This window comes from Acartia tonsa, chromosome 8, assembly GCF_053477335.1.
Source record: "Acartia tonsa isolate MP-2025a chromosome 8, ASM5347733v1, whole genome shotgun sequence".
Classification (NCBI taxonomy): domain Eukaryota; kingdom Metazoa; phylum Arthropoda; class Copepoda; order Calanoida; family Acartiidae; genus Acartia; species Acartia tonsa.
This window is the reverse complement of record NC_137267.1, coordinates 52,974,679-53,118,857: the sequence shown is the minus strand read 5'-3', so window position 1 is coordinate 53,118,857 and position 144,179 is coordinate 52,974,679. Positions and strand designations below refer to the sequence as shown.

Here is a 144,179-nt window from a genome sequence, read left to right as displayed (position 1 = left end):
CACAACTCACTGTATTTGTGAAAGGTAAGCAATTTAACACTAACTATGTTACTAATACAAAAAAACACAAACACTGACTTTAAAAAAATAAGAAAAGGTTACTACACAAATAAAATCCTAACACACTAAAAAAAAATTAAAAAAGGTAACTACACAAAATAAAAACCTAACACACTCTAGTATGGAGCGCAAATTTAAAAACCTTAAAAACTACTTAATACTAGAGTATAATAAATCGAAACTACTAAGTTAAAATTCATACTTTTAAGAAGAAAAAAAAATCTGCTGACTTAATTCTTAGAAATATTCATTGATTCGTCAAAAATAAAATTAAAACTGCTAATTGCTGAGTTTTAAGTTATAAAATTACAATCTGATTCATGAACAGTTAATATATTAATTAAATATAAACAAGTACTTAAAAGGACACTCCTAATTACTAAAAATCAAAAATCAATTTCTTTATTTTAGATCAACAGCTCGCTCTGGAAACTCTGACACACAGCTCATAACGCAGACAGAGAAAACTCAAACACTCAGTGACAGAAAAACAAAACAAAACCACCAATAAAAACACAAACATATAAAAACCTGAATACTCACCACCAAAAAAAAAAAATTTAAAAAGTACTATAAAATTACAACAAGAGCAAAAAATATACAAAGACAAAGAATAATAAAATGAAACTACTGTGACATGACATAAAATGACAAAATAACCCAACTGACAATGTATGTGATTTATCCATTTACAGCTAGTTTGCAAAGTAAACATAAAACAAAAATAAACAACTACTGTATTAAATAACAAAAAAATTTGTAACAATATGAACCATAAACCTGCTTACCGGAAGTTTTTTTCTTTCATAAGTATCCATATATGTAATAATATATGTTATAATGTAATCATTTTCAGGGCGAAGGGGGATAGGCAGGAATGAAGGCTACTAAATTTAAAAAATATAACACATTTAAACATGACTTTTGGCCTTTCAGCCTGTCTTGTCCTTCTGCCGCCTTCACCCAATCCCCAACCTGAAAAACAGAACCAAGTCGTGGGTAAATCTACAACGTACCAAGATACAGTGTAGTGCCATGAATCTTCCTAGTTATATTTTAATATATAATACTGTATATGTTAATTGTAATTCATTATTAAATCCTAATGTGCTTTATTATTATATTATATGTAACTAGTGGAATAATAAATCTATCTATCTATCTATCTAATATATACCTATGGACCTCCTAATCCTAATCAAGGTATCTATTAAATTATCGATAGTCCACATAGAATGAACAAAAGTTTATTTGTAAAACATCATGTATCATGCATTAAGCAATCTTCAGTTACAATTTAATACTGACAATAATATTAGCATTAATAGATTTTTTCAATTAAATTTAGAGGATTTTTTAAAATATTGATATTACAAATAAACATAATTAAAAAAAACTATCTTGAAACGGCAGTATCAGGTATCATTAGCAGCCAGGTGTTCAATCAGAAGGAACTTGTCTCTGTGTCTGCACTTACTGTTGATCTCAGACCTCTTGTTGAGCATGGTGACGTCATTGTTGAACATGATCTTCACCTTCTCTAGGTTGTAGAGTTTGCATGCACCGGAGCTAGGGTTGTAGGTTGGTGCTTGCTGCAGGATGGACCATCTAATATCAAAATTAGTTTGATTTCGTTTTAATGACCAAATGAATGATGATAGGCTGGTTTTGTGCTCTGCATTGGCATTGTTAAAGGATGACTTGTGACCAGTAAATCTTTCTTTAAAAGTGTTACCAGTCAGGCCAATTTATGTGGCAGGTTTGACTGCATTGATGACTTCTGCTTTGTAGACCAAGGAAGACTTGCCTCCAACGGGACACACAGCTTGGCCACCACGGCAGTTGCACAATCTTGCAGGTTGAGTGTTTGCAGCAGCTGTATCTTTAAGTAAGAATTTGTTATGTCCAGCTATGATGGATTTGATGCTAGGCATACAACAATAAGACACTTTAACTGTAGAACGGTTGAAATACTGTTGAAGAGGTGTGTTCTTAAAATGTTTATCAATCAGTAGTAAGAATTTCCTTGCAACATTAGTTTTCACTGTTTTACAGAAAGGAGGGTTAAACCAAATAACCTTTCTCCTCCTGCACCTTGTAGTAGGATGACGTTGTTGGTTGGGTGAGTAAGTGAAGTCATCATTGTAGCCAGCTGAATTCAATGCATTTTTGAAAGGTATTTTCTCAGCTTCAAAGATCTCTCTTGAACTTGAAAATTTGGAAATTCTACTTGAAACCATTTTGGAAATTTCTTTCGTGATGTTAGCAGGATGGTTAGATTTCGAGTTTATGTAGCTGAGATCAGTATTTGGTTTCTTAAAGGGTCGAAAAGTGTTGGCTTTCAGGTCAAAAAAGGCATCCAAAAATTCGGTGCTTGTGACATTGCATTCTATTGTTACTTTCAGTCCTAAATCTTTAAAAAGTTGAAAAACTCGTTTTCTTACTTGTTCAACCAGTGGACCAGAACCATCAAGGACAGCAAGACCATCATCTCGAAACAGACCAATTTGAGGTTGTTCAATGATGTCACCCAGCTTGCTAAGGATGTAGAGACCAACCAGTTCACAACATTCAGCACCATCAAAACTTCCCATGGTTATGTTAAAGTTTGATTATGATTTTTTGATCCAAGGATCTTCATTCAGGTACAAAAATGAGTTCCTAGTGTTTTGTAAAGCTTTGAGTTCCACAGATGTAAAATTATGGTACTGCTTTGACCAGTTGATAACAATATCAAAAAGTTCCTTACTGATTGAAGGGTAAAAAGAGACAACATCAAATTTGAAAAATGTTAGCTTTGTCTTATTTCGTAGGCCACTGAACCATTGAATAACCTGATCAGAATTTTGCCAAAGGTTGAGATTTGTTGCTGATTTAACTTTGCTGACTGCATTTTCAAGGATGGTTTTACTGACTTTACCAACATTTGACTTAGCAGGATTGAGAAGTCTGTACTGCTTTCTGTCAGGAAAATTCGGTTTGGGATCTTTAACAGTTACAAAGTCTTCTTGTTTTATGTATTCATCAACCCTATCAGCTATACCAAACGTAGATGTAAGTTCAGCTTCTTTATTTACATTGTCAACATCAGATTCGTCAGCTTTCTTGTATTCACTTGTCACATTGTTATGCAGAATTGTTTTATATTCATTAATAGGTACCGTGTACAAGTTTCCAGTTTTATCAGATTCAATGATGATGTCTTTAGAATCTTTAATTGTTTTGATTGTTCTTTGTAAAGATGTTTGGAATTTATTGTTGACTTGCCTGAATTCAATTGATGTAATAAGCTTGTAAACATCTTCCTCAAAGGCTTTCAGCTCGTCCATCTGGGGAGCCCTGTTGGTAGTTTTGGATCCATAATTGTTGTTGGTGTTGGTTGGTTTTTCTTTGACAGCAAATAGCTTCCATCTCATTCTTTGAATAAAACTTTCTACCTTGGCGATGATGATGGGAATGTTCTTCAGGGAGTGGTTAAAATGAAACTTTTGCATATTAGTTTCTATGCTTTGATTTCCACGTAAAAAGATCTCAACTGTAAAACCAGGAGAATACTCACGTAATAGATGTATTTTAGATACATCAGCAACAAATTTAATCATCTATATATCTATCTATTTAACTTATCTTGTTATGTTTCTTATTCTAATCTACCTATGGACCTCCTAATCCTAACCAAGGTATCTATCTATCCATCTATATATCTATCTATCTTCCTATGCTTGTTATGTTTCTTTTTCTAATAATATCTATCTATGGACCTCATAATCCTAATCAAGGTATCTATCTATCCATCTATATATCTATCTATCTTCCTATGCTTGATTTGTTTCTTGTTTTAATAACATCTTTCTATAGACCTCCTAATCCTTATCTATCTGACAATCTCTTTGAAATATGTATTTATATATCAATTTACATATATTTATTTACCAATTTACTAACTATTTATCTATTCAGATGATTGTACAGGAATAATTCTGTGTGTTGTCTACCTATCTCTTGGTGTTCTGTTAGCTCTTAGGAGATTTTTACTATAAAATTAAATTACATGTATCCATCAGTAAGATTGCAACTAATCGTAATTTTGTAACTAAATGCTTATTCTTTATTGTTACAAAATGAAAGTTTAGTAAAACAAAATAAGCATTAAGTAAATTTATTTATATTTATTGTAATCACCCTTCTGACATAGTAGAAGTAACAATTTTTTAATCAAATTTAGTTAATACTTATATGATATTTTTACAGGCTTTTCATATGCTGAAGTTGAACATTAAATCGTTGAACAATAAAATTATATACTTCAAAATCAATTTGTAAATCTTGTTTTAGTTTCTGTATAACTTTGTCACTCTGCTCTGGATGAGGATTCACATTTTCTCTTGAGTTATTTTCAGAATAAGCTGTAGATGCTCCCTTGAAGTAGCCTACATCATACAGTAAATTATTTGTATCTCAATGTAAAATATCATAGAAGATTTGTGTATTTGCAAGAAGTGATAATTTCCTTGTTCAAACTACAAAACATTGCACTTTACACAATACTTTTATCCTGGCATATATTGTTTGAAGTAACTCTTCTCTTATTCCAATAATTTTTAAGATCTTTAGTATGTGTGGTATATAACCACCAGAACTAAAGAAATATTACTGGAATAATATTTCCTTAGTTCTATTAGGGACAATAAATAAGGATCTTCTATTTTTCAATGATCTTTAAAATGATGTGGTATAGTACTGAGATCTAAATAAATCTGTATTCCTGGGATATAATGTTCAAGTAAGAGCATGGTATTGGCAAAATCTTCCACAATTCCTACCACACTGTATTCTTCTTCTATATGCTTCTTGGCCAACTGAAGAGCATCTATTGAATGTCTAAACAAAATAATAATTTATTTTATGAATTTTTTCCATAGCAAATAAGGTCTTTATTAAATGAGTGTATTACTTAATATTCTCTAACTTCTTTCATCAACTTTTTGGGGAAAAATTCAGATTAATTGTTTTTTTTGGATCTTAATTGTGATTTAAACATTATCTAATAATAATTTGAGAAACACACTTTTAAATAGGGAGGGGAGATATTGAAGTTCAGCTCTATTGATGAAAACAAATTAACGATATTTTACCTATTTCCACACTCCCAAGCAGTTCCACAAAAATATGTTGTCATAAGTTCTTGAGATTCTCCAAACTTATATAGTGATATTTTTATACTAGGGGATGTCCCCCAAAAATTAAATAGTTAAGAGTTCAGAATTAAGTGAGTCTAGAAGACAGACAGACAATATACTATTTTATAGATAATATTGTTTATAGAGACAGGTTAAATGTAGTGAAGAATAAAACAATAATATAAAAACATAGCCAAATTTACCAAAACTTGAAATTTAATTGTATATGTAGTAAGGCAAGCATCTCTGAGTGAGTTATATAGCATCTCCGCTCCCAAGACTAGGGATAAACTTAATGCATGTTGTACTGCAATTAAATAAGGACTTGTCAATTATAAAATAAAATTAATCATTTTTGTAGCAAATAAAGGGATTAAGCCCCATATGTGTAATAGTTAATGGATTTTTGTAATGCACATGATTTTTCCCTCATCCCTGCCAGAACCAGGGACAGGGGGATATATTATCTAAACCTCTGTAATGATCTGAATATTACTTATATTGATTGTATTTGTATATGTTTGTCCCTATGTTTGTAACTCATTGTTCATTGTAGTTAGTTCCCTTTAGACCTTTTGATCAAATACACTATATCTTATTCAAGAACATGTCCTTGGTTATTCAAAGCAGCGAAGCTGAATACAATAAGGTTATAACTGTTACACATCTAACCACCTGCAAGTGTCTTCTGTTGCCGAACCTGCCCATAGTAAGCAGATGTAGCTACCAGTCTTCTTACTACATATAAAAAAATAAACTAAAAGAGTGTATATAAAGATCTTGAAAAAATATTATTCCTGACACTCAGGGTCATCAGAAAATAAGCACTCTTCAAGAGTTTTATTGAACCAAGCTTGTGCTGGTCTCTCCAGGGCATTGCTCCAAAATCTCTCTGATCTCATGTAGTAAAACTGTAACATTACCAATAATAAACACTAGCTAGTGAAGCCTCCTAAAATGATAATCACTGAGGTGAACTTTTCACTTACTATGTTTGTAATTACCCCATCTAAAGTATTATTGGCATTTCCTTTGAAATCATTCTCTGTACTGGATCTCTGACAACATTCATAAATATTGGGTTGAAATTAAACTTTTTAAAGTCTACATAATAAAAATGGCTGTTCCAAACTAATTTGTCTTGGGTCAATAGTTCAAGAGATCCAATAAGATCTTGGATCTCTTGATCATCTAAAGCATGGTTTTGATGAACAACATACATATCAAATTCATTTTCATCTGATAGATCATTTATGACTTTTGTAACTGAAGAGGATCCACATTTTGGCACTCGGTTGTAGACTAGATATAATGGATTTTTTGTCTGGGTTACATTATGACTAGTTGGTAATACATTTACTTCTGGTATGGGAGGAAGTGGTATGTTTAGCAGGGGCTGATGACTATCATTCAACCTTTTAAAATATATAATGGTAGCAGATTAAATTTTCATGAATGGATTTGATAAAAAAAATAACACTATGAGGGAAATTTTATTTTTATAGCTCCTAATCAAGATTTTCAATTGATATTCCTATGACATATACACATCTAGTCCTTCTGCAGTTAATCATGCTATGCAGTTTTTAAGGTTTCGTGTTTTTTTTTTATATTTTTGTTGTATATTCTCTCTCTTTCTTTTCTTTTTTATAACAGCTGAACACATCTGCTACATAACTTATGTTGTCCAATTTTCCTTTAAAGTTTTTTTACTTTTACACAACCTTTGGATGTTGTCATCCTTGTAAAATTACACTGAAATTTAAAAAAATAAATGTATGTAAATTTGCCACCATTATCCAGACCTTGCTAATCTAAAAATATCCACTTCATTCCATCCACCACTGAGGTAATTAGCTGGCAGGGTTTTGTTGTAAGGCTTCTTTGCCTAGTAAAAAAGGATGACAACATCAACAAATAGCAAAGCAAATTATTTTTTTATTCATCAAGAAAATCTAAATACAAATTTAGGTAAATTTTTGATAAGATGAGAATTATTTAATTTAAGAAGCTACTTTAATAAAAAAAATAATAAAATAGTGATATGGACAAACGAATTATCACAAAACAAAGCTTATCTCTATCTTCCATAGCACCCAAGAAATCATGTTTTAACCAAAAGTCTTTCTGGTCATTTGTACAATTATAGAGTAGATTTATTCAAGAATATGATATATTTGTCAGTTTTAAATCATAATTTTTTTTGTAGATTAGTATTTTAAAAAGTATTTGTAAATCATAATAGCTGTTTTTTACCTGATTAATGATATTGATATTTTCTCTTAGTGTATTCAGTCTGAAAATAATTCAACAATTGAACTGCCATAAAAAAATTTTATTATAGATTTTTTTTATTGGATAATCCAACTTTCTTTCAGACAACTTAAGATTTCCAGAAAAAAAGTCCTGCAATTACAGAGTTGGTTGTCTGTCAAACTTTACTTTTCAAATAATCCAGACAGAAAGAAAAAGAAGATATGGTTCCATTTTGTTGCCTTGACTATTGTGCCATTAGAGTAAAACACTAGAGGGAGAAAGGATTAAATAAATGTATTTCCCCATCGCAACCACCTTGTGCAACCCTTTCTACTGGGTCATAATAATCAACCAATGGTGTCGCTTATATTAACACAGCCAAGTAGCAGGAAATAATTTAGAAGCAAACGAAAGAGGTATTTGTAAAAGAAAGGGAGGTAGTCTGTATATACATCTGTACTATAGATCTTTTATTGGGCCCATGGCATTACAGTGAACAGCAGGTTTATAATTTATAAGCTTCTCCTTTTCAACAACTAGCTCACAATTAATACTTAATATACCTGTAGCTTGTAGTATAAAACATCAGAATTTGGAGTACGGCTGTTAGAAGAACCAGTGTTTTTTTCTTGGTAAATTTCACATCCATTATATCTTATCAATCTGAAATTTGATAGAGGGATCATTATCAATTGGTAGTTTTTCATAGTTTACAACAAATTTTGCCTTAAAAACCAGTTTTTCAATATGCCTTAATTTTGAAGATTAATTGATCATGACCTAAAACCCATGAAACCTATGACCCATGAAAACACTTCTGATATATATAAATGGGATATATTTTGAGTAGAGATTGTGTTGAATTAGTTTTGACTTAATTTAAATGTACACTTTTTTATGTTGAACGGCATTTTTTCTTTCCCTTTGTTTTACATATGCTTTACAATTAACTAACACTTTTTAAGAGAATATATTGGATTAGTCTTTATACAATATTGTTATAATAACTCTTATAATTCAGATGTAAACTTTTTATGTATATAATTAAGACAAATAAAGAATCAAATAATAATGATATATTCTCCTTAAGACTACCTGTTCAGGGATACATCAATTACTAAAATCAGTCAATAAATAAGGAAATTATGCTCCAAAACATGAATATCCCTGTTATAAGGTTTCCCCTCTGGTATACTGGATTTACTTGATTTACCTCACTCAACTTTCTGGCGTGTTGTACAGTGAAAAAACTACCCCCCCCCCTTATTTTTGATTTTCTTCAAAATTAAGGGGGGGGGGGTTAATTCTTTGCCTTGCCTTGCTTTTTTCCTCCTTGCCGTTTTCCAGACATTAAAAAACTACCCCCCGCTTATTTTTGATTTTTGTCAAAACTAAGTGGGGGGGGGGGGGGGTTTCGGTGCTCCGGTCTTCACATGTAAGCAAGCACCATTTTAATTGCAAATAAGACAGCATAGTAATTAAATAAGATCCAAACATTTTGTATTTTTAGGGAAGCTTTATTTAGAAAATTATATAACGCAACTTTGACATCTATTTACCTATTAGCTCTTCTATTTCTATTTTTGCTGACAGTATAGTATATACTACTTGGTTCAATTAATAATCCCTAAAAATAATAATATCTAATATTAAATTCTTCTAATTCCAAGTAACCTAATCTAAAATTGTTTCATCAAATTCATCAACTTATACTAACAGCAAAATTAAGTGGAAGAAATCACGAAACCCATATGTTATTTCAGCTGTCATTGGGGGGTCAAAACATAGTAGAGTTGACAAGCTCTACATCTGCCCCCCAATTATTATTATACATTTATTTCGCTTGCTGGTATTCCTGCAAATTCACTATTGGTTAAGGTTGAAGATACTTTTTAGTAAGATGCAACTCTATCAGTGTCTGTCTGTCTGTAATGCAATAATAGTATGAATGGGACAAACTATCAATTCTTACCGTCCGAAAAGAATTAGCTCAAATATAAGGAAGTAGATTCATATACAAAATCATAGGCACCAGCTTCTATAAAGAATCCGTCTAAAAAAGTAATCATATTTTCAATAATCTGCTGGATTATAACCAGTTCTGAGCCATACTTAAAAATCATTTATTATATCATTTTATAAACAATTTTCTACGAATAATAAAAAATAATATCATAATATTAATACCAGTTTTCCTAACCGTACCCGGGCTTTAGGCCCTGAGGGGCTAACAAAACTTAAATAAATCCTACAATTTTTAAATTTACTATCTGCGGAAAGCTGTCTTTAATAAGACAAATAACTATTATTGTATAACGTTGTGTCTATAAGAAGCTAGTATGCTAAGCTATAGCTTGGATTGAAAAAGGACGGTAAACTATTATTGTCCAAATGGTTCAATCAATTCTTTCCTAAAGAAAAAAATATAGTAATTATAAGCATGGATATTAAAAGATAATAGAATGGACGATAATTGAATTTACCTCCCCAATAATGATAAACAAATGTATCCCTTCTGTAGATTATGATTTTTGGTTGAAAAGTTTGATTTTCATAGTTTGAACTAATCAATCAAGATTTAATCAAAGTTTTTAAATTCTCAATTTAAGTTCCCAAAAAATTTCAAGCATCAAACAATGTTACCTTATAAAATCTACTTATTGTTTATTGTCATCTATAATACAAAGTAGAAAGTTGTCTGTTTGTCTGTGTGTCTGTTTGTTTGTAGCAAAGGATGTCGCTAACTGCTGAACCGATCGGGTTCTCCTTTACAGGGTAGCTTATCATAGGTCCCGGGAAGGTTTATAACTATTTTCTTAGGGGGTGGGACAACACCAACCCCCCAAAAAATAAAAATACCCCCCCCACAAAAAAAAATATAAAAAAAATTCTTTTAAATCTAAAATACGAAAAATTGGTTTGATCAAACCTCTTTAGGCAAAGCCCCTAGAAGCTAGGGGCGAAACCGCTAGTAAGGATACAAAGTAGAACAATGTCTGGCTGTCTGTTTGTTTGTAGCAAAGGATCTCGCTAACCGCTGAACCGATAGGATTCTCCTTTACAGGGTAGCTTCTCATAGGTCCCGGGAAGGTTTATAACTATTTTCTTAGGGGGTGGGACAACCCAAACCCCCCAAAAAAATAACCCCCCCCCAAAAAAAAACAAATTTTTTCTTTTTAAAACTAAAATTAAAATAGTGGGGTTGTTAACCCCCCCCAATTTTTTTTTAAATTTTCCTTTAAATCTTAAATACGAAAAATTGGTTTGATCAAACCTCTTGGGGCACAGCCCCTAGAGGCTAGGGGCAAAGCCCCTAGTTCCCTAAAAAGTAAAGCTCAATCCGTCCTAGTCTTAGGCTACATCATTTCCTTATGGCTACATACATACCGACAGACGGGCAGACTGTCCTCTAGCGTCTAGGAAAGGCCAGCAATATAGCATAAAAGCACATAAAGAGAGGGGACAATGGGCTATTTATTACAGTAGTCAAAACCCCCCAAAGTTTTATAATAGCGTTTTCTTATTCTATGGTTTAACAACTTTGGGGCCTTCAGTGGATTTTGATTGGTTGTTTCATTAAGTTGAGTGTTCAAACGTTACAACAACTAATTTTAATCACTAGAGAGGGAATTTCTGTATCATCATTGGGAAAGTAAATCAATTTATTGGCCATTGTTATATACCTTTAGATCTCTGATATAACAAATAACAGCCCCTTAGTTTTACATTCACAAACAATTATAGGCATACATCAGGGGTGTGTAGTAGTTAGACACTTGTCAAGGGGCGTATAGAAGGGTGTAAACTAATAGACACCTAGGAGGTTGCATGCAACCCTCCTTAATTTTAATTAAGGGTACAAAACCCTTTCTGTACGCCTCTGGTTTAATACATTTATGTTCTATCGGTTTCTTTTGAACTTATTTTTTTCTAACATTATGCCTTAGGAATAAAGGTACTAAGAAAGAGAGGGAATGTCTGATTGAGCCAATAGGAGAATCGCATCGGAATTTACATTGGATCTCATTGGTTGAAATTGTGTACACATTTTGCTACGAAGGCATGTTTTTTTTTCATTTCATACATACATAAAAGTCAGCTGTAAACAGTATATTTTCTTAGTAGAAAGCTTTGCGGAATCAGAATTAATTGCCCAAAAATTTCGTTTAAATTTGAAAGCTTAGTAACGAGGTGGATTCTTTAAAAAACAGTTAGGCTGGCTACTCGCTGGTGAGGCAAAATTATTTTTGTGAAAAATCCTCCAAAATCGAATAAAAAAATTTACAAAAATTAAATAAAATCTTAAAGGGTTATTAACATATGATTTTGTTTAATTTTTGTAGATTTTTAATGCGCTTTTAGATGATTTTTCACAAAAATAATTTTGCCTCACTATCGAGTAGCGAGTCTATAATTTCTTAAGAATCCACATCAGCTTGAGTCGAAAGTAAACAATACTTTTGTCTGCTAGAAATGTTCCTTCTTAGATTTGACGAAAAAAGGGTTCAGAATATGCTTCTATTCTTCTATTTCTATTGCCTTAGGTATAACAATTATCATTTACATTCACACAATTCTTATTTCTTGCCTGTTATTTTGCAAGGGCAAAATTTTCCATAGATAGACAGATACACACCATAAATTCATACACTTACACACACAGACACTAATTCTGATAATCTATAATACAAAGTAGAATGATGTCTGTCCGTCCGTCTCTTAAGATCTCGGTAACCACTGAACCAATCGGATTCTACTCTTCAGGATATATACCTATTGGTCCTGTGGTAGTTTTAAGCTATCTTTATGGGGGGTGGGACACCCCCAACCCTCCCAAGAAATGAAAATGTCCCCTCCCCCCCAAAAAAATGTTTTTAGGTAGTTATTTCAAAATAAATGGCAGCACCAGAAATACTTAATTTTTTTAAATTACCTCTTGGGCCAAAGCCCCTTTAGGCTAGGGGCGAAGCCGCTAGTGGTTATATATTTTGCTATGTTTTCTAAAATATTCCTGTTATGAGTTTGTATTGTATATTTTTCTGTATTGTCATGCGCGAGAAGTTTCTGTTTTTTAACTTCAGTACTTTCAGTACTGTGTGAATGTAGAAAGTAGCGAAGCTTTTCTATAATTAGGGTCGGTCAGTCCGTACGTCCGTCCGTAACGGATAGCTTTTTTCGTTAATTTAGGCATGTTAGAATTGTTCTATTGATTTCAAACTTTGCATGGTGATTCCTGTAGTAGTTAGGTACAACTTTGAAAGCGCAGCAACTCTATAATCGTTACCAGAAAGTCCGTACGTCCATTTAAAACATGCTGATTTTTAACTTTTTTGACAACACATTTTTGTATGTTAAAATCATCTGATTCGTCTGATTTTTCGTATACTGGTATTATGTTATAAGCGAAGCATCTCTATAATCAGGTCCTAAAAACGTCAGTATGTCCTTAAACAGTAACATGTATTTAATAAGTTTTGCAACAAATTTACTTATAATTTTGTATAGACATGTGCATTAATATTCAGTTTATTCAGTTCTGACACACAACAAGTGTTAATGTTTGTTTGTTCTTCCATTTCAGAGCTTCGCTTTTATGGATGTTTCCATCATTGTTTTTAATTTCATACATGGTAAGGATGGACAAAGGACTGAATGGCTATTTTTTATATTAACAATAAGATTAATTTTATGTAAGTTGTCTACAATACAATACGATTCATGGTTTTTCAGTATGGCTTGGAACCAGTTCTGTTTCCGCGGATATTTATCCGTGACAAAGCCATGCTAGAATAGTTATTTATCGGATCGTATTAGAGTCAGTTTTCCGAGGATATTAAAATGAAAAATATTAAACTTTTAATTCAAGAAATTGGCTCAGAGAAGCACCAAAATAAGATTTCGTGGTGTATCCCATCCTCATCTTCAGGATAGCTAGTTGGTACATAAACTACCAGGTTAAGTTTAGAATCGACAGGACTATTCTAACATGCATAAATTAAAAATAAGATTTATCCATTACTGACGTACGGTTCGAATGTAATTATGGCAGAAAAATGTTATCCAATGCATATGATTTTTCATAAATCAACGTAAAATTCTTTGAATTTATGCAATTTGTTTAATTATATATAGTATACAGTAAAAGTGCATACTTTCATTTTTTGGATCAAAGCAAGCAGAGTGTGCTTGACTTGGGATACTATATTGGCATACTCTAGGGGCACTTTAGGGGAGGAGAGAGCTGAAAATATATCTATATTACATTTAAGTTTAAAAAATAACAAGGATGACAACATCCATAAAAGCGAAGCTCTAAAACGGTAGGACAAACGGACGTTAACACTTGTATAGTTTCAGAACTGAATAATCCTAAAATAAATGTATAAGAGTCAAAGCAAAATTGTGAGTAAATTTGTTAAAAAACTGCTTGATACAGGATAATGTTTATGGACATACTTACATTTTTAGGACTTGATTATAGAGTTGCTTCGTTTATTACATTATACTTTGTTGTCCTAAGAATCAATATACCAAAAATCAGATCAATCGGATAATTAGATCACATAAAAATTTGATGTTAAAAAAGTAAAAAAATCATCATGTTAAAAATGGATGTACGGACATTTTGGTAATGATTACAGAGTTGCTACGTTTTCTAAATCGTACCTAACTGCTAAAGGAATCACCATGCAAAATTTGAAATCGATAGGACAATTCTAACATGCCTAAATTAAAGAAAAAAGCTACCCTTTACGGACGGACGGACGGACAGCCGGACCGACCCTAATTATAGAAAAGCTTCGCTTTTAAAAACTTTAAACAAAATAAGGGTGATTTATTAGGACCAATGAGAAGCTTCATTGAACGGGGAATCACAACAGTCGAGCGATAAGTGAGATCCTTTATTTAAAAATTTTAATGTGTTTATTTTTAAAAGCGAAGCTTTTCTATAATTAGGGTTGGTCCGTCCGTCCGTCCGTACGTCTGTAACGGATAGCTTTTTTCATTAATTTAGACATGTTAGAATTGTCCTATTTATTTCAAATTTTGTATGGTGATTCCTGTAGTAGTTAGGTACGATTTAGAAAGTGTAGCAACTCTATAATCAAGTCCTAAAAATGTAAGTACGTCCATAAACTTTAACCTGTATCAAGCAGTTTTTCAACAAATTTACTTATAATTTTGCTTCGATTCTTTTACATTTATATTCTGCTTATTCAGTTCTGACGAAGTGATAATGTCCGTTTGTCTTACCGTTTCAGTGCTTCGCTTTTATGAATGTTGTCATCCTTGTTTTTCGTATTATATCTACCACTTGGAATAGAGAGCTCCTAGATGCTATGGACGCAGCTGCTAGTTTATATATTTTGCATACATTAAGTAGTAAATTTGTAGGTTGATTTAGATGCAAATAAATCGGAAAAAAATTGTTAAATTCATATTCTTTTTTTATTGTCATGCTGCTTTGTTTGATAAAATATTGACATACTCTGCCGTACTTGATAAAATATTGACATACTCTGCTTTACTTTATGGAATTTTGGCATAGTATACTTTACTTGGGGGAACATTGGCATCCTCTGCTTTAGTTGATAAAATATTGGCACACTCTATTTTACTTGTTTTGTTTGGTACACTCAGCTTGACTTGATCCCATTTTTTCAGGATTTGATTATAGAGACACATATAATGCTGTACCTTGTTTCATTATTTATTCTTTACTATTTTGCACATTGCATTATGTCTGGTAACACTTTTCAAAAATTTGATATGAGTACAATGTATCAAATATTTGATTTTTAAAAAAATATAAAGAGAATTTTTTGACTCAATCAAATTATCTTAAGTCTCAACCATTGCATAACCTCCCTAATACATTAAAAAGCTTCTGTAAAAAGTACAACAGTTTTGTATATTTTTTTCTTTTTATAATGTCTTTTAGTTATTACTCGGTGTTAGGCCGATGTTTAAACTTATCAACACCCCGACGACGAGTGAATAAAACATACATGAACAAGGATGACAACATCCATAAAAGCGAAGCTCTGAAACGATAGGACACACAGACATTAACACTTGTATAGTGTCAGAACTGAATAATCAGAATATAAATGAATAAGAGTCAAAGCAAAATTGTGAGTAAATTTGTTGAAAAACTTCTTGATACAGGATAATGTTTATGGACATACTTACATTTTTAGGACTTGATTATAGAGTTGCTTTGCTTATAACATTGTACTTTATTGTACCATGAATCAGTATACCAAAAATCAGAACATTCGGATAATTAGAATTTAGATCACATAAAAAATTTTTGTTAAAAAAGTAAAAAATCAATATGTTTAAAATGGACGTACGGACATTCTGGTAATGATTATGGAGTTGCTACGCTTTCTAAATCATACCTAACTACTACAGGAATATCCATACAAAGTTTGAAATCGATAGGACAATTCTAACATGCCTAAATTAACAAAAAAAGCTATCCGTATGTGACGGACGGACGGACCGACCCTAATTATAGAAAAGCTTCACTTTTAAAAACACCTTGGCTAAAAAATCTTTGGATTATCCAATGAATGTTAATAACATACTAAATTGAACATGTATATAAAAAAAAGAAAACTGTTTTCGCTCCAGATAACACAATAATTTTTCATGTATAATGATTATCTTTAAAGTGAAGCACATTAATTTTTCATGTATAATAATTATCTTTAAAGCGAAGCTTTCCTATAATTAGGGTCATTAATTTAGGCATGTTAGAGTTGTCCCATCGATTTTAAACTTTTAGTGATAATTCTTGTTGTAGTTAGTTATAATCTATAAATGTTATCAGAAAGTCTGTTTGTTCATTTAAAACATGCAGATTTTTAACTTATTCATCTAATATTTGATTTTATAGACTTGTACATTTAGATTCAGTTCTGACACTCTAATAGTGTTAATGTACGTTTATCCTACCGTTTCATAGCTTTGCTTTTAAGAATGTTGTCATCCTTGTTATGGTTTCACTTAAACTTGGCACAAACAAGGATGAAAATATCCCTGAGAAGCGATTTGTCACTTTCACACAAGATACCTTGTTAATCACTGTAACCCACTCCCCAATTTATCTTTGAAATAAATTTTAAAAAAGATAATTTTCCGTTTTTTATTCTATTCTATTAGAATTATGTGAGGATTTGATAAATCTTGACAAATAAATTCCATTTCATGGAATTTTATATTTGAGACCATTTGTTCATGGTTTGTGATTTTGGTTTGTATGTTTTATACTTAATTAATCTTCATATTAATGTTATTTTAACTAAAACACACAAAGACATAACTTCAGGAATCTAAAAGGATAAGATAAATTAATGTACATTCCCAATGAAAATACATAATATTACCCCTTAAGTATATTAAAATCAGTGGTTGAAACGATTGAACATTCCTTTTAATGAGCCATCTAATCAAAATTCATGAAAGTCCCCAAAGTTGTTAGGCCAACAAATACGAAAACGTTATTATAAAACTAGTGTAATAAACAACCCATTGTCCCCTATGTGTCTCTCTGCATAAATTAGGCATAGAGTAGCTTAACTATAAACTACTTAGCTAAGCCAGGACATGTTACCAAGTTCACAAAGTGTAACAACTTGTACTTTGTGAAATTTTTCAAAAGCAGGGCTTTTCTATAATTAAGGCTGCCCGTACGTCCGTAACGGATAGCTTTTTTAAGGCATGTTAGAATTGTCCTATCAATTTCAAAAACTTGCATGTTGATTCCTATAACAGTTAGGTATGACTTAGATAGCGCAGCAACTCTGTAAGAAAAAAATTCGCTTCTAAGATCAGTGTAAATTGAAGTCAAATGTCACCTCCCTCCCTGGTTTTTATATATGTATATTATCGAAATCCCAATATTCAAATTATTCAAATGGGACACTAAAAAGATTAATACAACCAACATTAATTTTTTGTTTTTGTTTTTGGATGTTGTCATCCTTGTTTGTAAAATCTGGTTTGTACTTTTACATTGAAATCTTAAGATTCAGACAAAAAAACTTAGTAATTTATATAATAGGACTAGCGGCTTTGCCCTAGCATCTAGGTTCTCTGTAATGCATAAAAGGATAGAGAAGAGAAGAAAACCATCCTAAGACTTAAATCTAAAAATGAAATATCTAAAACCTTCCTGGGATCAATGTTAAGTTTCCCTGAAATGGAAAACTCATTCGCTCCAGCAGTTAGTAAGATCCTTCGCTACAGACAAAGAAGCTTAGTACTTTATTATTAGAACTAGCGGCTTCACCCCTAGCCTCTAGGGGCTTTGCCCCAAGAGGTGATAAAAAGAAAATTAGGCGAAATTCGTAAAAGAACCAAGGAAATCTTCTGCATAAAAAAGGACCAAGGAAATCTTCTGCAAAAAAAAAAAAATTGGGGGTGGGGGGAATTTCCATTTTTTGGGGGGTTGGGGATGTCCCACCCCCAAGAAAATAGCTTAAAACCACCACAGGTCCGATAGGTATATACTCTGAAGAGTAGAATCCAATCGGTTCAGTGGTTACCGAGATCTTAAGCTACAGACAGACATCAAGCTACTTTGTATTATAGATGACTAGTGGCAGATGAGCCTTTTCAACCAAAACGGTTTCACTTATTGCAAGTTATCAATTGCTGGTGGTTCGTTATTAATTATTTGCTTATCATTATCAGAGAAAGTTTGCAAATATTCAAATAATATTGTGCAAAATTATGACTAGCATTTTCTAGAGACATCAGGGAGGAGAGAGAGCACAATTGGCTGTTAATTATACTAGTACCCAAAGTTTTATAACCATGTTATCTTATTCGATATAAAACTTTTTCACAGTGTCACCGTTTTCAACCAATATTTTTAAAAGCAAAGCTTTTCTATAATTAGGGTCGGTCTGTCAATCCATAATGGATAGGTTTTTTCATTAATTTAGGCATGTTAGAATTGTCCTATCGATTTCAAACTTTGCATGGTGATTCCTTTAGTAGTTAGGTACGATTAAGAAAGCTAATCATTACCAGAATGTCCGTGAGTCCATTTTAAACATGTAGATTTTTTTTTACTTTTTTAAGAACTAATTTTTATGTGATCTAAATTTCCGATTGATCTGATTTTTGGTATATTGATTCCTGGTACAACAAAGTATAATGTTATAAGCGAAGCAACTATAATCAAGTCCTAAAATGTAAGTATGTCCATAAACATTATCCTGTATCAAGCAGTTTTTCAACAAATTTACTTATAATTTTGCTTCGACTCTTATACATCTATATTCTGATAATTCAGTTCTGAAACTATACAAGTGTTAATGTCCGTTTGTCCTACCGTTTCAGTGCTTCGCTTTTATGGATGTTGTGATCCTTGCTTTTTTTCTACAAACGTGTTTATCACCATTTCACATAAATTTATCGTCTATTGTCTTATCCCTTAAGAGAGAATTCTTGGTTGGCTTTTAATCAGGGATCTTAGGAGATAGGACAATGGGCGATAAAAAGATAATTAAGTTTTAAAAACAGATTGTCTGTCTATATCTTATGAAGAAAATATTTAATGTTGAAAAAAAATATTTGATTGCAGTAGCGTTTCTGTCTCAGGAGGACAATGAGCGATTAATTGTTATATAACCTAGTGTACAAATCAGACCCTACATTTGTCTGTCATTCACCAAACTGTGCGCTCTGTCTCACGCAAATTGTACAACAAAAAAAAACAAGGATGAAACTTTCCAGTAATTTCTTCTAGGATAAAAGTAAGTTAAAATGAAAATGGTAATTTCCCTCAAATTGCCAAGTTAAGCATAGACTACCCCTCTCCTCTATTTAAGGCAGGTTAAAAGAAACATGAAACTAGTTTAATTTATGGATCACTTTTACCTCCATGCAAAAAATTGAGTTCAAAAAGTTAAAAACAGGCATGCTGTAAAAGGACGTACGGACTTTCTGGTAACGATTATAGAGTTGCTACGCATCCTGAACTGTTGTATGAATCATCATGCAAAGTTTGAAATCAATACGACAACTCTAACATATCTAAATAGTTAAAAGACAGACGGACGGATCAACCCTAATTAATGAAAAACTTTGCTTTCAAAATAAACAAACGTTATTATTGTTAGAATTATATATAATAATATGCAGTTTTAATGTAACTAAATTGTATTCAATGTTCGCTAGAAAGTTAGCAAGAGAAATTATTTTGCTAGGGTATCACTACTAAATACAATTAATCGTTATATTATAACAAGGATGACAGCATCCATGAAAGCAAAGCTCTGAAATTATCACTTGTAGAGTGTCAGAATGTAGAGTTGAAATTGATAGCACAATTTTAAAATGTCTAAATTAATGCCAACCATATTGGACTGACAAACGGACTGACCCTAATTATAGAAAAGCTTTGCTTTTAAAAAATATTGATTATTATTGCATCTAAATATGAAGAATGTGTCTAACGCATGGCTGGGGTAATGGAATGCTGATTTTTGGAATACTGATTCCTAGGAAAACGATGTATAGGCAAAGCATCTCTATGATTAAGTCCTAAAAATGTAAGTAATAAATATATCCTTAAACAGTATCATGCATTTGAAAATTTTAAAAATATTGCTAAAAATTTATATTCAATTTTGTTTGGACTGTTTCATAGCTTTGCTTGGCTGCTGCATAAAGTTTGTTTCTGAAATATATATGTTTGTCTGTTTGTTGTTCTTTTTTATAAATGTTGTCATCCATGTTGATCAAAGGTTTTAAATCTAGTTATGTCAAAAAGGAAGGGAACATTAAACCTAAAATTACACTGATATTCAAAATTTTTATATTAGTTAGCTTTAAAAGTTTGGATGGTTAAATTATTTTTGGTTGGATTATTCTTGTAATCTACAGAAGGGGTTATTTGGTTTATTATTTTTTGGGACAAGTATATAAATGTTTGTCTTATTTCTTAAGATTAAGATAAAGTACCTAGGTACTATTATTTTATCATGTAATTAATACTACACTAGTTTTAATTTCTTTTTTTTAGGAAATATAATCTGTGGCTATTTTTTGCATAAATGTATTTTTTTTAAATTTAACACCTTATTGTTGCTGCCCTTATTAACAGATTTGTCCTTGTTTCTGTAAAATTTTATTATTTTATTGATGTTGATGTTTTATGGCTTATGGACATTATTGCACTTGTTTTATTATTAAATTTGCCTTGATATTAAATCTATTAAATTTTATGCTTAAATTTTGTTTGAATCTTATCAATTCTGCTTTATTTCCTGTCCTCAATATTCATTGAAATAATCAATATTAAATTTTAAAAAAAGATAGTTATCTTGGGGTTAGGTTGGGTTCAGGGGGGGAGGGAACATTTGGTTGCTTATTACACTAGTCCCCAAAGTTTTATAACAACTTTTTTATATTCTGTAGCTTACCAACTTTAGGGGCTTTGAATTTTGACTTGTTGGTTCATTAAGTTAATGTCCATTTATTTCAACCACCTACAGAAAGAGTAATTTTGGTGTTTTATCATTGGGGATTTACATAAATTTATCGGTCTTTGTCTTATTCCTTTAGTTACCTGGGTTGTGTTATATCATATTGATTTTTTTTGGGTGGGGGAGTTAATAATTACTTTGATTACTAGCCCCTCCTTGGACGGCCTTGACTATTGTTCTAAAGGAAGTGAATATTGTTATCAAAGTCAAGGCTGAAGTATTTATAATATTTAAATGATTAATCAGTTGATATCAAACTATACACTACAGCAAAGCAGAAACAAAAGATAAGTAGAATACAATATTGTAGTAATTATGTATATAGTAAATATCCAAGGAGGGAAGAGACAATGAGCTGTTTATTTCATCAAACCCCAAAGTTTTAAATTAATGTTTTCTTACTTGTTGGCTTAACAATTTTGTGGACCTTTATTGAATTTTAATTAATTGGTTGAGTATCCAAATGTTTCAACCATTGATTTAAATCTACAGAAGGGGTAATTTTGTGTATCATCATTGGGGATGTATATTAATTTATGGCCATTGTCTTATCCCTTTAAATCTCTGAGTCATATCTATCTTTAAGGTGAAGAAGGGTGGGATTGATAGGTGTATTTAGTGGTAATGTACGGGAAAGATATGGGTTCAGGGATATATCATTGGTGAAAAATAATTGATAGAATGTTAGGAAGGGAAAGGGAGTGAATGGATATATTATTGGGGAAAGGTGAGAAGATGTATTATGATAAAAAAAGAAAAAAAGGAGGGGAAATTAACATTTAGGATGGGGAAAATAAAATAGGACAGGTTGATGAATTGGCTGGGTAAATAAAAGTATATTGATATACTTGGCATTTTTAGATTTTTATTTTCCAAAGATGAGAGGGGTGTTCTTATTATTTGGAGCATTTCTGTTCAGCAGCTCTGCAGCTGCTGTCAAAGTTGGACCATGTTTTGTAAAGATGGAGAATAGGCAATTTTAAACTTTATTTTATTGAAATAATTAACAAAAGTGTGATTTTCTTGTTTAATTTGTTTGTATAGATTCTTTTTTATCATGCATATTTAAAACAAAGAAATTATTAAAACTGAAGTGTTCATGTACTTATAAGGAATCATTAATTTAAAATTACCTACTCTTCAAGGAGATTTCCCTTTATGGAGGGAACAGTAGGTCCTCTGTATACCACTGAGACAGCAGAGGAGTGTGAGAACATTTGCATAGGAATGCTAAAGTGTATGGCATACACTTATGAGGTTGTACCTTAATATTAATCCTTACATAAAAGTAACAGGATCCGTGTCTGTTTGTCTGTGTGTACCAAAAGATCTCACTAACTTCTGAACTGATATGATTCTACTTTAGATTATTTTATAACTTTTTTAGGAGGATAACATCACAAGAAATCCCCCCCCCCCTTAAAAAGAATATTTTACTTTTCCCCTTATAAAACTAAAATTGTTATGCAGGCTAACTTCCCTCCCACCATACCTCAATTGAACCTAAGGCCTCTTGGGGCATATGTTCTAGTATACTATTGATGTAACATTTTTTAACATTATATGATAATAAATGATGGCAAGAAGCTGTGTAATTCCAGAATTGTTACCTCTTAGTGCCATGTATTATTTTTATAATTTCAGTTTAGCTCAAAGAAGTGTTTTATCTACCACTTCTACCCTGACATTGGAAATGATGAAAAAGAAATTGATTGTAAGGTATTTTAGGCTGAGTTGTATCAAATATTACTTTTGCTATTACTTGATAATGCTTTTATGAATTGAAATTTAAAAGTAAAAGTATCCTTTTGATTATTTCTGCAATAGTGTGAACTATAATTCAAAATATTTATCATTTTTTTTCTTATTAGGAACCTTGTGTCACTTATTACATTGGCCTCCCCACCTTCTGTTACAACATATCAACAGATTATATTTTCTAGTAAGTACCAAAGAACCACTTTTTTATCATTCTAATTTACATTCAAAAGGCTTTAGTACATTAAAACAAAGTATTCTGTTTTTCATTCTCTCAATCTGAAAAAAGTAGGGGTATAGTCCTTTCCACGACATATCTCCATAAGGAGCGATTCTTCGTTTTTTTCACAGTAGCTTTTCTCCTATTTCTAGCCCCTGCGGGGGGCTCTAACCCTGCGGGGCCATTTACCTAACCCTGTGGGGCAATCACTTAACACAATATAACCTAACCTAACCTAAAATAACCTATAAAAAGCCATTTTAAAATTACGAAGAATCGCTCCTTATGGAGATATGTCGTGGAAAGGACTATACCCGTATTTTTTTTATAAAACAATATAAAAAGCCTTAAAAACTGACCGAAAAAATTATCATTCATGCTTTTTAGAATTAATCAACTCTAAAATGCGCCGTTGTTTTTAGAGTAATCAATAAACACCTTTTATAAAATTAATCCATATTTTTATAGAAAATAAGAATATATAATTATTTTTTTCATACTCCTACTGGTTGTTTCCCAAAACCGGAAAACGCAGTTTTTTTTTAAACGCCCTGTATATGTATGTAATTTAAATGTCAGTCAGTGACACTCTCTTTGAAAGATCTCGAAGATATGAAACAAATGTCTGGTTTAATGAAAAATTATGACATCCTTGATTTTACGAGGGGTATGCACATTTTTTAACAACTTTATGAAAATGCATGGTGCTTTGGTAATGCTTAAGAAATATGAGGTTGTTGTTTTGTTGGCTGTTTTTTAATTATATAATTTCAAAATATCAATTTTAACACATATTTAAAAACAAGGATGACAACATCCATGAAAGCGAAGCTATGAAATGGTGGGACAAAAGGGCATTTTAACACTTGTATAGTGTCAGAACTGAATAATCAAGAGTAAATGTGTAAGAGTCGAAGCAAAATTGTGAGTAAATTTGTTGAAAAATTGCTTGATGTAGGATAAAGTTTAAGGGCAAACTTACATTTTTAGGACCTAATTATAGAGTTGCTTCGATTATATTATTGTATTTGATGTCCCAGAAATTAGTATACCAAAAATCAGATCAATTGGATAATTAGATCATATAAAAATTTGTTGTAAAAAGTGAAAAAATCAACATGATCAAAATGGACGTACGGACATTCTGGTAACAATTATAAAGTTGCTACGCTTTCTTAATTGTACCTAACTGCTACAGTGATCACCATGTAAAGTTTGAAATTGATAGGACAATTATAACATGCCTAAATTAACGGAAACAAATATCTATCACGGACGGATGGACAGGCGGTCCGACCCTATTTACAGAAACTTCGCTTTTAAAAAGCCTTGTGTAGTGGTTTAACACTAAATTATTAACAGTTTAGGAAAATAAAATACCTACAAATAACTTAGAACAGATATTATTATCAGTTAGATTCTCAAGAAAAAGATTTTACAATTAAATTAAAATTTAGCTTTTTAAATTCTTTCAACCAATATTTGGCCTACAGACAAAGTCTTATCTGCAAAGGGCTGAAAGAAGAACTTAATTTTTTATGATAAATTATTAAAAAAAAAACATCTCATAAGCAATTTATCAAATGATATCATACTATTTCTGCAACTTTTGGTTACATTTGTTACAACATCAAGCTAAACTAATTTAAAGTAATAGTTTATAATCAAATAATTTTTCACACATAGGGTTGTGAAGATTATTACATAATATAGTTATGAGTATGGTTGGGCCGGATATTGAAAATGGCCAGATATCCGGCAAATTACCATATATCCGGCCGGATAACCGGATATCAAGAATTATAAATCAGCCGGATATCCGGCCATCCGGATATCCGGCCCAACTCTAGTTTTGAATTCTTAAAACTTACAGCTGACATGTGTTGCGAAGAATAACAAACTTTAACTCTTAACGGTCGGGGGGGGGGGGCGTTAAACGCCCCCCCATCCGGTTTTTTCTATCTCATTTTCTGTGTGTGAAAGATAAAGAGCCCAAACTGCGTGACTTTTTAAGTTTGGGTATGACACATAACCGAGAGTTGGAATTTTTTGAATATCTCCATCCTGGCGGGCACAGGATGACAGCAAACCTGGCAGGGTCATCCAGGTAAAGAGCAAAAATATTTTTTTGACTTAAAAAAAGCATTTTATCTTACCAAAATACTAAAATATCCTCTAGTAGTACATCCTCATATTAAATACAGGTGTTCAAGTCAATTTCAGGTTCCAGGTATGATCCTGCAGGTCCTGATCCTCCAGGTCTCCAGAAATCTTTAAATGGCTCCTGTGGCCGCAATTTTTTACTTCGAGACATAAAATTTTAAACCTAAGCTTTTCTTACATGTCTACATAAGGTATTAAAATTTCATAAAGATCCGACGCCGTTTTCCCGCCGACTGCGGCGGCTGGCAGCTGCCAAGTACAGCTGCGGCCGCTGAAATTTATATTTTGATATTTAAAATATAAAATTTACATAAAGATTAACATTTTCTGCAAACAAAATTTATTCTAGCTTCAAAAATAAAAAAATTACAGCCGTTTGAAATTTTTAAGTAAAAAAGGACCTAAAAACAAAGGTTGTTAAATAAAAGGGTGAAGGAAGCGAAAATTGACCTTGACTTATTTAAGGTCGGAAATTCATCATAACACAGGGGACTTACACAAAAAATTTTAGCCCTCTAGCTCTAATAGGAACTGAGATAACATGGGGGGGCGTTGAACGCCCCCCCCCCCCCCCAGACTGATTAAGGTGCGGCAAGGGGCCCGACTGTAAGGGGTTAAAAAATGCTGTTCAAGTAAAAAAATCTTTCCTGAAATACCCTGTCAGGTTTGCTGTCATCCTGTGCCTCTCAGGATGGAGATATTCAAAATATTCCAACTCTCATTTATCTGTCATACCCATCTTTCTTTCACACACTGGAAACAAGTTTAAATTTTTTAACTTTCATGAAATATTCTGTCAAACCCTATGTTTACTAAGGTATGTAACTATAGACATTTGTTTCCATGGAAAGTATTTACTTAAAACACCAACATTTAACATTAAAAGTTACAATTTACCTTCAGCCTTCTAAAAGTAAGGACAGTCTTAAGCTATTCATATAAGTATAGTTATCAGGAATAGTGTATTATTAATTGTTTCGGTACTTGGGCCGAATATCTCGTTACTTAGGCCTACGTGGCCGTCTACGAGATCTTAAGTGCATGAAGCACAATCATCCTCACTACTTCCAATGAATAAGGCACTGATGCAGTTACAAATAGTGTATTTTACACTATGAAACGGTGGGATCTAAAAAAGGAATAACAAAATTAATACAAAATATTAAAAATTTTCAACAAATAAGAAAACGTGCATATTTTTTAATAGAAACTGATAAATTTCAAACAGAATCATTTTAAAAATATATAAAATTATCAGTAGGTAAAAGTAAGTCAATGATTTGGTCTATTTTAATGAAAAAATAAAGAAATCAATTTGCTATATCTTAAACCAAAAAAATCACTTTAATCTTCAAAATTCAAAGGTTAAAAAGAAAAAATACTCACCAGTCTTAATTCATATCAAGCCAGGAAGTATATAGAGGTAAAAAATCACACAGCAAACCATTCATTCTATGCAGAACAGGATTTTTCGTCACATAACATGTGCCGTGCTGAGGGTATCAAACAATACAAAGAAAGAAAGCGCGTGGGGCGCACACATATGGCTATGCCGCGCTTCGTTGCTTAGATTTTATGATTTCAAACTACAAAAGTCGTCTTCTACTCATATTTCTAGTAAGGTTTAGGTAAAATTAGGTGGGGGTTCGATCCCGCAAGGAACACACTATGAAAGTACCAAGACATTAATAAAAAAAAAACTTTTCTTAGAGTTGGAGACAGATTTGTATTAGTCTCTGAATCAGTTAAATCAGTAGTTTTAGTGCTGAGAATATTTCCAATAACAGTTGCAAGGTTCATTGACTTAATTTCAATCACGGTTTTTAAGATATTACAATGGATCTTCTAAAAATCCTGAAATTTGTTGTCTTTATAATTTCCTTTGTCATGTTCTGCTACCAGTTAAACTCGGCAACTGTAAACTTGATGGACCCTCCAACAGTTTTATCACAATATGAAAGAGATGCCACTGATTATGATATGCCTCTCATTACAATCTGTCCTACAAATTGCACTGATCACATAAGGATGGGGGAACTTGGGTATGAAGTTTATAATAACCTGCTTCAAGGATATGTTTATAATAAAACAACTAAGTTAATATCCTGTGGAGCACATGTGAATCTGACTTTTGATGATCTCATAAGCCAAGTGTTTGATTTGGGTAGATTTAATAAATTAATTATATTTGGAGGAGAGTTTAAAAATATTTCAGCATTCCTACCAGCGTATGGCCTCTGTAGAGAAACTTCACATCTAAATTATACAAAAGAAATAAATTTGTATCATTTCAATCAAAAATTACATGATGTCAGAGTGTTTTTGACAGACAGAAATTACAGGAGCTATATTATGCCTGATATTGCTTCTCATGTTGGAAAGGTATTCTTTATGAAACAAAAAACAAAGCATTATTTCAATGTTAAGATTCAAGAAAGAAATAACTGCAAGAATGACGAAAATCCAATGACAAAGGGGGATTTTAAGAATTGTGTTGATAATAAAATTCAAAACATGTTTAAGAAAAATAATATTAGTTGTATGCCTCCATGGTTGTCAGATAAGAACCAATGTACACAAACATATTCTAGTTTATGGGAGTTTTACGGCCAATTTTCTGATGTTTTTGTTAAAGACTACATAGATAGAGTGGCTATATTGAGAAATAACAGGATTGAGGAGGAATGCAGACAATCGTGCAAAGAAACAACTTACATTGTAGATGAAGAGGGTTCTAGAGATTATTATGGCAGTTTTGCTTATATAACTTTCAAATCGAAAGTTATTGTAACAGAGAAAGTGCCAAACTATGATTTGTTCAAGTACATCATTGATGTTGGCAGTAGCTTGGGACTCTGGTTAGGGCTATCTGTCCTGGGACTTCATGATCTGATTGTCTGGGCTGTGCAGTTTGTCAACAACAGCTTCATCATCAAAAAGATCAGATCTGCAGTCACCAAATAAGTCCAAGGTATTCTTATATACTAATAAACTTTAGTTACTTGTTGGAAAAAAAGCTTTTTATAAAATATTTGAACAATGAGTTTCATCAATTTATAGAAAAAGTACGATAATAGCGAAAGTACTTAATTTAATTAATGTAGTTGCAACCTAATATATTTATATTTGCTTGCAACCTTATTTATCAAAATTAAAAAGATTTATTATATTTTTCTTGATCTCAAGGTATGACAATTAGAGAAGCTTCATTTGCAACATTTTAAAATACCAGAAAGTTTTTCTATGCAGAAAATGGCTAAAAAGCTCTAATAACAGTAAACCATTTTTTGTATTTATAGATTTTATCTTGCATTTTATGAAGAGTTTTATGAATCATGAACAATAAACCTAATGCATGATTAGTGAAACATTGTTTTAAAACATTTTTTAATACGCTTAGATATTACATTACATTTACAGAACATTAGATTACATTGATGTTAATGTCATAAGTCGTAAGAAAAATTTTCATTGTTTATAAGTGTTATATGAAATCATTATACAATTAATATTTCCTTTTTAAACTGCACAATAACTTAATATCTTTAACCCTCTAGTTTTTTCAATGTCTTTTTTTTTGTAGGTAAGATAGAGAGTTGTGACTTTATGACTTTTTAAGTTTAGTAATTATACGTCGGCAAGAGTTGATCTTATAAGGATATCTGGTCTGTGTCGGTCGTGGCGTCCGGTCAAAGTCGGTTAGATGGTACCAAATTTAGAAAAAATTCTAAATAAATCTTAATTTCTTCATTATGACTTTTTTGTATAAGATAGAGATCTAAAATTTTTTTTTGGTGAATACTGAGATATCAATGAACAATAACATCTAAGAATAGTGGTATTATGGCCGTTTGACCGCTTCCTGGGAATTGGGGCCCAATCTGTAAGGGTTAAAATGAATATTGTATCCACTGCACAGTATCACACCCACTGATTATAAAGCTATATATTATGTAATTTAAGTTGATAAATTATGTTTTATCATAGTTAGAGGGTCAACTAGACTTGGTATCTTTGTGGGTACAATTCTAATAATATCATACTTGTACTTGTACTTGAAGATGTTTAACAACTTTTATCAATCATTGTGTTATCTGTGTAATATGTATCACATTTTTAAACAATAATATTTATAAAATATAATTCTAAATTTAATTTGTATCTAAGTACATAGGATTGACCCAATTTGACATTTAAGGTTTATTAAAGAACATATTAGTTGTTTGCTTTTAATTGATAATTTCATTATTGTAATTAACTGCATGTGTATCATGATTAACATACATTTATATCTATTTGCAAACAACACAGGATTTCACTAATTTAACATAGGTAGTTATTGAAAAATGTGTTAGATATAATATATTGCTTTTTATAGATGTTTTAATAACTGTAATATTATAATTAATTGTATATGTGTAAACATTAACATGTACATATAAATTTTCCACCCACACAGCATTCCACTAATTAAACATAAAAAGTAAAGGTCAGCTTTGGTTGTTTTTTTATAGTTAGGTTAAATAGAGCATGGATAAGATTATGCAGCATAACATTCTAATTGCACAAAATAGAGTTCTTTTTGCACCATGACAATACATAGATTGTAAAAATCTTTTTCTGTTCATTTACAAAAGTATTTATTATCAATATTTTTTATAAAACAATTAAATAACTTTAATATTTATTTGTCATTGTTTTTTAAAAAGTCTTGGTGTTACAAAAATTTTATATTGTTATGTAAAAAACAATTTTTTTTCAAGGGAAAATATTTTAATTGTAATTAAACTTTAAACAATAAAAGAAAAGATCAGAGTAATATCTAAATTTATAAATATTTTATCATATTGATTTTATAATAAAACATTAAAAAAAAGAAAATGCTTTGATGTTTTTTACTAGGGTAAAACTAGATGAATAACAGAGTCATGTTTAAACAAGCCGAAAATTCTCAACTCACTTAATGCACCTTGACCTTAATCCCTTTCAAACAAGGATGGCAATATCCATAAAAGCGTAAAAGTGAAGCTCTTAAATCAGACAGTAGGGCAAATGAATATAAACATTTATAGTTTAGGAACTTTTATGGACTTTATTAATAGTGCTTCACTTATATTTAATAATGTTTCTTGTTATGGATCTTTATTAAAAACTAAGAAAATAATATCATATAAAAAAAGGGCGAGAAAACGATAAAAATCTACATTTTTACATAGACTTACGGACTTTTTGGCAATGATTATAGAGTTCCTACGTTTCCTTTAATGTGCTAAAAAAACATAATGCCAAGCTAGAAATCAATAGGAAGATTAATTTCTGTATAAATTAGATATTAGATTCTCGGATTCAGCACGGAAGTCGGCGTCGTCTCCAGCGGCATCGTCTCCAGCTTCGCCAACGTCGGACCTTGCTCCGGCGGACCCAGCCTCTGACTCTGAATCCATGGACCAGTCATCATACTGGCCATCTAGGCCGGGCTCGCTGTCACTGATCTCAATGGTCGACTCGAGGTCCAGCACAATATCATACGCAGAGGTAGCCATTGGGACCGCCTCCTTGTAATCATTGCACTGAGCCTCGAGGACCGACAACTCATGCTGGTTGTCTTCACGCGAGTGGTCGACAGTGGGCATTGCATCGCCTAACATGCGGTGCAGCCGAGTGCCCTCGTCGACAAGTCTGATTGACTCGCGGTTGGGAATCTCTTGCAGACCTGCGCGAAAGGCTAACCTGCATGCATCGCGGAAGCTAGTGCGCAGGCCCTTCCCAAAATAATACCAGTCAGCAATCTCACTTGAGTATACTATCGGCGGAGCTGGCAGAGGTTCTGGAACCGCAAATGGAACGGGGCCGCCAACATCGGGTTCGGGAGAGGGAGCCAAGACTTCCTCTGCAGCGTCAATCAACAGTCGCAGGTTGCTATGGTCAACCATAACGGAAAAACTTATTGTTTGACTTATCGGCAGATTTAAAATTGGCGTAACTTGATGGTAAGCGTATGAACACCGGAAGAGCAATGATTAGATAACAAGAAAGTCGCAATTAAATAGAATTAATCATGTCACGTGACATGTCCCGGCAAGCCTTTACAAATAGGTCTAATTTACCCCCATTTTTCATATTAAATAATAATAAACAAAGACAGAAACCGGCCGGGTCAAAAATCAAATTGCGCAAAGGCAGCTTCCTCCCCCTATGTCGGTATTTTTTTTCTCCACCCCCTTTTATATTACCACCCGGGTCAACCATTTTTCAAGACGACACTTTCGGCTTCTTTGACCTCACTGACACCTCTAGTGAATATTAAGTCTTGTTGTCAAAGGGATAAAGGGGAAGGGATGATAGGGACGGATTTCCCGGGAAGCTAGCAACAACAACAACGCATGCCTATAACATATGGGTCGTATGCTCGTCAAATACATTGTTGTATAAAAAACGAATGCGTGTGTTTTCGTTTATGTGTATGTTTTTTTTTTGTGTTTGTACGTATACAATAGCCTCACTGGCCACCCATAGCTCCTTAGCCTCCCCAATTTGCACGTTTCCTGCCCTACCCCAATACTAATATTAATATCATCATACTACCCAAAATATTCTAAATTCCTGGAAAGGTTAAATTGAAATTCAACGAATTTTTCTACACATATTTTTTTCAATTCTTCAAATATGTTTTACAAAATCTAGCCCAAGGTCAATTTTTTCCTCATTCTTTGATTTAGTCTCCACAAAAAACTTCAATATTCTAATAATTTTAAAAATGTCTTAACGATGCCTTGAATTTAGAGATCGAATCACCGCTACACAATTTACAATTTACAATTTTAATCAAATTAATTTTAGTTGACACTGTGGGTCATGACTCGGTCACTTCTACAATGACCGAGCCAAACTTAACCAACGATTTCACTAGGAACCCCGCCTCCAACCCCCCCCCCCCCCCCCCCGTCAACCCACCAAAGGGAAACCAACGGTCATATGGTCACACCGTGTTCTTTGACGCTTGGATCTGGTGCACGTCGCCTTTTTCAGGATAAGGACAGCACGGTGTGTGGACTAACCAAATGGCATGTCGGTCCTATGGACCATAATCACAGCAGTGATTGGTGTGATATTGACATATTATCACAACCACGACATCCCCTATAGGTAACCAGTAGATACATGATATATGGATGCAATTATACTTTAAATATAACTTATAAACTTAACTGTAAATTGTAATAGTACTCTTGTAAACGGATGGACTAACAACACGCACAGTGTTTTTACTCTATCCGTATAGCCGCACGGCTATTTTCCATTGTAATCATTGTATTCTTCTGTCTTTTCCGAAATAAATTATTATTATTATTATTATTAGATACATCTATTTTGAAATACTGTAGGACAGACCAACCTTAATCATGGAAAAGCTTAACTTTAAAAAAACAATAAAGGACGAGTTTAACATGCCCACATTATTAATATAGCTATTCTTTACATGTTGACGGACAGACCCTAATAGTAGAAAAACTTTCTTTTACTATTCTTTTTGGCAAAAATATCTCTCTACTGTCCAGGCCAGCAAAGGGGCAGCTACTCTACACCTAGGGTACGTATCTCGTACATTTCTACGACAAAGTTAGTGCTTGTGTCTATTCATGAATATCATTTATCAAAGTAATTTTGTGAAAAAGACCAAGTATCATATTTGTATTGATAGATTTTAAAGAAGGTTGACAATATATATAAGTAGTGAATAACATAAATAATTGATAAGCAAAATAACAAAGTGAGTCAAATAGCTTATGATCAGGGAAGATAATATGCTAAAAAAATCTTTGAAAATAACAAAATCTAAAAAGTAGAGTCAGGCTTGAAGTGTAGTTATAACATTACTAGCATAATTCACAAGAGATATCATCTCATCAGTAGATCTTTATGTGTCGATATGGCTCTCCTTTATACAGTGACGGTTTCTATTAGTTTCAATATCACTTAACCCACCAAAACTTATTATTTAATTATAAGCTCCCTAGAGACTTGAAGTGGCGTAGCTGCTAGCATTGCATATAAACTTGATTTAGACTGCGTACAACAGGAATTTTTTTGAACATACTTACATTTTATGACTTGATTATATAAATGATTTGCATAAAAAGTGGTGTCAAAGAAGTTAAAATCAGCTTGTTTAAAATGGACGTAATGGCTTTCTTTTAACGATTATAGATTTGCTGCGTTTTCTAAATCTAAACTGTCACAAGAATCATTATTTAAAGATTTAAATCGACAGGACAATTCTAATATACCTTAATAATGAAAAGAGCTAACCATAACGTACATACGGACCCTAGTTATAGAAAAACTTTGATAAGAAAAACAAAGGATTAGTTAATTTTACAATATTTATTGTACATTATAGAAACATGTTGTCAAAATATAAACAAAATATTTGTCATCTTAAATAAAAATTTATATTATAAACACTAATAGGATGTCATTCTTTATGCATGTATAATTGATACTATCTCATAAGCGGCTGGATAAACTGTTTAATAATTCAGGTAGTTTGGTATTAAACTACGAAAAAAAGTCTTTAAGAAAGGGGTGATGTAATTTTGTAATATGAAAACTTAGAGATTTTACGGATTTTAATTAAAATTGAATTAAAATTATGTTGTATGTTTATATTTTTATATGAGAAAGTAAAATAATATTGATAATTATCTGATAAAATTATTTACAACACTCTCATTCATTTACATATCAATAGAGAAAGAATCAATATTGTCAGCTCTCATCTGGATAGAGAGAGGATCTTCATCAAATATTTCTTCTTTAATTTCTTCCTTGATATAAACTTCTTCACATTTAGTTAAACTAATAATTACAGAAGTTGGAACTGTATTATTACAGCTTTTCATCATTACTAAATGTTCAGGCGATTTTTTATGTCTTGTTAAATCTGAACTAGAGATATATTGTTTGTCACAAAGTTTACATAAGTATGGTTTCTCACCAGTATGGGTTCTTTTGTGGTAAGAAAAGTGGCTACGAGTTGCAAAGGTCTTTTCACATTGATCACATGAGTATGGCTTCTCTCCTGTGTGGATCCTTTTGTGTTTAATCAAAGCACTATTGTCAGAGAAAACCTTTTCACATTGATCACATGAGAATGGCTTCACTCCTGTATGGGTCCTTTTGTGTTTAGTTAAAGAGCTATTGACAGAAAAAGACTTTTCACATTGATCACATGAGAATGGCTTCTCTCCTGTATGGATCCTTTTGTGTCTAGTTAAAGCGCTATTGTCAGAAAAAGACCTTTCACATTGAACACATGAGTATGGTTTTTCACTAGTATGTAGTCTTTTGTGTACAGTCAAAGCACTACTCTGAGAAAATGTCTTTTCACATTGATCACATGAGAATGGCTTTTCCCCTGTATGGATTCTTTTGTGCTGAGTCAATTGACCACTAGTTGCAAAGGATTTCTCACATTGATCACATGAGTATGGTTTCTCTCCCGTATGAACCCTCATATGAACAACCAATCTAAATTGGATAGTTCTATGAAGTGTATTTAAAGAGTTAAGGTACTTAGGGTAGTGAACTTTTATATGTCTTAGTAGAATATATTAGGCATTGGATAGATATGATTATATGTTTAAGAATTTTTAACATTGACCAGACTAAACTTTTTTTATTTGACAATATCGAAAAAAGTTAAAGTGATTTGCCACATAAATTACATGGTCTATTTTTTTCCAAATATGTATAGCCAAAACATCAATATCAGATAATCTTTTTCCACATATTTCACAAGAGTTATAAAAGAATTGAACAGGGGTTCCCCTTGGGACATGTTACTTAAAAAACATAAAAAATAACGTCCGGTTCATTATAGGACAGGTTTTCTATAGATTCTTTTTAAAAAAGTAAAGAAAACCGTCCAGTTTTCTTACAATGTACACATTATCTCACGCGGAAATACCAACTAACCATACAACATATATATTCTCATGTAATTTATGTTGCAAATCACTAACTTTTTTAGATATTGTCAAATAAAAAAAGTTTGGTCAGGTCAATGTTAAAATTCTTTATCACAATCATATATATCCAATGCCTAATATATTCTACTAAGACATATAAAAAGATCACTACTCTAAGTACCATACTAAATATTTTATTGGTCATTCTTTGTTCTTATGTGTATTTTGTTGTATAAAAAGTTTGAAGTTCTATTAACTAGTAAATGCTATCTAAAGTTGTATTTATGAGAAAAAAGTTTTTGCCATATATAACATGCAACGAAGTTGAAAATAAAAATGAAAAACTCATTTTTTAAGGAAAATCCCTGGTCAAATCTTTTAATTTTAATCAATAACTTTATATTATGCACTACTACGTTATTTAAAATAGGAAAAACTTACAGTTCACTATTTTTTTTTAAATGCACTTCGTGAAACTATCCCTTTCTCTTTAAAATTCTTGTTACAAATATGACAGGTATTCATGCTGGTATATCCTCTCTCAATCTCCTAAAATATTATTTTTATTAATAAAAACACAAAATATTGTTTTTCCATAACACAACACTCAGGTTAAAACTGAAACAAGGATAACAACTTTCTTAGAAGCAAAGCAAGAAAAATTGTAAAAGTCGTATCCAAGATGTTGTCAATAAAGATAAATAATTTTTAAAGGACAAATGATCTTTCTAGCAACAATTTTACAGATCCTTTACTCATTGTTAAAGAAATCATCAGAACAATTCTGACATGCCTAAATTTACGATAAAAGCTCCTGTTATAGACGTACAGACAAATGTAAAGTTTTTACTTTTAAAAAGAGAAAATTGTAGAAAGAAAGTAATAAACAAGGATGATAACATTTATTAAAGCGAAGCTAACAAACATGGAATGACAGCATTTATATTGTGTACAGAGGTTGATATGGTTTTATAACCCACACACCCCCTCCCCCCTTCCCAGATTTAGTTTTTATAATCATTGTTTATAATAATTGTTCTAAATCAATGAAAAATGGGCGGAGTTAGAATTTAATATTTGAGGCAGGGGAGTAAAATGAGGAATTTCAAAGTTTGGGGTAAACACCTCTTTACCCCGATCCCAGGACGTATATGAGTTAGAGTGGTGAATATAAATAATACATTCACATAAAACTGGAAATAAATTGTTATGATAGAAGAAAAATATCCAGAAAATTAACACAAGACTTTAGCAATCTATCTTTGATAAAAGCTGAGAAGATACTTATTTCTTATAAAAATTTGAAACAGGGTAGTATAGACAGACCAACACATCAAGTGATATATAGAGTAGGTGCGATATTCGGAAAAGGTCGGCAAATTAAATACAAAATAAGAATGACAACATTCATAAAAGCAAAGCTGTAAAACAGTAGGACAAACAAACGTTAACACTTAACTGGTGTCAGAACTGAATAAGTAGAATATAAATGTTTATGTCTAAGGAAAATTGTAAGTAAATTTGTTGCAAAACTGCATTGTACTGTACAGTATAATGTTTAAGGATATTCTTACATTTTTAGAACTTGATTATAGAGATGCTTCCTTTAAACATTGTACTTTGTTGCAATAATAACTGTATTTCAAAAATCAGATGAATAGGATAATTATAACGCATAAAAAAATGTAATTTAAAAGTTAAAAATCAACTTGTTTAAAATGGATGTACGGACATTCTGGGAACGATTATAGAGTTGCTAAGGCGTTATCCTCTTAGAAAATTTTTTTGCAATTTTTTTCAATTTTGTACCCCCCCCCCCCCCCCCCCGACTACCGACGAACAACTATTTTAGGTTAGGTTAGGTTTTAGGCTAGGGAGCCGAGCGCTGCGGCTAGGCAGGCAAGGGGGCCGAGCGCTGCGGCTAGGCAGGCTAGGGAGCCGAGCGCTGCGGCCAGAGTTCATAGTTCGCTGTCGGGGGGGGGGGGGGGGGGTACTCAAATTTTCAATATTGAAAAAAAAATTTCTAAGAGGATAATACCGTTGCTAAGCTTTCTACATTGTATATAAATCATAAAAACCCTATTTTCGCAGGTATAATCTTTGCAGTTAAATATTTAAATACCTTATAACATAAAGTAGATCTGTATAATTTCTTTCTGTTCACTGTGAAAGTTAGTTGCTGACTGACAATTATTCTATAATCAACCTAAAATATAAACAATAGTTTTCTCTTGTTTTATATAAAATAGAGTAATCTCCGCGGCAAATTATTGTCTTTATATATAAGAAATAGCTTCTAAAATTTACACATGTCAATTTATGTTGTAACATTGCTGTTTCATCAATTCAAAGTTTATTTTAATGATTACAGACCAACAGACAATAATATTTACTTCTAATATTTACTATTAGACGGACTGATGGGCATACAAATGGCGGAATGTATCATCTTTAGGTTTAAATTTTTATTAACCAAAGTTAAAAAAATTGATTTTTTCAATAATTACTTAACAGAATTTTAAAAGTAAGGTGTCAAATTAAAGATCTTACTATTTTTGTTCATACTGGCAATTTTCTTCTTTTATTTTGTTGCGTTTTTTTACCTTAAAACTGACTTAATTATTTTTTAAAAAAACTTAAATTACTTCAAAAATAAGAGGTCTACAAAAAAAACGCTTGCATATTTGAATTCTATGGACCATTTTACATCTATTACTTACTAAAAGAACCGGCTAGCTATCTTAAATAAAAAGCAAAAAAGTTAAGACGCCTTCTTTAAAGAATATTTAGCAACTTCTACTACTTTAATTGTTCTAATTCAATTAAAAAATGGGTGGAGTTTGAATTTAATATTTGAGGCAGGAGAGTAAAATGAGGGATTTCAAAGTCCAGGACGTGTATGAGTTAGGGCGGTGAATATGAATAAATACATTCATAAGAAATAAATTGTTATCATAGAAGAAAAAATTGATGACAACATCTATAAAAGGCGAGGATCTGCAGTGATGTGCATTCCCAATAATAATGCACATAATTACCCCTTTTGTAGATTAAAATTAGTGGTTGAAACGATTAAACACTCATCTTCATGAATCAACCAATCAAAATTCACTATTGTCCTCAAATTTGTTAAACAAACGAATAAGAAAACATTATTATAAAACTTTGGGGACCTCCTAGAAAAATCTCCAATCTATCTTTGATTAAAGCTGAAGAATTGCATATTTCTTATAAAAATTTGAATCTAAGCATGACAGACAGACCAACACATCTAATGATATATAGAGAAGGTGGGATATTAGGAAATTGACAGCAAATTTTTTTTGAAAACAAGAATAACAACATTCATAAAGGCAAAGCTCTAAAATGGCAGGACAAATGTTAACACGTAATGGACGTCAGAACTGAATAAGCCGAATATAAATGTATAAGTCTAAACAAAATTATTATTAAATTTGTTGCAAAGCTACTTGATTATAGAGACACTACCTTCTAACATTGTACGTAGTTTTTTTTAGATGATTATATAGTTGGTACGCTTTCTAAATCGTACCTAAATACTACAAGAATAACCATACCAAGTTTGAAATTGAATGGACAATTCTAACATGACTAAATTAATGGACAGAGAAAGGGACGGACCGTCCTTATTTATAGAAAAGCTTCGCTTTTAAACATCAGCATTAAATAGCATAAGAGAATGAGTCTGGAGTAATGACATAAAGCATATATAACATATATACCTTATAATATAAAGTAGATCTGTATAATGGATTTCTCTCTGTTCACTATGAATGTTAGTTACTGACTGACAATGTTACAATTATCAACCTAAATCATAAACAATAGTTATATTCATTAAAATTAGAGTGCAACAAAATCTCCGCCCATTTACTCAATTTTTATGCTCAACGCGGACTCCTCTCACTTTTAATCAGAAACTGGACATCAAATATTTTAGTTATAGGGCTGTGATGTTACCAATGTAAATAAAAATATTGGCGGGAAATTATTGTTTATTGTTCATTATTACATGAATAGGTTTTTAATTATATATATGTCAATTGGTCATATTCAAACAATCCAAATATTACAGTCTGTCAGAAAAGAATATTTTGTAGATTTGCTTTGCACAAAAAAATGAATAAAAGCACAAACTTTTTTGGGGAAAAGATAATCACCTTTTTTACGTCTCTTGGAGGGAGTTGTACCTCTCTACCTAAGAGATAGGACCCTCTTTATTTCCTCTTGGGGAAAAACCTTTAGTAATAAAAAATTTAATAACCTGCGTGTTTGTAAACAAAAATAGGAGAAAACTTTTGTCTTATTGATATCTATACCCTGTGCATTTTTATTTGTTTATAAATTAATCTGAAAATAATATATTTACATTTGTCTTATTGATATCTATACCCTGTGCATTTTTATTTGTTTATAAATTAATCTGAAAATAATATATTTACATTAGACAATTATTTTATTTACACTACAAGATAAATAAACAAAATAATGATTTTCTTTATACTGGAAAACAATAATATCAATCATGTAAAAAATCATTTAAACAGCAAGTTGTATGTGAAATAAAATGGAGACAGATTTAATGTGGAGATCCTATAAAACCAAGTGTAAAGTAAGTATACTTAGAATTTAGATGAATAAAAAATTGCAACAAATAAAGATATAATGCAGATTTTTAATGTGAAAAATAAGATTTAGATTTTTTTTTAATTGAGCAATAATCCTGCCTCTTTAAATAAGCATTTGTATCCTATGGCAATTAAATGTTAATATTTATATTTTATGATGAACAATATCAATAGTATCAATTCTATCTTCATCATAATTCTGTTGGCAAGAAAGAGGATCTTCTATTTCATTTTTAATATTTTCCTCAATATTGTCAGCTCTCATCTGGATAGAGAGAGGATCTTCATCAAATATTTCTTCTTCTTTAATTTCTTCCTTGATATAAACTTCTTCACATTTAATTAAACTAATAGATAAAGAAGTTGGAACTGTATTATTACAGGCTTTCATAATTTCTAAATGTCCAGGGGATGTATTATGTTTTATTAGGGATGAACTAGAGGGATAATGTTTGTCACAAAGTTTACATGAGAATGGCTTTTCACCAGTATGGATCCTTTTGTGTTGAATCAAAGTACTTTTATCAGAGAAAGTCTTTTCACATTGATCACATGAGTATGGCTTCTCACGAGTATGGAACCTTTTGTGTTTAGTCAAGTCACTACTAGATGTAAATGTCTTTTCACATTGATCACATGAGTATGGCTTCTCACCTGTATGGATCCTTTTATGGTTAGTCAAGTGACTACCAGTTGTAAAGGTCTTATCACATTTATCACACGAGAATGGTCTATAGCCACTATGAATTCTTCTATGAACGGTCAATGTACTATTATGTTTGAATGTCTTTTCACATTGATCACATGAGAAAGGGTAATCACCTCTATGGACTCTTTTGTGTCTAGTTAAATTACTCTTATCAGAGAAAGTATTTCCACATTGATCACATGAGAATGGTTTCTCTCCTGTATGAACCCTCCTGTGAATAATCAATTTAGATTTCTGTGTAAAATTCTTGTTACAAATATCACACGCATTCATGCTGGTATATCCTCTCTCAATCTCCTAAAATATCATTTTTATTAATAAAAACATAAAATATAGTTTTTCCAGTATTTTCAAATAAACCCAAAATTCATGTAAAAACTGAAACAAGGATAACAACTTCCATAGAAGCAAAGCAATAAAAATTGTAAAAGTCATTTCCAAGTTGTTGTCAATAAAGCTAAATAATTTTGAAAGGACAAAAGACCTTTCTTTAACATTTATTTTAACAATTTTTGGTTTTATAACCCTACCATCCCCCCACCTCTCCCCAGATTTAGTTTTTATAATATTTAGCAACTCCTCCTACTTTAACTGTTCTAAATCAATGAAAAATGGGCGGAGTTAGAATTTAATATTTGAGGCAGGGGAGTAAAATGAGGGATTTCAAAGTTCGGGTAAGCACCCCTTTACCCCCATCAAAGGACGTATATGAGTTAGGGCGGTAACTATAAATAATACATTCATATAGAACTGGAAATAAATTGTTATTGTAGAATAAAAACATTGATGACAACATCAATAAATCAACCTCAACAAAACAGAATGACAGAAAAATCCAGGGATCTAAAGGGATAAGACAATGGCCAATGAATTGATGTGCATTCCCTATGATGATGCACATAATTACCCCCCCTGTAGATTAAAATTAGTGGTTGTAACGATTGAACACTCAACTTAATGAATCAACCAATCATAATTCCCTAGAGTGTCCCCAAAGTTGTTAAGCAAACCAATAAGCAAACGTTATTATAAAACTTTGGGGACTATTGTAATAAAACAACTCATTGTCCTCTTTCTCTCAGAGAAAAATCTCCAATCTATCTTTTATAAAAGCTGAGGAAAGGCATTTGTGATATATAGAGTAGGTGTGATATTCGGAAATGGTCGGCAAATCATTTACAAAATAAGGATGACAACATTCATAAAGTCGAAGCTCTGAAATGGTAGGACAAACGTTACCACATAATGGACGTCAGAACTGAATAAGCCGAATATAAATGTATAAGTCTAAACAAAATTATTATTTTTGTTGCAAAGCTACTTAATAAGATAAGAACTTGATTATAGAGTCACTTCCTTCTAACAATGTACTTAGTTATGACATTTTTAAATAATTATATAGTTGCTACGCTTTCTAAATCGTACCTAAATACTACAAGAATCACCATACCAAGTTTGAAATTAAATGGATAATTCTAACATGACTTATTAATGGACAGAGGCAGGGACGAACCGAACTTAATTATAGAAAAGCTTTGCTTTTAAACATCAGCATTGAATAGCATAAGAGAATGAGTCTGGAGTAATGACGTAAAGCAGAAAAATATATAAATACCTTATAATATAAAGTCGATCTGTATAATGGATTTCTCTCTGTTCACTGTGAATATTAGTTGCTGACTGACAATGATACAATTATCAACCTAAATCATGAACAATAGTTAACCCTTGTTTTGAAAAATATAACCGCACAAAATCTCAATGCTCAAAGCGCGGACTCCTCCCAACACCTTATCAGAAACTTAACAAGCAAATATGATAAGGTGTTATTTTAAATAAAGATAATGGCGGCAAATTTAGGGAGGGAGGAGACATTGAGATGATTATTACACTAGTCCCCAAGGTTTTATAATTACGTTTTCTTTTTTGTTTGACCAACAACTTTGGGGACTATAAATGCATTCCGATTGGTGGGTATATTAAGTTGATTGTCCAAATGTTTCAACCACAAATTGATATCTACATAAGGGGTAATTTTGTGTATTAACATTCGGGGTGTACATCAAATTATCAGACTTTGTCTTATTCCTTTATATTCCTGCGGGAAATTAGGAAGAAAAATATACTAACTTTAAAATGGGGAAAATATACTTTATTTATATGAAATAGTCTGTTTAGAAAGAGCACAATTCAAAGGTTATTTGAAGTGTATAAACTGACAGACAACAATATTGTAGATTTACTTTGCACATAAAATATAATATCAAATTAAAACAAGATACATCCTTATTATGAAGTAACAGGATGTCTGTTCCAAAGGATCTCGCGGATCATGGAAAGAAAACGAAGTTGCCGGTTTCGTCGTTTTTTCACTGTAGCCTTTCTCCTATTTCAAAAGCTACTGTGAAAATACGATGAAACCGGCAACTTTGTTTTCTTTCCATGATCCGATCTCGCTAACCGCTGAACCGATTTGATTCTCCTTAACAGGGTAGCTTCTCATAGGTCCTGGGAAGGTTTATAGCTAATTCGAAGGAGGGTACAACCACCCTCCCCACAGAAATCGCAAAAAAATAAAAAAACGCCGCCCTGCAGATATTTTTCATAATTAGCTAAAAACATAACTAACAATTTGACGTGTCCAAAGAGGCCTCTAGGGTAGTAGCCGCTAGAAGTTAAAAAAGATTTATATTCTAGAAAGAGAGATATTGATCTTACCATAATAGTTTTTATTTTCTACTCTGACAGAATTAATGCAAGAAATCATGTTTAAGTAAAAAGGACCTAAAAACAAATGTTGCTAAATAAAGGGTGAAGGAAACGAAAATTGACTTTGACTCACTTACATTCGGAAATTCATCAAATAGGCACAATTTTTAGCTTTCTAGATCTAATAGGAGCTGAGATAATAGGGGGGAGGAGCGTTGTATCCCCCCCCCCCCGCCTCCGACCGATAAAAGTGCGGAAAGAGGCCCGACTGTTAGGGGTTAATGAAAGTAATCACATTTACCTGATTTTTCTTAGGTATTTATTCAAACGCAGGCTGGAAAAATTACACTTTCATTGTTATACGTTATCTGAAAAAAATCAAAATGTACAAAAAATGATAAGTTTTGATTTGCAAAAATGTAAATATTTTTAACAAAATAATCTAAAATAACCAGAAATAGAAGAAAAATAATATACTTATACAGATTTTATAAAAATAAAGTACGGGTTGGGGATGTGGTGGGGGGGAGGGCAAGTTTTGCCACTTTCACTTACTGGGTGATTATTAGGCTAGGTATTAATGTTTGACAATATGACATAAAGTAAAGTTTTATCACAAATAACCTATAGTCTAATATTAATGTATTGCCTAAAAATGCCCGAGTAACCCCAATCCAACCACTCACTTTAGTACTTACATAAAAAAATAATACAATATTTACAAAATTTGATACTTCATAAAGAAAAACAATTGTTTATCATATTTCAATTTTATATACTATGATATCACTAGAATCTTTATCTTCAATTTCTTCTCCTTCTATTTCCTGTTATATTGTTTCTTCAACCTTCTCAGCCTCCATGTTGATAGACAAAGGATCCTCATCAAGAGTTTCTTCTTTTATTTCAAGTTGTGTATTAGCATCACCACAATCAACAAAACTGGTAGAAGCAGAAGGTTGAACTGTATTCTTAGTAGATTCTAACTTATTCAGATGTCCAGCAGATTTATTATGTTTTGACAGTTCTGAGCTAGAGGAATAAGATTTCTGGCATAATATACAAGAGTATGGCTTTTCTCCTGTATGGATCCACTTGTGCTTTGTTAAGTCACTACTTGTACGGAAAGCTTTTTCACATGTACCACAAGAGTATGGCTTCTTACCTGTATGAATTCTCTTGTGTTTTGTTAGGTCACCACTTTGTGTAAATGCCTTTTCACAAGAATCACAAGAGTATGGCTTCTCACCTGTATGGATTCTTCTGTGATTTGTTAATATACTACTGTTTGAAAACGCCATTTTACAAGTGTCACATTTGTATGGCTTCTCTCCTGTATGAATTCTCTTATGTGTTGTTAAACTGCTCCTACTAGAGAATCTCTTACAGTAGATGTGACACTTGTTAATGTTCATGACGAATTGTTAATTGTTCTTGCACCTGGAAAAAATAATATTTAATGAATACCTGTTTCGAATTGAAAATAATGATTTCAAGCATTTAGTATTTCATGAATCATTTCATTGTATGTCTTTATAAGTTTATTGTAAGAGCTACGCTATATCTAAGGTTGTGTCCGAAGGCCTGTTAATACATAATATTGTATTTTCTCTGTATATATGTATTTTCTACAATCCTTCCATCAATATTTTATTTAGAATAACTACTCTTTATGTAGGGTATTTAGCACTATGTAGGTAAAATTATTCCAGATGTACTCTATGAAAACTCTCTCCTTACATCCATATCTTATTTAGTATAGCTACTCTATATGTTGGGTGTGTCTATCAATATGTAAGTAAAAGTATTCCTAATATGCTGTGATGTTTTATTCCATGTTATAGACAAATGTATTCTTGTACTTGTTCAAAACTAACTTACTTTAATTTTCTGAACTGAGATTATGCCTGGTTTATTTCTCTTTATGTTGACTCCATTTTAAATCTTATTTTATTTTATTTTTTGTCTGAAAAAAGAAAAAATTATCATTTAATAAGTAGATCTCATTGAATTAACGATTTAGTTGAAATAATTTGAATTTTACATCAAGTATTCCTCAAACTTAGAAACTTAGGTAAATTTGTTATGTACAAGGTAGTCCTGTAAGGTTAGGACGAAACAGATGTTTAAACAATAAAGCAAACAAAGTATATAAGATACTACCTATTTATGTAAATGAAAAATTGTGATTTTGATTTATAATATTTATGGCACATGTCACAAGAGTATGGCTTCTCACCTGTATAAATCCTCTTATGAATAGTTAATCCACTTTGTTGTCTGAAAGCTTTTTCACATGTATCACAAGAGTATGGCTTCTCTCCTGTATGGATCCTCCTATGATCAATTAAATTACTTTTCTGTAAGAAAGACTTTTCACAGAAATCACAAGAGTATGGCTTCTCTCCTGTATGGATCCTCTTATGGAAATTTAACTCACCATTTGTTCGGAATTTTTTGTCACATGTAATACAAGAGTATGGTTTCTCTCCTGTTTGGATCCTATTATAAAGAGTTAATGCAATTTGTTGCGAGAAAGCCTTTTCACATGTGTCACAAGAGTATGGCTTCTCACTTGTATGGTTCCTCTTGTGCTTAGTCAAGTCACTCCTGTCTGAAAACACCTGTTTACATAAATTACATTTATACAGTTTCTCGCCTGTATTAATTCTCATGTGTGCTACTAAACTATCATCCTCCGTAAATGTTTTTTCACACAATTCACATTTGAATGGCTTGTCTTCTTCATGAAAATCTAAATATATTAGCAAATCGCTCTTGATTGAAAATTTCTTGCGGCAAATATAACACAACAACATGATGAACTGTCAACTATTCTTGCACCTGAAATAAATAATATTTCATATCTTATATTCCTGAGTAGAAAAGTAAAGGATAATTCTTTGCCCTAATTATATCTTTGACTAGTATATGTGCCCAAGTGGATGAAGAATATGTTCACTTGTTCATGGTTGATGGATTCTTAATTAATCTTGCACCTGAGATAAATATTTATATCTAAAGCAATTCCAGTATCCAATTTCTAATACCTGTACCCAATATAACCTAACCTAACCTGACCTAAAGTAAAACACAAATAAACAAAAGACTACCTCGAAATATAGAGGGAAATCAAATCTTATTTTAAATAAAAGAAAAAAAAAAGAGTTGGAATTTTTCCAGTAGCCTTTTTCCCTTAGGTATAGGTTTGTACTATATTCCAACAAAAAACACATACTCATAAATATTCCTTTAAATCATTTCAATTGTAAGCAAAAATGTTTTATATGGACAGACAGACATTTTTTTACTTTCATTTTATAAAATAAAACATACCTAGGTATATCTTTTGTTTCTTTTTATGTTTCAATATTAAGATTTATAATATTTAGTTCTATTTCATTTTTTAATAATATTTAGTCTTCTTTCATGTTATATTCTGTCTGAAAATAAACATACAATTATAAATACTAAATAGATACCTATTGATCACAAAAATTAAAGTAGGTGTATTTTAGCATTCAAGAGAAGGACAGAAAAAATATATAACAGAAACAGTCTCTAAATGATTTTTTTTAGGGTACATTGGGTATGTGCAAGGAACCCCGAATGGTTAGAGCAACGCAGATTTATGTTTAAACAATAACCATAAAAAGCAAACACCTATTTTTAAGATTTGTAAAAATTTTATACGAATAACATTCTTTTCAAAGAATTATGATTTTTTCTTAAAAATTATTTTTGGAAAAGCAATATTATCTACACATATTATCAAATCTTAAATACAAACATAAATAAACATAATTAATCACTTTTTAAAAGACATTTAAAACAAAATGGCAATTAAGGTCCAAGCATTTATTAGACATTTCTAATTTTATTTAGTTAAACAAATTCTTCACTCTCAATTCCTTCTTCCTCCTTTATTTCCTCTTTTATAATTACTTCCACACTCTCAGCCTCAATCTTTATAGATATAGGATCCTCATCAAGAGTTTCTTCTTCTTTTATTTCCATCTTTATATTAGCTTCACCACAACCAACAAAACTGGTAGAAGCAGAAGGTGTAACAATATTCCAACTGGACTTATGGCTCCTCTTATGTATAGTTAAATGACCTGGATGAGAGAAAGCCCTATCACAGGTATCACAGGCGTATGGCGTCTCTCCTGTGTGGATCTTATTGTGTATGTTTAATTCACTTTGTCTCTTGAAAGTCTTTTTACATGTACCACAAGAGTATGGCTTCTCTCCTGGATGGGTCCTCTTATGGTTAGCTAAATTACTTGGTCGAGAGAAAGCCTTTTCACATGTATCACAAGAGTATGGCTTCTCTCCTGTATGGATCCTATTGTGGATAGTTAAACTACTACTTGTAAGGAAAACTTTATCACATGTGTCACATTTGAATGGCTTCATTCCTGTGTGAGTTATCATGTGTTTTGTTAAATTACCATTTGTAGAGAATTCCTTGGAGCAGATATGACACTTGTTCATGATGGATTATTAATTGTTCTTGCACCTAATATAAAACAAATTTAAATTGATAAATAAGTTAAAATCAAAAAATTTATTTTAAGCCCTTATAATTTAACTATTATCATTTTAAATACTGATTTTATTGTGAGAGCTACTCTATATTTAAAATGTGTCTGTACGTTTGTTACTATGTAGGCAAAAGTATTCTGTACTATATAAAAACTTTCCCCCTTTCATTCATATCTTATATAGCAGGTTGTGTCTGTAGATATGCTGTGCTGTTTAATTGAATTTCATGTACTTGTTAAAAACTAACTTACTTTCAACTCAAATTTGACGTGTTATTTCTCCTTATGTAATCTTAAATCTTATTTTATTTTATATTCTACCTCAAAACAAACATATAACTATATTTTTTTACAAAAATAATCAAAATGAATATAAGATAATGAAATAATAATAAACAAGATTTTAAAAGTCTAAATTAATTTAGATAATGCTCATAAAAATTCTGCATTAAGAATATTAGGGATAAAAGTTTACATTAAAGCTTAAAAACAAAAAACACATTGTATACATTAATATATTTTACCAACATTAAATCTACTGAATATTTTTGTAACAGCATTTAGTTTGTCATATTTGAATTTTATATTTCACAACATCAATAGACCTATTCTATCCTAATCAGAATTATGTCTGGTGATTATTATGTTCAGTAATGACATTAATTTCACCAAAACTTCTTGACATGTCAAGCTGATTTATTATGTATTGAAAAATCTGAAGGAGAGGAATAGGAATTCTTGTACAATTTACTTCATGCAACTATCTCTTTATTTTTGACAGACAAACATACATCATATTATTTTGGCAGTTAGACATCAAATAACCTAAATTGATGACTGGAAATTATTTTCTAATGCGTTTAGCCATAGAAATTGAAAATCTTATGAAAATAGGCCTAATTATCTAGAACTGAAAAAAGTTTTTCCGAAAAAGAAGTCTTGGTATAAACAAATTTTTGCCTGAGATATTATTTTACAGACACACAAACAAACATCTTTTGGAGGCCACTGTTTTGGAGGTAAATTAAAATAAGGGGGTAAATAAAGGACGAGAGAGCATTAACAAAAAATAGAATTAGTAAAAAAAGTAACTTCTCAGCATTTTAAATCTTATAACCTGATTTTATCTCGGCAGTTGGCTTCTATGAAGGCTTCAATTTAAGAATTACTCTTTTTTTTTCTCATATCATTTTAATTCATTCATCTATCTCCTGAAAAATAATGAGTTTAATGCAAGAAACATTTTTAGATAAATATATGTTGTAAAACTTAAAATTATTCGCTTCATACAATATTTAATTAATCCTTATATGACAAGGGGAACGCGGCATTATTTTATGGAGAGACTGCACATGCGCAAGTTACTTACGAAGATTCTGGAATAAATCAGCTGACTTAGTAGAGCGGGAATATTCTTGAAATTGTTCAGTTAAATACAACGTGTGATTTGATAAATATTAATAGTTTTATATTATCGAGTATTTTTTAATTTTAATTTGTTTAATGCATTTTTTCAGAGGTTAAAACAATTAAAATTAGAACACCCTAATTATATGTATTGTTAAAAATGCCGGGAGCTAAAGTGTATGCTATTTTCCGTCAATAAATACTAAGAAAATCCGGCAATCTTATTTTTAACATACGATAAATAATATAGACCGTATCTAATGTTGTTAAACGTACGTACGCGCCTCTTTTATATTACTAGGTATTGAAGCTACCTAAAGAAGTGATAGGTATTTCTGTGTGCCACAATATAATGTTCTACATACAATAGGAGAAGAATCAATATATCTAAAAATTATTTTTTACAAAGATTACAAAGCAAAAAAAATACAAGAATTAATTTGCTTAAAAGAGCAATTTAGATATACATGATATCATTATTTAATAATATTTGATACAGGGTGAGTCAGATATACATGATATCATTAGTTTAAAATATTTCTTATAAACATTGAATCTAATAAAAAGATTGAAAAATACTTTTTTATAAAAAAAATCTTAAATTAACTGTATTAGTAAGCAAATATTTACACTATATAAGATATTAATTTTTTTAAAATAAAGTATTTGTCAATTACATTAAAAGTAATTAAAATTTTTACATATCCTGGTACTTCATATAAGAATACTATTCATCTTATTTCAATCTTGTGATCCACAATATCTATTAATTGGATCCTTAAGAGTATTCTTTTCACAAGACAGAGAATCTTTATCCTGAATTCTTTCTTCTTCTATTTCCTGTTTTATAGTTTCTTTAACATTCTCAGCCTCCATGTTGATAGAGAGAGGATCTACGTCAAGAGTTTCTTCTTCTTTTATTTCCAGTTTAATATCAGCTTCACCACAATCAACAAAACTATTAGATGTAGTATTCCAAACAGATTTTAACATCTTGAGATGTCTGTCGGATTCATCTTGATAAGTTTGAATTAGTTGAAAAAGAAATTTGGCATAAATCACAAGAGTATGGCTTCTCACCTGTATGGATCCTCTTGTGTCTAGTTAAAATACTTTTCTGTAAGAAAGACTTTTGACAGAAATCACAAGAGTATGTCTTCTCTGCTGTATGAGTCCGGACATTGAACTCACTATGAGTACGGAAAGCTTCTTCACATATATCACATGAGCAATGCCTCTCGTCGCTTTCTTGTAAAAATGTCTTCTCACATGAATTGGCCCTCTTAAGAACAGCTAATTGAATTAGTTGTGAGAACGATTTCTCACATGTATCACAAGAGTATTTTTACCCGATCTCCTTTTGATGTGTAATTCAATGTCCATCTTCAGCTTTTATTTAAAATACATACTATAGAAAACAACCATCCAAAACCTCAACTGTTTAAATAATAATTTGATTACAGAAAACTACTTTACTTTAATTACAGACAGACAGACATCCTACATCTTTAATTTTGATATTCTAAAGATTCTGCTACATAATATTTGTGATATAGAAAACTAACTTACTGTACTTTGCTAAACTCAAATTACTCGTGTTTTCTTTCTTTTTATAATATTAGAGTCTCAATTCATTTTATATTCAGTCTGAAAAATAAATATAATAATTATTTTACAATTAACACAATAATAAGTATTCATCAAACTTAGGTTAGGGAAATTGGATATGTACAAGGTAGCCCTGTTAGATGAGGAAAATACAGATTTATGTTTAAACAATAAAGTAAACAAAATAGATATATTATAAGATGCTACTTATTTACACATTTTTACAAATAACATTTTCTTCAAAGAATCATGATTTTTCATTTAAAATTGATTTTGGAGAAGCAATACCTAGTATTTACACATATTATAAAATTTTAAATACAAACATTAATTTATAACAAAGCAAATGTCATAATACATTTACAACAAATTCGCAATTTAGGTTCACTCACATTTCATAATCTAGGTTCATTCATTTATCAAACATTTTTATTTTTATCTACTTAAACAAATTCTTCACTCTCAATTCCTTCTTCCTCCTTTATTTCCTCTTTTATAATTTCTTCCACACTCTCAGCCTCCAGCTTTATAAAGAGAGGATCCTCATCAAATGTTTCTTCTTCTATTTTTATATTAGATTCACCACAAGCAACAAAACTGGTAGAAGCAGAAGTTGCGACAATATTCCAACTTGATTTATGGATGCTCTTATGCATAGTTAAATGACCTAGTTGAGAGAAAGCCCTGTCACATGCATCACAAGAGTATTTCTTGTAGAATGTAGAATCTTGAGGATCAATATTGTCAGCTCTGAACTGAATAGAGAGAGGATCTTCATCAAATATTTCATCTTCTTTAATTTCTTCTTTAACATCAACTTCTTCACATTTAATGAAACTAATAGATTTACAAGTTGGAACTGTATTATTACAGCTTTTCATCATTTCTAAATGTCCAGGAGATTTTTTATGTTTTGATAAATCTGAACTAGAGACATAATGTTTATCACAAAGTTTACATGAGTATGGTTTCTCACCAGTATGAATTCTTTTGTGTACAGTCAAACTAAACCTATTTGTGAAAGACGCTCCACATTGATCACATGAGAATGGCTTCTTACCAGTATGGATTCTTTTAAGTCGAGTCAAGTCACTATTAGTTGTAAATGTCTTTTCACATTGATCACATGAGAATGGCTTCTTACCAGTATGGATTCTTTTATGTCGAGTCAAGTCACCACTAGTTGTAAATCTCTTTTCACATCGATCACATGACTATGACTTCTCTCCTGTATGGATCCTTTTGTGTTTCGTCAAGTCACTACTAGATGTAAATGTCTTTTCACATTGATCACATGAGTATGGCTTCTCTCCTGTATGGATCCTTTTGTGTTTAGTCAAATCACCAATACTATAGAAAGACTTTTCACATTGATCACATGAGAATGGCTTCTCACCTGTATGGATCCTTTTGTGATTAGTCAAAGTACTACAAGTTACAAAGGTCTTTTCACATTGATCACAAGAGTATGGTTTCTCACCCGTATGAACCCTCATATGAACAACCAAGTGAGATTTCCGTGTAAAATTCTTATTTCAAATATCACAGGTATTCATGCTGGTATATCCTCTCTCAATCTCCTGAAATAATATTTTTATTGATAAAAACACAAAAGGGATAGTTTCACGAAGTGCATTTAAAAAAAAATAGTGAACTGTAAGTTTTTTTCTATTTTAAACAACGTAGTAGTGCATAATATAAAGTTATTGATTAAAATTAAAAGATTTGACCAGGGATTTTCCTTAAAAAATGAGTTTTTCATTTTTATTTTCAACTTCGTTGCATGTTATATATGGCAAAAACACAACTTTACATAGCATTTACTAGTTAATAGAACTTCAAACAAAGAATGACCAATAAAATATTTAATATAGTACTTAGAGTAGTGATCTTTTTATATGTCTTAGTAGAATATATTAGGCATTAAATTGATATGATTGTGATAAAGAATTTTAACATTGACCTGACCGCACTTTTTTTTATTTGACAATATCTGAAAAAGGTAGTGATTTGCAACATAAATTACATGAGAATGGTCTTTTTATATATATATATGTTGTATGGTTAGTTTGTATTTCCGCGTGAGATAATGTGTATATTGTAAGTAAACCGGACGGTTTTCTTTATTTTTTTAAAAAGAATCTCTAGAAAACCTGTCCAATAATGAACCGGACGTTATTTTTTATGTTTTTTAAGTAACTTGTCCCAAGGGGAACCCCTGTTCAATTTTTTTATAACGCTTGTGAAATATGTGGAAAAAGATTCTCTGATATTGGTGTTTTGGCTATACATATTTGGAAAAAAAATAGACCATTCTCATGTAATTTATGTGGCAAATCACTTTAACTTTTTTAGATATTGTCAAATAAAAAAAGTTTGGTCTGGTCAATGTTAAAAATTCTTTAACATATAATCATATCTATCCAATGCCTAATATATTCTACTAAGACATATAAAAGTTCACTACTCTAAGTACCTTAACTCTTTAAATACACTTCGTAGAACTATCCCTTTTGTTTTTCCAATATTTTCAAATAAACACATCATTCAGGTTAAAACTGAAACAAGGATAACATCTTCCATAGAAGCAAAGCAAGATGAAACTGACGGTCAAACAAGCAGAAAAATTGTAAAAGGTCATATCTAAGTTATTCTCAATAATCTTAAAAGAACAAAAAGACCTTTCTAGTAACAATTTTACAGAATCTTCACTTATTTTTTAAAAAATCAGAGAAACAATTCTGAATTTACGATAATAGCTACTGTTATAGACACGTACACACAAATGTAAGAAAGCTTCGCTATTAAAATTGTAGAAAGAAAGTAATAAACAAGGATGATAAAAATGTATAAGTCTAAACAAAATTGTAAGAAAATTTGTTGCAAAGCTGCTTAATTACAAGATAAGAACTTGATTATAGAGATGATTCCTTATAATATTGTACATTGTTTTAATAGTAATCAGTATTTCAAAACTCAGATAAATAGGATAGTTATAACACAAAATCTCCGCCCATTTACTTACATATGATGCTCAATGCGCCTCCTACTTTTAATTAGAAACTGAACAAGCAATAGTTTTTGTTAAAAGGTTGAAATGTTATTTATAATGAATAAAGATTTTGGCGGCAAATTATTATTGATCATTCAGTATTACATTAAGCTACTCTAAATGTCCGTCTGTTTAGATATAAAATTGGCAAGAAACATATATAAAATTATGAATGTATAAATGCTAGTGTTAGATGTATTTATGGCGGTTACTTTAAGCATATTTGTATTTTTTGGCATAAATTTTAACATTTTGACAAAAAAAACATCTAGCTGTATTTTGCTGGTTGTAGAAACGACATCATATAAGATTTGTGAAAGGTGGTGGCTTAAACAGAACAAGTCGTCTTAAATACTAGAAATCTTGTAGATAGACCCCATAATGTTCAAAGTTTTTGATGGGGCATGTAAAGGCCTTTCTATAAATATCTAAACCAGGTTTATAACTCAATCCTAGCCAATTTGGCATAAAAAAGACAGACCCATCAAACATTGAGACATGACGGGTCTCGCTAGTTCTTGATATTTGACAGATCTTTCTTTTTGATGCCAAAATGATTAAGGTGTCTATAGAAAGATCTTGACATGCCCAATCAAAAATTCTAACATTATGGGGTCTATCTACAAGATTTTAAGTACTTAAGACAGTTTGTTCTTTTTTTATAGATAGAGCTATTATGTCTCGATGTTTGATGGGTCTGTCTTATTGATGCCAAATTGGCAAGAATTGAGTTAGAAATCTGGTTATGGCGTCCATAGAAAGGTCTTCATAGGCCCCATCAAAAACTCTGAACATTATGGGGTCTATATACAGGATTTCAAGTACTTTAGACAGTTTATTCTTTAAAAAAAAGACAAACCTGTAAAAATTTGTAATAAAATATGCACTCTCCATGTAAGGAAAAATTCTCCACAAGGGTTAGGAATCGAGCTGTAGTGCTAGAGGTGATTAGAAATCAAAATTCAATAATGTTTTCTCATTGTCATTGCTTGGACATGAATTGGGTCATTTTTTGTTAGTTTTTGAAACTGTAGGGTTTATATTGAAAAGAGTGAAGCGATCGGTTTTTTTTAACACCCTTAAAATGTGAATATCTAATGGATAGAAAAGGAAAATGTAATTAGACAACGTCAAAGGATGTGGATCAAACATCCCCTCCAAAAAATCCTTTATTTTACCCCCGACCTTTTGAAACTACAGTAATTATTGACTTTAGATTTTACCCGATTATCAATAAAACTAAAGTAGTAGAATCCAAAATGAATTTGCTGGTATATCATGCTTGTAAACGCAACAGTCCCTCACCAACCCTTCCTCTCTTATTCTATTAATATAATGAAATAAAAGCAGCCATCTACTTGAGTACCAGTCTGTAAAGAATTTTTTAGTATAAGAAACCAGTAATGGACTGATAGAACCTAGTTGTAGAGTAGCTCATTACGCTATTAAAAACAAAAACCTTCAATTTTTAATTGTAGACAAACTTCTCCATCATTGATATCTATACCTACTTTGTTCATTTTCTTGGTAAATAAGATTCTGAAAATAAAATATTTACATTGGAAAAATATTTTATTTACACAAACAAAATAATGTAAGGTTATGTACAAAAATTAATTGATGAAATTATTTACAACATTCAATCATTCACACGTTTTATTCATTTAAATAGAGAGAGGATCCTCTGCAAATATTTCTTCTTCTTTAACATCAACTTCTTCACATTTAATTAAACTAATAGATACAGAAGTTGGAACTTCATCATTACAGCTTTTCATCATTTCTAAATGGTTTGTGGTTGCATTGTGTCTTTTTAAACTATCATTACGAGTAAACGTCTTTTCACATTGATCACATGAGTATGGCTTCTCACCTGTATGAACTCTTTTATGTTTAGTCAAGTGACTACTAGTTGTAAATGTCTTTTTACATTGATCACATGAGTATGGTTTATCACCATTGTGGATCCTTTTGTGTATATTTAGTTTATCTATCCGTGCAAATGCTTTTCCACATTGATCACATGAGAATGGTTTCTCACCTGTATGAACCCTCCTATGATCAACCAAGTGAGATTTCTTTGTGAAATTCTTATTACAAATATCACAGGTATACATGATGGTAAATCCTCCCTCAATCTCCTGAAATATTATCTTTTATGAATAAAAACACAAAATTTAGTTTTTCCAATATTTTCAAATAAACACAACATTCAGGTAAAAACTGAAACAAGGGTAACAACTTCCATATAAACAAACAAAGAGTTGTATCTGAGTTGTTGTCAATAAAGCTAAATAATTTTTAAAGAACCTTTTTTTTTAGCAACAATTTTATACATACTTGACTTATTGTTAAAGGAATCATCAGAACAATTATGATATGATATGCCTAAATTTACGCTAAGAGCTAGAGTTATATACGTATATACAGACAAATGTAAAAAAGCTTCGCTATTAAAAATTGTAGAAAGAAAGTAATATACAAGGATGAACATTAAACAAAAGTGAAGCTGATAAACATGGAATGACAGCATTTATATTTGTGTACAGAGGTTGATATGGTTTTGTAACCCAAGCACCCCACCCCCCTCTCCCCAGATTTAGTTTTTATAATTATTTTTTTGTAATATTTAGCAACTCCTCCTACTTTAATGGTTCTAATTCAAAGATTAGTGAGCAAAGTTAGATTTAAGGCGATAAATATAAATAAATACATAGAACTGGAAATAATTTTTTATACAAGAAAAACATTGATGACAACATCTATAAAAGCCAAACTCAAATAAACCAGACCAGCAGAAAAATCCAGGGATCTAAAGGGATAAGACAATGGCCAATAAATTGAAGTACATTCCCTTTGATGATGCACATAATTACCCCTTCTGTAGATTAAAATTAGTTGTTGAAACGATTGAACACTAACTTAATGAATCAACCAATCAAAATTTACTAGTGTCCCAAAAGTTATTAAGCAAACGAATAAGAAAACGTAAATTATAAAACTTTGTGGACCTCTGAGAAAAATCTAAAATCTATCTTTGATAAAAGCTAAGGTAAGGTATATTTCTTATAAAAATTTGAAACAGGGCAGTACAGACGAATACAGACCAATACATCAAGTGATAAGTAGGTAAGAAATTAGGAAATTGACAGCAAGTTATTTACAAAACAAGTAAGACAACATCAATAAAAGCGAAGCTCTTAAACGGTAGGACAAATGAACATTAACATATTAAGAACGTCTGAACTGAATAAGCAGAATATAAATGTATAAGTCTAAACAAAATTGTAAGTAGATCTGGTGCAAAGCTGCTATACTACAGAAAATGAACTTTATTATATAGATGCTTCCTTATAACATTGTACTTTGTTGTAATACGAATCAATATTCCAAAATTTAATATAGAATATTTTGAAAAAGATTAAAAATCAACATGTTTCATAGACTTATATATGAAATTCTGGTACCGATTATATAATTAATACGCTTTCTAATTTGTACCTAACTACTAAGGAATCACCATGGCAAGTTTGAAATCAATAGGATAATTCTAACATGACTAAATGAATGAAAAGATCAAACCGTTCGGATAGACCGATCCTAATTATAGAAAAGTTTCGCTTTCAAAAATCAGTATTGAATAGCATAAGAGAATGGGTTTGAGATAGATTCCCTATCCCTACAAAAAATCCACCATAAATTTATCTTCTAGCATTTTAGAATAACTCAGAGCAATACCGGCAGACCAACAGACCATGTAAATTAAATATTTGATGTTTATTGAAATAGGGAATCTTTACAAACAATCAACAGTCTAACTTGAATAGCATCCGAGAAATTCACATTTCCCCCCACTCAATTTCTTAGATATAGATGGACGAAAAGACGTTGAAAATTAAATTTATGTGTAATTAGCTTGGTATACTAAAAAAAAATTGTTAAAACGGGATAAATTTTTACAATTTTTGATAATAGTTTAACTAATGCAGATTTTCATATAAAATAGTAAAGTAAAAGAATAAAGGGGACAAGGGTTAACTAAATGTATGTTTCATTTATGAGGAGGTAACCCGTGCCGACTGTCAATAGGGTCTTTAAAAATCAGCCAATATCATTGGAAATAGAAAAAAGAAATTTGCTATCAGAATAACAAAGAATCCACCACTGAGTCTATATCTATATTTATAAATTGAGAGGTAGGTTGTGCTAAAATTCCGTAAAGAAGTGAGTTTTAAGGTTTAAAAACAGTAGTAGAACGGTAATATTCAATAAATATAAATATATAAAAATATTTGTTGTCTATTGTTCTATTCAATAAGGAATACACATTTTTAGTGAATATTATTGTTCTACTACTGTTTTTAAGCTTTAAAACTTACACCTTTACGGAATTTTAGCAAAACCTACCTCCCCCTTTAAACATCAGACAACAAATCTAAACCTAACTATATCTGTAGTAAAGAACAAAAGAACTATAAATACCTTATAATATAAAGTAGATCTGTATAATGGATTTCTCTCTGTTCACTTTGAAAGTTAGTTGCTGACTGACGTTGATTAAATTATCAACCTAAATCATAAACAATAGTTATATCTACAAAAACTAAATCTCCGCCCATTTACTTAAATATGATGCTCAATGCGCGGACTCCTCCCATTTTTAATCAGAAACTGAACAAGCAAATATGATATGGTGTTATTTTAAATAAAGATAATGGGGGCAAATTTAGGGAGGGAGGAGACATTGAGCTGATTATTACGCTAGTCCCCAAGGTTTTATAATTACGTTTTCTTTTTTGTTTGACCAACAACTTTGGGGACTATAATGCATTCCGATTGGTTGGTATTTTAAGTTGAGTGTCCAAACGTTTCAACCAAAAATTTATATCTAAAGGAGTAATTTTGTGTATTAATTTTATGCATGTACATTAATTTATCGGACATTGTCTTATCCTTTTAGATCCCTGATTTTAATGTGTATAAACTGACAGATAGCAAAATTGTAGATTTGCTTTCCATATAAAATATGATATTAAATTTAAACAAGATACCCTTACATAAATTTTCGAGGTAAGGTACATGAATTTATAAAGAAAAATTATAAAAAGGATGACAACATCCATGAATGCAAAGCTCTGAAATGGAAGGACAAACGAACATTAACCATTATTCTAAAAATCCAATCGGATAATTATATCACATATTTATTGTTAAAAAGATTTGAAAATCAACATGTTTGAAATGAAGTACATTCTGGTAACAATTATAGAGTTGCTAAGCGTTCTAAATCGTACCAGGAATCACCATGCAAAATTTGAAATCGATAGTACAATTCTAACTTAATTAAATTTATAAAAAGAGGTAACTGTTTGGGATGGACGGTGGGACAGACTCTAATTATAAAAAGCTTATATTTTAGTTAGATAATGACGACACAATTTTATAAAATTTATTTTTTACTTTAGTGTGTTGTTCTATAGGTATATAAGTGCCCATAAAATATAAAATAGCCTAAAAACTTCCATAGACTATAAATAAACATTTAGCCAATTTCTAACCCATTAACTTAAGAGTGTCCAAATACATGTTTTTATTTGTGATATTCTTATTATTCCATGGTATCAAATTTCATAAATGAATAAATAAAAAATGATATGTACAGAAACAAACAAGAATTACAGATTTACACAGAGATATAACTTTAAAATTCTTATCAAATCAATTAAGAAATGTAGAAGAAATAGAATGAAAAAAGTTCTTGTTTACATAACAAAGTAAAAAATAAGTTAGTAGGTAGGTAATATTATCTTTTTATATACAGCAATTTAATTTAAGTACTGAAAATTGAGCTTTTTTTTTTGGATAAAAATATTATTATCTTAGAGTTAAGCATATTCAATTTAATCTTTCACAATGTCAATAGTCTTTATATAATTCTCAACAGAACTCTGATCACGAGAAAGAGAATTATTATCCTGACTTTCTTCTTCTTCTATTTCCTGTTTTATAGTTTCTTCAATATTCTAAGGCTCCATATTGATAGAGAGAGAATCCTCACCAAGAGTTTCTTCTTCTTTTATCTCTAGTTTAATATCAGCTTCGTAAAAATCAACAAAACTGGTAGAAGCAGAAAGTGAATCTGTATTCTTAGTAGATTCTAACTTCTTGAGATGTCCAGCGGATTTATAATGATTTGTTAAGCTTGAACTAAAGGAAAAAGATTTTAGGCATAATACACAAGAGTATGGCTTCTCTCCTGTATGGATTCTCTTATGATCAGCTAATGAACTTTGTCGTGAGAATGCCTTCTTACATGTACCACATTTGAATGGCTTCTGACCAGTATGGATCCTTTTATGTTCAATTAAATAACTTTGTCTTGAGAAAGACTTTTCACATGTATCACAAAAGTAAGGCATTTCTCCTGTGTGGATATGTTTATGTACAATTAAATTACTTGACGTTGAGAAAGCCTTTTCACATGTATCACATGTGAATGGCTTCTCACCTGCATGGATTCTCATGTGTGTTGTTAAACTACCATCCTGAATAAATGATTTATTGCATAAATTACATTTAAATGGCTTCTCACCTGTATGAATTCTCATATGTACTGTTAAATGGCTCTTGTAAGATAATTCCTTGCTACAGATATGACACTTGTTCATAATGGTTTCTTAACTGTTCTTGCACCTGGAATAAATAGAAAACAATGTAATACTTGTGTAGAATTGAAAATAATAATTTCAAGCATTTTTTATTTCATTGCATATTCTGAATAGAATATAATTGTTCTTTGCTTTCATTATTTTGTATTTGACTATTAGCTGTGCTTTAATGAATTGGGGGTGGTGGGGAGGAGGAAGTTTAACCAACAACATTATTTCTCATTTTAGTGCTTTACCTTAATGTGCCTAGCAAGCATAAGCAACCCACAACCCTTCTTTTTAACACATAAAATAAGTTGAAATTAGGAATATTTTCTTGAAGCCCCTCATGTCCTGGACCCTACCCTGCAAGACCTGTTGTGTACTAGCGCTGCAATGCAACCCAATATAAAACAAACTTAACCTGAACTTAAGTAAAACACAAAATCACGAAAAAATTCTCCCCAATATACAGGGGGAGGGGGGAAGAGGGTTATGAGCTGCACTCACTTTGAAGGAAAATCATTATTATTTTAAATGAAAGAATAGGAAATATTTTTCCAGTGGCCTTTTCCCATTATAGGTTTGCACTACACTTCATCAAAAATTAAAACTATACCTATACTTATATCAAGATTCAAGAGAACTGAATCATTTCAGTGGTAAACAAAGCCTTAATATATGGACAGACAAACATTTACTTATTTTAATTTGCTAAGATAAAACTTACTCTAGATTTCTGTTTCTAATGAATTCAATGTTATGATCTTGAGTCATTTTAAATTCAGTCTGAAAATAAATATGATATAATAATTTTACACAATCTTAATAAAAGGAATTAAATAATTGAATATAAAAAAATATAAAATAGTGAAAAATTAAAAAAGGTTTACATACTGTTGCACAAAAGGATAGAAAAATGTATGAACAGAAATGATTATTTAAGTAAAGAAAATTAATTCTTACAATTTCATATAAATTTATAGTCCTAAAACTAAGGTTAGAATAAATTGGGTATGTAATTGTACAAGGATAGGTTAGGATGACACAGGTTTATATTTAAACAATAAAGTAAACAAAATAGATATAAGATACTACCTATTTACACATATTTACAAATAACATTTTTTATAAAAGAATCATGATTTTTTCCTTTAAAATTGTTTTTGGAGAAGTAATATTATTTACACGTATTTTCAAACATAATTAAGCACTTGTTAAAAGATATTTACAACAAATTCGCAAACTAGGTTCATTCATTTATCAAACATTTTATGTTTATCTACTTAAACAAATTCTTCACTCTCAATTCCTTCTTCCTCCTTTATTTCCTCTTTTCCACACTCTCAGTCTCAATCTTTATAGATATAGGATCCTCATCAAGAGTTTCTTCTTCTTTAATTTCTAGTTTTATGTCAGCTTCACCACAATCAACAAAACTGGTAGAAGCAGATTGTGGAATTTTAATGTTAGAAGATTCTATCTTTTTAAGATGTTTAGCTGATTCATAATGTATTGTCAGGTTTGATTTGGTGTAAAAAGATTTCTGACATAATTCACAAGAGTATGGCTTCTCACTAGTGTGGATCCTCTTATGTACAATTAAGTTGCTTTGGCGTGAGAAAGCCTTATCACATGTGTCACAAGAGTATGGTTTTTCTCCTGTATGGATCCTCTTATGTTTAGCTAATGCATCTTGTCGCGAGAAAGCCTTTGTACATGTATCACAAGTGTAAGGCTTCTCTGCTGTATGGTTCCTCTTATGGGAAATTAACTCACCATTTGTCCGGAAAGCTTTTTCACATGTATCACAAGAGTATGGCTTCTCTCCTGTGTGTATTCTCATATGTACTGTTAAATCACTTCTTGTACAGAAAGCTTTTTCACATGTATCACATTTAAATGGCTTCTCACCTGTATGAATTCTCATATGTACTGTTAAACTATCCTTTCTAGAGAATTCCTTAGAACAGATAAGACACTTGTTCATGATGGATTCTTAATTGTTCTTACACCTGGAATAAATAATATTTAATGTAATACTATTGTAGAATTGGAATAATAATTCCACTTTTATTATTTTTTTTTTATTTGTATGACTTTCTTATTACAGCTTCTCTTTATTTAAGGTTGTTTCCGTAGGTCTGTCAATATTTACTTTATGAAAACTCTCTCCTTACATCCATATCTTAACTAGTATCGCTACTCTATATATGTAGGGTGTGTCCATCAATATGTAAGTAAAAGTAATCCAAATGTGCTGTTTTATTCATTGTTATGGACATATTTATTCTAGTACTTGTTAAAAACTAACTTACTTTAATTTTCTGAACTGAGACTAGGCGTGGTTTGTTTCTCTTTATGTTGACTTCAGTTTAAAATCTTATTTAATTTTATTTTTTGTCTGAAAATAAACAAAATTATTATTTCATAAGTAGATCTAATTGAATTAAAGAAGGTATACCTACACATTTTTGCATTCAAGAGAAGGACAGAAAAAATCAGTCATATCGTTAGTTTCAAAAACTAATTTACGGCTTCAAAATATTAAAATTGGTGCCAAATATTGCTAAATTCCCTAATTTTCATACTGGGGGTTAAACGTGTGAAAGAAAGGGGTTAAATAGGTATTTGATAAATATTGAAATAGCTATACATTTTCATACGGCCAGGATATCGTTGTAAATCACTAATTATCCCTTTCAAAAACTTAGCTAGACCGTTTAATTTTATTGGGCAATTTGAGTTTTTTAAAAAATAGTGGATTTCTCAAATAAAATAGCCTGTTCATATGATCACGGAACCTTCGCATATTTCTAGCAAAAGTTTTTTTTTGTTGGCTTTTGTCTGAAGCTTAACATTAATAAATACATAAATTTTTAAAAGCAAAAAAGAAAGATAAATATACGAATTAAACTATAAGAAGCTACCCTGTAAAGGTCAGCTAGATCAAAACAGACGCACACACGCACATTCAACATTTAAAATTTGTGCCGTGTTGTTATTTTTGTTTTTTTGGTCAGTAGCTTAAGATTAAGAAATATCTGAACTAGTATCCTATTAGTATTATATAGGTTATTTTTTTCTAAATACTTACTCTTCTTATATTTATTTAAGTCTCGTTGTAAAAGATCCCTCCCCTAATATATGATATGATATGTCATCGGTCAACTTTTGCTAAAAGAGGTGGGGGGGGGGGGGGGGGAGTATAGGTCAAGTGAAAGTTAAATCCTAAAGGGTATTTATATTTCCATCCAAAGTTGCAAGTCAAATATGAATATGAAAGGGGGGGGGGTTAAAATGTATATTGTCCTTGTTCACGTGACTAAGTTGACCCTTTTATCAATATACCTTGTATATTGGGGAATATTAACAAGGATTAAAACATCCATAAAAACTAGTACTGAAACTTTATGACAAACGGATACAGGAAGCAAATGCCTACATTACCAGAAATGAAAAAAGCTATCCGTTTTTTACGGACGGACAAACTGACCCTAATTATAGAAAATTATTGTTCTGTATGAAGATCTCATATTTCTCATGTGAGTTCAGTTAAGTTGACCCTTCCAGTTTCCCTTCCTTAATCAGGTGACATAAATTTTTCCTCCCCGCCCCCCCCCCCCCCAAAAAATAATATTGTACAGCGATTAAGCGAAGATATGTTAATTTTATTTACCATAAAAACGAGTACTTTTAAGTCAAGTTTTTATTTCTATATATCAATGATTTCTTTGTATGTAGATTTCTAGAATGATTTCTATGTTTTTTTAATCAAAAAATTTAATCAACTACTGATATATCATATCTTCATCTTAATTGCTATATAATTGGCCAAAAAGCCTTCATAAAAGACAGGAACTAAAATCTTTAGTTGGAACATATAAAATAAATACAATCAATCTTACCTAACTTCCAGTCAATTTGGTTGGTCTAAATTAAATTACTGACTTTTATGAAAGCTATATTTATATCAAACTTAAGTTAACATTTCTTAAAATATTTTTGTAAAACTTTAAATTTCATTTGTGTTTATTTGTTTTCTGACCAATGAAAGTTTAAAAAATGAAAAACAATTTGAAATATTCATCCTCTTACGGATATTTAATGTACTAAAATTTCAACCACTTCCAACCACCCCCCCCCCACCATCCCATCCCGTACCCCTTCATATATACCAGTGGTTACGATATTCTCCACCCCCATCTTCCAACCACCCCCCCCCCACCATCCCCTCCCGTACCCCTTCATATATACCAGTGGTTACGATATTCTCCACCCCCATCTTGTATCAATGTATTAAATCCTGCTTTGTGAAAAAAAAACTATAGATATATTTTAAAAATTAAAATCCACGGAAAATGTCTATAATATGATGCGATGCTGGGGCAATTCTAAGATGCTTAAATTAATAATGAAGAGCTATTAATTACTGACCCAACGGTTTGAAATAGATATTTATCGCATTGTGCCGTATATGTAATTTAGAAGCCATATTGGAATAGATATTTATCCTATCATATTAAAGACAACTGACATTATTCTTTTATTTTAGTAATTATGGGAAAATTGAAACAAATTTAAAATGCACGGAAAAATGTCTATAAAAAAAACTTAATTATGAAATAGCTTCGCTCCAAAAAAAATAAAATACTGAAGGGAAACAAACTAATCTAAAATCTTAAATATATATGAACATAGCTTTGTAAGTATGTCTGTCCAGGCGATAAATTTAATTCAAAAAATAGATATTTATCAAATTATCACATCGTATTATAAGCGTATGACCGGAAAGTAAAAACGATTTCTTTCAACTGAAGTCCAAAAAAACCGTATATAGTTATTCCGAATTTTACGATTTGTATTTAATAAAAGATAGACAGACAAAAAGAAAGAACTAAAATTATTAAAGTGATTATCTAAATTTGGTTACTATCATCATATCTTTGTATAATTGGTCAAAAAGCCTTCATAAAACTCCTAGGAAAGTACAGACGATATTTTTATTTACCATAAAAACGAGTACTTAAGTCAAGTTTTTATTTCTTTGTATGTAGATTTCTAGAATGATATCTATTTTTTTTAATAAAAAAAATTAAATCGACTTATATCGACAAATTACGGCTTTGTGAAAAAAAACTAAAGATATATTTTAAAAATTAAAATCCACGGAAAATGTCTATAATATGTTAAAAGTAAAAGTACTATAGAAACTATTTTTTGAAGCGAAGCTATTTCTGATTTATTTACATAAATAAAAACGAAAATGTCTATAATATGTTAAAAGTAAAACTATAGAAACTAACTTTTGAAGCAAAGCTATTTCTGAAATCAACAGCAGATAATTGTGTTTAATATCCACCAGCATTTTCATTAATTTAATTTAATCATATGTATATTGTTACCAGTTCATCATCGCCATCAGTTACCTGTTCACCATCGCCATCTGTTACCTGTATATATATTAATAATCCATCGCCATCTATTATTACCTGTTCACCATCGCCATCAGTTACCTGTTCACCATCGCCATCTGTTACCTGTATATATATTAATAATCCATCGCCATCTATTATTACCTGTTCACCATCGCCATCATATATTCATCTAATATTAACTAAACTCGTTCGTAATTATTATTTAACTATTTGTTTTGTATGTATTGTAAATAGAAACTTAAATAACTATATTGAAATTGAATTGTAAATATTATAAAAATAACTTTTGCGTGATATTGTAAAAAATAAATGTGATAGAAACTCAAAATAATACACTTGTTATATTCATTTTTGGTGGATAGTCTTTAGATTTAATTTTATTAGACACTAACACTTTCAAAACGATTCTGGTAACGATTAATTTAATTATAGAGTTGCATGTCAAAAAAAAATCAGTTAATACTTGTGTTTGGATTAGGAACTTCGGATAATTATATCGCATTATTGGATTTACGGCCTAAACTAACCGGCTGCTTATTATATACACTTTTTATATTGGTGGATAGCTTTTAGATTTAATTTTATCAGACACTTTAAAAGTTTAAAAATGATTCTGGTAAAAAAGAGAAAAGATTTTAAAAAAAACTTAATTATGAAATAGCTTCGCTTCAAAAATAGAGATTTATCGCATCGTATTATAGACAGCTTTCCGCTTTATTTAAATAAATCAGTTTTTATGTAAATAAATCAGAAATAGCTTCGCTTCAAAAAATAGTTTCTATAGTTTTACTTTTAACTTAATTATTAAAACCAGATTTTTTAGCCCCGAGGAGCCGTTTAACTATGAAAGAAATAGCTATATTTTGCGCTCTCCTTGGTTAGGCTCGGAATTGGTAAAGTTAAAGCTAAGAAGATGTCTTTATTTATATTACTAGTAAGTAGTAAAGAGGAGGGAGGGGACTCGAGTATTATTATTATAAAGTCTTCTCCTGTATTTATTTAAATGTATGATTTATGGGGATTACCCTCGGAATATGGGGGGGGGGGGGGTGGTGGTAAGTAACTGGTAACATGATATTACGGTCAGCCAAGGTGTTCGTACAGAAATGTTGTAAGAATTATTCTTTAGAAAATTCAAGCTATATTTTAAATTTGAGAACTTAAGTAACTGATATAGATATTATATTAATTATTATAAAAAAAAATTTTGTTTGGTATATTAGATAAATAAATAGCTATTTCTGATCATTGATACATCAAAGTCAAGCAATATTTTGAAAAATTAAGTATCACATATAGATATTATAAAAAAACCTTTGGTTGGTATATTAGCTACTTCTGAATCTGATGCATCATTGTAACCCCCCCCCCCCACGCCAGAATTCATTAACAATATATATGCACCTGTTTCTCTACTTTGTGTGTCACACTTATCCGCGTCTTGCTTTTTCAGCAAATTCGGCCACTGCAATCCTCCAGGAGGGACGGTCTTTAGCCAATGTTTCTGCCTCTCCCCATGTCAGTTCCATCCTCTCCAGCTCTTTCTCCACACTTTTCTTCCATGTTGTCCTGGGTTTACCTCTGCTGCGCTTTCCAGGAGGGTCCCACCTTAGGCATTTCTTGGGGAACCTTGAGTTGTCCATTCTTAGAACATGTCCTAGCCATCGTAATCTACGCCCTCTAATTTGAAATTCGATATCCTTTTCATTTGTCTTGTTGTACAGATCATTATTTGATATCTTATTTGGCCAGAAGATCCGACAAATCTCCCTTAAACAACTGTTATGAAAAGAGTTTACTTTGTTCATTTCATTTGTTACTACTCTCCAGCATTCGGACCCATACAGAAGAACAGTTTTAACATTGCTGCTATATACTTTTAATTTTGTTTTTAAGCTGAGTCTCTTGGATCTCCAGATGTTTTTGAGACTCTTAAAAGCAGTTCTAGCTTTGTTAATCCTGGTTACTATGTCAGCTTTAGCGCCATCTTTGTTGGTAATTACACTTCCAAGGTAAGTGAACTTATCAACATTTTTGATATCATTACCCTCAATCTTGATTGTCTCCTGTGCTGCAACTCCTATGCTCATTACTTCTGTCTTCTTGACATTTATGAATAGACCTACTTGTTTGGCAAAGTTTACAATTCTGTCTGTTTTATTTTGAAGTTGTTTGATACTAGATGATATCATTGCTAGGTCGTCAGCAAAGTCTAAATCTTCTAGTATACCATGGATACCAAATTGTAGACCTCTTGGCCTGTTATTTGTTTGTCTCATGACCCAATCTATTACAAGCAGAAAAAGAATGGGGGATAGTATACATCCCTGACGAACTCCAGTACCAATCTTGAAGAATTCTGTAGTTTTGTTATCAACTGCTACACAAGCTTGAAAGTTTTCATAAAACTTGCTAATGATAGTGACAAGTTTAGTTGGGATTCCATAACTTCTGAGAATTTTCCAAAGAGTGTTTCTGTGTATAGAATCAAAAGCTTTCTGGAAGTCAACAAAGTTTATGTGTAGGGGGATGTTCCATTCAGCACAGGCCTCGATGATGTTTCTTAAGGTAAAGATCTGGTCGATACAGCCTCTACCTTTCCTGAATCCTGCCTGTTCTTCTCTAAGTTTCTTGTCTATAGCTTCATCTATTCTTGCTAGTAGTACTTTACTTAAGACTTTGCTTGGTATTGAAAGTAGCATTATTCCTCTCCAGTTATCACAAATAGCAAGGTTGCCTTTTTTTGGCAATTTAATAATAATACCTTTGACCCAGTCATCTGGAAGCTTCTCCTTCCTCCAAATTTTCCCTAGTAAGTCAGTCAAGACCTTGACTGCAGTATCCAAGTCTGCCAGAAGCAGTTCTGCAGAAATCTGGTCTCCACCTGGTGATTTATTTAGTTTGAGACCTTGGATAGCTTTTCTTACCTCTCCATCTGTTGGAGCTTCTGTGTTAATCTCCAATTCTCTTCCAGGTTCTGGGCTGGCTGCTGTTTCTGGTTCTGGTCTATTTAAAACTTCTTCAAAATGTATTTTCCAACGTTTTAAGACCTCTTTTTCTGATGTTAGGGGTTTGCCATCTTTATCTTTGACAACTTGACTAATGTTATGGTTCTTGCCACTTAATTGTTTTGTTATCTTATACAATCTTCTCAAGTCACCTCTTTCTGATGCTTCTTGAGCTTCTTCTGCCAGTTCTTCAACGTATTTCTGTTTGTCAAATCTAGCACTCTTCTTTATCTCTTTATCCTTAGAAGCATATACAGCTCTAAGTCTTTCTATCAGCCTCTCAGATTTTGCAGAATTTAGTTTTGCTTTTATCTTCTTTCTGCATTCTATTTTTTCCCATGTTTGGTCAGATATCCATTCTTTTCTGTCTTTCTTTCTAAAGCCCAATACTTCCTCAGCAGTTCTGTTGTAGTTAAGTTTGATCCTATTCCATGTTGCCTCCACTTCATTTTCTTCCTCCTCTAAGTCTTCTAAGATTCTGAATCTGTTCTTAAGTTTGATTGAGAATTCTTGTTTTGTCTGCCTGTCCTTCAGTTTGTCTGTATTGTAAACTTTTCTTAGAGATTTTTCTTGTTTTTTGGCTGCTTTCAGACAAAGTTTAACAGTACAAATAACAAGGTTGTGGTCACTGCCAACATCTGCATCTCTAAAGACTCTAGTATCCCTTACTGACTTAATCCACTTTCTGTTTACTAGAGTATGATCAATCATATTCCTAGTTCGCCCATCTGGAGATTTCCAGGTTAGTTTGTGGATATCTTTGTGTTGAAATTGTGTTCCCATTACAACTAGTTCATTGTTAATGCAACACTCTAAAAGTCTATTACCATTGTCATTCCTGTCGCCAATTCCTTCAGTACCTAGTGCATCTTCATAGCCTCTTCTGTCTTTGCCAACTTTGGCATTAAAGTCACCATTGACCATCAGCAGGTCATGTTTAGGAATTTTGTGAAGTTCACTGGAAAGAAGACTGTAGAACTCTTCTTTAACTTCATCATCCTTATCATTTGTGGGTGCATACACTTGGAAAAATGTAGCTTTGCAGTATTTGGAATCAAATCTTGCCCTAATCATTCTGTCGGAGATTGGTTCCCATTCTATTAAGGCCTTTGAGGCCTCTTTGTTTATTATGATTGCAACTCCGTGTATGTGGTGATGTTGGTTACCAGAGTAAAGAATTGTGTGCCCTGTATCTGTTTTCTGAAGTCCATGGCCAGTCCATCGAGCTTCAGCTATCCCAAGAATTGAAATATTGTACCTATCCATTTCCTTAATAACATGAGCTGGTTTTGATGTTTCAAACATGGTTCGGACATTCCAATTTCCGAATCTGATGTTATGTTTTGGATTTAACACTCCTGCCCTCAGTCTGTTGGCTTCCTTACGGGTTTGGCCACCAGTCATCATATTGTCAGGTATAACCTGACCTTGCATGGCGTTATCTCCCTGGTTTTTATTTTTGGATTCTCTAGTGGTTTCTTTAACAATTTTGTTTTTATGGTGTTGACTAGTTAGGCCCACGACCAACCCCCAACCTGGAGGACCAGGGACAACTTTCGGTCTGACATCTATCTGTTAATCTCCCCAGCTCGGTAGAACCCTCCTGGTACAGCTCAGCAGGTCCTTGATGTACGGTGCAGGATGAACCATCTGGCAGGTTGTTGTCCTTCTCACCCTACTTTGTGTGTGACTCACGTATAAGATATTTTAAGAAATATGATTGGGGGGGGGGGGGGGGGTTACATAACATTTTTAAAAAATAATACATAATTAATAAATCTACAAAATCCTATTTCTTTATTTGAACTGACAAACACAACAGAACATAAAGTAACTGGAAAAGTCAAAAGATAAACTAGCAATAACAACTTTGGAGACTTTTTTTCTTTAATTGTGATTGGTTGGTTTATTAAGCATGAAATGCTGCCAAAATGGAAATAAAAAAACAAGCGAAATTAGCAATAAGAACTAATATTAACTATCTTGATAATCTGGCTACGAGATTGCGTGATGCTATAAAAAAAATCTATTCACCAAACCTCTATTATTCCAAGTCATAAAATTCTAGTGAGGTCATAAACCTTCTTCGTATGATAATATTTTCCGGAATTTTTATGATTTTCTGACAATGTTTGACCGTAAAGATATGTGAACATATGTAGTATCTTACAAATACATCCCAAATCTAGCATAAGTTGACCCCTTCTCTCCGTATGAAAATGTTAACAGAGGTGTGAAGTCTCAATTTCCGGTCGTTTGAATATATCGGGGAATTTGTATATTTTTAGGGTTATTTTAGTATTTTGAAAATATTGAAAACAGTAACATTTCTCTACGAAATCACCCATCGTTTACGATTTTGAGTATGTTTTGAAAAATACTATAAACTAAAACTATCATTGGAAAAAATGTATATACAGAATCAGTATTTACACGATTTAGTTGAAATATTAAAAAATTTTTAAATTAGTATTCCTTAAACTTAGGTTAGGGTAAATTGGGTATGTACAAGGTAGCCCTGTAAGGTTAGGACGACACAGATGTTTAAACAATAAAGCAAACAAAATATATAAGATACTACCTATTTTTACATTTTAAAAATAACTTTTTTTCAAAGAATTATGACTTTTTTCTTTAAAATTATTTTTAGAGAAGCAATATTATTTACACATATTATCATATCATAAATACAAACATTTATTTATAAGAAAGCAAATGTCAAAATACATTTACAACAAATTTGCAATTTGGGTTGACTCATTTATTAAACATTTTTATGTTTATCTTCTTAAACAAATTTTTTTACCCCCCCCCCAAATTTTTACCCCGGGGGTAAAATTTGCTTGGGGGGGGGGGGTAATTACCCCCCCTGAAATCTGTTGGCAGGGGTAAAATTTGTTTACCCCCCCCAAAATTTACCCCCGGGGTAAAATTTTTTGGGGGGGGTAATTTAAATTTTATTAAAAATATAGTATTAAAGATGCGTTTGGGGGGGTTAATCGCCCCATTACCCCCCCCCTTGGACGTCTATGCTACTATTACATACATTACCTAACCTAATCTGAACTAAATAAAACACAAACATATGAAAGATTACCTCTTCATAAAAGGGGGGTTCTGACTAAGAACTTTGAGAGAAACTATTCTTATTTTACATTAAAATTTTTTTTTTCCTATTATAGGTTTGTACTACACTGTAACAAAAATAACATACCTAGAATTATATCAAGATTCCTTCAAAAGAGAACTAATCAATTCTCAATGGTTAGCAAAGTCAAAGACAGACAGACAATTGCTTACTTTAATTTGATAAAATAGAACATACCCATGTTTTTTTTCTTTTAATGTTTCAATAAAATTCAGTTTTAACAAGCCTTTGTGTGGGGTGTGTTATATAAAGATTCCTTAAAATGAGAACTGAACAATAAAATGAAACATACCTACCTATATTTTTTGTTTCTTTCTATGGTTCAATATTCAGTTTTATAATATTTAGTCTTCTTTCATTTTATACTCTGTCTGAAAATAAACATACAAGCATTATTTTACAAGTAACACAATTTTGATTATGAGAACGAACTAAACATGAGGAGTTGATAAATAAACCCAGAACCACTTCATTATGCAATCTACATTTTCCTGGATAGTTTGTCTATAGTAGTCAGTAAGTGTACAGATTTACTGTACATTGTTTCTATTTGTTAAAGCAATGCATATGATAAAAGAAAAAAGATTCTGTTTAAAGTAAAATGCATATGTATCAATCAAAAACTATATTTTTGATTTTTTACTGGTCCACTTCATTATGCAAATCCAAAGAAAATCAATGGAAAAACATTTATTTTGCAATTTTCTCCTCCTTTAAAGATTGATCCTGATAAAATAACAATTTTTAAAGGAATTTATGCATTGATTATTATGAAAAACAGTATAAGGTAGAAATTAATGAATTTTCTAAATAAGAAATATGAATGAATGAATATATATTTTCGAATCTACATTTGATAAGATTACAATTTTATAAAAAAATTTATAATTTATATTACATGCAGACCATTCAACACCCTCCTATGATATGCTTCAATCAGTGGAGTCTTACAGTTGACCAGGTTAAATTTACAGGGCTACAGTTTAAAGTGCTTTAAGCTACACCAAGCTTAAGAAAACCAGCAGGCTTCCAATGAGATGAGAAAAGGAAGGCTGATATAAACCTACTTTTGCTGATAATTTCATTTTTTTATTGTGTTAGAGTATTTTTTAATTAAGTCAAGTTTTTTTTGATGTAGGTCTATATTTTTGCATATTTTTTACTTTAAAAGTGTATTATTTTATAGTGTATTTTTAAAGTGTAATTTTTTTTTGTAAAGTATTTTTTTAGTGTTTATTTTTATGTTTGTCATTTTTTGTAGTTTAGGTATTTGTTTAGTTTTTTTTTTTTTAGTGTATTTTAGAATTTTTAGTAATTTGTCTTTTAAAGTAATTTATTTTATGATAACAAGTCTTTTTTCCTGAAGTAAATGAGATGATTTTAAAAAATTTAAAGTGTTAAACTTTTATTTATGAATGTTATATTTGATATGCTTATTAAGCAAATTCTTGATTTATTTATGAATGTTATATTTGATATGCTTATTAAGCAAATTCTTGTTGCGTAAGAAAGAAATAAGTTGTTATTTCATTTAAAATGAATTATTATATATGAAAATAAAGAAATATTTAACATTTTTATTAAGGAATGTACTTTACATAAATATCTTTATTTTCTGTGTGCATCCATTTCTCTTTCGATGTTTAAGTTAGAATTACTTGGAGCTTCTAATCAAGGCTTGTCCTGCAGACAAATAATGTGCATCCCTAACAATTTTAACATTCTTTTTTGGGATTGTTCTAATTATAAAAAGTTTGATTTTGTAAGAGTAATAGTAGATAGTCTGATTAGCAGCGGATTGGGCATATTGTGTTTATATGTTGACCAGATATGAAAAAAGTATTTCAGTTTGTATATCATAATATTTTTGTTTTATGTTTATTTTACTAATTTTACCTTTTGTGTTTGTGAGTTGATCTGAGTACTTTTAATTATTTTAATGATTGCACAGAGAGACATGTTCTCTCTATGACTGTCTTTCCTCAACTGACTGCCTTTCCTCAACTAGATTAGAAAAAAAGAAACTCAACCTTTATCACTATAGAGGACAACTTCGGACCTACATTCTAAAGGATGTAGCTAAATGCATGTTAAAGATAAAAATTACCCTCAAAAGCATGCAAAAATGTTTTTTAATGTATTAAAAAAATAAACTTTAAAATCTTGATTTTAAGGATGATGCTTTCAGATGCTCCTGGTGATGGTGATGGTGAGCAAAATGTTATCTAAGTACATGCCCATTACAACAACTTCATTGTCTATTAACCTATGTACCATTTTTTGTAATCATATCAGCATCCAGTGGAGCCTCCCGACACAAAATATAACCATCATCTAAAAACTACAATATTTACCTTATGAATAAGAGTAATTTAAATTGCAATTTTTTTCTATTTTAATACTGATTGGCTTGAGGCTGCTATGACTACAAAAATTGGACCATAGTTCAGTTGTATAAGTTGTCATCATGGGCATGCACTCTGATAACATTTGGCTCACCATCACCACCAGTAGGAGCACCTTAAAGGCCATCATCCTCAAAATCAAGATTTTAAAATGGATTTTTTTAACACATCAAAAAACATTTTTGTATACTTTTGAGGGTAATTTATATCTTTAACATGTATTGAGCTTCATCCATAAAACTGGGGTTTAGCATCTGTCCTCTAAAGTGATAAGGATCGAATTTCTTTTTTTCAAATAATTCTTATTTATAAAAATCATTAATTTCTACCTTATACTGTTTTTTATAATAATTAATGCATAAATTCCTTTAAAAATGTTATTTTATCAGGATCAATCTTTAAAGGAGGAGAAAATTGCAAAATAAACCTTTTTCTATTGATTTTCTTTGGATTTGCATAATGAAGTGGATCAGTAAAAAATCAAAAAATATAGTTTTTGATCGATACATAAGCATTTTACTCTAAACAGAATCTTTTTCTTTTGTCATATGAGTTGCTTTAACAAATAGAAACAATGTACTGTATAGCTGTACACTGTAAGGTTAGAACTACACAGGTTTCAGTTTTTGAATAATTTAAATATTATGAGTTTTTAAAATATTAATATTCATATTTTTCTGATATCTGCAACTTAGATGCCTGTATTATTTTCACAAGAACAACATGACAACTATTTTAGTGATCAATTTTAAATATTCATCAAGCCAACAAAATATATACAAAACTACCTAAGTATTTAAATGTATATAATTATAAATAACATTTCAAAGCATTGTTTAAAATTGATTTGGAGAAGCAATAATATTTACACATTACATCAAATCTTAAATACAAACATAATAAAGCTCTTGCTAAAAGATATTTACAAAAAATTCGTAATTTAGGTTCATTTTTTATAAAACATTTTTATTTCTATCTACTTAAACAAATTCTTCACTCTCAATTCCTTTTTCCTCCTTTATTTCCTCTTTTATAATTACTTCCACACTCTCAGCCTCTATGTTGATACACAGAGGATCCTCATCAAGAGTTTCTTCTTCTTTTATCTCGAGTTTTACATCAGTTTCAACACAATCAACAAAACTGGTAGAAGTAGAAGGTGGAACTGTATTTTTCAATTCTAAATTAAGAAGATGTCCAGCTGATTTTTTATGTTGTGTCAGCTCTGAGTTTACGTAATAAGATTTCTTGCATAAATCACATGAGTATGGCTTCTCCCCTGTATGAGTCCTCTTATGGACAATTAACTCTCCATTTGTGTGGTAAGATTTTTTGCATAATAAACATGAGTATGGTTTCTCACCTGTGTGGCACCTCTTATGTAGATTTAGGTTGCTTTGATGTTTGAAAGCCTTATCACATGTATCACAAGAGTATGGCTTCTCTCCCGTATGCGTCATCTTATGGACAGTTAAATAACTTTGGGTTGAGAAAGCTTTTCCACATGTATCACAAGAGTATGGCTTCTCTCCCGTATGAATTCTCATGTGTTTTGTGAAAGCAGCCATTTGTGCGAATGTCTTTTCACATGTACTGCACTTATATGGCCTCTCTCCTGTATGAATTCTCATATGCACTGTTAAAGTACTCTTTTTAGAGAATTTTTTCTCACATATATCACATGAATATGGTTTTTCTCCTGTTTCAATTCTTTTATGTTCAGCTAATGCATCTGGTCGTGAGAAAGTCTTTTCACATGTATCACATTTAAATGGCTTCTCTCCTGTATGAATTCTCATATGCACTGTTAAATTACTCTTTACAGAGAATTCCTTGGAGCAGATATGACACTTGTTCATGATGATTGAATTGCTCTTGCACCTGGAATAACTTATATTTAATGAAATACTTGTGTAGAATTGACTATAATAATCTAAAGCCTCATTTTATTATATTCATTTCTCTATAATTAAGATGTATCCGTATGTCTGTCACTATAAAGGTAAAGTATCAATAGGTAGGGTGTATCCGTCACTATGTATGTAAAAGTATTTCAGATGTACTCTATGAAAACTATCTCCTTACAAATATATCTTATTTAGTATATCTCCTCAATATGTAGGGTCTGTCAGTATCCTATTATATAAAGTAGTTAGCGTTTTTGTCTGTCTCGAAGGATCTCGCTAACCACTGAACCGATATTGTTCTCTTTTACAGTGAAGCTTCTTATAGGTACTGGGAAGGTTTTAAACTATTTTTGGGAGGGTGTCTTCACCCCACTCCATCCCCCCAAAAAAAATTTTTTACTCTTTTAATACTCAAATTTAAAATGTGAAGAGGTCGACTTTTCTCCCTCCTACCTTAAGTGTAAGTAAAAGTATTCCATATATGCTGTACTGTTTTATTCAATGTTAAGGACAAATTTATTCTTGTACTTGTTAAAAACTAACTTACTTTAATTTTCTGAACTGGGACTATGCGTGGTTTGTTTCTCTTTATGTTGACTTCAGTTTCAAATCTTATTTCATTTTATTTTTTGTCTGAAAATAGACAAAATTATTATTTAATAAGTAGATCTAATTGAATTAAAGAAGATATACACATTTTTGTATTCAAGAGGACAGAAAATTTGGTTAGGGTAAATTTAGTAAACAATAAGATAGCGCATATTTACACATTTTTACGAATACCATTTTTTCAAAGAATTATGATTTTTTCTTTCAACTTGATCTTAGAGAAGTAATATCATTTACAAATTACATCAAAGCTTAAATACAAACATAAATATATAATATAGCACTTGCTAAATGTCGTTTATAACAAATTCGCAATTTAGGAACAATCATTTTTATGTTTATCTACTTAAACAAATTCTTTACTCTGAATTCGTTCTTCCTCCTTTATTTCCTCTTTTATTATTACTTTCACACTCTCAGCCTCCGGCTTTATTAAGAGAGGATCCTCATCAGGAGTTTCTTCTTCTTTTATTTCTAGTTTAATATCAGCTTCACCACAATCAACAAAACTGGTAGAAGCAGAAGTAGAAGGTGTGACTGTATTCTTTTCTAACTTTTTCAGATGTCCAGCTGATTTCTTATGGTTTGACATACCAGAACTTTTGTAATAAGATTTCTGGCATAATTCACAAGAGTATGGCATCTCACCAGTATGGATCCTCTTATGTACAATTAAATGACTTTTTTGTGAGAAACCCTTTTCACATGTATCACAAGAGAATGGCTTCTCACATTTATATTTTCTTTTGTGTGTTTTTAAGGAACTCCTGACGGTAAATGTTTTTTTTACATGTATCACATTTGAATGGTTTTTCTTCTGTATGGATCCCCTTATGGTCATTTAAATGACTTTGTCGTGTAAAAGCCTTTTCACATGTTTCACAAGAGTATGGTTTCTCTCCTGTGTGAATCCTCTTATGGTTAATTAATTGGCTTAGTTGTGATAAATCAGTATTTGTACGGAAAGTTTTTTCACATGTATCACATGAGTATGACTTCTCTCCTTTATGGATCCTCATATGGTCAGTTAAATGATTTTGTTGTGTGAAAGCTTTAACACATGTATTACATTTGAATGGTTTCTCACCTGTGTGGATCCTCTTATGTCTTTTTAGATCACTACTTGTATAGAAATATTTTTCACATGTGTTACATGAGTATGGCTTCTCACCTGTATGAATTCTTATGTGTACTGTTAAATTACTCTTAGTAGAGAATTCCTTGCAGCAGATATGACACTTGTTCATGATGGGTTCTTGTTTTTACACCTGAAATTAATAATATTTGACATCATTCCTGAGTAGAAAGAAAATAATAATTTTTTGACTTTATTACTTTATCTTTGCTTTACTGTGCTTAAAAGTGAGATGGAGGGGGGGGGGGGGGTCAACCAACAATATAATTCTTCCTTAATCTGGAGAGCATAAGCAAACCCTTCCTATCTTTAGAAAATAAGTTGAAAACAGTGGTTTGTGAGTATTTGTTTTTCTTTATACCTAACTACTGAACTATATACCTGTGTTGTACTAGCCCTGTGGTGCTACTCTTACCTTATATAACCTAACCTTATCTGAACTATATACCTGTGTTGTACTAGCCCTGTGGTGTGGTGCTACTCTTACCTTATATAACCTAACCTTATATGAACTATATACCTGTGTTGTACCAGCCCTGTGGTGTGGTGCTACTCTTACCTTATATAACCTAACCTTATCTGAACTATATACCTGTGTTGTACTAGCCCTGTGGTGCTACTCTTACCCTATATAACCTAACCTTATATGAACTATATACCTGTGTTGTACTAGCCCTGTGGTGCTACTCTTACCCTATATAACCTAACCTTATCTGAACTATATACCTGTGTTGTAATAGCCCTTTGGTGTGGTGCTACTCTTACCCTATATAACCTAACCTTATCTGAACTATATACCTGTGTTGTACTAACCCTGTTGTGTGGTGCTACTCTTACCTTATATAACCTAACCCTATCTGAACTATATACCTGTGTTGTAATAGCCCTGTTGTGTGGTGCTACTCTTACCCTATATAACCTAACCTTATCTGAACTATATACCTGTGTTGTACTAACCCTGTTGTGTGGTGCTACTCTTACCTTATATAACCTAACCTTATCTGAACTATATACCTGTGTTGTACTAGCCCTGTGGTGTGGTGCTACTCTTACCCTATATAACCTAACCTTATATGAACTATATACCTGTGTTGTACTAACCCTGTTGTGTGGTGCTACTCTTACCTTATATAACCTAACCTTATCTGAACTATATACCTGTGTTGTACTAGCCCTGTTGTGTGGTGCTACTCTTACCTTATATAACCTAACCTTATCTGAACTATATACCTGTGTTGTACTAGCCCTGTGGTGTGGTGCTACTCTTACCCTATATAACCTAACCTTATCTGAACTATATACCTGTGTTGTACTAGCCCTGTTGTGTGATGCTACTCTTACCTTATATAACCTAACCTATTCTGACCTAATGTAAAAAAACACAAACATACGAAAGACTACCCCCTTCATTGAAGGAGGGAGTTCTGAGTTTGACCAAACACTTTGAGGGAAACCAGTGACCTTTTCCCATTATAGGTTTGTTAAAACTACACACCTACATAAAAAAAACTTACCTAGATATAAATCACGATTCCTTCAAAAGAGAACTGAATAACATTTGTGGTAAGCGTAATCTTTTTATATGGACAGACAGACATTTACTTACTTTAATTTGCTCAATTAAAACTTACCTACGTCTTCTTATCTGTTTCTATTCAATTCAGTTTCATAATCTGGAGTCTTTTTTCATTTTAAATTCGGTCTGAAAATAATCAAAATTATGAAAATGAGAAATATATTGCTTAATAATAATTTTTTGCATTAAAAAGAAGGATAGAAAAATATTTAAACAGATACAGTATATACATGAATTAGTTGCAATATATTTCATTTTTACAATATTATATCGATTAGTATTTCTAAAACTTAGGTTATGGTAAATTGGTTATATACAAGGTACCCCCTCAGGGTTATGGCAACGCAGATTTATGTTTAAACAATAAAGCTAACAATGATACTACCTATTTACACATTTTTGGTATAGTCCCTTTCGTGGGGCTATTCTTTGTATTTTCAAAATGGCTTTTGATAGGTTTTTTTAGGTTAGATTGGTTATATTGGGTTAGGTGATTGCCCCATAGAATTAGTCAATTGGTCCCGCAGGGTTAGAGCCCCCACAGGGGCTAGAAATAGGAGAAAAGCTACTGTGAAAGTAAGGGGCGTTACCACGAAAGGGACTATACCCCATATTTTTACAAATAACATTTTTATTCAAAGAATTGTTATTTTTTCTTTAAAATTGTTTCTGGATAAGTAATATTATTTACACATTAAATCAAATCTTAAATACAAAATTAAATCCTTATACTAAAGTAACAGGATGTCTGTGTGTCTGTGTGTTTGTTTGTACCAAAGGATCTCGCTAACCGCTGAACTGATCGGGTTCTCCTTAACAGGGTAGCTTCTCATAGGTCCCAGGAAGATTTATAACTATGTTAGGGGAGGGTACCACCACCCTCCCAAGAGAAATGACAAAAAATCGATTTTAAAAAAAAAATTATGGGAGACTTCAACGTCAAATAAAGAGTAAAGAGTAAGTAAAAAAATATCGTAGAGACTTTAAAAAACAAAAACATTTAAAGTGCCCCTAGAGGCCTCTAGGGGCGTAGCCGCTAGTATAGAATAAAGCACTTAATAAAAGACATTTACAACAAATTCACAATTTTCTTTATTCATTTATTTTTATCTACCCTAAACAAATTCTTCACACTCAATTCCTTCTTCCTCTTTTATTTCCTCTTTTATAATTACTTCAACATTCTCAGCCTTCATGTTGATAGAGAGAGGATCTTCATCAAGAATTTCTTCTTCATTCCTATCTGCTTTTATTTTTCTGTTTAACTTTTGTTCTGGATGAAAATTCTGTTCACAAGAAAGATAATCTTTATTATTTTCTTCTGTTTCCTGTTTCATAGTTTCCTCAACATTCTCAGCCTCAATATTGATAGAGAGAGGATCCTCATCGAGAGTTTCTTCTTCTTTTATTTCCAGTTTTACATTAGCTTCGCCACAATCAACAAAACTGGTAGAAGCAGAAGGTGAATCTGTATTCTTATTAGATTCTAACTTCTTGAGATGTCGAGCTGATTTTTTATGTTGTGACAAATCTGAATTTGATTTAAAAGATTTCTTGCATATTTCACAAGAGTAGGGTTTCTCACCAGTGTGATTCCTCTTATGTAGAGTTAATTGACCTGATTGTGGAAAAGCTTTTTCACATGTATCACATGAGTATGGTTTCTCTCCTGTATGGATCCTCTTATGGTCCTTTAAATTACATTGCTGCAAGAAAGTCTTTTCACAAATATCACAAGCGTATGGTTTCTCTCCTGTATGGATCCTCTGATGGTGAGTCAAATAAGTTTGTTGTGAGAAAGCCTTTCCACATGTATCACAAGAGTATGGCTTCTCTCCTGTATGAATCCTGTTATGTCTTGTCAACTCACTATTTGTAAAGAAAGATTTATCACATGCATTACATGAGTAATACTTCTCTCCTCCTGTATGGATCCTTCTATGGACAGTCAAATGAGCTTCTTGTGAGAATGACTTATTACATGTATCACAAGAATATGGCTTTTCTCCTGTATGGATCCTCTGATGGTAAGTTAAATTAATTTGTTGTAAGAAAGCCTTTCCACATGTATCACAAGAGTATGGCTTCTCTCTTGTATGGGTTCTTTTATGTACAGTTAACGCACTATTTGTAAGAAAAGATTTTTCACATGTATCACAAGAGAAAGGCTTCTCTCCTGTATGAATCCGCTTATGTATATATAATGCACTTTGTCGTATAAAAGCCTTTCCACATGTATCACAAGAGTATGGCTTCTCGCCTGTATGAATCTTCTTATGAAGAGTTAATACACTTTGTCGTATGAAAGCCTTTCCACATGTATCACAAGAGTATGGCTTCTCGCCTGTATGAATCTTCTTATGAAGAGTTAATGCATTTTGTTGTGAAAAAGCTTTTTCACATGTATTACAAGAGTATGGCTTCTCCCCTGTATGAATCCTCTTATGGGCAGTTAATGTACCTTGTTGTGAGAATGATTTTTCACAGGAATCACATTTAAATGACTTCTCTCCTGTATGAATTCTCATATGCACTGTTAAGTCTCTCTTTATAGAGAATTCCTTACAGCAGATATGACACTTGTTCATGATGGATTCTTAATTGTTCTTGCACCTGGAATAAATTAAATCTAATGTAATACCTGTGTAGAATTATAATTAATGATAATTTTAAGCCTTAAAAATTTTAATATCATTTGAAATACTGGTTTTGTAATAACAGTTACTCTATATATAATTCATGTGTGTCCGTATGTCTATCTATGAAAACTAACTCCATACATCTTATTTAGTCTTGCTACTCTGAATTTTAGGTGTGTCATACATCTGTCAATATGTAGGTAAAAGTATTCTATATGAAAACTCTCCTTTTATCCCACTTTCTCTTCTATCCACTCACATGTACATGACTATAGTATTAACTGATCTTTATTTGATGTTTTATTTAATGTCCATCTTCAGATTTTATTTATAATACAATCTATAGAAAAAAAAAACAATCTAAACCTCAACTGTTTAAATAATATTTTGATCACAGAAGACTAATTCACTTTTATGACATCCTACACTTTTAATATTAATAATATAAAGATTCTACTACATGATATTTGTAATGTAGAAAACTAACTTACCTAATTTACTTTGCTAAACTCAAATTTCTCGTTTTTTCCTTCTTTGTGTTTTTCTTTCTTTTTATTAAATTATAGTTTCAATTCATTTTATATTCAGTCTGAAAATAATTATACTAATGATTTTACAAGTTACACAATTCTAATAATGAGATCCGAGTAATTGAATATAAGAAAATGAGAAATAGCAAAGAATTTGCACAAAAGGACAGAATAAAGGAGTGGAATCTTTCATAGTATTTCATTGGAGTAAAACTAAAAAAAATGGTATAGCAGTTGCTACAATATAGAACTGTGAAGCAACAGGGACAAAATCGCCGCTGTCTTGGAGAACCAGTATATCCCACCAATTTTTTGCTTTTTCCCTCTTAATTACATAAAAGAGGGGGGGGGGGATTACGATGACTCTTGCCACGACATACCAGAAATTTTATTTTGGGTGCTATTCCCTTAGTTTTAGAGATAATTGGGTAAAATCTTTTGAGCTGGGTCAATAATTACCCCAAGTTCACTGCCATTTTCCGCCACCGTCAAAACAAAAATTTTATTGCATTTCTCGCCGAATTAGGCAATTTAAAATCATTTGAGACCATGTAATTTTTTTCAAATTCTTGTTTATCAAGGTATATCTTAAATTCAATGCCTCTCCTAATCTTTTAAAGATATTGAAACAAAATCTTTTTATGTAGGTCAGTAAAAAATATTTGAATAAAAAATGGCGGCGGTATCACCACTCCCGCCGTCCACCGCCGTTTTCCGCCGCCGCCAAATAATTTTTTTTTATTGCATTACTCGCCGTATTAGGCAATTTGGAATCATTTGAGACCATGTTATTTTTTTCAAAGATTTTTCCCCTTACAAGCCATCCTGCGGCGGCGGAAAACGGTGGTGGACGGCGGTACCGCCGCCATTTTTTATTCAAATATTTTCTACTGACCTACCTAAAACGATTTTCTTTCAATATCTTTAAAATCACAGAATAAGCACTGAATATAAGATATACCAAGATAAACGAAAATTTGAAAAAAATGATTAAGTCCCCCCACAGGGTTGCTTGTGAGGGGAAAAATTTTTAAAAAAAATAACATGTTCTCAAATGATTCCAAATTACCTAATTCGGCGAGAAATGCAATAAAAAAATTTTTTGGAGGCGGCAGGAGACAGCGGTGAACGGCAGGAGCTGCAGTACAGCCGCCATTTTTTATTCAAATATTTTTTACTGACCTACCTAAAAAGATTTTGTTTCAATATCTTTAAAAGCTTAGGAGAGGCATTGAATTTAAGATATACATTGATTTGATAAACGAGAATTTGAAAAAAAATACATTGTCTCTAATGATTCTAAATTGCCTAATTCGGCAAGAAATGCAACAAAATTTTTGTTTTGACGGCGGCGGAAAATGGCGGTGAACGGCGAAAGCAGCTGTCCCGTCGCCGTTTTTTTTGAAAGATACCAAAACTAATTATTGACCCAGACCAAAAGATTTTACTCAATTATCTCTAAAACTATTGGAGTAGCACCCAAAATAAAATTGCTGGTATGTCGTGGCTTGAGTCACCACATTACCCCCCCCCCCCCTTTGTATCATTCAAGACAAACTTATTATTTTCTAATAAAGTTGACCTTTTATTTGCTGTGTATACATAAAATTTAGCTGTTCTCGGCGGGAGCGGCGGTTTAGTCGCCGTTTTCTCACAATCCACGTAATACCCCCATTAAAGCAACTGCAACTCATAGAATTCTCATCCTATTTTAAAGTCTTAAAACTCACACCTTTATGGAAATCTGCAAAAGCTACTACTTCCTTTATAAACAGAAACAGTATCCACACAATTTAGTTAAAATATTATCAATGTTTGCAAATACCTTTTTTTCAAAGAATTATGTTTTTTTTCTTTAAGGTTATTTTTGGAAAAAAATATTATATACATTTACTATCAAATCTTAAATACAAACATCAATCCTTATATAAAAGTGATAGGATGTGTGTGTCTGTCTGTGTGTACCGAAGGATCTTACTCAACGTTAAACCGATATGATTCTCCTTCTTATAGAACCTCGGAAGGTTTATACCGATTTTTCTTGTATAAAATAAAGAATTAAAAAAAACGTTTACAACAAATTCGCAATTTAAGAACAATCATTTTTACTTTTAAATACTTAAACAAATTCTACACTCTCAATTCCTTCTTCCTCATTCATTTCCTCTTTTATAATTACTTCAACACTCTCAGCCTCAATCTTTATAGATATAGGATCCTCATCAAAAGTTTCTTCTCCTATTATTATATTAGGTTCACCACAAGCAACAAAACTGGTAGAAGCATAAGGTGCGACATTATTCCAACTTGATTTATGGATCCTCTTATGCATAGTTAAATGACCTAGTTGAGAGAAAGCCCTGTCACATGTATCACAGGAGTATGGCGTCTCTCCTGAATGGATCCTCTTATGGTCAGTTAATTCCCTTTGATATAGGAAAGCTTTTTCACATATATCACAAGAGTATGGCTTATCTCCTGTATGAATTCTCATGTGATTTGTTAAACTACTCTTCATAGAGAATTCCTTGCAGCAGATATGACACATGTGTAGTACAGTTAATTCACTTTGTTGCTTCTCTCCTGTATGCTGTGTAAAATGATGATTAAACTCATACTTTGTACGGAAAGCTTTTTCACATGTATCACACGAAAATGGCTTCTCTCCTGTATGAATCTTCTTGTGTTTGGTCAAAGAGCCACTTTCTGAAAATGTCTTTTCACAAAGATCACATTTGAATGGCTTCTCTCCTGTATGAATTCTAATATGTCTTGTTAGGTGGCTCTTGTAAGAGAATTCCTTGGAGCAGGTAAGACACTTGTTCATGATGGATTATTAATTGTTCTTACACCTGGAATAAATAATATTTATTGTAATACCAGTAGAGATTTAAAGATAATAATTCCAATTATTTATCATTAGTTTTAAAGCATTTCATTTTTATGAATTTAGGATTTATTTAAGATCATGTCCCAAGGCCTTTCAACACGTAGGAAATAGTATTTTATGAAAACTTTCTCCTTATATTAATATCTTAACTAGCATAGCAACTCTACAAAAAAAAATTTAAATATGTTGATTTTTAACTATTCATATGATTTTTTAAATATAATTCCTAGGACAACGAGGTAGATTGTTGTAAGCAAGCATCCCTATTATTAAGTACTAAAAATGTAAGTTTATTCTTAAAACTATTTCATCTATTCAAGAAATTTTTGCATGTCCAACAATCTGATATTAAATTGCATTGCTTTTACTGATATTTTCAAACTTGTTTTTATATATAAAAAAAAAACTTACTTTGATTTGCTAAACTCAATTTACTTGTCTTTTATTTATCTTTATGTTTCTACTGACTTTAGTTTTATAATCTTGAGTCTTATTTCAGTTTATATTTAGTCTGAAAATAAATTAAATGAGTTATTTCGGCATAGATTAGAAGGATCTTAAGCTTTAGACTGACAGGTGGACCAACAGTGTTCTACTTTGGATTAAAGATTAGCTACCTATTTTCAGGAGATATCACACATAAATATTATTTGAATAGCTACACACCTGTATGGATCTGCTTTTTTATAATAATTTAATGGCTACAATCATCAAAAGCCGCACCCGCCAAAAACCGCCGTTTCCAAACCAATTTTTTTTTTGTCTTTATTCCCAAATTATACAATTTCAATCATCTGAGAAAAACTTTTGTTTTCATAATAATTTCACTTAACACTTATGTTTCAAACATATCAATATTTAAATATTTGCAACTATAGAAACTTCTTTTAGAGACTGGATGGGAAAAATAAACATAAAAATGTGGTTGTGAATGTAAATTGCAACTTTTCATACCATTAGAAAAATAACCTTAAACCACCCTAAGAGAATTATACAGTTTCACTGAAAAGTACAATCATTTTGAACATTAATTTTCAAGATATTTAGATTCAGACAAAAAAGCCTTACTACTGTTTATTATAGGATTAAGAAGACATAAATTGATTAGCTGTACTCCATGTATTTTAACAAAAAAAAATATTACCTAGGTACCTATTCTTAAAAAGTCACTATTCAGTAAAATATTTGAGGCTAAATGACCAAATGACCTGGATATCTTTAATTGGTTAGAGGAGGAAACCAGAGAATGTTGTCATCATACCCCTGCAACCACACTACCCTAAACTCTGCTTTACAACTCCCCCCTAAATATTGATAGGTTAAGGGCACACTTTCCTAACATTAAGTTTAAAAGAAAAGGTATAATGTACTAATTCAGACTACACAGCTACAGATAATATATATATGATATTTGCTGTATGCAATGCATATATATACAAAAAAGGGCATAGGCACTAACTAATTAAACTACTGCAAATGTATAGAAAGTGGTTAAACTTTTTTATAAAAACATTTATTAGCATGCAAAACATCCTGTTTTACACCACCTCTCCCCAAGCCCCCACCCATTGGCAAAAACATGTGCACCCAACTTAACAAGTTGCTTTGCCATAACAATTGTGACCAAATTATATTCACACAAACAAACAAAAACCAAATTATATGCTTTGTTTTATAAAAATCAGATTTTTCTTTTGTTAACAGAAGTATAAAAGTCCTGATTATAAAAAAATATCAGAATGTCTAACATGATTGCAAATAATTTCACATGATTGTAAACCTGAACCATTGTTGATAATCATTGGTAAATATTATTTGTGTTTGCTTAACTTAATATGCTATTCCTCTATAAATTTCCAAGTTTTGTAAAATTAGAAACTTATTTTGATTGATGACCCTCTGGGTCTAATATTATGCAATTGTTGAAAAGAAGTATTTTTCCTTAGTTAAGAACTATATGAAATACTACATCTAAAACATTTGTATTTAGTTACATCCTAAAAAGATATGTCTACCATACTATGCTATTGTAACAACATACTACTTACTTGGGTATACTTGTATGTAAACATTTAATTCAAAATAGTTGTTTATAAACAATGCTTAAATGCCGCACTTTATAAGGACTTTTAAATGTCGTCTTCGATGATACAAAAAAAATAGTGTTAAAATTTCCCTTTGCATTTTTTTAATAGAAAAATAATAAATCCAAACATCATTTATAGTTTGATTTTAAAATTGTATTTAAATTATATACAGGTAAATAAATTGATTTCTCTACAGAAAATATGGAAATATTTAATTAAAAAATAAATTATATTTCTGGGGATAATATGTCTTAGTATATTTTGACCAAACGATTTTAAAAGAAGACATTTAGTAATAAATATAGAGTGCGGCATTTGTACGAAGTAAATAAACAGAGCATTTTTCAAAACAATTAAAATAACAAAACAGTTATATATAGAAAATGTCTAATTTTTATAACTAATTAATCATAATCTATGGTTAGACACATATAACAATAATGAATATCTAATTTTAGATTATTTTTTAACATTACAAACTTTTATTTTTCATGATTAATATTTAATCATTTTTGTAAATATTTATTATAGTATTATTGATCAAACTAAATTAAGCAATGTAGACATTCACAATAGTTTACAGATATTATTAAGAGGATGAAAATTGTATGCATAATTGAAACCAAATATTTGAAAAAAGATTTTATTTTTTTAAGGCATTGAACTAGTGATAATGTAAAAAATTGCTGCTAATTATTAAATACTATCAGGGACAGTGATTCTGACAAATAATTCTTAGTAAAAATTTCACCACAACCCTTTTCTTTCTTCCTCCCCCCCTCCTTCTTACCCACTTCCCTTTAGTTACAGGCAAAACAAATTTTTATTAATTTCATATGGATTTTATTTGCTGAATCATGACCCTTGCATACACAATACCTAGGTAAGTAAATAAGTAAAGAGATTTAAATATGTTCCTATTATCAAAAGGGACAGTTGCAATAATTACATTTGGATATAGATTAGAAAACCCAATATTTCTTTCTATTTCTTATGTGTTTTAAAAACATATAAATAAGTTAATTAAAATTTTTCCATGTTATTTTTAAAACACCAAGTGATATATGCATCTTTTAAATATGTAACAGTTTCCTGAAAACAGCTTGACAAAACTTTTATTGGCCCAATATTATTTTTTCATTATTTTTTTCCCTGTTAGATACGGTGTAGTCTGTGATTTATGCTTGCAATTTTTTTTTCTGAAATGGCAATCTTAGCAACCACAAATTAGTCTTTTTTAAGTGGATCTCCATTACTGTGTGGTAAAATTTTATTTTTCTATACACTACTTCAAGTTCCACAACTCATTATAAGCACTTCATGCAATTATCTCTATTGGAATCAGTTAAATGTCCAATTTTTATTGGAGGATCTGAGTCATAGGGGTGTAGAACAGACTTACAGGTGATGGTGTGGTTTTATGGGATTTTCTTTAGGTTTATATAGCCCCGATTCTCCTATGTTAGGATTAAGATACACAGTAATTTGGGCAGGCCTCAGGCACAGATGATGCATGCCAAATTCAGACTGACATAAAATTTTTTTTGGAAGCTACTAAAATGTTACATCACCCTGGACTTATTGAGTATGGCAGGTGTTCCATTTTGAATAAAACGCTAACAGGAAAATCCTTATTTTATATTATTAATTTGTAGAGATCTAACTTCCTTCAAACCTCCATTTTAAAACCTAGATGCATCATAAAGAAGGCGTTGCTACAAAAGACCAACGCCTACAAAAAATCGTAGAGCTGGAAGGTCTATAGCTGCAAATGGTGTACCTGACCTGCCTAGCCGCGGGCTCTCGGCCCCCTAGCCTATAACCTAACCTAACCTATGTTAGCCCCAGGACATTTATTTAAGAAAAATATCCTCAACTGTTTAGGTGGTTTTACAAAAAGTGGTTGGTAGATTTTTACAAATTTTATTATTGTTTTTACAATTTTTATGTTAGGTTATAGGCTAGGGGGCCGAGCGCTGCGGCCATGACCTTTATTTGATGTTTATATAACATTTATTATATGTTTGTTGGTCTTTTGTAGGCGTTGGTCTTTTGTAGATGTTGGTCTTTTGTAGTGTTGGTCTTTTGTAGAGTTGGTCTTTTGTAGGCGTTGGTCTTTTGTAGAGTTGGTCTTTTGTAGCAACGCCATAAAGAAGCTTGTATGAAACTATTATTAACAAAGGGGGGGGTTTTAATGCAATCATCTCGTAAACAGTGATTAAATGGCACTTAGAATTCGAATTTCGATCTGAAATTGTGCATGAGTAATCCTTGGTAGGTCTATTTTCTCTAAATCGAACAAAAAGACGGAAAAGTAACGGCTAACGGCTGGCGGTTCAGCCGTTTTGCCATTTATCGGCTATATTAAGAGTAAATTAGTCTCCACATAATACTTTTTGTCGCTCAAAAACCTTATCAAACGGTTCTAGCCGGTAGCTGTTGGTACTAGAAATTTAAAAAATGGTTATTGCTATCATTTAACATGAATTAAACCAAAAATATGTTTTAAAAAGTTAATTCCAACGTAATTAATGATGAATTTGCCCTGAAAATAGGCAAAAAACGGCTATACGGCTGAGCCGCCAGCCGTTACTTATTCAACTTTTTGTTCGATTTAGGGAAAATAGACCTACCAAGGATTATTCATGCACAATTTCAGATCGAAATTCGAATTCTAAGTGCCATTTAATCATTGATTACGAGATGGTTGCATTAACCCCCCCCCCCCCGTATAAATAAAAATGTCATTCATGTTTATTGTCTGTGACGAGAATTGAACACAAAATGAATAAAGCAGTGGGTTATCCTCCTAAACATTGTCATCAACATAATCAAAAGAAATATTAGTTAGATACTTATATATGTATAGACACCTCTCAAGACTCAATTTTAATATTATTATTAGCTACCTAGGTAACCCTAAGACTTTAGTTTACTGTAGTTTTCATTAAGATTTATCCTTTTGGCTAGTTCAAGCTATATAAATAAGATATAGATGTAAGGAGGAGAGCTTTGACACAGTGACAGACCTATGAACACAACCTTAAATATAGAGTTTTTGTAAATATGAAGACAAACAATAAAAAAAATTTGTAAAATAATAAAGGTTCAAAATTATAGTTTTCAATTCTTCATTGGTATTTATTAAAAATCTATTTATTCCAGGTGCAAAAACAATTAAGAATTCATCATGAACAAGTGTCATATCTGCTTCAAGGAATTCTCTCAAAAGAGTGATTTGAGAAGACACATGAGAATTCATACAGGAGAGAGGCCATATGCTTGTGATATATGTGAAAAGGCTTTCTCAAGACAAGATACATTAGTTGAACACAAAAGGATTCATACAGGAGAAAGGCCATACTTTTGTGATACATGTGAAAAATCTTTCTCATAACCAATTCAATTAACTGTCCATAAGAGGATCCATACAGGAGAAAAACAATATTCATGTGATACATGTGAGAAAGCTTTTGTAGAACAGAGAGCATTAACTCGTCATAAGAAGATCCATACAGAAGAGATGCTATACTCTTGTGAATTATGCAAGAAATCTTTTAATGATAGATCAAACTTGACAAGACACAATAAATCTGCTGGACATCTCAACAAGTTAGAATCTACTAAAAATACAGTTTCACTTTCTACATCTACCAGTTTTGTTAATTGTGGTGAAGCTAATATCAAACAAGAGAAGAAAGTAGAAGAAAATCTTGATGAAGATCCTGTATTTATAAATATAGAGGTTGAGAGTGTGGAAGTAATTATAAAAGAGGAAATAAAAGAGGAAGAAGGGATTGAGAGTGAATAATTTGTTTAAGTAGATGAAATAAAAATGTTTGATAAATAAATGAAACGTCTTTTAGCAAGTGCTTTGTTATATATTTACGTTTGTATTTCAGATTTGAAATACGTGTAAATAATATTACTTCTCCAAAACAATTGAAAAGAAAAAATCTTAATTCTTTGGAAAAAAATGTTAATAAATAACCATCCATACAATTACATACCCAATTTACTCTAACCTAAGTTTAATGAATATGTATTGATATAAAAATGTAAAAATTATTTATATTTCAACTAAATCATCATGCAGACACTGTTTCTGTTTATGTATTTCTTTCTGTCCTCTTCTTGAATGTCAAAATGTGTTGTATACCTTCTTTAATTTTTGTTATCCAATATATTTATCATTTTCTCAAATTTAATTAGTTCTCATAATTAAAATTGTGTTATATGTAAAATTAATATTATATTTATTTTTAGACTGAATATAAAATGAAATAAGACTCAAGATCTGAATTCAATAAAAACATAAAAGGAAACTGAAATCTTTAGTAAGTTTTATCTTAGCAAATTAAAGTAAGTAATTGTCTTTCTGTCCATATAAAATGTTTTTGCTTACCATTGAAATTATTCACATTCAGTTATCTTTTTGAGGAATCTTTATGTAAGTCTTTATGTTTTTTTTGTTTGAGTGTAGTACAATCTTATAATGGGAAAATTTCCGTTTATTTTTTCTTTCATTCAAAATGAAAATGGTTTCTCTCAAGATGCCTAATCAAGTTCAGAAGTCCCCCCCCCCCCCCTCTATATTGCGAGGTAGTCTTTTGTGTGTTTGTGTTTTATTTTAGGTTAGGTTAGGTTATATTGGGTACATGTTAGCAGGATACAAGAAAAAAAACTCAATATCTCGTATTTTCTTTTTTTTACAGTAGGGGGGAGTGATTCTAATGCTTGCTTGGCAAAGTAAGAATTTGATTGGTTGATCTTCCCCCACTTACGCAATCATAGATAAAATAATAAAGATTATTTGATTTACTTCTACTCAAGAATTGCATTAAATAAATGTTTATCTCAGGTGCAAGAACAAATAATAACCCATCATGATCAAGTGTGATATCTGCTCCAAGGAATTCTCTAGAAAGAGCCATCTAACGATACATATGAGAATTCATACAGGAGAAAGGCCATATAGGTGTCATATCTGCTACAAGGAATTCTCTACAAAGGGTAATTTAGCATTGCACATGAGGATCCACACAGGAGAGAAACCATATTCTTGTGATATATGTGAAAAAGCTTTCCGTACAAATGGACATTTAACTGGTCATAAGAGGATCCATACAGGAGAAAAGCCATACTCTTGTGATACATGTAATAAGGCTTTCTCAAAACAAAGTGGATTAGCTGAACATAAGAGGATTCATACAGGAGAGAAGCCATACTTCTGTGAATTATGCAAGAAATCTTTTAATGATAGATCAAACTTGACAAAACACATTAAAACTGCTGGACATCTCACTAAGTTAGAATCTACTAAGAATTTAGTTCCACCTTCTACATCTACCAGTTCTGTTGATTTTGATGAAGCTAACATCAAACTAGAGATGGAAGTAGAAGAATTCCTTGATGATGATTCTATCTTTATAAATATAGAGGCTGAGAATGTGGAAGTAATTATAAAAGAGGAAGAATTTGTATAAGTAGATAAACATTTGTTGTAAATGTCTTTTAGCAAGTGCTTTGTTAAAAATTTATTTTTGTATTTAAGATTTGATAAATGTGTAAAAGGGTAGATGCACAAAATGCATTTGAACTTGAATTTAATGAACCACATAATTTGAAAAAATCAAGACTGAAATCGTGATTTTTACCTACACAAATTAGAGATTTAGGAAAGTAACTCAATTTTGCCTGGTACTTTATTTTATTTCAAATATCTTCATAGTTAACAAGTATATATCTTATATTCTACTATAAGGGGGAACTCGTTAAATGCACAAAATCATGATACTGAAAAAAATGTTATTGGTACTTAGATAACCCCTTAAAATAAAAATGTTTAAATAAGTAGTATCATATATACTTTGTTTCCTTTATTGTTTAAACATAAATCTATATTGCTCCAATCCTGCCAGGATACCTTGTACAATTACATACCAAATTTATCCAAATCTAAGTTTTAGGAATTTTAATTGTAAAAATTAATTGTATTTCAACTTTTGTTCCCCAATTTATTTTCTTATATTCAATCAATTAGATCTCATTATTAGAATTGTGTAAAATTATTATTATATTTATTTTCAGACTGAATATAAAATGAATTGAGACTCTACGATTATAAAAAGAAAGAACAAACGCATTATTTTATTTTAGCAAAGTAAAGTAAGTTAGATTTCTATATTACAAATATTATGTAGCAGAATCTTTGCAATCTTATTATTAATGATGTAGGATGTCTGTCTGACATAAAAGTGAACTAGTTTTCTGTAATAAAATCATTATTTAAAGAAAACAGTTGGGGTTTGGGATGTTTGTTTCTATAGATTGTAATCGAAATAAAAGCTGAAGATGGACATTAAATAACATATCAAAAGTAGATCGGGTAATAATACTATAGTCAGTGGCGTGCGAAGCACTTTGTCTAGGGGGGGGGGGGCATTTTGAAGATTTTGTAGAATTTTGCCCCCCCCCCCCTAAATCAAAGTGCCCCGGGGGGGCTCTTTGCTTTAGGGGGGGGGGGGCATTTTGATTATTATTAGGGCAGGAGGTACTTCTTGAAGTACTGGGGGATATTGACGTCCCTCCCCTTACCAGTCACCCATCCTTCCAGGGATATGGAAGGTTTGCGTAGGACTAACTATCCTACCTATAAAACCAAAAAGTTCAAGAAAACACCCACAGAACCTCAAACACTAATGGCTTTCACACAGCCAGAGGTGTGCATGAAACAAGAACCGTTGGAACTGATGCTCAGTTTACTGAGAATATGAAAGATGATGGTGAAATCCGAAAGGAAGCTATCAACTTGATGACAGGACCAATAAGTTCTAAGCAAAGCTGTAAGATATGAACCTGGAATGTTAGAACAATGTATGAGTCAACTAAAACAGCCCAAGTAGTTAAAGAAATTACAAGTTACAATATTGGAATACTTGGGATTGCAGAATGTAGATGGACAGGACAAGGACAAACTACAACCAAAGATGGCCACCTAATACTTTATTCTGGTCATGAAAGCCAACATATGTATGGTGTTGCTATAATTATTCAAAAACGACATGTCAATTCACTAATAGACTGGAAACCTATATCAGACAGAATAATTAAGGCTAGATTCCAATCAAGGCACTGCAAGTTGACCATTATCCAATGCTATGCCCCAACAAATGACAAAGATGGAGAAGTAAAACAAGAGTTTTATGATCAACTGCAATCAATCAGAAACTCAGTACCCAAACATGACATGTGCCTAGTTCTTGGAGATATGAATGCTAAAGTAGGAACTGACAGGACTGGAGTGGAGAATGCAATGGGACACTTTGGCATAGGTACAAGAAATGAAAATGGAGAACTTTTACTTGAATTCTGTTTAAATAATGATATGGTTGTAGGAGGTACATTATTCCAAGACAAAAACATTCACAAATATACCTGGACAACACCTGATAGACAAACAAGAAACATGATTGACCACATTATGATCAATAGAAAATGGGTCAATTCAATGCAAGACTGTAGGAGCTATAGAGGAGCCGACATATTTAGTGACCATGAACTAGTTGTCAGTAAGATTAAATTAAAGCTGAAGCGTACTGGCCATGATAAAAAGAGTGAGATTGGTAGACAATATGATTCTTCAAGATTAAAGGACCCTGTGATAAAGAATGAATTTGTCTTAAAACTCAGAAATAGATTTCAAGTCTTAGAGGACCTAAATGACGAGACTGAGATCACATGGACTTCAATTAAAGAAAACTTTTAATCTACTGCTAAGGAAATCCTAGGACACAAGAAACCAGAGAAAAAGGACTGGATCTCTGAAGAAACATGGATCAAAATAGAAGAGAGAAAGAAGCTCAAAAACAAAATCCATAATGCTCAACATTTGGCTGACATGAGCAATTTAAAAGCTGAATATACTGCTAAAGACAAAGAAGTCAAAAAGTGCACAAGGAAAGACAAGAAAGATTACATTGACAATCTGGCTGAAAAGGCCCAGAGAGCAGCTGACTTTGGTAACATGAAAACAGTATACAACATAACCAAGCAATTAAGTGGCAAATATAGCAAAAAGAGTGGTGAAACTATCAAGGCTAAAGATGGTAAATTACTCACTACAGAAAAAGAAATTGCTGAAAGGTGGAAATCACATTTTGAAGAAGTGTTGAACAGACCTGAACCAGAAATTACTGCTGAACCAGAACCAGGACATGAAATAGACATAGATATAAGACCACCAACTATTCAAGAAGTTAAAGCTGCTATACATAGCCTAAAGAATGACAAAGCACCAGGACCTGACTTGATAACTGCCGAAATGCTTAAGGCAGACATAGATCTTTCTGCTAGGACTCTAACTGATCTTTTTGATAAAATTTGGAGGCAAGAAAAGATACCAACGGACTGGTCTAAAGGTATAATCATAAAACTACCTAAGAAGGGAGATTTGAACAATTGTGATAATTGGAGAGGAATTATGCTGCTTTCTATCCCAAGCAAGGTCCTATGTAAAGTTATTTTAAACAGTATTGATGAGAAAATTGACAATAAACTGAGAGAAGAACAAGCTGGATTCCGTGCTGGAAGGGGCTGTGTTGACCAAATTTTCACCCTTAGGACAGTTATTGAACAATGTGTTGAATTTAACAAGCCACTTCACGTAAATTTTGTTGATTTCTCTAAGGCCTTTGACTCCATACACAGACAAACACTCTGGAAAATACTAAGAAGTTATGGTATACCAGAAAAGATGATAATTATGATAACTAAATTTTATGACAACTTCCAAGCCTGTGTTTCAGTTGGAAACAATAAGACATCTGATTTCTTTAAAATAAGCACTGGAGTTAGACAGGGATGCATTTTATCACCTATTCTATTTATATTGGTCATTGACTGGGTGATGAAGAAAACCACAGAGGACAAAAAACGTGGTCTCCAGCTGGGCATACTAGGACACCTAGAAGATCTGGACTTTGCTGATGACCTGGCACTGATTTCAGAAACAATTAAACATCTACAAGCTAAGACAGATAGACTAGTCAAATATGCAGGACAAGTCGGGCTCTTTGTTAATGTCAAGAAGACTGAAATTATGAATATACCTACAAACCCTGATCAAACTATAACAATAAATGGTGAACAATTGAAACAAAGCAACAAATTCACCTATCTGGGGAGTGTTATCAGCAGTGAAAATGGCTCAAAAGCTGATATTAAAACCAGGATTGATAAGGCTAGGGTTGCTTTCAACAGTCTACACAACGTTTGGAATTCAAAGAAACTTGCTCTGAAAACAAAAATCAGACTTTACAACAGTAATGTGAAATCAGTTCTTCTCTATGGAGCGGAATGCTGGAGAACTGTGAAAACTGAAACAAATCAACTTAATGCATTTCACAATAGCTGCCTAAGAAGAATTTGCAAAATATTCTGGCCAAACAAAATATCAAACCTTGAGCTGTATGCTAAGACCATGTGCAATAGTATTGAAGCAGAAGTGAAATATAAAAGACTAAGGTGGCTAGGACATGTGCTCAGAATGGAACAAAATAGGTTTCCAAAAAAGTGCTTAAAATGGAACCCCACCACTGGTAAACGTAATCGGGGACAACCAAAAATGACCTGGAGGCGGAGCACTGAAAAGGACCTCTTTAATTTGGAATTAACATGGGGAGAAGCTGAGAAACTTGCCAAAGACAGCAGGAATTCATGGAGGAGCAAGGTGTCCGTATTCTCTGGCCTTCACAGTCAAAAAGAGAGATGTGTCTGATGATGATGATTTTGATTATATATACTAATTTTAAATAAGGGCGTTTTAAGGGGTGGGATTATTTAATTATGGGCCTTCTAGTCCTTATCCCTTCTTCCCAATCCCTTACCCCATCCCTATTTCCCATTTATATCCCCAATCTCTTCCCCCCCCCCATCTTTTCTCCCCCATCCCTTTTCCCCACCCTGCAATGACCGAAGGGAAGGGAGCTAGAAAGCATCTTTGAAAAAAAAAGTATAGAAGATAATTTAACCTCCCCCCCCCCCCCCACCACAAAACATTTTTTATGGGTTGAAGGGGATGTTATAAAATCTCAGCAAGAAGGATGAATAACCCCATTAAAAAAAAAATTTTGGGGGGGGGGGGATAAAAACACTCATTTTGGAAATGATTAATCAAAAATTAACCTAATATGTAAAACTGATTTTAAATATTTCTTTATTGTATGACAACAAGGATGACAACATCTTTAAGTAGCAAAGCACAAAAAATCATTAATAAGAATACAGACAAATAGATTTAAAGAGCATCTGTTGAAATAAATACAGGGTGTCCCTCGTAAACAGGTTTTTTTGAAACGCTTATTCCTCCCTTAATATTTGAGCTATCTTAGTAACATAAAAAGTATTTGGCAGCCTACTACTGACCATTTTATGGGGTAATGATGAAAAATCCACAAAGTAAACAGGAAAAAATCTACGATGTATTACATAAGAGGTTCATTTTATTGAATGTAGACTAACCCACAAGAAAATATTTGCTTTGTGAACTTTAAGATTAGTTAGGGTCCAAACAGCTGGTCGCTCAGACTTTCTAAGCACAAAAATAGAACAGGCTTGACATGGCATACCAGAAATTCTAAATATTCAAGAATCTGAAGTGTATTATAAGTGAACAATATGTAAAAATAGCCATAATATTGATCTTCTTTGTTAATTTTTCATGTGAGCTCGCTTCAAATGCACACAAGAACCTGAAATATACCAGATTTTTTTATTTGACTACAATGCCAGTTCTTATAATGTCTGGAGTAAGTCTTTGTGATCCATCGTTTGACCACCAGCTGCTTTAAAAGTTAACTAAGGCATATTTTTCTTGTGAATTAGTCTTATATTCACTAAAATCAGCCTGTTATGTATTACCTTGTAGATTTTTTTCTAGCGTTTTGGTCGCTAGGGGGGGGGGGGGGCACGCCACTGACTATAGTCATGTACATGTTAGTGGATAGAATAGACAGTTGGGTATGAATTAGGCGCAAGAGGAGAGTTTTCATAGAGTACATCTGGAATACTTTTACCTACATTGTGACGGACACACCGTACAAATAGAGTAGCTATACAAAATAAGATATGGTTGTTAGGAGATGAGTTCTCATAGAGTACTTTTATAAAGCAAATCTGGAATATCTGGAATTATTATTTTCAACTCTACACAGGTATTACATTATATGTTATTTATTCCAGGTGCACAAACAATTAATAATCTATCATGAACAAGTGTCATATCTGCTGCAAGGAATTCTCTACAAAAAGCAATTTAACAGTACATAAGAGAATTCATACAGGAGAGAAGCCATTCAAATGTGACACATGTGATAAAGCTTTTCTTACAAGTAATAAGTTAACTGTCCACAAGAGGATCCATACAGGAGAGAAGCCATACCCTTGTAATACATGTGAAAAGGCATTCTCACGAAAAGATGCATTAGCTGAACATAAGAGGATTCATACAGGAGAAAAACCATATTCATGTGATACATGTGAGAAAGAATTTCGTACAAATGGTGAATTAACTGTTCATAAGATGACCCATACAGGTAAGAAGCCATACTCATGTGATACATGTGAAAAGTCTTTCTCACAATCAAGTGCATTGACAGTTCACAAGAGGATCCATACAGGAAACAAGCCATACTCTTGTGATACATGTGAAGAGGCTTTCTCACAGCAAAGTCATTTAATTGTACATATGAGGATCCATACTGGTGAGATGCCATACTCTTGTGAATTATGCCAGAAATCTTATTACAATAGTTCTAGCATGTCTAACCATAACAAATCAGCTGGACATCTGAAAAAGTTAGAAAATATTAAAAAAACATTCACTCCTTCTGGAGAGAAGCCATACTCTTGTGAATTATGTCAGAAATATTATAAATTAAGTTCAGACCTGACAAGACATAAAAAATCAGCTGGACATCTCAAGAAGTTAGGATCTACTCAGAATACAGTTCTAGCTCCTGCTTCTACCAGTTTTGTTGATTGTGGTGAAGCTGAAGTAAAATTAGAGATAAAAGAAGAAGAATCTTTTAATGAAGATCCTCTCTCTATCAACATGAAGGCTGAGAATGTGGAAGTAATTATAAAAGAGGCAATAAAGGAGTAAGAAGGGATTGAGAGTGAAGAATTTGTTTAAGTAGATAAACCTAAGAATGTTTGATAAATGAATGAACCAAAATTTCGAATTTGCATATTTTTTTTTATTTAAGATTTGATGTAATGTGTATATAATATTACTTCTCCAAAAAAAATTTAAAGAAAAATTCTAAATTCTTTGAAAAAAAGTTTTTTGTATAAAACTGTGTAAATATGAAGTATCGTACATATTTTGTTTGCTTTATGAATATTTAGATTTAATTTTATGGGCGTTATAATTTTGTTAAAGGTAAGTAATTGAAATTCTTTCTTCTTTAATTTTTGTTATTCAATATATTTCTCCTTTTCTTATATTCAATTAGTTAGATCTCATTATTAGAATTGTGTTACTTTTAAAATTACTTTCATATTTATTTTCAGACTTAATATAAAATGAATTGAGACTCTAATTTAATAAAAAGAACGAAAAAGCTAGTAATTTGAGTTTAGCAAAGTAAAGTAAGTTAGTTTTCTATAGCCTTATATTAAAGTAACAGGATGTCTGTGTGTTTGTTTGTGCCTAAGGATCTCGCTAACCGCTGAACCGATCGGGTTCTCCTTAACAGGGTAGCTTCTCATAGGTCCTGGAAAGGTTTATAACTATTTTAGGGGAGGATACCACCAGCCTCCCAAGAGAAATAATAATAAATCGAAATTTTTATTTTAAGTATAGAGACTCCAACGTAACATTGCGAGGTATCGTTAAAGGGACTCTTATGCAACATATCGTAGAAACTTGAACGCAACAAAAAAACAAACATTTAAAGTGCCACTAGAGGCCTCTAGGGGCGTAGCCCGTAGTTACAAATATTATGTAGCAGAATCTTTAGAATATCAATATTGAAGATGTAGGATGTCTGTCTGTCTGTCATAAAAGTGAATTAGTTTTCTGTAATAAAATATTATAAAAAAAAACCAGTTGGGGTTTGGGATGGTTTTTTCTATATTGTGTATTTTAAAAAAAACCTGAAGATGGACATTGAATAACACTATAGTCCTATACATGTAAGTGGATAGAAAAGACAGTGAGGTAAGAATATGAGAGGAGAGTTTTCATATAGTACATCAGGAATACTTTTGCCTACATAGTTACAGCCGCACTAGCCCTGCTTATTTTTTTACTAGCTGTTATACGATAATCGGTATATTAAATGATTATTAAAAAATATGAAGGATTTAAATTACTATTTTCAATTCTACACAGGTATTACATTAGATTTTTTTATTCTAGGTGCAAGAACATTTAAGAATCCATCATGAACAAGTGTCATAAAGGGTGTTAAAATAAAAACCAATCACTTCACTTTTTTCAATATAAACCTTACAGTTTTGGTCCAAAACTAATAAAAAATGATACAATTCATGCCCAAACAATGACAATGAGAAAACAATATTGAATTTTGAATCTACTCACCATTCCAGAGCCCTAGAGCTGAAGACCTAGCCCTTGCAGATAAATTTGCCCTACGCCGAAAGTGCATATTTATTACAAATTTGTCTTTTTAAAAACCAATCGCTCACAATTTTAACCACCATAAGTACTTGATATCTTGTAGATAGACCCCATAATGTTTTGAGTTTTTTTATGGGGCATGTAAAGACCTTTCTTTAGACACCTTAACAAGGTTTCTAACACAATCTATGCCAATTTGGCATCAAAAAGAAACACCTGGCAATCATCAAGAACTAGGAATAGACAGAGCCGCCATGCCTCAAAGTTGGATGGGAATGTCTTTTTTATGTCAAATAGGCATAGATTGAGTTAGAAACCTTGTTAATGTGTCTAAAGAAAGGTCTTTACATGCCCCATCAAAAACTCAAAACATTATGGGGTCTATCTCCAAGATTTGAAGTACTTATGGTGGTTCAAATTGTGAGCGATCGGTTATTTTTTTAACACCCTTTATCTGCTGTAAGGAATTCTCTCAAAAGAGATATTTAAAAATACATATGAGAATACATACAGGTGAAAAGCCATTTAAATGTAACTTATGTTGAAAAGCATTTACAAAAAGTAGTAATTTAACAACACACATGAGAATTCATACAGGTGATAAGCCATTCAAATGTGATTTGTGTCAAAAAGCTTTCACATAACCAAGTATATTAACTTAACATATAAGGATCCTTACAGGCCAAAGGCCTTTCCAATGTAATACATGTGAATAAGATTTCTATTCATATAGTGAGTTAACTGTCCATAAGAGTGTGGAAGTATTTATAAAAGAGGAAATAAAGGAGGAAGAAGGAATTGAGAGTGAAGAATTTGTTTAAGCAGATAGAAATAAAAATGTTTGATAAACGAATGAACCTAAATTGCTAATTTGTTATAAACGTCTTTTAGCAAGGGCTGTATTATTATGTTTGTATTTAAGATTTGATTAATTATATTTTAACTAAATCGTGTAGATTTTGTTTCTGTCCTTCTCTTGAATTCTAAAATGTGTTGTATATCTTTTTTAATTTTTGTTATCCAATATATTTCTCATTTTGAGTTAGTTCTCATAATTAAGATTTTGTTACATGTAAAATGATTATCATACTTATTTTCAGACTTAATATAAAATGAAATAAGTTTCAAGATCATAAAACTGAAATCTAGAATAAGTTTTATCTTAGCAAATTAAAGTAAGTAATTGTCTGTCTGTCCATACTAAACGTTTTTGCTTACCAAATTTTCGTTTATTTTTTCTTTCATTTCAAACAAGAAAGGTTTCTCTCAAGATGCCTAATCAAGTTCAGAACTCCCCCCCCCCCCCACTCTATATTGCAGAGTAGTCTATTGTGTGTTTGTGTTTTACTTTAGGTTAGGTTAGGTTATATTAAGTACAGGGTAGCACGATACAACAACAAAAAATCTCAATATCTCGCATTTTCTAAAAAAAAAAAATAGGGGGATTGCTTCTAATGCTTGCTTGGCAAAGAAAGAATTAATTGGTTTATCTTCCCCCACTCACTCAATCATAGATATAATTATAGAGATTTAATAATTTCCTTCTACTCAAGAATTGAATTAAATAAATGTTTATCTTAGGTGCAAGAACAAATAAGAATACATTATGAACAAGTGTCACATTTGCGGCAAGGAATTCTCTAAAAAGTTTAATTTAGCAGAACATATGAGAATACATACAGGAAATAAGCCTTACTCTTGTGATACATGTGATAAGGCTTTTACAACTAATGGTCAGTTAACTGTTCATAAGAGGATCCATACAGGAGAAAAACCATACTCTTGTGATGCATGTGATAAAGCTTGCCTTACAAGTAGTGAGTTAACAGTCCACATGAGGATTCATACAGGAGAGAGGCCATACTCTTGTGATAAATGTGATAAGACTTTCTTACAACAAAGTCATTTGACTGGCCATTCATACAGGATTCATGCAGGAGAGAAGCAATACTCTTGTGATACATGTGACAAAGCTTTCCATACAAATAGTGAGTTAACTAAACATATAAGAATTCATACAGGAGAGAAACTATTCTATTGTGAGTTATGTCAGAAATCTTATATTTGCACTTCAAGCCTGACTAGACATAAAAAAACAGCTGAACATCTCAAGAAGTTAGAATATACTAAGAATACAGTTTCACTTTCTACTTTTACCAATTTTGTTGATTGTGGTGAAGCTGATATTAAACTAGAAATAAAAGAAGAAGAAACTCTTGATGAGGATCCTCTCTCTAATAACATGGAGGCTAAGAATTTTGAAGATTTCGTATAAATAGAACTTTGATAAAGATTAAAAAAAACATTATTTACATTGTGAAATTTAAGAATAAAAGTTTAGAATTTTCCATGGGATATTTAATAATGATTAGTTAATTTATGAACTTCAAAATCATTTATATAGATACATTTTCTAATATTTTTCCTTTTTTAAAAAGCAAAACTTTTAATGCTTTCAATGTTCAAAAACAATTACCTATTGAAATTGTGGTATTTTCAAATAAACCCCGAACAAACATATTATGCGAATCTGAATTTTCAAAATAGCAGCGTTATTATTCATTTAGGATGATTTTACAATAAATATGAAATGTAGATGCCTCCTTTGGTTACAAAATTCCACTGTTATTTTTTTATTAATCTGCACCAATAAAGCACAAGATCTCAAAAATAGCATTTGGGGGTTAGGTTATATTGCTAGAGAGCCGAGCACTATTAAGGCTATTTTCCTTTAGAGGCTATTTTGTCCAAGATCCATGATAATCCTTATACCAAGGTCAATATTCTGTTAAGACAACATTCTAACTGAAGTATTAAAAAGATGCGCGGCATTAAGTACTGTTGTACGTATGGGAGTTGTTTAATGAATTGGAATGAGTAGCAAATATTTTCTTTCCTTTGTACTGAAGATTTCATAGTAGGGGAAATTATTTAGTGAATTGATTTGTTATATGTTTAGTTAATCTTAACTTTATTTCACCTTTCTTCATTTCATCTAATCATTTTGCTCTTTTTAAGTCTAATGTGAGTTGTTTCACTATAACTTTATATCATATATAAAAGTATTATTACAAATATATTATTTGCTCATTATCAAACTTATGTTACTTGAAAATAATAATTATATTTATTTTCAGATATAAAATGAAATAAAACTGAAGATCATAAAACTGCGGCCGTAACTACATAAATAAACAAAACGCCAATAAATTTGATTTCAGAAACAAAGTAAGTTAGTTTTTAATATGTACAAGTATAATTTTGTACAGAACAAACCTTAACAGGCCAAAAACATGACATCAAAAGTTTATATGTATTGCTAAGATACTATTTTATGTATAAGGTATTTCATGTGTGTCATGTAAATTGTATATAGATGGGTGCTTCCACGTGACTATACATAAAGAGGGATATAGAGTACATCTAATAAGGGGGGGGGGGAGTTCTGACACATTTGCGTAAACGGTGATTATTGGCTTTATCTTTGGACTGAGAGGATAGGTTATTAGGGATAAAATCATTCTTATATGATGAATTTCCCCCAGATTTAAGATTTTTTGGATAGGCCTCCAGGTTCCGGAGCTCCAGGCCTCCAGGTGGTCTCTGGACAGGTAAAAAAATAAAAAAATTCTTATTTGAACAGTTAGAGGTAAGTTTATAAAACAACATAAGCTTCTTTTTATATATTATATATTTGAAGAAAAAATTACAATCGGCCTCCAGGTTCAGGTGCTGCAGGTCTCCAGGTGGCCTCTGGACAGGTATAAAATCCAAATTTCTTATTTAAACAGTTAGAGGTAAGTTTATAAAACAACATAAGCTTCTTTATATATATTATTCATATATTTGAAGAAAAAATTACATTCGTCTTCCAGGTTCAGGTGCTGCAGGCCTCCAGGTGGCCTCTGGACAGGTATAAAATCCAAATTTCTTATTTGAATAGTTAGAGGTAAGTTTATAAAACAACATAAGCTTCTTTTACTATATTATTTACATATTTGAAGGAAAAATTACAATCGGCCTCCAGGTTCGGGTGCTGCAGGCCTCCAGGTGGCCTCTGAACAGGTAAAAAAAAAATTTCTTATTTGAACAGTTAGAGGTAAGTTTATAAAACAACATAAGCTTCTTTATATATATTATTCATATATTTGAAGAAAAAATTACATTCGGCCTCCAGGTTCAGGTGCTGCAGGCCTCCAGGTGGCCTCTGGACAGGTATAAAATCCAAATTTCTTATTTGAACAGTTAGAGGTAAGTTTATAAAACAACATAAGCTTCTTTTACTATATTATTTACATATTTGAAGGAAAAATTACAATCGGCCTCCAGGTTCAGGTGCTGCAGGCCTCCAGGTGGCCTCTGGACAGGTAAAAAATAAAAATTTCTTATTTGAACAGTTAGAGGTAAGTTTATAAAACAACATAAGCTTCTTTATATATATTATTCATATATTTGAAGAAAAAATTACATTCGGCCCCCAGGTTCAGGTGCTGCAGGCCTCCAGTTGGCCTCTGGACAGGTATAAAATCCAAATTTCTTTTTTGAACAGTTAGAGGTAAGTTTATAAAACAACATAAGCTTCTTTTACTATATTATTTACATATTTTAAGAAAAAATTACAATCGGCCTCCAGGTTCAGGTGCTGCAGGCCTCCAGGTGGCCTCTGGACAGGTATAAAATACAAATTTCTTTTTTGAACAGTTAGAGGTAAGTTTATAAAACAACATAAGCTTCTTTTACTATATTATTTACATATTTTCAGAAAAAATTACAATCGGCCTCTAGGTTCAGGTGCTGCAGGCCTCCAGGTGGCCTCTTGACAGGTAAAAAATAAAAATTTCTTATTTGAACAGTTAGAGGTAAGTTTATAAAACAACATAAGCTTCTTTTTATATATTATTTATATATTTGAAGAAAAATTTACAATCCGCCTCCAAGTTCAGGTGCTGCAGACCTCCAGTTGGCCTCTGGACAGGTAAAAAATCCAAATTTCTTATGTAAACAGTTAGAGGTAAGTTTATAAAACAAAATAAGCTTCTTTTAATATATTATTTATATATTAGAAGAAAAAATTACAATCGGCCTCCAGGTTCAGGTGCTTCAGGCCTCCAGGTGGTCTCTGCACAGCTAAAAAAATCAAAAAAAATCTTATTTGATATATACATGAAAATATGGATGGAAGTTCAAATTTTTGGTTTCAATGAGGTAAGTAGGTAATATAATAAAATATAAGTTTATTTTCAACTAGGTATTAAGGTAAATATTTTTAAGTTTATACCTGGAATACATAAATAACATATGAAAATATGCTTACTTTGTTTTACAAGTATACCTCTATCTGTTCAAATAAGAAATATTGATTTTTACATGTCCAGAGACAACCTGGAGGCCTAAAGCAACCAAACCTGGAGACTGGTAGTAAGTTTTTCTTTAAAGGACGCCTGCAAGAAATACCACGCTTTAACTGCTGAAAGACTGCCACAAGTAGACCTAATACCCCAAATTTAAAGCCTTCAGCTTTAATAACAAAAAGTTCTAGGCATTTCAAAATAGCATTTTATGTACAATAAATATTTTGAAAGATTTCCAATGCTCATAAACGAAAAAAGAATATTAAATTACGTCGCCTAGACACAAAATCATAACCTTATCTTTGTCAGAAACTTAGATTTCCGGTAACTGATATATAATAATAATATATATTAAGAAGCTTATGTTGTTCTATAAACTTACCTCTAACTGTTCAAATAAGAATTTTTTTTTTTTACCTGTCCAGAGGCCACCTGGAGGCCTGCAGCACCTGAACCTGGGGGCGGATTGTAATTTTTTCTTCAAATATATAAATAATATATAAAAAGAAGATTATGTTGTTTTATAAACTTACCTCTAACTGTTCAAATAAGAAATTTGGATTTTATACCTGTCCAGAGGCCACCTGTAGGCCTGCAACAACTGAACCTGGAGACCGATTGTAATTTTTTCTTCTAATATATAAATGATATATTAAAAGAAGCTTATGTTGTTTTATAAACTTACCTCTAACTGTTTAAATAAGAAATTTGGATTATTTACCTGTCCAGAGGCCACCTGGAGGCCTGTAGCACCTGAACCTGGAGGCCGAATGTAATTTTTTCTTCAAATATATTAATAATATATATTAAGAAGCTTATGTTGTTTTATAAACTTACCTCTAACTGTTCAAATAAGAAATTTGGATTTTATACCTGTCCAGAGGCCACCTGGAGGCCTGCAGCACCTGAACCTGGAGGCCGATTGTAATTTTTTCTTCAAATATATGAATAATATATATAAAGAAGCTTATGTTGTTTTATAAACTTACCTCTAACTGTTCAAAATAGAAATTTGGATTTTATACCTGGCCAGAGGCCACCTGGAGGCCTGCAGCACCTGAACCTGGAGGCCAAATGTAATTTTTTCTTCAAATATATGAATAATATATATAAAGAAGCTTATGTTGTTTTATAAACTTACCTCTAACTGTTCAAATAAGAAATTTGGATTTTATACCTGTCCAGAGGCCACCTGGAGGCCTGCAGCACCTGAACATGGAGGCCGAATGTAATTTTTTCTTCAAATATATAAATAATATATAAAAAGAAGCTTATGTTGTTTTATAAACTTACCTCTAACTGTTCAAATAAGAATTTTTTTATTTTTTTACCTGTCCAGAGACCACCTGGAGGCCTGGAGCTCCGGAACCTGGAGGCCTATCCAAAAAATCTTAAATCTGGGGGAAATTCATCATATAAGAATGATTTTATCCCTAATAACCTATCCTCTCAGTCCAAAGATAAAGCCAATAATCACCGTTTACGCAAATGTGTCAGAACTTCCCCCCCCCCCCCTTATTCCTACATAGTGACTGATGTACAGAATAATTTCTATTTAACTTTCACATTAAATATTGTTTATTTTAGGTGTAAGAACAATAAAAAACCATCATGAACAAGTGTCATATCTGTAGCAAGGAATTCTCTAAAAAGAGCAATTTATCAGTACATATGACAACTCATACAGGTGAAAAACCATTCAAATGTGATACATGTGATAAGGCTGTCCGGACAAGTTATGAGTTAACTGTCCATAAGAGAAACCACTCAGGAGAGAAGCCATACTCTTGTGATACATGTGAAAAGACTTTCACACAACAAAGTAATTTAGTTCTCCATAAAAGGATCCATACAGGAGAGAAGCCATACTCTTGTGATTTATGTGAAAAGACTTTCTCACAACAAAGTAATTTATATAGACATGAGAGGATCCATACAGTTATCAAGACATGAAAAATCAGCAGGACATCTCAAGCAGTTAGAATCTGTTATAAACTCAGTTCCACCTTCTACTTCTACAAGTTTTGTTGATAGTTGTAAAGCTAATATAAAGCTAGAAATAAAAGAAGAAGAAATTCTTGATGAGGATCCTCTCTCTATCAACATGAAGGCTCAGAATGTTGAAGAAACTATAAAACAGGAAATAAAAGAAGGAATTCAGAATAAAGATTCTCTTTCTTGTGAACAGAATTTTCATCCAGAACAAAAGTTAAGCAACAAGATGAAACCAGAGAAGAAAGAAGAAGAAACTCTTGATGAGGATCCTGTCTTTATAAAGATGGAGGCTGAGAGTGTGGAAGTAATTATTTTCTGTCCTTCTCTTGAATGCAAAAATGTGTATACCTTCTTTAATTCAATTAGATCTACTTATAAAATAATAATTTTGTCTATTTTCAGACAATAAATAAAATGTAATAATATTTGAAACTGAAGTAAACAGAAAGAGAAACAAACCCCGCATAGTCTCAGTTCAGAAAATTAAAGTAAGTTAAATTTTAACTTGTACAAGGATAATTTGTCCATAACATTGAATAAAACAGCACAGTATATTTGGAATACTTTTACTTACATATTGATGGACACACCCTACATATATAATAGCTATACTAAATAGCATATGGATGTAAGGAGAGAGTTTTTATATAGTTCATCTGGAATACTTTTACCTACATTGTGACGGACACACCTTAATTATAGGCTAGCTCTGTTACTAAAAAAATAATTAATGAGATAGTAAAATCAAAAAGCATACAGAAAGACATGCACTGAAATGATTGATGAAATATTAAATGCTTGAAATTATTAGTTTTAACTAGGGTTGGCAATCCGAATTCAGAATCCGCCCAGTTTTTAGCCAATTTCCGAATCCTGAATCCGTTTTTTAATAGCGGATTTGGATTGGTTGGCTAAAATTAGCGTCTTGAGTTTTTTCTTTCATCTCCGCCTTTTTGAAGGCAAAGATTATCATCATTATATATAATATCTTTTAAAATCTGGTTCGATTCTCGGAAGTGAATTATAGAGAACACCAAGAAGATTAATTTTTAGGACATATGTAGCACTTAAATTTTTAATTTAATAAAAAGCCTTTTAAAATATTGATAGAATCCGGAATCCGCCAAAAATAAGAATCCGGAATCCGTCTTTTTTTGGACGGATTCTTGTAAGAATCCAAATATGGTCCAAAAATTTGACGGATTGCCATCCCTAGTTTTAACTCTACACATGTTGTATTATATTAAATATTACTTATTCCAGTTGCAAGAACAATTAAGAATTCGTCATGAACCAGTGTCATATCTGTGCTAAGGAATTCTCTAGAAAGAGTAATTTAATACGACACATGAAAATTCATACAGGAGAGAAGCCATTTAAATGTAATTTTTGTGAAAGGGAATTTTCACACAAAGATGATTTGACTAAGCACAAGAGGATCCATACAGGTGAGAAACCATTCAAATGTAAGTTTTGTGAAAAGGCATTTTCAGACAGTAGTTACTTAACAAGCCACATAAGAATTCATATTGGTGAAAAGCCTTACGCTTGTGATACATGTGGAACAGCATTCAGTACAAGTAGTAATTTAACTGTTCATAAGAGAATTCATACAGGAGAGATGCCATACTCTTGTGATACATGTGATAAGGCTTTCCGTACAAACGCTCATTTAAATGTCCATAAAAGGATGCATACAGGAGAGAAGTCTTACTCTTGTGACACATGTGAAAAAGCTTTCTGTACATATCGTGAGTTATCTGGACATGAAAAGATTCATATTAATGAAAAACCTTACACCCCATTCAAATGTGAATTATGCAACAAGAAGTTTTCTCTCATTAGTGATTTGTCTGCACATAACAGGATGCATACAAATGTTAAACAATTTAAATGTGAATTATGTCAGGAATGGTTTCTTACCAGTTTAGCCTTGTCAAAGCACAAAAAAACAACTGGACATCTTAAAAAGATAGAATCTTCTAACAATACAGTTCCACCTTCTGCTTCTACCAGTTTTGTTGATTGTGGTGAAGCTGATGTAAAACTAGAGATAAAAGAAGAAGAAACTCTTGATGAAGATCCTCTCTCTATCAACATTAAGGCTGAGAATGTTGAAGAAACTATAAAATAAGAAATAGAAGAAGAAATTCAGGATGAAAATTATCTTTCATGTGAACAGAATTCTGATGAGAAAATGATAGATAATATTGACATAGTGGAACATAAAATTGAATATGATTAACTAAATCAATTTTCAATCCATTAAATTTTTGTGTATTAAAAGACAATCTATTACTTAAATAGGTATATTTTTTCTTTGTTATATAAATAAGAACTTTTTTGCACTATTTATTTTCTTACTCATTTTTAAATTGATTAAAAAAGAATTTTAAAGTTATCTCTCTTTATAAACCTGTAATTCTTGTTTGTTTTTTGTTCATATAATTTTTGAATTCTTGATTATTTTTATATTTTCAGATCATAAAAATGAAAATTGATTACAAGGAATAATAGAAATATCAGAAACAAAAAAGGTATTTAGATGCTCTATAGTTATTGGGTTAGGCATTAAACTGAGGCCATAGGTTATTAGAGATAAAACATAAAGATGTACAAAGTGGATTATTGGATTATAGAAAGGAATACCACATCAATTAAATACAGGCTTTTCAAAAATATTTATTAAGCACATTAATCTATTTATTAAACTGATACAGGTATATAATTATAACACATACATTAAAACATTTTCACCATTCAAATATTTTATAAGTATATGAAAGTCTAATTTAAATGAACAAATTCATACATTTTCAAAATTAAACTATTTTTATGATATTTCAGGTGCAAGAACAATTTCTGATCCATCATGATCAAGTGTAATATCTGCTGCAAGGAATTTTCTAAAAAAGGGAACTTGAAAGTACATATGACAATCCATACAGGAGAGTAACCATTCTCCTGTGATACATGTGAAAAAACTTTCTGTGAAAATGGTGGGTTAAATGCCCATAAGAGGATTCATACAGGAGAGAAGCAATACTCTTGTGATTCTTGTACAAATAATTTTTCTACAATAAGTAATTTAATCTATATAGGATAGAAATTATACTCTTGTAGTACATGTAAATAATCTTTCTCACAAAAAGTGCATAAACTCGTCATAAGAGAAAATCTCATAAGGATTGTTTTGTTTCCTCTCTGAAAAGATAATAGAACAGAAATATCTCTTTATGCAATTTAATATGATAATCCTTATTCGACAGGTAATTATTTTGTTAAGACGACATTCTAACTGATGTATTAAAAAAATACGCGACATTAAGTACTGATGTATGTAAGATAGTTGTTTGATGAATTGGAATGAGTAGCAAATGTTTTCTCTCCTTTGTACTGAATATTTCATAGTAGTAGGGTAAATTATTTAGTGAATTGATCTGTTATATGTTTAGTTAGTGTTAACTTTATTTCACCTTTTCTCATTTTATTTAATTACTTTGCTGTTTCTAAGTCTAATGTGAATTGTTTCACTATAACTTTATATCATTTATAAAATTATTATTACAGATTTATATCCTGGTTTACCAATATTTCATTATTTGCTCATTATCAAACTTATGTTGCTTGTAAAATAATAATTATATTTATTTTCAGATATAAAATGAAATAAAACTGAAGATCATAAAACTGCAGAATTATTGTTTAAACATAAACTTGTGTCGTCCTAACCTTACAGGGCTGAGGGCTACCCTGTACATACCCAATTTACCCTAACCTAAGTTTGATGAATACCAATTGATAAAATTTTTTAAATATTAATTACATTTTAACTAAATCATGTAGATACTGTTCTGTTTATACATTTTTTCTGTCCTTCTCTTGAATGCAAAAATGTGTATACCTTCTTTAATTTAATGAGATCTACTTATTAAATGTTAATTTTGTCTATTTTCAGACAAAAAAATAAAATGAATTAATATACCTAATATTTAAAACTGAAGTCAACATAAGGAGAAACAAACCACTCATAGTCTCAGTTCAGAAAATTAAAGTAAGTTAGTTTTCAAGTGCAAGGATAATTTTGTCCATAACATTAGATAAAACAGCGCAGCATATTTAGAATACTTTTACTTACATAGTGACAGACCCTACATATAGAGGAGATATACTAAATAAGAAGATAGTTTTCATAGAGTACATCTGAAATACTTTTACAAGTGATACTTTACCTTTATAGTGACAGACGTACGGATACATCTTAATTATAGAGAAATATAATAATGAGAGAAATGAATATAATAAAATGAGGCTTTAAATGATTATTTTCAGTTCTACACAAGTATTACATTAAATATAATTTATTCCAGGTGCAAGAACAATTATCATCATGAACAAGTGTCATATCTGCTCCAAGGAATTCTCTGTAAAGAGCCATTTGACAAGACATGTGAGAATGCATACAGGTGAGAAGCCATACTCTTGTGATACATGTAAAAAGTCTTTTTATACAAATCGTGAATTAACTGTCCATGAGAGGATCCACACTGGAGAGAAACCATACTCTTGTGATACATGTAAAAAGGCTTTCTCACAACAAAGTATTTTAACTGCACATAAGAGGATCCATACAGGAGAGAAATCATATTCTTGTGATACGTGTAAAAAAGCTTTCCGTACAAATAAAGAGTTAATTCTGCATAAGAGGAGTCATACAGGAGAGAAACCATACTCTTGTGATACATGTGATAAAGCTTACGTTAGTTTATCATAAGAGAATTCATACAGGTGAAAAGCCATTCAAATGTGATACATGTGAAATGGCGTTTCTAAACAATAGTGGATTAACAAACCACAGAAGAATCCATACAGGTGAGAGGCCATTTAAATGCGATTCTTGTGAAAAGGCTTTCATACAAAAAATTCATTTAATTCATCATAAGAGAATCCATACAGGGGAGAAGCCATATTCTTGTGATTCATGTGGAAAGGCTTTCTGTACAAATACTCAATTAGATGTCCATAAGAGGACCCATAAAAATGAGAGGCCATACTCTTGTGATACATGTGAAAAGACTTTCTCACAACAAAGTTATTTAACTAAGCATAAAAGGATCCACACAGGAGAGAAGCCATACTCCTGTGATATATGTAAAAACGCCTTCTCACGACAAAGTTTATTAACTGAACATAAGAGGATCCATACAGGAGAGAAGCCATACTCTTGTCAAATGTGCCAAAAAAATTATAAATCAAATTCAGAATTTTCAAAACATAATAAATCAGCTAAACATCTAAAAAAATTAGAATCCACTAAGAATACAGTTCCACCATCTGCTTCTACCAGTTTTGTTGATTGTGGTGAAGCTTATGTTAAAGTAGAGATAAAAGAAGAAGAAACTGTTGATGAGAATCCTCTGTCTATCAACATGGAGGCTGAGAATGTGGAAGAAACTATAAAACAGGAAATAGAAGAAGTAGGAATTCAGGATTCTCTTTCTTGTGAAAAGAATTATGAGGAGTATATAGTCAACACTAAATGCCTTTATGAAAATCTTTAACCTTAGTAGATTTAATGTAAATCGCAAATATTTTTAACTACCTAATGATATTGTGTAAACTGATTTTATTTACTTTTCATTAAATGAGTTTTTGTATTTTATTTTGCACTTGTACAATTTCTGAATAATCAACTTTGTTATCAATGCATGTTATTTTACTATCTTGATTCTACTCCTATTGAATAAGAAATTATTACATCTTTTTGGTGCCATCATTGTATCTAACAAAAAATCAGGTATTTTGAAGAAAATTATTTTATAGAGAATCCTTACTATTTTATCCTATTATATAAAATAAGATCTCATTGAGCACAAAACCAAGTTCTCCAATTTAAGGAAGCTTTCCATGGGTTCTGCGATAGTTTTAGGCTATTTTAATTTAAACTATTATTATTTTGATTGACACTTAGGGGATACTACTCGCATTAAATTGTACTTTGGGATATGTAAAGGAAGATATTTCTCACTTGCAAATATAATGACCGACAAACAATGTGGAACAATGTAAATTTCTGTAATGCACAGGAAATGCGAGGCTAGAGAAAACACATGTAAAATCACACAGTCTCTCAGTATTATCCTATTTTTGTGAGAAATTAAACATGCAACAAGTCATTTAGTTCAAGCAGTTACAGAAATTGTCTTCCTTATTATTTCTAACTTTATTCAAAAACATTCGATCTATTTATAGATTTGAACAGTGTCAAGTGACTAATTTCAGTTTGAAATTAAACTTCGCCTAAATGTAGATATTTTTCTCTCCTAAATGATTGTATTCGATTTTGTAATATTTTAAGATCAAATCAACTCTCCTGGCCATGAATACTCATCAGACAGATGGAAAACCATTCAAATGTGAAATTTGTAATATGACATTCTCACAGATAGATAGTTTTTACAGACACAAGACAGTTCATGGTATTAAACCATTAAAATGTGATAAATGTAAAAAGGCATTTTCAGATAATAAAGCCTTAACAAGACACAACAGAATTCATACAGAAGAGAAGTCATACTCTTGTGTTACCTGTGAAAAGGCTTTCTTACAGAGAAGTAATTTAACTGAACATATGAGGATTCATACTGGTGAGAAACCATACTCTTGTGATACGTGTGAAAAGTCTTTCTCACAACATAGTTCATTAACTCGTCATAAGATGATACATTTAGAAGAAAAACCATACTCTTGTGATACATGTGAAAAAACTTTCTCACAACATAGTTTATTAACTCGTCATAAAAAGATCCATACAGAACGCAAGCCATACTCATGTGATACATGTAAAAAAGCTTTCCTTAAGATTTGTAACCTAACCCGCCATAAGAGGATATACTCTAGTGAGAAGCCTTACTCTTGTAGTTTATGCAAGAAATTGTATTGTTCCGGTTCAGACTTGTCACAGCACATCAAATCAGTAGGACATTTCAAGAAGATAGAATCTACAAAGAATGCAATTTCACATTCTGCTTCTACCAGTTTTGTTGATTGTGGTGAAGCTAATATTAAACTAGAAATAAGAGAAGAAGAAACTCTTGATGAGGATCCTCTCTCTATCAACATGGAGGCTGAGAATATTGAAGAAACTCTAAAACGGGAAATAGAAGAAGAAATTGAGGATAAAGATTCTCTTGATATCAAAGAACATAAAATTAAAATATGATGAACAATTGTTTTTCTTATGTGAAATACTAAATTTTGTAAATATTGTATTATTTTTAATATAAATGTCATTAGAGGGGGGGGGGGGAGTTATGCCACTTTTGCTTACTCTGTGATTATTAGGCTTGATATTAATGTGAGAATATAAGTTATTTTGGATAAAACTTTACTTTATATTATATTGTCTAACATTGTTATATATTGTTATATAACATTATTAATGTTAGACCATATTTAAGGTTATTTGGGATAAAACTTTACTGTTTAGGTTATATTGTCAAACATTAATACCTAGCCTAATAATCACGAGTAAGTGAAATTGTTAAAACTCCCCACCTCCACTCCCAACCCTTACTTTATCTTTATAAAATCTATATATATTATTTTTCTACTATTGCTGGTTATTTAAGATTTTTTGGTTAAAAATATTTTTTTCTATTTTGCAAATCAAAATCATTTTTGTACATTTTGTTTTTTTTTCAGATAACGGATAACAATGAAATGAAAGTATAAATATTCCAGAATTCATTTAAATAGATAGCTAAGATATTTCAGGTAAATATGATTACTTTCATGAACCCTTAATTGTCGGGCCCCTTGCCGCACATTTATCGGCGGGGGCGGGGGGGTGTTCAACACTCTCCCATCCTATTATCTCAGCTCCTATTAGAGCTAGAGGGCTAAAAATTGTTGTGCATGTCCCCTGTTTGATGAATTTCCGACGATAAGTGAGTCAAAGTCAATTTTCGCTCCCTTCACCCTTTTATTTAGCAACATTTGTTTATAGGTCCTTTTTTACTTAAACATGATTTCTTGCATAAATTCTGTCAGAGTAGAAAATAAAAAACTATTATGGTAAGTTCAATCTCTCTCTTTCTAGAATTTACATCTTTGTTATTATATCTAACTACTAGCGGCTTCTACCCTAGATGCCTCTAAGGACACGAAAAATTGTTTCTTTTCAATCTTTATTAAAATCAGCTGTTTATCAAAAATATTTTTACCACTATATGGTGTTAGTTATGTTTAAAGCTAATTATCAAAAATTGCTGCATGTCGGCATTTTTTTTCGATATTTCCTTCAAATTAGCTATAAACCTTCCCAGGACCTATGACAAGCTACTCTGTAAAGGAGAATCACATCGTTGTTGTCTTTCAATTTATACACTTCAAATAACCTTTGAATTGTGTTTTTTCTAATCAGACTATTTCATATAAATAAAGAATATTTTCCCTATTTTAAAGTTAGTATATTTTTCTTCCTGATTTCCCGCAGGGATATAAAGGGATAAGACAATGACCGATAATTTGATTTACATACCAATTACCCCATCTGTAGGTATAAATTATTAGTTGAAACGTTTGGACACTCAACTTGATATACCCACCAATCAAAATGCATTTATAGTCTCCAAAGTTGTTGGTCAAACAAAAAAGAAAACTTAATTATAAAACCTTGAGGACTAGCATAATAATCATCTTAATGTCTCCTCCCTCCCTGAATTTGCCGCCATTATCTTTATTTAAAATAACCCTATATCATATTTGCTTGTTTCTGATTGAAAATGGGAGGAGTCCGCGCATTAATCATCATATTTAAGTAAATGGGCGGAGATTTTTTGCGGTTTTATTAATAAACAAGAGTTAACTATTGTTTATGATTTAGGTTGATAATTGTATCAACGTCAGTCAGCAACTAACAATCAAAGTAAACAGAGAGAAATCTATTATACAGATCTACTTTATGATATAAGGTATTTTTATATTTTTGTGCTTTATGTCATTAATCCAGACTCATTCACTTATGCTATTCAATGCTGATGGTTTAAAGCGAACTTTTCTAAAATTAAGGTCGGTCCGTACGAAGCTCTTTTCATTAATTTAGTAGTGTTATGGTTATTCCTGTAGTAGTTAGGTATGATTCAGAAAGCGTAGTAACTGCTTATTTAGTTCTGAAGTCCATAGTGTTCACTTGTTTTAACTACTGATTTTAATTATATGGAATTCTCATCAATTTTATTGGCCATTGTCTTATCCCTTTATATCCCTGGATTTTTCTGCTAGTCTGGTTTATTTGAGATTGGCTTGAATAGATGTTGTCATCAATGTTTTTCTTGTATAATAACAATTTATTTCCAGTTCCATGTTAATGTATTATTTATATTTACCGCCCTAACATATATACTTAATCAGGACGTATATATACTTAATCATATACGTCCTGGGATGGGGGTAAAGGGGTGCTTACCCCAAACTTTGAAATCTATCATTTTACTCCAATGCCTCAAATATTAAATTCTAACTCCGCCCATTTATCATTACTTTAGAACAATTAAAGTAGGAGGAGTTGCTAAATATTATAAAAAATAAATATAAAAACTAAATCTGGGGAGGGGTGAGGGATGGTTGGGTTATATAACCAAAATATGGGGGGTGGGGGGTAATAAAACCGAATCAACCTATGTTTGTCAGCTTCGCTTTTATAAATGTTAACTTACTTGTTTATTCCTTTTCTTCTACTTTCTTACATTTGTCTGTATGTCTATAACAAATAGATCTTATCGTAAATTCGGGCACATCAGAATTGTTCTGATGATTCCTTTAACAAAGAGTAAATGATCTGTAAAATTGTTAAAGAAAGGTCTTTTGTTCTTTTAAAATAAATTAGCTTTATTGACAACAACTTGGATATGACTTTTACAATCTGTATTGCTTGTCTGACCACCTGTTTTTTCTTGCTTTGCTTCTATGGAAGTTGTCATCCTTGTTTCAGTTTTTACATGAATTTTGTGTTTATTTGAAAATATTGGAAAACAATATTATATGTTTTTTATTAATAAAATTGATATTTCAGGACATTGAGAGAGGATATACCAGCATGAATTACTGTGATATTTGCAACAAGAATTTTACACGGAGAGATAGCTTGGTTGTTCATATGAGGGTTCATACGGGAGAGAAGCCATACTCTTGTGATCAATGTGGAAAGACATTTTCTGATTATAGTAATTTGAATAAACACAAAAGGATCCATACTGGTGAGAAGCCATACTCTTGTGGTCAGTGTGAAAAATCATTTTTTCAGAATAGTGATTTGAATGTCCATAAAAGAATTCATACTGGTGAGAAACCATACTCATGTGATCAATGTGAAAAGACATTCAGACAAAGTAGTGAATTGACTGTACACAAAAGAGGTCATACAGGTGAAAAGCCATACTCATGTGATCAATGTAAAAAGACATTCAGACAAAGTAGTGAATTGACTGTACACAAAAGAGTTCATACAGGTGAGAAACCGTACTCATGTGGTCAATGTGGAAAGTCTTTCTCTGAGAGTGGTGTTTTGAATAAACACAAACGAACCCACACTGGCGAGAAACCTTACTCATGTGATCAATGTGAGAAGGCATTTGCACGGAAAGATAAATTGACTCTTCATAAGAGGATCCATACTGGAGAGAAACCCTACTCATGTGATCAATGTGAAAAGTCATTCTCTAATATTAGTACATTTACTGTTCATAAAAGGATCCATACAGGTGAGAAGCCATACTCATGTGATCAATGTGAAAAGTTTTTCTCTAAGAATAGTAATTTGAATGACCATATAAGAATCCATACAGGAGAGAAGCCATACTCATGTGATCAATGTGAAAAATATTTCTTTACGGGTAGTGACTTAACTGTACACAAAAGGATCCATACAGGTGAGAAGCCATACTCATGTAAACTTTGTGACAAACAATATCCCTCTAGTTCAGCGCTATCAAATCACAAAAAATCCCCTGAACATTTAGAAATGATGAAAAGCTGTAATAATACAGTTCAACCTTCCCTATCTATTAGTTTAATTAAATGTGAAGAAGTTGATGTTAAAGAAGAAATTAAAGAAGAAGAAATATTTGATGAAGATCCTCTCTCTATCCAGATGCTAGCTGACAATATTGAAGAAAATATTAAACAAGAAATAGAAGATCCTCTTTCTTGTGAACAGTATTATGATGAAGATAGAACTGATACTATTGATATTGTTCATCATAAAATAGAAATATAAACATTTAATTGTCATAGGATACAAAATACAAATGTTTATTTTGAGAAACAGGATTAATGCGCCCAATGTAAATAAAAATAAAGGGGGGGGGGGTAGAAGTGGCGACTTGTTACTTACTGCGTTTGGACAAAAAAAAGATTAACTTAAAAACGGCGATTTGCCGCCGTCCACTGCCGTTTTCAGCCGCCGCCGCCACATTTTTTTACATTTATTGCTGAATTATGTGTTTTGAAATCATTTGAGAACATGTTGTTTTTTTGCGGCGGCGGGAAATGGCGGTGAACAGCGGAAGCGGCGGTATTTAAATATTTCTTACTAACAAACCTAAAAATATTTTATATTCATTTGTCAAACAATAATCGAAGACAAATTTACTGTTTGACAAAAAAAATCCATGTTTTTGTTTTAATTTCAATTGATATGTTAATTTTCTTGTTAAATGCTATCTCTCTTTTTATTTTGTTTACAACTTACTTTTTTTCTGTTAATAATTTTGATGTTTTTGAGCATAATCATTTATTGGTTTCTGTGTTACTAGAATATTTATTAAATGTAAATATATTATTTTCAGATAAATATTTATAATATATAAAATGCACCAAGTATAGATAGCAATGTTATAAAGAAAACAAGTTTCCTACCAATTTTGTTTCTAAATGCACAGGTTATTTAGTTTTATTCATAATTAAGGCTCCACATTATGCTCTAAGGGGTCCAATTTAATAGGATTAACATGGCTGGTTCTAGAAATATGATTGCTACTCGAGATCCAGCGCCGCTGGCACGTCTAGCGATGACTCTTTCTCCTTGTTCTTGTTCACGATTGTTTGTTGTTAAAAATTTCTAAATTTCATGAGATTTAGACATTTTAATCATTGACAGTTAAACCCTTTAATCTCGGTGTAGAGGGGAAAATACATAGACAAAAGATAGAAATTTTGGAAGAAAAGACAAGAGTTCTACACCTTTTTGTTTTGCTAAGCCGTAAGCCTCCGTGCCAACTTCAAGGCCTGGTGTATCTATGACCCCCTCTTAAACCACCTTGTCTAATACTCCCTTTCGAGCAGGAAAGTATGGGGGAATGGACTTAAAAAGCCATAAGGTACAAAAGACCTAATCCTACAAAAGGCCTAAATTAAATATAGAATAAATTCAAGGAATACAGCATCCATAAATCTGGAGGCCCTAACCCTGCGGGGCTACTTGACATTACCTAACCTAACTTAAGTATGTAGGTAGGATAGATTATCTTTATAAGAACCAATGGAAAGTGCCATTGATGATGCCATCAATCTAGCAAAATAAACTATTGTAATCTTTTTTAACCTGATTTTATTCGTGCTTTTATTCATTATCTTGATATCTTTCTTTTAAATTATTTATTTATTTTAATAATAAAGTTTTAATAATAATCTTTATTTATTCCAAGTCTTTTTTTCATAAAGATAAAAAATAATTTTCCGCCAGAATAAGTTTCTGACTAGGTATTAGTAGGAGAAGTCCGCTTTGAGCATCATTATTAAGTAAATGAGCGGAGATTTGGTTTAGCTTTATTTTATATAAAACAAGAATAAACTATGTTTATGTTTTAGGTTGATAATATAATCAATGTTAGTCAGCAACTAACATTCACATGGTTGGCATATCTTTATTCTGCTAACAAATTGCTTTCTCCTCTTTTGTGGCGACTTAGCTGTGTTAATATTTCCGATACTAGAGGGTGATATTCAAAGACCCCATTGACAGTCGCCATAGGGTCTCCACTCCTTGAACATTAAACATACAGTCTTTTAACCCCTGCCCCCTCTATTCTTTATTTTATATTTTTAGTAGGTATGCTTTTCGTCCATATAAAAAAGAATGCGGCGGTTTTTGGCAAAAGCGGCGGTTCCTAAACCGTTTCTTCACAGTTCCAAATTGTCCCCCTATTAATCAACTGCCATTCCAAATTCCAGAGCTGTAACTCGATATGTTTTTAGTTGAGTTCCTTCGACTTGGTTTCAAAAAGTGTCACACCCGCCTCCCCCATTCTAAAACAATATTTATGGCGGATTTTTTAAAATGATTCTTCTCTGTTTTGGGAATCTATCTTAAACCGACTCTCTAATATTATTGAATACTGATTTTAAAAATATTTTGCTGACCATCATTTCCAAATTCCCACCTACTCCGCATTTGAATATACATTTCCTCAGCTTTTTGTGTTTTAATTCTAATTAATATAAATAGTTTCAGGAGATTGAGAGAGGATATACCACCATGAATACCTGTGATATTTGTAACAAGAATTTTACACAGAAATCTAATTTGCTGGTTCATATGAGGGTACATACTGGTGAGAAGCCATACTCATGTGATCAATGTGAAAAGTCATTTTCTCAGAATGGTGATTTGATAAAACACAAAAGAGTCCATACAGGTGAGAAACCATTCTCATGTGATCAATGTGAAAAGACATTTACAAATTACAACTAGTAGTCACTTGACTAAACCTAAAAGAGTTCATACAGGTGAGAAACCATACTCATGTGATCAATGTGAAAAATTATTTTCTCAAAATAGTGATTTGAATGTTCATAAAAGAATTCATAATGGAGAAAAACCATTCTCATGTGATCAATGTGATAAGACGTTTTCTCAGAATATTCATTTGACAAATCACAAAAGAATTCATACAGGCAATAAACCATACTCATGTGATCAATGTTTAAAACATTTAAACAGTGTTGAGTTGACTGTCTATAAAATAATTCATACTGGTGAGAATCCTTACTCATGTGATATATGTTGAAAGGCATTTACTACTAGTAGTAACTTGATTGTTCATAAAGGAATTCATACTGGTGTGAAACCCTACTCATGTGATCAATGTGAGAAGGCATTTGCACGGAAAGATAAATTGACTCTTCATAAGAGGATCCATACTTGTGAGAAGCCATTCTCATGTGATCAATGTAAAAATACATTTAAACATAGTGGTGCTTTGACTGAACACAAAAGAGTTCATACAGGAGAGAAGCCATATTCATGTGAACTTTGTGACAAACATTATATTTCTAGTTCAGCCCTATCAAAACATAATAAATCCCCTGGCCATTAGAAATGATGAAAACTTGTAATAATACTACATTTTCACCTTCTGTATCTCTTAGTTTCATTGAATGTGAAGAAGTTTATATCAAGGAAGAAATTAAAGAAGAAGAAATATTTGATGAAGATCCTCTCTCTATCCAGATGAGAGCTGATAATATTGAAGAAAATAATAAACAAGAAATAGAAGATCCTCTTTCTTGTCAACAGAATTATGATGAAGATAGAATTGATATTGTTCATCATAAAATAGAATTGTAATAATCATGTTTGTTAAGATATAAAGTGCTAATATTATTATTTTAGACTTTTAACATTTTATTTTTCATGACCTCAATTAATTTTTGTACATACTTTTACATTATTTTGTTTGTGTAAATAAAGTATTTTTCCAATGTAAATATTTTATTTTCAGAATATTATTTAACAAGAAAATGAACAAAGTATAGATATCAATGATGAAGAGATTTTCTACAATTTAAAAATAAAGGTTTTTGTTTTTAATAGCTTAGTGAGCTACTCACTCTACAACTAGGTTATATTGGTTCGTTCCTGATTAAGCAAACAAAAAAACCTTTATATTGATAATTTGCCGCCAGAATCTAAAACACACTTAATCCTTTAACAAAAAATAAATTTGATGTACAGTTTCTGGTTAGGTATTAGTAGGAGGAGGCCGCGTTGAGCATCATAATTAAGTAAATGGGCGCAGAATTTGTGCGATTTTATTATAAATCAAGAGTTAACTACTGTTTATATTTTAGGTTGATAATTGTAGCAATGCCAGTCAGTAACTACAGGGAAAAGAGAGAAATCCATTAAACAGATCTACTTTCTATCATAAGGTATTTATAGTTTTTTGTTCTATACAACAGAAATAGTTAGGGTTAGATCTGTTATCTTAGCTGTGATAATATTTCCAATGCTAGAGGCTGATTTTCAAAGACACAATTGACAGTCGGCACGGGTTACCGCCTCATAAATTTAATTTTTATCGTCTTTTCGTCCATCTATCTCTAAGAAATGGAGTGGGGGGAAATGTGAATTTCTAGGATGCTATTCAAGTTAGACTGTTGATTGTTTGTAAAGATTCCCTATTTCAATAAACATCAAATATTTAATTTACATGGTCTGTTGGTCTGCCGGTATTGCTCTGAGTTATTCTAAAATTCTAGAAGATAAATTTATGGTGGATTTTTTGTAGGGATAGGGAATCTATCTCAACCCCATTCTCTTATGCTATTCAATACTGATTTTTAAAAGCGAAACTTTTCTATAATTAGGATCGGTCTATCCGGAACGGTTTGATCTTTTCATTCATTTAGTCATGTTAGAATTATCCAATTGATTTCAAACTTGCCATGGTGATTCCTTAATAGTTAAGTACAAATTAGAAAGCGTATTAATCATATAATCGGTACCAGAATTTCATATATAAGTCTATGAAACATGTTGATTTTTAATCTTTTTCAAAAAACTCTATATTAAATTTTGGAATATTGATTATTGATTCCTATTACAACAAAGTACAATGTTATAAGGAAGCATCTATATAATAAAGTTCATTTTCTGTAGTTTAGCAGCTTGGCACCAGATCTACTTACAATTTTGTTTAGACTTATACATTTATTTTCTGCTTATTCAGTTCAGACGTTCTTAATATGTTAATGTTCATTTGTCCTACCGTTTAAGAGCTTCGATTTTATTGATGTTGTCTTACTTGTTTTGTAAATAACTTGCTGTCAATTTCCTAATTTCTTACCTACTTATCACTTGATGTATTGGTCTGTATTCGTCTGTACTACTCTGTTTCAAATTTTTATAAGAAATATATGTATCCTTAGCTCTTATCGAAGATAGATTGCAGATTTTTCTCAGAGGTCCCCAAAGTTTTATGATTTACGTTTTCTTATTCGTTTGCTTAACAACTTTGGGGACACTAGTAAATTTTGATAGGTTGATTCATTAATTTGAGTGTTCAATCGTTTCAACCATTAATTTTTATCTACAGAAAGGGTAATTATGTACATCATCATAGGAAATGTACATCAATTTATTGGCCATTGTCTTATCCCTTTAGAACCCTAGATTTTTCTGCTAGTCTGGTTTATTTTTGCTTGACTTTTATAGATATTGTCATCAATGGTTTTCTTCTATGATAACAATTTATTTCCAGTTCTATGTATTCATTTATACTTACTGCCTTATATCATAGAAGTCCTATGTTGGGGTTACTTACTGCCCTAACTCATATACGTCCTGGGACGGGGGTAAAGGGGTGCTTATCCCAAAACTTGACATACCTCATTTTACTCCCCTGCCTCAAATATTAAATTCTAACTCCGCCCATTTATCATTGAATTAGAACAATTAAAGTAGGAGGAGTTGCTAAATATTCTTTAAATAATAAACTAAAACTCGGGTTGGGTGATGGTTGTGTTATAAAACCATATCAACCTCTGTATTAAAATATACATGCTATCATTACATGTTTGTCAGCTTTGCTTTTTACAAATGTTGTCATCCTTGTTTATTACTTTCTTCCTTCAATTTTTAAAAGCAAAGCTATTTTACATTTGTCTACATTTACATTTACATATACGTATACTAGCGGCTATGCCCCTAGAAGCCTCTAGGGGCACTTAAGATGAGGAAAAAAAGTCAACCACTTCCATTTTCAATTTAAGTTTTTAAAAAAAAATAATTTTTTTGTGGGGGGAAGGGGGTTCCTTTTCTTATTGGGGAGGTGGATATACCCTCACCCTAAATAGTTAAAAACATTCCCTGCACCTATTAGAAGCTTCACTGTGAAGGAGAACCATATCAGTTCATTGATTAGCGAGATCCTTCACTACAGACAAAAAAAAGCTTACTACTTTATATAATAGGATAACACTAGCTCTTATCATAAATTTATTCATATCAGAATTGTTCTGATGATTCCTTTAACAATACCTAAGTAAAATTGTTAATAGAAATGTTGTTCTTCTAAAATTATTTAGCTTTATTGACAACGACTTGGATACAATTTTTATAGTTTGTTTATATGGAAGTTGTCGTCCTTGTTTCAGTTTTAACCTGAATGTTGTGTTTAGATATTTCCAGTATTTAAAAATACTGGAAAAATAAAATTTTGTGTTTTCATTAATAAAAATAATATTTCAGGAGATTGAGAGAGGATATACCAGCATGAATACCTGTGATATTTGTAACAAGAATTTTACACAAAAATCTCACTTGGTGGTTCATAGGAGGTTTCATACAGGAGAGAAACCATTCTCATGCGATCAATGTGAAAAGAGATTTACAACTAGTGGTGACTATACTCGACATAAAAGAATCCATACTGGTAAGAAGCCATTCTCATGTGATCAATGTGAAAAGACATTTACAACTAGTAGTCACTTGACTCGACATAAAAGAATCCATACTGGTAAGAAACCATTCTCATGTGATCAATGTGGAGCGTCTTTCACCAATAGGTTTAGTTTGACTGTACACAAAAGAATTCATACTGGCGAGAAACCATACTCATGTAAACTTTGTGACAAACATTATGTCTCTAGTTCAGAGTTAGCAAAACATAATAAATCTCATGGACATTTAGAAATGATGAAAAGCTGTAATAATACAGTTCCAACTTCTAAATCTATTAGTTTCATTAAATGTGAAGAAGTTGATGTTAAAGAAGAAATTAAAGAAGATGAAATATTTGATGAAGATCCTCTCTCTATTCAGTTGAGAGCTGACAATATTGATCCTCAAGATTCTACATTCTACAAGAAATACTCCTGTGATACATGTGACAGGGCTTTCTCTCAACTAGGTCATTTAACTATGCATAAGAGGATCCATAAATCAAGTTGGAATATTGTCACACCTTCTGCTTCAACCAGTTTTGTTGCTTGTAGTGAACCTAATATAAAGAAAGAAGAAGAAAATCTTGATGAGGATCCTATATCTATAAAGATTGAGGCTGAGAGTGTGGAAGTAATTATAAAAGAGGAAATAAAGGAGGAAGAAGGAATTGAGAGTGAAGATTTTGTTTAAGTAGAAAAAATAAAAATGTTTATAAATGTAATTGTTGTAAATGTCTATTAAAAAGTTTGTATTTAAGATTTGATGTAATGTGTAAATAACATTACTTCTCCAAAAACAATTTAAAAGAAAAATTCACAATTCTTTGAAAAAAATGTTATTTGTAAAAATGTGTAAATAGGTAGTATCTTATATACTTTGTTTGCTTTGTTGTTTAACTTTAAACTTAAACTTGTGTTCTCCTGTACTACTCTGTACATACCCAATTTAACCTAAGTTTGAGAAATACTAATTGATATAATATTGTAAAAATTTATTATATTTTAACTAAATCGTGTAACTTTTGTTCCCCAATTTATTTTCTTATATTCAATTAGGAAGATCTCATTATGAAAATTGTGTTACTTTTAAAATAATTATTATATTTATTTTCAGACTGAATATAAAGTGAATTGAGACACAACGATTATAAAAAGAAAGAACAAACGAACTATTTTATTTTAGCAAAGTAAAGTAAGTTAGTTTTTATATTACAATTTTATATTCACATATTTCACTAACTGTGTTTTACTTTCATTTGCCTTGATCTTAAAAGACTATAGTCAGAAATAAAACTTTTATTTTACTACCCAACTTTATTCATGGAATACACTTGTTTTACTAATTTGTTTAAGATTTCAAAACTAATATTAATTTAGCGTGAAAAAGCAAACAAAATTATGGGATCTTGTAGTTTTCAGTGGCAGCTTTTCAGTTCCTTATCATACCCCTTTAAACCCGCCAAATTTTAGCATTCTACCCTGTTTTAAAGTTTTTAAACATATACTTTTACGGAAAATAGGCAAAACAAATTCCTTTGTTCAATATTTTTTTTATAAAGATATAAAAACTCAATTTATGAAAGTTAAATTATTTCATAATTTTTCTTCCTCTCCTATTTTTTGACCGCTGAATAATAAAATTGCCCCTTTGTCCTCCAATAATTATTTGTATTTTGAAATTAAATGATAAACATTGAATTAAACACACAGTACATCTGGAATAATTTTACCTACATAGTGACGGACACACACTACATCTAGAGTAGTTATTCTAAATAAAAAATGGATGGAAGGAGATAGATTGTAAAAAATATATCTGGAATACTTGTATCTAAGTATTGATAGACGTATGGACACAATATAGATATAGAGTAGCTGTTGTACTTAAGTCATTACAATGGAATTATTGATAAAGTAATTAACGCAAATAATTAATTTTTGCAATTCTACACGTTTTTTATTTCAGGTGCAAGCACAATAATTCATCATGAACAAGTGTCTTATCTGTTCTAAGGAATTCTCTAGAAAGGATAGTTTAACAGTACATATGAGAATTCATACGGGTGAGAAGCCATTCAAATGTGATACATGTGAAAAGGCTTTCTCACGACAAAGTCATTTAACTGCCCATAAGAGGATCCATACAGGAGAGAAGCCATACTCTTGTGATACATGTGAAAAAGCTTTCTGGACAAAAGGTGAGTTAACTTCCCATACGAGAACTCATACAAGGGAGAAGCCATACTTTTGTGATACATGTGATAAGGCTTTCGCACATCAAAGTGTATTTACTGCCCATAAGAGGATCCATACAGGAGAGAAGCCATACTCTTGTGATACATGTGGAAAAAGTTATCGTACAACTAGTGTGTTAATTGTCAAGCATAGAAGTCAAACAGGAAAGAAGAATTACAATTGTTTCACATGTGAAAAAATATCACAACAAGTTGATTTATACCAGAAATCTAGTTTTGTTATAGTCACACCTTCTGCTTCTCTCAGTTTTGTTGATTGTGGTGAAGCTGATATTAAACAAGAAATAAAAGAAGAATTAGAAGAAACTCTTAATGAAGATCCTCTCTTTATCAATATGGAAGCAAAGAATGTTAAAGAAACTATAAAACAGGAAATAGAAGAAGATGAAAGTCAGGATTAAGATTCTCTTTCTTGTGAACAGAATCCTTATGATGATTATAAAAATTCTATTGACATTGTGGAACACAAAATTGAATATGATTAACTCTATGGTAGTATTAATTTTTTGAAAAAATAGAATGTCATTCGATAGAAAAGATCAATTTTCAGTATATTTCATCTATGTCTATAAAAAGACAAAATATTACTTAACTACCTGCTAAGTTATTTTTATAAACCAGAATTTTTTTCGCATTATTAAATTAATTAGATAAGGATTTTAAAGTTATATCAGTGTATAAATCTGTAATTCTTGTTTGTTTTCTGTACATATCATATTTTATTTCTTGATTATTATTTATATTTTCAGAACATGAAAATGAAATTTGATTACATGGAATAATAAAAATATCACAAATAAAAACAGGTATTTGGACACTCTTTAGTTAATTGGTTATAAATTGGCTAAATGTTTATAAATGGTTTATGGAAGGTTTTAGGCTATTTTATAAATATTTTTTGGGCACTTATATACCTATAGAACAACACCTTAAAGTAAAAAATAAATTTTATAAAATTGTGTCGTCATTATCTAACTAAAATACAAGCTTTTTATAATTAGAGTCTGTCCGACCGTCCATCCCAAACAGTTACCTCTTTTTTTAAATTTAAATAAGTTAGAATTTTACTATCGATTTCAAATTTTGCATGGTGATTCCTGGTACGATTTAGAAAGCGTAGCAACTCTATAACTCCATTTCAAACATGTTGATTTTCAAATCTTTTTAACAACAAATTTGTATGTGATATAATTATCCGATTGGATTTTTAGAATACTGATTAATGTTCGTTTGTCCTTCCATTTCAGAGCTTCGCATTCATAGATGTTGTCATCCTTTTTGTTATTTTTCTTTATAAATTCATGTACCTTACCTCGAAAATTTATGTAAGGGTATCTTGTTTAAATTTAATATCATATTTTATACGGAAAGCAAATCTACAATTTTGCTATCTGTCAGTTTATACACATTAAAATCAGGGATCTAAAAGGATAAGACAATGTCCGATAAATTAATGTACATGCATAAAATTAATACACAAAATTACTCCTTCTTTAGATATAAATTTTGGTTGAAACGTTTGGACACTTAACTTAAAATACCAACCAATCGGAATGCATTATAGTCCCCAAAGTTGTTGGTCAAACAAAAAAGAAAACGTAATTATAAAACCTTGGGGACTAGTGTAATAATCATCTCAATGTCTCCTCCCTCCCTAAATTTGCCGCCATTATCTTTATTTAAAATAACACCATATCATATTTGCTTGTTCAGTTTCTGATTAAAAATGGGAGGAGTCCGCGCATTGAGCATCATATTTAAGTAAATGGGCGGAGATTTAGTTTTTGTAGATATAACTATTGTTTATGATTTAGGTTGATAATTTAATCAACGTCAGTGAGCAACTAACTTTCAAAGTGAACAGAGAGAAATCCATTATACAGATCTACTTTATATTATAAGGTATTTATAGTTCTTTTGTTCTTTACTACAGATATAGTTAGCTTTAGATTTGTTGTCTTATGTTTAAAGGGGGAGGTAGGTTTTGCTAAAATTCCGTAAAGGTGTAAGTTTTAAGGCTTAAAAACAGTAGTAGAACAATAATATTCACTAAAAATGTGTATTCCTTATTGAATAGAACAATAGACAACAAATTTTTTTTATATATTTATATTTAGTGAATATTACCGTTCTACTACTGTTTTTAAAACTTAAAACTCACACCTTTACAGAATTTTATCTATCTCTCCCTTTATAAGTTTAGATGCCCCCCTCTATTCACTTACTATTCTGATCTATATGAAACTCTGCAATAGTTAAACTATTATCAAAAATTGCAAAAAATATATTCCGGCTTTTAACTGTGAATTTCTCGACTGCTATTCAAGTTAGACTGTTGATTTTTTGTTTGTAAAGATTCCCTATTCCAATAAGCATCAAATATCTAATTTACATGGTCTCTATGTAATGCTCTGAATTATATTAAATTTCAAGAAGATATTTAATATAAATTTATGGCGGATTTCAATGAGCAACAAATATTAAATTTACATGGTCCGTTGTCTGTAGGTAATACTCTGAGGTTTATTAAATTTCTAGAAGAAAAAGGGGGAGGTAGGTTGTGGTAAAAGTAAAATTCCATAAAGGTGTGAGTTTTAAGGCTAAAAAGAGCAGTAGAACGATAATATTCACTAAATATAAATATCTAAAAACTTTTGTCTATGGTTCTATTCAATATGGAATACACATATTTAGTGAATATTATCGCTTCACTACTGTTTTTAAGCCTTAAAACTCACACCTTTACGGAATTTTAGCCTAATCTACCTCCCCCTTTATTGCGGATTTTTTTGTGGCGATAAATAATCTATCTTAAAATCACTTTCTTATCTATAATTTAGTCATATTAGAATTGTCCTATCGATTTCAAACTTTTCATGGTGATACCTTAGTAGTTAGGTACAATTTACAAAGTGTAGCAATTCTATATTATGTCCAAACGTCCATTTTAAACATGTTAATTTTTAACCTTTCTGACAAAAACTTTTTTATGTGTTATAATTATCCTATTTATCTGTTTTTTTAATACTGATTCCTGTTACAACAAAGTACAATATTTTAGAAATCGTCTCTAAAATCAATTTCTTAACTTGTAATTATACAGCTTTGCAACAAATTTACTTACAATTTTATTTTGACTTATACATTTATATTCTGCTTATTCAGTTCTGACATTCTTAATGTGTTAATGTTCATTTGTTCTACCATTTCAGAGCTTCGCCGTTATGAATGTTATCATCCGTATTCTGTAAATGATTTGCCGACCATTTCCGAATATCGCACCTACTCTATATATCACTTGATGTGTTGGTCTGTCTGTACTGCTCTGATTCAAATTTTAATTCCTTTCTTCAGCTTTTATCAAAGATAGATTGCAGATTTTTCTCAGAGGTCCCCAAAGTTTTACAATAACGTTTTCTTATTCGTTTGCTTAACAACTTTGGGGATACTAGTTTTTTAGTGAATTTTGATTAGTCGATTCATTAAAATGAAGGGTTAATTATGTTGGCCATTGTCTTATCCCTTTAGATCTGTGGATTTTTCTGCTTGTCTGGTTTATTTGAGCTTGACTTTAATAGATGTTGTCATTAATGTTTTTCTTTTATAAAAAAAATATTTCCAGTTCTATGTGAATGTATTATTTATATTTACCGCCCTAACTCATATACGTCCTGGGATGGGGGTAAAGACTTTGAAATCCCCCATTTTACCTCATTTTACTCCCCTGCCTCAAATATTAAATTCTAACTCCGCCCATTTCTCATTAATTTAGAACAATTAAAGTAGGAGGAGTTGCTAAATATTCTTTAATTATAAAAACTAAATATGTGTGGGGGGGGGAGGGGGTGGGATGGTTGGGTTATAAAACTATATCAACCCCTGTACACAAATAAAAATGCTGTAAATTCCATGTTTGTCAGATTTGCTTTTTACAAATGTTGTCATCCTTGTTTATTACTTTCTTTCTGCAATTTTAAAAGCGGAGCTTTCTTACATTTGTCTGTACGTCTATAACAGTAGCTCTTATCGTAAATTTAGGCAAATCATAATTGTTCTGATGGTTCCTTTAACAATAAGGTACAACAAAGAAAGTAAGAGTATCTGTAAAATTGTTACTAAAAGGTTGTTTGTTCTTTTTAAATATTTAGCTTTATTGACAACAACTTGGATATGACTTTTTTTATTTTATTGCTTTGCTTCTATGGAAATTGTTATTCTAGTTGGAAAACAATATTATATGTTTTATTAATAAAAATGATATTACAGGAGATTGAGAGAGGATATACCAGCATGAATACCTGTGACATTTGTAAAAAGAATTTTACATGCAAATCTCACTTGGTTGTTCATATGAGGGTTCATACGGGAGAGAAGCCATTCTCATGTGGTCAATGTGGAAAGTCTTTCTCTGAGAATGGTGTTTTGAATAAACACAAACGAACCCACACTGGCGAGAAATCTTACTCATCTGATAAGCCATACTCATGTGATCAATGTAATAAGACATTTACTACTGGTAGTAATTTGACTAAGCATAAGAAGATCCATACAGGAGAGAAACCATTCTCATGTGATCAATGTGGAAAGTCGTTCTCTGATAAAAGTCATTTGATCCAACATGAAAGGATCCATACAGGAGCAAAGCCATACTCATGTGATCAATGTGAAAAGACATTCAAACAAAGTAGTGGATTGACTTACCACAAAAGAGTTCATACTGGTGAGAAGCCATACTCATGTGATCAATGTGATAAGACATTTACTACTGGTAGTTATTTGACTACGCACAAGAGGATCCATAAAGGAGAGAAACCATTTTCATGTGATCAATGTGAAAAGACCTTCTCTGATAATAGTTCTTTTATTAGACACAAAAGAGTCCACATAGATGAGAAGCCTTTCTCATGTGAACAATGTGAAAAGACCTTTATAACTGGTAGTCACTTGACTTACCACAAAAGGATCCATACAGGTGAGAAACCATACTCATGTGATCAATGTGAAAATTATTTTTCGAACAAAAGTTCTTTGACCTCTCACAAAAGAATCCATTCAGGTGAGAGGCCATACTCATGTAAACTTTGTGACAAACATTATATCTCTAGTTCAGCTCTAGCATATCATAATAAATCCCCTGGACATTTAGAAATGATGAAAAGCTATAATAATACAGTTCCAACTTCTGTATCTATTAGTTTCATTAAGTGTGAAGAAGTTGATGTTAAAGAAGAAATTAAAGAAGAAGAAATATTTGAAGAGGAACCTCTCCTTATCCAGATGGAAGCTGACAATATTGAGGAGAATATTAAACAAGAAATAGAAGATCCTCTTTCTTGTGAACAGAATTATGATGAAGATAGAATTGATACTATTGATATTGTTCATCATAAAATAGAAATATAAACATTTAATTGTCATAGGATACAAATGTTTATCATGCAAATGCTCAATTCAAATAAAAATAAAAATCTTATTTTTCACATTAAAATCTACATTTTATCTTTATTTGTTGCAATTTTTAATTCATTTATAAATAGGTAGCTATTGTGTTTATTTCAATTAATATGAGAATATTAAATTTCTTTATGGTGTGTCTAAATTATAAATATACTTATTTTTCATTTGGTTTTACAGGATCTCCACATTAATTCTGTCTCCATTTTATTTGAATAAGAACTTTAAATGTTTATAAATGATTCTTTACATGAATGATTTTATTGTTTTCCAGTATAAAGACTTATTTATTTGTTTATTTATCTTTTAGTGTAAATAAAATAATTGTCTAATGTAAATATATTATTTTCAGATTAATTAATAACAAATAAGAATGCACAAAGTATAGATATTAATAAGAAAGAAATTTTCTACTATTTTTGTTTAAAAACACACAGGTTATTAAACCCTTTAATCTCGGTGTAGAGGAGAAAAGACATAGAGGAAAGGTTAAAATTTTGGTAGAAGAAAAGACAAGAGTTCTACACCTTTTTGTTTTGCTAGAAGCTCCGTTCCAACTTCAAAGCTTGGTGTATCTATGGCCCCTTCTTAACCCACCTAGTCTAATGCTCCCTTTCTAGCAGCAAAGTAAAGAAAGGGGGACTCAAAGGGCCTAAATTAAATATAGAATAAATTCAAGGAATGCAGCATCCATAAATCTGGAGGCCCTAACCCTGCGGGGCTACTTGACATTACCTAATATAACTTAAGTATGTAGGTAGGATAGATTAAGTCTTTATTTATTCAAAGTCTTTTTTTCATAAAGATAAAAATAATTTCCCGCCAGAATAAGTTTCTGATTAGGTATTAGTAGGAGGAGTCCGCGTTAAGCATCATAACAATTAGAAGGGCGGAGATTTCTTTTAGCTTTATTTTCATAAAAAAAGAGATAAATATTGTTTATTTTTTAGGTTGATAATTGTATTAATGTCAGTCAGTTACTAACATTTCCAGAAAACAGAGAGAAATCCACAGAGGAATTCTGATTGTGGAATAAACTCATGAAAGGTACTTTAATTTATTTTCATATTTTATGTGTGGAGCAAATCTATAATATTGTTGTCCGTTGTATTGTTCTATACGTACACAATCAGATTACATTTGTTATGTTTTAGCCTCTATAATACATAAATATAATAATAATAATAATTTACATTTTAAAACCTACTCATGTAATATTGAATAATAAACAATAATTTGCCGTCATAATTTTTGTTTAAATAATATCACCACCCTTTAACAAAAATAATTGCTTGTCCAGTATCAGATTGAAAGTGGGAGGAGTCCACCTTAAGCATCATATTTAAGTAAATGGGCGGAGATTTATTTTTTATAAAACAAGAGTTAACTATTGTTTATGACCTAGGTTGATAATTGAATCAACGTCAGTCAACAACTAACTTTCAGAGTGAAAAGAGAGAAATCCATCATCAGATCTACTTTATATTATAAGGTATTTATATTTTGCTTTACTTCAGAAATAGTTTGAGTTAGATCTGTTATCTGATCTTTAATTGTATATAAGTATAGATGTATAACCCATGGTTGGCATATCTTTATTCTGCTAGCAAATTGCTTTCTCCTCTTTTGTGGCGACTTAGCTGTGTTATTATTTCCAATACTAGAGGGTGATATTCAAAGACCCCATTGACAGTCGCCATAGGGTCTCCACTCCTTGAACATTAAACATACAGTCATTTAACCCCTGCCCGCTCTATTCTTTATTTTATATTTTTAGTAGGTATGCTTTTTGTCCATATAAAAAAGAATGCGGTGGTTTTTGGCAAAAGCTGCGGTTCCTAAACCGTTTCTTCACAGTTCCACATTGTCCCCCTATTAATCAACTGCCATTCCAAATTCCATAGCTGTAACTCTGTTTTAGTTGAGTTCCTTCGACTTGGTTTCAAAAAGTGTCACACCCGCCTCCCCTCTTTCTAAAGCAATATTTATGCCAGATTTTTTATAATGATTCATCTCTGTATAGGGAATTTATCTTAAACCGACTCTCTAATATTATTGAATGCTGATTTTAAAATTTTTTTGCTGACAATCATTTCCAAATTTCCACCTACTCCGCATTTGAATATACATCTCTTCAGCTTTTATCAAAGAGTTTGTGTTATAATTCTAATTAATATAAATAATATCAGGAGATTGAGAGAGGTTATACCATCATGAATACCTGTGATATTTGTAATAAAAATTTTACACAGAAATCTTCTTTGGTTATTCATATGAGGGTGCATACGGGTGAGAAGCCATTCTATTGTTATCAATGTGGAAAAGTATTTGCACGAAAAGATAAACTTTCTATACACAAAATGATCCATACAGGAGAGAAGCCATACTCATGTGATCAATGTGAAAAGACATTTACAACTAGTAATAACTTGACTAGACACAAAAATATCCATACTGGCGAAAAGCCATACTCGTGTGATCAATGTGAAAAGACATTTACAACTGGTAGTCACTTGACTGAACACAAAAGAATCCATACAGGTGAGAAACCATACTCTTGTGATCAATGTGAAAAGACATTTTCAACTAGTAGTTACTTGACTTCCCACAAAAGGATTCACACATGTAACAAACCGTACTCATGTGATCAATGTGAAAAGACATTTAGAACTGGTAGTCACTTGACTTTACACAAAAGAATCCATACAGGTGAGAAACCATACTCTTGTGATCAATGTGAAAAGACATTTTCAACTAATAGTCACTTGACTTCCCACAAAAGGATCCACACAGGTGAGAAGCCATACTCATGTGATATATGTGAAAAGACTTTCTCTGATAAAAGTACATTGACTAAACACAAAAGGATCCATACAGGTGAGAAACCATACTCATGTAAACTTTGTGATAAACATTATACCTCTAGTTCAGCGCTAGCATATCATAAAAAATCTGTTAAACATTTAGAAATATTGAAAAGCTGTAATAATACAGTTCCAACTTCTGCATCTATTAGTTTCATTGAATGTGAAGAAGTTTATATCAAGGAAGAAATTAAAGAAGAAGAAATATTTGAAGAGGATCCTCTCTCTATCCAGATGAGAGCTGACAATATTGATCCTCTCTCTATTGAAATGTAAATGAATGAGAGTGTTGTAAATAATTTAATCAATATCCAATACCTACAACATAATTTATTATCTAATTAATAAAAATATCCGTAACATCTCTACTTTATCATATAACTAAATACATCGCCTCTTCCTTAAAGACATTTTTCTCAATTTAATACCAAACTTCTTAAATTAGTGAACTTTTTATCTAACCGTTTATGAGATAGTATTGACCAAGCATACATACTTAAAGAAAGACATCCTATTAGTTCATATAATGTAAAATATTTATTGATAATGCCAAATGTTTTGAATTATTTTGACAACATGTTTCTATAATGTAGAATAAATATTGTAAAATTAACTAAACAATTTTTTTCTTTTCAAGCTTTTCTATATAACTAGGTTATGTACGTCTGTACGCACGTCATGGTTAGCTCTTTTCAATATTTAGGCTTTTTAGAATTGTCTTGTCGATTCTAAACTTTGGGTAATGAATCCTGTTTGGTACGATTTAAAAGCATAGCAACTTCATAATCGTTAAAAGAAAGTCCGTACGACCATTATAAAATACTGATTTTACCTTTTTATACAACAGAGTTTGATAAGTTCTTAAACAGAATCTTATATATACGCAGTTTTGCATCACGTTTATATATGTACAATGCTAGCGGCTACGCCACTAGAAGTCTCTAAGGAGCTTATTTCAAATAATAATTTTTGGTGGGTTAAGTGATATTGAAACTATTAAAAACTATCACTGTATAAAGGAGAGCCATATTGTTCTAGCAGTTCTTGAGATTTTTCGGTACAAAACTACATAATATGTTGCTAGATAATATAAAGATCATAACGACGCCCTTCTTAAAAGAAATTTTTTTTTGGGTAAAATATTTGTTTCCAGGGGCTATTTCTCTTCGGGTGGTGATGATTATTAACCTTTCCGGGACTTTTGAGAAGCTTTTAGTAAAGGAGGTCCATATCAGTCCAGTGGTTAAGCAAGATCCTTCGGTACAAACAGACAAACTAACATAATGTTACTATATAATATACAGATCATAATGACGCCCCTTAATAACGAAAGTACAAAAGAAAAAAATCATTGGTCATCCAGCAGGAGAAGAGGGGATAAGGCAATGGGGGTGGAAGTATCATTATTTCAGCCTGCTGCAAGTATTACTATATGTGCTCAATAAGGTACTTTGTGCGAAATCGACAAAATTATGCACGTTCTAAATACATTTTAATCAGACAAGCTTTCAGACAAGTTTCGTAGTCATTTGACCGTGGATGCGAAAATAATGTAAGGGAATAATTCCATTGTTTAGTCAACGTATCTGTGGACAATATCTTTAACAACCAACTTGTTTGTTCATAGCTGTGCAGAACTGGTTTCTATCCAGCAGATATGAATCAAATCCGGAGGAAAGTTACAGTGCAGAACTGGTTTCTATCCAGCGGATATGAATCAAATCCGGAGTAAAGTTTCAGTGCAGAACTGGTTTCTATCCAGCAGATTTGAATCAAATCCGGAGGAAAGTTACAGTGCAAAACTGGTTTCTATCCAGCAGATATAAACAAAATCCGAAGGAAAGTTACAGTGCAGAACTGGTTACTATCCAGCGGATATGAATAACATCCGGAGGAAAGTTACAGTGCAGAACCGGTTTCTATCCAGCGGATATGAATAAAACCCGGAGGAAAGTTACAGTGCAGAACTGGTTTCTATCCAGCGGATATGAATCAAATCCGGAGTAAGTTACAGTACAGAACTGGTTTCTATCCAGCAGATATGAATCAAATCCGGAGGAAAGTTACAGTGCAAAACTGGTTTCTATCCAGCGGATATGAATCAAATTAGGAGGAAAGTTACAGTGCAGAACTAGTTTCTATCCAGCTTATATAAATAAAATCCGGAGGAAAGTTAAAGTGCAGAACCGGTTTCTATCCAGCGGGTATGAATAGAATCCGGAGGAAAATTACGCTGCAGAACTGGTTTCTATCCAGCGGATATGTATCAAATCCGGAGGAAAATGTCCTTAATTGTAAAATTTCTGTTTTGTCTTATCTTTATTTAAGGAAATAAGCTGATTTTTTTTATTGTACAGCTACTCTTAAGTTTTTATATACTTGTATCTTTCTCTCTCTCTCTCTCTCTCTCTCTCTCTCTCTCTCTATCTCTCTCTCTTTCTTGCTTTATCTGTTTCTCGCTCTCTCTCCTTCTTTCTTTATCCCTATCACTCTTTGACCTTCTCTCTCTCTTTCTCTCTCTCTTTCTTGCTTTATCTGTTTCTCGCTCTCTCTCCTTCTTTCTTTATCCCTATCACTCTTTGACCTTCTCTCTCTCTCTCTCTCTCTCTCTCTCTCTCTCTCTCTCTTTTCTTGCTTTTCTGTTTCTCGCTCTCTCTCCTTCTTTCTTTATCTCTATCACTCTTTGACTCTCCCTCCCTCTCTCTCTCTCTCTCTCTCTCTCTCTCTCTCTCTCTCTCTCTCTCTCTTTTCTTGCTTTTCTGTTTCTCGCTCTCTCTCCTTCTTTCTTTATCTCTATCACTCTTTGACTCTCCCTCCCTCTCTCTCTCTCTCTCTCTCTTTCTTGCTTTATCTGTTTCTCGCTCTCTCTCCTTCTTTCTTTATCCCTATCACTCTTTGACTCTCCCTCTCTCTCTCTCTCTCTCTCTCTCCTTTCTTGCTTTATCTGTTTTTCGCTCTCTCCTTCTTTCTTTATCTCTATCACTCTTTGACTCTCCCTCTCTCTCTCTCTCTCTCTCTCTCTCTCTCTCTCTCTCTCTCTTTCTTGCTTTATCTGTTTCTCGCTCTCTCTCCTTCTTTCTTTATCTCTATTACTCTTTGACCTTCTCTCTCTCTCTCTCTCTCTCTCTCTCTCTCTCTCTCTCTCTCTCTCTCTCTCTCTCTCTCTCTCTCTCTCTCTTTCTTGCTTTATCTGTTTCTCGCTCTCTCTCCTTCTTTCTTTATCTCTATTACTCTTTGACCCTCTCTCTCTCTCTCTCTCTCTCTCTCTCTCTTTCTTGCTTTATCTGTTTCTCGCTCTCTCTCCTTCTTTCTTTATCTCTATCACTCGTTGACTCTCTCTCTCTCTCTCTCTCTCTCTCTCTCTCTCTCTTTCTTGCTTTATCTGTTTCTCGCTCTCTCTCCTTCTTTCTTTATCTCTATCACTCTTTGACCTTCTCTCTCTCTCTCTCTCTCTCTCTCTCTCTCTCTCTCTCTCTCTCTTTCTTGCTTTATCTGTTTCTCGCTCTCTCTCCTTCTTTCTTTATCTCTATCACTCTTTGACCTTCTCTCTCTCTCTCTCTCTCTCTCTCTCTCTCTCTTTCTTGCTTTATCTGTTTCTCGCTCTCTCTCCTTCTTTCTTTATCTCTATCACTCTTTGACCTTCTCTCTCTCTCTCTCTCTCTCTCTCTCTCTTTCTTGCTTTATCTGTTTCTCGCTCTCTCTCCTTCTTTCTTTATCTCTATCACTCTTTGACCTTCTCTCTCTCTCTCTCTCTCTCTCTCTCTCTCTCTCTCTCTCTCTCTCTCTTTCTCTCTCTCTTTCTTGCTTTATCTGTTTCTCGCTCTCTCTCCTTCTTTCTTTATCTCTATCACTCGTTGACTCTCTCTCTCTCTCTCTCTCTCTCTCTTTCTTGCTTTATCTGTTTCTCGCTCTCTCTCCTTCTTTCTTTATCTCTATCACTCTTTGACCTTCTCTCTCTCTCTCTCTCTCTCTCTTTCTTGCTTTATCTGTTTCTCGCTCTCTCTCCTTCTTTCTTTATCTCTATCACTCTTTGACCTTCTCTCTCTCTCTCTCTCTCTCTCTCTTTCTTGCTTTATCTGTTTCTCGCTCTCTCTCCTTCTTTCTTTATCTCTATCACTCTTTGACCTTCTCTCTCTCTCTCTCTCTCTCTCTCTCTCTCTCTCTCTCTTTCTCTCTCTCTTTCTTGCTTTATCTGTTTCTCGCTCTCTCTCCTTCATTCTTTATCTCTATCACTCTTTGACTCCCTCTCTCTCTCTCTCTCTCTTACATATTGCCAATAACATAACACTTTATATTTCAACTAAACTTTGTTAACTTTTATAGCTGCGCTACTTATGGACATGTTTAAAATAAGGAACATAGATAGTTCTTCAGAAATTTTATTTGAATTAAATCATATACAGTTAGATTGTTTTTAAACCTAACCTAAATTTCTTCAAACTAATGTGTATAAACCCTATTTCTTACTTTTGTTTGTTCTTTTTTCAAAGCGCAATGAACTGAACATTATTTCTATTTAGAAATGCTTTTTTAACTTCTGAGATGAAGGGCTTATGTTGTTGTGATTTTTTTCAAAGTTCTTCTCCATAAATAATTCTGGCTATTTGTTTGACAGGTTGTTTCCCTCAATGTGCCTTATTGAACAAAGAACCCCTCAGCCTTTTTTCAAAATAAATTGCTGTAATCCCTATCAACACAGAGTATAAAGCTTGGGGTTAAATAGTTTATCTACAGGTATGATATCCCTGTCCTGGATTTTTGTCAATAAAAAAACAAGGCTCTGCCAGATAGAAATGGGACAATGGGCTGTTTAATTCATTAAAAGTCCCAAAAGTTTTAAAATAACTTTTTCTTATTCGTTAGTTTAACAACTTTGGGGACTGTTAGTAAATTTTGATTGTTTTTTTTTATTAAATTGAGTGTCCTTATGTTTCAACCTCTAATTTTAGTCTACAAAAGGAGTAATCTTGTGTATTAACATAGATGATATGCAGCAATTAGTCAGGCATTGTCTTATCCCTTTAGATCCCTGGGATAACTGCCACGTCCTATTAAAAATTAAAGTGAAAGATAAGGAAGGGATATGCATATTTTAGTTGTTTCTTTACTGCTGTGATAACCTATAGCATATTTCGTTGTTTAAAAAGGTATTAAAACGTTTACATAACATTATAACAAATAACTATAACAAGAATGACAACATCCATAAATAATAAAGAAAGTTTTGATATCATTGTTGAAGCCGATAAACAATTTTTTTTCACAGTACAGACCGACAAGTAAATATTATTCTTGGCAGTTTCCCTCAAAGTGGCTAGTAAAGCACAAAAAACCCCAACTTCATTTTGAAATTATGTTGAAATATTTGGGGGGTTTGTTTTTAGTGTGTTAGTTATGGAATAGTTTTTCTTGCATAGCCATTGCGACACTCTAACCCTGTAGGACTACCTAATATAACCCATCCAAACTTTAAACAAACACATGAAAAAACTTATCAACCCCCCCCCCCCCCATCTCCGATTAGAGTTTGTCTATGAGCAGTAGAGCATGTCAATTTATTAGTTTTAAAGTTTAAAAGCCATTAATATATTATTTTATTTATAGAAAAGCTTTGCTTCCACGGAATAACTTGGCATGTGAGTTATTTTTGTGTTTAGGTTAGTGTTAAACTTTTCATTTTTATAAGGAGCGTAGCTACTATTTATATAGGCCATGTTATGGATTGGGTATATGTTTTCCAGCTTTACTTATTTAAATCATCTAATGATTTTAAACTTTAACACCTCGTCATAACTAAAGACGTGAAAAATTCCAGGTGCATGACATTAATGGGTAGTATAAGGGAAATGCCTTGGATCAAAACAGGCGCAACTTTATGGGACTTCCAGACAAAGGCCGTGCAACATGTTGGTTGTCTATTGGGTGTAACTTTACCTAGCACCCTGGATGTTTGGAAAGAAAAAGCAGGGATCTAAAGGGATAAGACAATGGCCGATAAATTGATATACACTCCCAAGTGATGATACTCACAATTACCCCTTCTGTAGATTAAAACTAGTGAAAATAGTTGAAATCTTTGAACACTCAACTTAATAAATCAACCAATCAAAATTTAAAAGTCCCCCAAAGTTGTTATGCAACCCAATAAGAAAACGTTATCAATTTATCGTCCATTGTCTTATGCCTTAAAATTCCTGGAAATACGCGCTTAACGGAGCATTAACCTGGTCAAGACCAATATGACGATCTGACAAACTCTTGTTATAAAGAATAGCTACGATCCTGAAAATGTTTGTTTTTAAAAATCACGCTTGTTTTTTGTGATTAAGATAAACTTTTTTTCTTTATTGACACTTTTTAACCTGCCCTTCATTGACGTCAATCCTTGATATCTTAAACAATTGAATGACAACATCCATAAGTAGCGAAGCACCAAATATTTATGGAATGAACAAACGGACAAAGCGAGTTATGCATATATAGCAGACATTCAGTTGTCTTAACAAAGAAAAGAAAAATAATGAATATGTAAAAAATAAATAAAGAAGTTTATTTGTTTTTTTGAAGCATGGACGACAGACAATGTATTCTAGAAGCACATATGCCATTGAAGTCTATGTCTATCTTAAATATTGCAGAGAAAATATCATTTCCCCCATAACGTTATGTACTGACTGACTGACGGACATGTAACATGAATTATAGAGTAGCTTCGCTACTTATAAACTTTATTGTTTTCCTAAGATTTATTGACTTAAGAAGTGAACACTTTTTAACGTGTCCTTGATCGACGTCAAACGGTCAGTTATATTTTTAATACATTTTACTGCAATAATAATTATATTTAGAAGCTACTTTATATAAGCGAAGCTTTGAAACGGTTGGTCAAACGGACATTAACACTTAAATATATAGTGTCAGAACTGAATAATCAGAATATAAATGAATAACAGACAAAGCAAAATTGTGAGTGAATTTGTTGAAAACTTCTTGATACAGGATAATGTTTAAGGATATAATTACATTTTAGGACTTGATTATACAATTGCTTTCAATATAATATTGTACTTTG

General features: G+C 31.5%; 13 protein-coding genes and 4 long non-coding RNA genes across 23 annotated transcripts; 10 read left to right on the top strand and 7 right to left on the bottom strand.

Annotated features, from left to right (window-relative positions):
• Positions 1–21,710: 21,710 nt before the first annotated feature.
• LOC145326690 (uncharacterized) lies at positions 21,711–22,947 on the top strand. The gene is made up of 4 exons (XM_080170055.1): positions 21,711–21,977; positions 22,150–22,261; positions 22,649–22,723; positions 22,876–22,947. Exons 1-4 carry the CDS (start codon positions 21,883–21,885, stop codon positions 22,945–22,947), a joined length of 354 nt encoding a protein of 117 aa, XP_080026181.1. The 5' UTR covers positions 21,711–21,882.
• A 4,550-nt stretch (positions 22,948–27,497) lies between these two features.
• LOC145326689 (uncharacterized) lies at positions 27,498–28,109 on the top strand. The gene has a single exon (XM_080170054.1). It carries the CDS (start codon positions 27,498–27,500, stop codon positions 28,107–28,109), a length of 612 nt encoding a protein of 203 aa, XP_080026180.1.
• A 5,411-nt stretch (positions 28,110–33,520) lies between these two features.
• Positions 33,521–35,097, bottom strand: LOC145326687 (uncharacterized). Its single transcript, XM_080170053.1, has 2 exons — positions 35,087–35,097; positions 33,521–34,745 (listed from the first exon to the last, which is right to left on the bottom strand). Exons 1-2 carry the CDS (start codon positions 35,095–35,097, stop codon positions 33,884–33,886), a joined length of 873 nt encoding a protein of 290 aa, XP_080026179.1. The 3' UTR covers positions 33,521–33,883.
• Positions 35,098–35,143: 46 nt separating this feature from the next.
• On the bottom strand, positions 35,144–39,489 carry LOC145327316 (uncharacterized). The gene is made up of 4 exons (XR_013882147.1): positions 39,402–39,489; positions 38,860–38,947; positions 37,239–37,322; positions 35,144–35,665 (listed from the first exon to the last, which is right to left on the bottom strand). It is a non-coding gene; the product is annotated as an uncharacterized LOC145327316 (long non-coding RNA).
• Positions 39,490–40,738: 1,249 nt separating this feature from the next.
• Positions 40,739–43,553, bottom strand: LOC145325726 (uncharacterized). The gene is made up of 3 exons (XR_013881553.1): positions 43,485–43,553; positions 42,090–42,177; positions 40,739–40,771 (listed from the first exon to the last, which is right to left on the bottom strand). It is a non-coding gene; the product is annotated as an uncharacterized LOC145325726 (long non-coding RNA).
• LOC145325725 (uncharacterized) lies at positions 43,552–45,151 on the bottom strand. The gene is made up of 2 exons (XM_080168675.1): positions 45,065–45,151; positions 43,552–44,623 (listed from the first exon to the last, which is right to left on the bottom strand). Exon 2 carries the CDS (start codon positions 44,596–44,598, stop codon positions 44,014–44,016), a length of 585 nt encoding a protein of 194 aa, XP_080024801.1. The 5' UTR covers positions 44,599–44,623; positions 45,065–45,151; the 3' UTR covers positions 43,552–44,013.
• A 1,613-nt stretch (positions 45,152–46,764) lies between these two features.
• Positions 46,765–86,261, bottom strand: LOC145327312 (uncharacterized). Of its 5 annotated transcripts, XM_080170947.1 has the most exons (3): positions 50,707–50,774; positions 48,848–48,941; positions 46,765–47,705 (listed from the first exon to the last, which is right to left on the bottom strand). In XM_080170947.1, exon 3 carries the CDS (start codon positions 47,678–47,680, stop codon positions 47,069–47,071), a length of 612 nt encoding a protein of 203 aa, XP_080027073.1. In that variant the 5' UTR covers positions 47,681–47,705; positions 48,848–48,941; positions 50,707–50,774; the 3' UTR covers positions 46,765–47,068. The 5 variants fall into 5 exon arrangements, with proteins under 5 accessions (XP_080027073.1, XP_080027076.1, XP_080027075.1 ...); XM_080170950.1 differs by lacking the exons at positions 48,848–48,941; positions 50,707–50,774 and adding an exon at positions 86,141–86,259; XM_080170949.1 differs by lacking the exons at positions 48,848–48,941; positions 50,707–50,774 and adding an exon at positions 62,763–62,850.
• LOC145327314 (uncharacterized) lies at positions 55,335–61,200 on the bottom strand. The gene is made up of 4 exons (XR_013882146.1): positions 61,175–61,200; positions 60,390–60,490; positions 58,280–58,367; positions 55,335–55,938 (listed from the first exon to the last, which is right to left on the bottom strand). It is a non-coding gene; the product is annotated as an uncharacterized LOC145327314 (long non-coding RNA).
• Positions 80,587–83,156, bottom strand: LOC145327311 (uncharacterized). The gene is made up of 2 exons (XM_080170945.1): positions 82,801–83,156; positions 80,587–82,283 (listed from the first exon to the last, which is right to left on the bottom strand). The coding sequence occupies exon 2, from the start codon at positions 82,256–82,258 to the stop codon at positions 80,786–80,788; it is 1,473 nt and encodes a 490-aa protein (XP_080027071.1). The 5' UTR covers positions 82,259–82,283; positions 82,801–83,156; the 3' UTR covers positions 80,587–80,785.
• A 5,819-nt stretch (positions 86,262–92,080) lies between the features above and the next one.
• Positions 92,081–93,824, top strand: LOC145327310 (uncharacterized). The gene is made up of 2 exons (XM_080170944.1): positions 92,081–92,153; positions 92,678–93,824. Exon 2 carries the CDS (start codon positions 92,703–92,705, stop codon positions 93,300–93,302), a length of 600 nt encoding a protein of 199 aa, XP_080027070.1. The 5' UTR covers positions 92,081–92,153; positions 92,678–92,702; the 3' UTR covers positions 93,303–93,824.
• An 80-nt stretch (positions 93,825–93,904) lies between these two features.
• On the top strand, positions 93,905–100,390 carry LOC145327309 (uncharacterized). 2 transcript variants are annotated; one of them, XM_080170943.1, is made up of 2 exons: positions 93,905–93,979; positions 99,058–100,390. In XM_080170943.1, the coding sequence occupies exon 2, from the start codon at positions 99,083–99,085 to the stop codon at positions 99,977–99,979; it is 897 nt and encodes a 298-aa protein (XP_080027069.1). In that variant the 5' UTR covers positions 93,905–93,979; positions 99,058–99,082; the 3' UTR covers positions 99,980–100,390. The 2 variants fall into 2 exon arrangements, with proteins under 2 accessions (XP_080027069.1, XP_080027068.1); XM_080170942.1 differs by having other exon boundaries at positions 93,905–93,984.
• Positions 100,391–109,207: 8,817 nt separating this feature from the next.
• Positions 109,208–112,559, top strand: LOC145327308 (uncharacterized). 2 transcript variants are annotated; one of them, XR_013882145.1, is made up of 4 exons: positions 109,208–109,295; positions 110,071–111,344; positions 111,655–112,076; positions 112,465–112,559. It is a non-coding gene; the product is annotated as an uncharacterized LOC145327308 (long non-coding RNA). The 2 variants fall into 2 exon arrangements; XR_013882144.1 differs by lacking the exon at positions 112,465–112,559 and having other exon boundaries at positions 111,655–112,278.
• Positions 112,560–116,120: 3,561 nt separating this feature from the next.
• On the top strand, positions 116,121–120,636 carry LOC145327307 (uncharacterized). Its single transcript, XM_080170941.1, has 3 exons — positions 116,121–116,583; positions 117,695–117,782; positions 118,883–120,636. The coding sequence occupies exon 3, from the start codon at positions 118,907–118,909 to the stop codon at positions 120,083–120,085; it is 1,179 nt and encodes a 392-aa protein (XP_080027067.1). The 5' UTR covers positions 116,121–116,583; positions 117,695–117,782; positions 118,883–118,906; the 3' UTR covers positions 120,086–120,636.
• Positions 120,637–123,977: 3,341 nt separating this feature from the next.
• Positions 123,978–127,254, top strand: LOC145325724 (uncharacterized). The gene is made up of 2 exons (XM_080168674.1): positions 123,978–124,020; positions 126,341–127,254. Exon 2 carries the CDS (start codon positions 126,365–126,367, stop codon positions 127,223–127,225), a length of 861 nt encoding a protein of 286 aa, XP_080024800.1. The 5' UTR covers positions 123,978–124,020; positions 126,341–126,364; the 3' UTR covers positions 127,226–127,254.
• Positions 127,255–127,646: 392 nt separating this feature from the next.
• On the top strand, positions 127,647–129,371 carry LOC145325723 (uncharacterized). Its single transcript, XM_080168673.1, has 2 exons — positions 127,647–127,726; positions 128,501–129,371. Exon 2 carries the CDS (start codon positions 128,522–128,524, stop codon positions 129,188–129,190), a length of 669 nt encoding a protein of 222 aa, XP_080024799.1. The 5' UTR covers positions 127,647–127,726; positions 128,501–128,521; the 3' UTR covers positions 129,191–129,371.
• A 165-nt stretch (positions 129,372–129,536) lies between these two features.
• Positions 129,537–134,271, top strand: LOC145327306 (uncharacterized). The gene is made up of 3 exons (XM_080170939.1): positions 129,537–129,595; positions 130,604–130,691; positions 133,056–134,271. Exon 3 carries the CDS (start codon positions 133,080–133,082, stop codon positions 134,190–134,192), a length of 1,113 nt encoding a protein of 370 aa, XP_080027065.1. The 5' UTR covers positions 129,537–129,595; positions 130,604–130,691; positions 133,056–133,079; the 3' UTR covers positions 134,193–134,271.
• A 2,165-nt stretch (positions 134,272–136,436) lies between these two features.
• LOC145325721 (uncharacterized) lies at positions 136,437–137,588 on the top strand. The gene has a single exon (XM_080168672.1). It carries the CDS (start codon positions 136,457–136,459, stop codon positions 137,381–137,383), a length of 927 nt encoding a protein of 308 aa, XP_080024798.1. The 5' UTR covers positions 136,437–136,456; the 3' UTR covers positions 137,384–137,588.
• Positions 137,589–144,179: the final 6,591 nt, after the last annotated feature.

Coding starts and splice junctions, on each gene's coding strand:
- LOC145326690 (XM_080170055.1), top strand. CDS start 21,883: ATGAGAGGGGTGTTCTTATTATTTGGAGCATTTCTGTTCAGCAGCTCT. Junction 21,978..22,149: donor TTTGTAAAGATGGAGAATAG/GCAATTTTAAAC, acceptor CTACTCTTCAAG/GAGATTTCCCTTTATGGAGG. Junction 22,262..22,648: donor GTATGGCATACACTTATGAG/GTTGTACCTTAA, acceptor TTATAATTTCAG/TTTAGCTCAAAGAAGTGTTT.
- LOC145326689 (XM_080170054.1), top strand. CDS start 27,498: ATGCCTGATATTGCTTCTCATGTTGGAAAGGTATTCTTTATGAAACAA.
- LOC145325725 (XM_080168675.1), bottom strand. CDS start 44,598: ATGAACATTAACAAGTGTCACATCTACTGTAAGAGATTCTCTAGTAGG.
- LOC145327311 (XM_080170945.1), bottom strand. CDS start 82,258: ATGAACAAGTGTCATATCTGCTGTAAGGAATTCTCTATAAAGAGAGAC.
- LOC145327312 (XM_080170946.1), bottom strand. CDS start 85,666: ATGAACAAGTGTCTTACCTGCTCCAAGGAATTCTCTTACAAGAGCCAC.
- LOC145327310 (XM_080170944.1), top strand. CDS start 92,703: ATGATCAAGTGTGATATCTGCTCCAAGGAATTCTCTAGAAAGAGCCAT.
- LOC145327309 (XM_080170943.1), top strand. CDS start 99,083: ATGAACAAGTGTCATATCTGCTGCAAGGAATTCTCTACAAAAAGCAAT.
- LOC145327307 (XM_080170941.1), top strand. CDS start 118,907: ATGAATTACTGTGATATTTGCAACAAGAATTTTACACGGAGAGATAGC.
- LOC145325724 (XM_080168674.1), top strand. CDS start 126,365: ATGAATACCTGTGATATTTGTAACAAGAATTTTACACAAAAATCTCAC.
- LOC145325723 (XM_080168673.1), top strand. CDS start 128,522: ATGAACAAGTGTCTTATCTGTTCTAAGGAATTCTCTAGAAAGGATAGT.
- LOC145327306 (XM_080170939.1), top strand. CDS start 133,080: ATGAATACCTGTGACATTTGTAAAAAGAATTTTACATGCAAATCTCAC.
- LOC145325721 (XM_080168672.1), top strand. CDS start 136,457: ATGAATACCTGTGATATTTGTAATAAAAATTTTACACAGAAATCTTCT.